Raw genomic sequence first — 144,179 nt, forward strand, 5'->3', positions numbered from 1 at the left:
GTCCACTCTGCTCTAGGTGGCTGTGACTCTCAAGGCTGTTAGACAGAGGTCTTTACCATCACCTGCTCCCTACATAGGAACAGGGAAAGAAATTTGATTCACATTGCATTTAAAGATGGCTAGGTACAGTTGTGTAGTGCATTTCTCCAGCCAAGTAAACCAAGTAATGTTTACAAAAATGTATATGCATGGGTAAAGTATACATGAAATGCATCTATTGGTGAAAATAACATACAAAATGCATTGTACTGGGGAAATTTACTTTGCAAAAATGTATATTAGACATGCAAAATGTTCACATACAAAAATGTGAACATGTGTATAATAGAACTTTGCACTACATTGCTGATGAATTTTCATGAGGACTAATTTTTTATTTTTTAATAAATTGCAAACTGATGTGGAAATGTGGAGAACTCAACTTATAACATTGGAAAAGGGAGGGACCAAAATGGACAGATTCCCCCATCTCTACCCCTGAGCCTTTGAATCTGAGAATCCAAGACTGGACCTGAGATCTTCGGTATGCAAAGCATTGGATCTACCACCGAGCCATGATATATCCTCATGGGGTTTTTAGTCAGTGGTTGCTGCATTTGAAGTGAGTTGTTCTCATGCATGCAAAAGTAGCCACTACCCTTTGGGCAAGCTGCAAAAGTCTTTCCTGCATAGCACATGGTGGTCTGGGAGTTCATCGCATGTTAGCTGCCATATGGATTCTACCGTGCTATGCCTAGTCTCATTGCAAAACTGAGGTTTAAAGTGGGGGTGATGAGGAAAGCAGCCAATTAAATTCCTTGAGGAATCCCCAGGGAGAACCACTGATATTTACTAGTACATACAGCTCCCATATTTTGCCTCTGAGAAAGAATACAAACTCACCCATTACCCTCTCTCCCCTCCCCAGTTCATCTTCCTTTCTCTGCTCCAGCATTTTTGCATGTTTCTACTAATGAGCGATGCTCTGGCTTTCGTTTGCTCAGAAAGCTGGCATTTCCAACCAAGGGCAAGCTCAGCACTGTAAGGAAGCCAGATTTGGGATGAGCAAATTATGTGCCTGCGGGGACATTGCTCCTTTCCATACTTACACCTTCTTTTTTAAGGTTCCAGGGGGAGTTTTTGCAGGCTGCATCTGGGGAATGCAAACTTTGCTGTTAACACGCAGCCTTAATTCCCACATTTGGCAGGGTGGGACTACCGAATGATTTACTGCCACCCTGGTTAAATTATTTGTTTTCTGTCTTCAAGGTATCGAGGAGTGATACATTCAGAGGCAGCTTGGCTGCTTGCATAAGCTTATGACAGCAATTCATTATTCTTACTACGTACACCATTAGACTGAGTTATCATACCATGTTGGTTTCAGTCAGCTCCCTCACAATATTTCAGATGGATGACATTGCCGTGTTCATTTGCCCATTCATTATTTCGCCTTTTTCTCTCTGTTACGGAAGCAGAGTAGTGGGGAGCACACTTTGCATTAATCTCTGTTAACTGGACTGAGGCCATGATAACGCAATGTGACAACTGAGTCCTGTTCCCCAAAAGGAAACTGGAAAAGGAAAAGGTTATTAGCTTCAGACCTTCTTTCACCAGCTAGAGGGGAAACTGCCTTCCGGCTCATAAATACTAGATTTGTGTGGTGGAGGGAAAGATAGGAAATCGACTCTCTGGCTGTGGCCTGGATTGAAGCATGAATTGTTGAGCCCCTGGAGAGTATTGGCCAAAGGTCAATACCAAATGAAAGAATTTGATAAATTGTTGCCAGCTTTCCACTTTCTGACAGATCAAGAGTAGCATAGAAAAGCCTATTCGTGTTCCTTGATTTATGAGCATACCTCTCTCCTTCATCCTTTCAGCCACACCACTGAAAAACAAGTTTATTGAAAGACTTGGTCCCATTCATATTTATATGCTTTCCTTATTTCCATTGAGCTATGCAGAGGGAGCGGTGAGATTTTCAGCTGAAAAGCAGAGAGGCACTCGAAGGTGGAGCAAATAAAGCCTTTTTAAGATTGCAAATGACTGTTCACAATTTGAACTCTCTGGCACATGTTGGGTTTCTTATTAGGCATTGTCATCCTGATTCACCTTGTCTCACTTGCCTCAAGCAAACTGAGACACAAAGCACCTTGTGCAGATAGCAACTGGTGATAAAGTATTGCCTAGGAATCTCCTGTATATTTTTATTTAATCCCTTCATCCAGTTTGTTTTGCCATTCAGCTCATTAAATCCCAGTAGGAGTTTATCGCAGGCAGGGGGGGGTACCCTCTTTTGGCCCACAGTCTGTGTTCATTGTTGGCCAACCTTCCAAGACCATATGCTAGCAGATAACATGCCCAAAGTTAAAATGGGCATCATCAAACTTGGCATGGTCACCCCATACCCACCTCTCTCATTTTCACATACACACAAATGGGCAGACATGCTCGTGTACAGGGGCAGACGTGTGCAATTGTACACAAGCAGACATATCCTCTGGCCAACCCAGCCCTGTAATGGGAGGGAAATTGCTGCTTCTGCTCTACAGAGACCAATCTCTGACAATCAGAGAACAATCTCCAAAGAACAGAGAATTGCCATGCCAATCTGCTACTGTATTGCTAACATCTTCTAATTTCTTCCATTTTACCTCTTGCTCTGAAGAGTCCAAAAGGTCTCTGTATGTTTCCCAATGTTGGTCCATATTCAATCTTTTCAAAGAAATTGCTTCTGTGGGTGAGAGCCATCAAAAGGTGTTTTCCTTTCAAGCAGGTTTTTGTATTTCTCCCAAAGTCTATATAAATTATTTCTAACTACATGGTTCAAAAAAGAGCTCCTCTATATTTTGGCCTTAGCGCAACCTGCAGCCCAATGCACGAGGTGCTCCCAGACTGCTTTGGGGGAATCCCTGAGTGTCTAAAGTGATATTGTAGTCCTTAATTCTATGGTGTGACTGTGGCTTGCTTGAATCAGGCCTGAGAGTCCCTCAAGAGGATTTATTTGTTAATCAATAAGTTTAAAAATGGGAGGGGGGGTGTCACACCTATTTGAACATCAGTTGATCCAGATGTGGTCATTTTTAACATAGTTTGATGAATAGTTCAAGTTCCCTTCATGCCTTAGAAGGCAGAGTCAGGATCATCATGCAGGCAGAAGTTTGTCTGCCTGGATTTGTCCTCTCTTTGACCAACTTCCAAATGCATAAAAATTTCACAACAGCTTTGGAAATGCTGTTCCTCCGCTAGGCTCTTCCCCTTCCCCTCCCCCTTACTCTCACTGCATATGCTCTGCATCAGTGTTTGCCAGAAATGAATCACTGGCAAAGGAACAGCAATGCCCAGGGAACCTCTCTTCCTGCAGCTGCATTGGTTTGTATGCTGTGCCAGCTACAGAGAGTCTGCAGTCCAGCCTCACCGCTGAAATTCTCAGGGAAGGTCAAGACATAAAACGTTAAAGAAACAAGCTATATGCAGGGGTAGCTGGGCTTTGCCACAACTGCTTGTCATCTCTCCCTCTCCCTCTCTCTCATTCAGAAGTGCAAGCAGCCTGCACAATGCATTTTTATTTGGGGCTTCCAAACACCTTAAGCAAATTAAAAAGTGACTAAAGCTACACAATGGCCAACTGTGGCTGCTGCTCCCAAGCCACTGAAACGGAAGCGTTTGCAGTTTACCTAGTGCAAGGCCGTTGGTTTTATTAAACTGACCCGATTTATTAAAATCGGATTAACGGCCTGATCCTTTTGTCCAGCTCTCCATTTCCAGAGCACGCAGGCAGGATGGGGCTTAAGCACCTGTGTTGTTTTTACCTTGCCAGCATTACACCATAAGAGTCACTGTGATGCCATAGCTGGAGCAGAGCTATGCAATACTGCCGCTGCTTCTCCTTCCATGTCTCTGCTGTGTTATCAAAGGCATCATTTAGGGGGAAGGAAAGCTGGCGAAGGCCCTTTCAGAGGAGGCCCTGCTCAATCATCTCTGCAAGAGTGGCTGTGTTAGGACAGAGAGGAATATGCTGCTCAGTGAAATCTTCTTTTGCCTAAGCTTCCTTAGTTTTAAGATTCAGGTAGGTAGCCGTGTTGGTCTGACGCAGTTGAAATAAAAGCTTATACCCAGAACAAACTTAGTTGGTCTCTAAGGTGCTATTGGACAATTTTTTAATTTTTTTACGGCATTAGTTTTAAGAAATACTGTAGTGTAAAGCCTCGCCAATTTAAGCAGTCTTCAGGGGGCTTTAATTCCAGAATATTTGGAATCAAGTCCAAAAGTTGACTTCCAGCCCCACCCTTTGCATCACTATTGTTTTCCTATCATTCCTTTTGTGGGGGTGGAGGGCTGCGCCCAGCAACCCCTGAGAAGGGCAATTGCTAGAATGGTACCCATTCTCAGAGCCTCCCATTTGCGATTTGTTGGAGGGGAGGTTACATGATGTTGCATCAAAGCAAGAGCTACCCCACCCATACTTTCCAGTTCATTTCCCCATCTTTCCTCACTGTAAAAAGTTCAATCGTTTTGGGAACTAGATTTGTTGTGAAAGACCTCCAAATCAACTGAGGATGTGATCAAATATCACCCAAATATGACAACGCTCTGGAAGTGCCCTGAAAGGAGAAAAACTACAGTAGGGATTTTATTTTATTTCATTTAGTTTTTAATCACTTTCAGCCACCATCTGCATTTCCTGAAACCTTTACCGTACTTATAATCTTGCTTGGGGAGTCATAAAATGAGAAAGGCCCATAAACCAAGCCTCAGTTGGAAAAGAAAGCAACAAAGTGTATGTGTAAGCAACAAAGCTGACTGTAAAAGAAAACTCATCACCTGGATGGGAAAGGTTGATTTTTATTTACTGCAATAACTCACATGCAATTGTGTGGCTTCTCCTTCCTCTTTCCTCATATGTAACGGCCAATATGAATTAAAGACTTCTGTGTGGTTGCCTGATATTTTAAATTTTTAAAGTGAAATTTTAAAAGGCTTATGTGAAATTAGCAGCAAAGCATTTTTCATGAATTTTGAATGTGTGTGTGTGTGTGTGTGTGAGAGAGAGAGAGAGAGAGCACTCTTGTCTGTCCAACCTTTTTTGTTTGTGCTCAGAGCTCAGATCTAGTTCTGTTAGGAAATAACCAAGAGTAGGAAAACGTTTCCAAGCATTTACATGCAAACAAGCTCACCAAGCTACCTGTACAGTTTGCTTCAGAATTATCCTAAGCAGAATTGGCGCAGCTGGTGGCTGCTGAGACGAAGCAAAGATTTGTGTGTGTTCCCTCCCCCTGCCTTTTCTTTCTTGATGAATGCATTCATTTCCTGTACTTATCCTTCGCAAGCCAGAAAGTGTAAAAACCTTTTTTCTGCTTTCAGTTTCTATTTCTTTTATTTATGGCTGAAGCTGCACGCTATACGTTAGGACACGTAAATGCTGGTTGAAAAAAAAAAAACCACTGAAAGTCCTGTAGAGGTAAATAAAACAACTAAGCTTGTTCAGTTAAAGGGTTTTTAGTCCATTAACTTCTGATTAATTGCTTGTAACTGATTAATTCTCTTAACTGAATAAAATAAATAGCACTGCCTCAGCACAGATGGAAATTTCCCTTGACCGAATGATGCAAACAAACAATGTTTGAAAGGGGGGGAAACTTAAATGTGTGCCTAAACAGGGCTGCCTATAAGATTTTCTGAGTCTTTTACCTTGTTATCGATTGGTTCTGAGGTTTTGCTTGCACAGCAGAACTTCCCCTTCCTCTCCGCTTCCCCATACAGCCTAAAAATCCGCTCCAGAGTGTTTATCAATGCTGTGGAGCAGATTGATTGACTGTGTGCAGCTATGCCATGGGTCCTGAGGAGATGTCATGGAGGGGCTGGCCAGACCAGGACAAGGGGCGGAAGGATTTGCCCATGGATGATCTCAGGGAAGAGCCTAGCAAGCTGGGACTGGACACAGCAGGTCCTAGGATCCTGAGGAGTCACCCTGGCAGGAGGATCCTCGCCTCCCTTTACACCAGGGGTCAGCAAACTTTTTCAGCAGAGGGCCGGTCTACTGTCCCTCAGACCTTGTGGGGGGCCGGACTATATTTGGGGTGGGGGGATGATGCAAGAGCACCACGAGCCCCGGTGGCTGCTTACCTGAGTCTTGCGAGCAGCAGGGGCTGGCGGCGGGACGATGAGTGGCGTGTGAAAGGGCTCTGGAGAGGGGCTGCTTAAAATGGCGGCCGCTCGAGCGCTGCTGCTGCTGCTGGCACCAACAAAGCCCAGCCCCCTTCCTCCTCTAGGCAGGGCAGGGAGAAGCCAGGAGGGAGGGAGGAGGCATCACCAGCACCGCCACCGTGTGAGGGAGAGGGAGGGATCACTGCTGGCGATCTATGTGGTGATTCCTGGACTGTCCGCGGGCCGGATCCAGAAGGCAATTGGGCCTAATCCAGCCTGCAGACCTTAGTTTGCCTACCCATGCTTTACACCGTTCCACTTCCTCCTCAGCCACCCTAGTCCACAGTATCTGCTTCACACCAGCTTCTGGGCCAAATGCACCTCTTGAATCGGCTCTCCCTCCAGAGCCAGCAGAACTCATCCCCAACTTAGCCTCTGAAGAGGAGGCGACCACTCAGTTTGTTCCAGAGGTGTTCCTAATGCCTCCTCCATCCCCCAGGTCACAGAGATGCCAGCACAGGTGCAAACGGTCAGGTCAAGTTCAGCCATCTTAGCAAACAGCCCTAAGTTGTGTTTGCCCCAGCTCCTTATAATGGGATTGCAGGGGGCCTGCTGTTGTTGGATCAACAGCTTGACCTACTTAGACATGCAAGGCACCTGCTGTGCATTGTCACCAGAGCCATAACTAGGTGATCTTGTGCCCCTGGCAGAACCGTTCAGATTGTGCCCCCTAGGCAAGGACAAATTAGCTCTTATTTATAGACATATTTATGGGCATATTTTTCACCGATTCTGCAGGGGGGGGTCTCGCCTGCACCCCTGGTGGGGGCCATCCTCACCATCCCCTAGCTACAGTCCTGATTGCCACTCTTGCCTGCTTTATAACTTTGTAGCACTCTGAGAAATAAAGAGCATATATGAATGATCTGAGTCTGAGTCTTTCATCCAATGAGAGCTGGAGTGGGAAGATGAAAGTTCCTTTGCCCAAGCAGAACGCTTGCACTAGCAGAGCAGCAACTTCGGATATGACCCAGGGCAGATCTGCACGCATGGTTTTTAATGTTAAGGAAGCGTTAAGGAATGCCTATGTTTAGGTCTTGCTGTTGTGAAATAATAATAGTTGCTGTTGGCCTTAATCTTCCCCTTCCCAATTTTTACCAGGAACTCTATGGACCTTATATTTTATCCAGTACTCTGGTGGAATAAAACTCAGACAGAAGCTGTATAGGAGTCTGTACACCTTTGTGGTTCCTTGTCTGAATCAAGTATACCTGAAGGAGCGTCTCCACCCCCATTGTTCTGCCCAAACACTGAGGGCCTGCTGGTGGTTCCCTCACTGTGAGAAGTGAAGTTACAGGGAACCAGGCAGAAGGCCTTCTGGTGGTGGTGGCTGCCCTGAAATAAACAACTATCTGACTTTTAGAAGACGTCTGAAGGCAACCCTGTTTAGGGAAGTTTTTAATGACTAATGTTTTAATGTATTTTTAATATTTTGTTGGAAGTTGCCCAGAGCGACTGGGGAAACCCAGCCAGGTGGGCAGGGTATAAATAATAAATTATGATGATGATGATGATGATGATGATGATGATGATGATGTTCTGCTTGCTGTTTTTTGTTTTTGCTGTTTTATAGCCATAAAACCTTTTCACAACAAGAGATCTGTTTCCAATTCATTTTATGGTCTGCACATTTGAAATGTGCAGGGAATGAATTAATTACAACTCAGGCCCACAGAAATGAATGCCCTACGGGCATGTTTCATGTCACCCTGAAGAATATACAGTTAAGATAAAAAACAATTGTCCAAAGTGAAGAACGCAGGCAGGTACATACATGGGAAAGGAACTGAAGGAGGTTGCCATGGAATCATGCTACACTATGAATCACACTTTGGCCCAGAGTTTTGCAAACATGTAGCAGGCTTCTTTATGGACATGAAGTGTGCTTGAGGAGGAATAGCTGAGGGAACTATAGAACAAACTGAAGAAAGGGAGGGGAAAGATACAAATAAAATTATTAGGCAAGCCACTGGGGCCTTCAAGTATCAGACATCTTAACTATAACCCTATGTAATACAAATAGAAAACTACCTTTAGGAGATTTTTTTTTTTTTTTTTTAGGGGTAATCATTCTGTCTAGCAAAAAATGTTCACAGATAAGATTTTAATTTCCTTTCAAATCCTCCTTCCAATATATTCTGCTATAAGCCCTGGTAATTGTCCATGGTAAATTGCTGATCCTATTTTGGCCCGGGGGGGTGACTTCCCAATCGTTCTGTGTTGTGGGTAATATTAGCAGGTGGGTTTAGTGCTTCACACAATCCTGTATCCTAATAAAGCAGCATTCCCAGTTTTCCAAAGGATTCAGCTTAGGTTCAAGTGAATGTGAATAAAATCCCCTACAGATCTTCCCCGCTCAACACAGGAACTTGGGGCTAGCACACATGGGGTTGCATGTACCCGTTTGTAAACATCAGGTGAGCAACTGAATATTGCTGTCTAACAATGCTTAGGGTAAGAAGAGGGGATGCTCAAGCAGTGATTTTGAAGTATAATAGAATGTCCCTATTTTCATCTGAGAAATGTTGAAGGGTATGATATATCACTTACACAACTTTGCCATAGGATGTATGAACCTTTTCATTATATATTTGGAAAAGGAAATACTTCTAAATAGTTCTAATCCTGAGAGAGGGGTGGAAATAGGTGTGTGTCTGCACATAAGGTGTAATCAAAAGATCTGCTTAGTTCATTCTTTTAAAGCTGACTTGCAAATTTTTAAAAAAATTGATATAGTAGAGGAATAACCTGGTATGTGAATCTGGAATACTATAATTCCACCATGTTAATTTAAAACAATATGGAACTCAGAAGAGCGTTAAGCATATTATAGCATTGCTTACGACCATGACCAAGTTCTGTTTCATCCAAACTCATGTGGCTTTTGCTGCAATAATTTGCTTAGTAGACCATTCACACTTTTATATGCTGGAAATAGGAAAGCTGAATGAGAGCTGCTGTGTTACTATTACTTATTGATTTATACCCCACCATGCTCCCAGGACTGGGGCTCAGAAAATTAAAACAGCATGGATAAAATACAGATAGCTAAAAGCATATAAAAGATAATGGTTAAAAAGTAATTAAACTATAATGGATTTAAGACATAAAAATGAATCTGTTAAAATGCAGATAGTAAAAACAGCACAATTGTAGGAAACAAAATTTCCTACAAACCTCCGTATAATTTTTCCTTGTTCTCTTCTCTGAGTGTACTGAATGTACAGCGGTACCTCGGATTAAGTACTTAATTCATTCCGGAGGTCCGTTCTTAACCTGAAACTGTTCTTAACCTGAAGCACCACTTTAGCTAATGGGGCCTCCTGCTGCTGCCACGCCGCCAGAGCACGATTTCTGTTCTCATCCTGAAACACAGTTCTTAACCTGAAGCACTATTTCTGGGTTAGCGGAGTCTGTAACCTGAAGCGTATGTAACCTGAGGTACCACTGTAATAGGTAACTTCACCATTAGTTATTTTACTTTTTACTTATAATGGATGAGATCACACATGGTGTTAACACAAGAAGTTTGAGAGCTGCTGTTGTTCCACAATCAGTAGCACACAAGCATAATTGTTAACCGAGTATAATTATAGCAGTTGTGCTAGGAGTTTCACAATAGATTTGTAAGCAGAAGGAACCCGCTGGGTTTGGTTGTTGATCCACACTAAGAATGACACTCTCATGAGAAGAGAAGACTCCCTGGAAAAGACCCTGATGTTGGGGAAGATGGAGGGCACAAGGAGAAGGGGACGACAGAGGATGAGATGGTTGGACAGTGTTCTCGAAGCTACCAGCATGAGTTTGCCCAAACTGCGGGAGGAGTGCCTGGCGTGCTCTGGTCCATGAGGTCACAAACAGTAGGACACGACTAAACAGCAACAAGAATAAATATGACACTATTCCAACACTATTGGAATGGCAATTGCGCAAGTGGGATGCTGCAACTAGATAGCACTCAATATATTTTAAATAACTGAATTATAAATAAACATCACATCATAAATATTACTGGTTCTACAGTAATATATATATATATATATACACACACAAAATAAATCTGAGCTTTTATGCATCTATAAGTTTTGTCAGCCTATTTCCCTCCCCCACTTCATTGCTTTAATATTTGTTTTTGTGCTGAGTCAAGAAATTATTTTGTCTCTCATTCCTTTTCTAGAATCCTATGTATTTTAATGGAGCCCATGGAGTTCACAGACGCACGCAAAAAATAACTCAAAAGGAATGTGAAAGGAGATGTCTCTTGCTCTTGCCCAGTTTAGAAATGATGTTCGGAGGACAACATTAATGATGCCCTACTGGTTTCCTGCAGTAGTGGTGTGCATGAGGAAGAAAATCTGTGTCTGTGCTCGTTTTAACAGACAGTGGTCTCACTGTGACTAACAGATTTTATTATGCACACAAGTGTCTCTAGCAGTGCAGCTTCTGATTCTTCTTCCCCCTTATTACACATCATCAAGAGAATGGTACTATTGACACATCCAGTTTCTTTTGGCATATTAGTATTAAAAAGCTACATTAGCCAACAGTGAACAGAGATGGAATCCAATGGGGATGTTTGAACAATTGTTATTGGCTTCCAAAGCAGAGGTCCAAGATAAAAAGGGAAAGTTGGAATGGTTCTTCTATGGAGAGAGAAAATAAATACTGCACGGAGTTTCAAGCACCTCTTGTCTCAGATCTGCTTTAGAACATTAGTATCATTTGGAACATTATGAAGTTATATAAGGAAGGTGGTCTCCAAAAAATATATACAGTGGTACCTCGGGTTACATACACTTCAGGTTACATACGCTTCAGGTTACAGACTCTGCTAACCCAGAAATAGTGCTTCAGGTTAAGAACTTTGCTTCAGGATGAGAACAGAAATCATGCTCCGGTGGCGTGGCGGCAGCAGGAGGCCCCATTAGCTAAAGTGGTACCTCAGGTTAAGAACAGTTTCAGGTTAAGAACGGACCTCCGGAACGAATTAAGTACTTAACCCAAGGTACCACTGTATCTATATAGCCTTTTGGACCACCAAAGAATCCAAATACGTATAGAAAAAATAGCAATTGGAGGAGATCAGAAAGGTGCAGCAGAAATAGCTGAAGGCCAACATTCAACCTGGAGATTTTAACCTTTTCCTTCCCACCACCATTGTGAATGTCCCAGCTACCCCTAACAAAGACTCCTTAGCCTAACATAAACCAATACAGTTTAGGCTGAAGGGTATAAGAGCTTATGTACCCTCTTAAAAATTATACGTAGTGTCATTCCTCATCTTCATGATGGCCAATAAAACACATTCCTCACAGTTAGGCATCATGAAATCTGTCCCCAGCTTTCTTCTACTGGTCTTTTGCGCCTCTCCCAATGGGAGCATTTCTCAAAACTACATGCTAACATTTGCAGTGTTTATGCAATGGGGTGAATCCTAAACACTTTTATTTGGAAATATAGCCCATGGGACTTGGCTATATCTTTTATTCTTTAGGATCTCAGCATTAATGTTTTCAAATGTGCCTCACTTTCATTTCTTTTTTAAAGGCACATTCTGCATTATGAAAAACACCTTTTTCTTTTTCCTGTTTCATAGAGCAGGCAATGATGGTGGTACAAATCTGAAAGGGCAATCTTACACATGTTTAGGGAAGTTTTTAATGTTTAAAGTTTTATTCTGTTTTTAGTGTTCTGTTGGCTGAAGGAAACCCAGCCAGATGGGCGGGGTATAAATAATAAAATTATTATTATTATTATTATTATTATTATTATTACCTGTTCAGAAGTAAAACTCATCGAGTTGAGAGGGGCTTACTCCCAGGAAAGTGGGTACAGGGTTGTAATATAAGCCACAAAAATGTTATTATTCAAGAACCCGCAATGGAAAAGAAAATAGAGAAACGTGTTTGTGAAGAAGACCAAACTGCTTCTTTGTGTTACTTCTTACATCAGAAGAGCCCTGCCAGATCAGAACAATGGCCCATCGAGTCCTTCATCCTGTTCTGCCAGTAGTCAACCTGATGTCTATGGGAAGCCCACAAGCAGGACGTGAGCACAACCGTACTCTTGCCACTTGGGGTTTCAGCACTAGCCCATGGTGGAATGAATCACCTTTCCTTGTTTAACCTCCCAGTGAGTCACCATCACTGCTCTCTTCAACAGCTGTTTTGAAGCCTACACAGCTGCAATCTCTTCCTGCCATGAAAGATAATCAAAAACATATGGCTAATATAAGGGGCAGAACTGGGTTAAAGAGTTACACAGCAGGAAGCTCTTCCAAAGGATCCTTGATAACACAGATAAACATGGCATGCCTATATAACTATTTTTCACTTTCCTCTGCCTTCCTACTATGGACCATGAAAATTATAACAGCACAAGTCTCCTTTTGAACTAGGAGATATTCCTTGCTCCCTTTAAACATACTGCAGAATAGCTTTAAGGGTGCAGTTTCACAAAAGGAAAGGAGGCTTTAGCAACCAGGGCATTCATTTTTGCCCAGCTAAGCCTGGGCTTGTTAAAAGTAAACTAAGGCAGCTGCTAACATTGACTTTTGGGATGTGTTTTATGACCGTAAACAATCTTAATCCAGTAGGATCAGAAAGAAAATCCTTCAATAATATGCATCCTGTGTCAGGGCTAGTTTTGTCATGCTCTATTTTTAGAAAGTCATATCAAACCATCAATATAGGCCTCGTCAATTTCAGTTCTGTTAAAAGTTCTCAGAAGCAATTTCATTATATGTGGCATCCAAGGTGCTAGGATTTGAGCATGTGACTGAGGAGGGAGATGAGATCCCATTGCCCATCACTGTGAAGTTCTATCCCCTCCTGAATTTTCAAGGCATAAAGCAAGATCCAATTGAACATGAGCAGGCATTCACTCGTGCAATGGGACTTCACCCACCTGTCATCCTCCCATCCCTAGAACACCATGACAGTGCTTCTTACTTCAGAGTAAGATTAATAAATTGTAGTTTGTAAAGGGCTTGTCAAGAGCCATTACTGGCCATGGATAATCAACAGCATTTTATCTTACTAGTATAATTTTTTAATTTTCTCATTCATTCCAATAGGTGTAGAATTGGAAAGCTGTAGGAGTAAATGCACCCACCATTTACAAAATTAAGGGGGGAGAGTCCCTGAAATGTCACATGGAAATTCATACCTCATCATGGTTAAGGGCTACCTGGGACATGGGATTGTTGTTGCTTTCCTCAGTGTTGTCAGAGTGAATTTGACCCCCATCTGTTGATGGAGGGTTAGGCCTGACTTATGTAGACCCAGGCACATCCTAAAGTGTTGTTTGTGTGTGTGTGTGTGTGTGTGTGTGTGTGTGATGAATGGGGAAGAGGAAGAGGATCCCAGTGAGGGATATAGCCACGACTGGAACCTACCTGGGCAAGCCAGTGATGGAAAAGGAGATGTTCAGGTTGCAGAAAGTACACAGAGGATGGTGAGAGGATGGGGGTCAGTCTGCAAGGACCAGAAGAGCATCATCAGAGCCAGAGAGGCACCCGTCTCCATGAACAAGGCAGGTTCTGAAGCACAGGGAGCAGCAGGAGATACGCTCTGGGAGGCTGAGGCAGGCCAGGGAAGATTCTGGAGCAGATCATTAAGCAAACAGTCTGTGAGCACCTAGAAAGGAATGCTGTGATCACCAATAGTCAGCATGGATTTCTGAAAAATAAGTCATGTCAGACTAACCTGATCTCGTTTTTTGACAGAATTACAAGCCTGGCAGATGAAGGGAACGCAGTGGATGTAGCCTACCTTGATTTCAGCAAGGCATTTGACAAGGTGCCCCATGATATTCTTGTAAAGAAGCTGGTAAAATGCGGTCTTGACTATGCTACCACTCAGTGGATTTGTAACTGGCTGACTGACCGAACCCAAAGGGTGCTCATCAATGGTTCCTCTTCATCCTGGAGAAGAGTGACTAGTGGGGTGCCACAGGGTTCTGTCTTGGGCCCGGTCTTATTCAACATCTTTATCAATGACTTGAATGATGGACTCAAGGGCATCCTGATCAAATTTGCAGATGACACCAAACTGGGAGGGGTGGCTAACACCCCAGAGGACAGGATCACACTTCAAAACGACCTTGACAGATTAGAGAACTGGGCCAAAACAAACAAGATGAATTTTAACAGGGAGAAATGTAAAGTATTGCACTTGGGCAAAAAAAATGAGAGGCACAAATACAAGATGGGTGACACCTGGCTTGAGAGCAGTACATGTGAAAAGGATCTAGGAGTCTTGGTTGACCACAAACTTGACATGAGCCAACAGTGTGACGCGGCAGCTAAAAAAGCCAATGCAATTCTGGGCTGCATCAATAGGAGTATAGCATCTAGATCAAGGGAAGTAATAGTGCCACTGTATTCTGCTCTGGTCAGACCTCACCTGGAGTACTGTGTCCAGTTCTGGGCACCACAGTTCAAGAAGGACATTGACAAACTGGAACGTGTCCAGAGGAGGGCAACCAAAATGGTCAAAGGCCTGGAAACGATGCCTTATGAGGAACGGCTAAGGGAGCTGGGCATGTTTAGCCTGGAGAAGAGGAGGTTAAGGGATGATATGATAGCCATGTTCAAATATATAAAAGGATGTCACATAGAGGAGGGAGAAAGGTTGTTTTCTGCTGCTCCAGAGAAGTGGACACGGAGCAATGGATCCAAACTACAAGAAAGAAGATTCCACCTAAACATTAGGAAGAACTTCCTGACAGTAAGAGCTGTTCGACAGTGGAATTTGCTGCCAAGGAGTGTGGTGGAGTCTCCTTCTTTGGAGGTCTTTAAGCAGAGGCTTGACAACCATATGTCAGGAGTGCTCTGATGGTGTTTCCTGCTTGGCAGGGGGTTGGACTCGATGGCCCTTGTGGTCTCTTCCAACTCTATGATTCTATGATTCTAGGCCAGGACACACAGCCCAGCTCACCAGCTGGCCAGGTGGAGCTCTTGGCTCAGGGAAGAGGTGTATTATTCCTCAGCTGGATTTGGCTCAGGGCAGGTGAGGGTTACGTGCCTCACCAAGCCCAGGTACTACAATCAAGACTCAAGAGAAAAAAGGGGAGAACCATGGGGCTGTCTGCTCAACTGAAGAAGAAGAAGAAGAGTTTGGATTTGATATCCCGCCTTTCACTCCCTTTAAGGAGTCTCAAAGCGGCTAACATTCTCCTTTCCCTTCCTCCCCCACAACAAACACTCTGTGAGGTGAGAGGGGCTGAGAGACTTCAAAGAAGTGTGACTGGCCCAAAGTCACCCAGCAGCTGCATGTGGAGGAGCGGAGACACGAACCCGGTTCCCCAGATTAAGAGACTACCGCTCTTAACCACTACACCACACTGGCTCAAGTTAATGGACCTTGACTTGGATTTTCCAGGACCTTTACAGGACTGTGCTTTGGGTTCACCTCTGGACTGTGTTTCCTGGCTGGTGGACTTTGAACTTGGCTTACATGGATTGACCCCACACAGTGTTTCCTGTTTGTTGAACTTTGGACTTGACATACTGTATGGGACTTGCCGCTAGGTAGGCTGGAGGTTCAGGACAATGTGTATTAAATGAGAAGGGTGTTCTGTGCTCCAAATGTTATTCTATAGAATAATATTTATTTATAATTAAATTCCCTTCATATTACAGAATCATTTCAATTGAAATAGACTTGGAACGCACAGAAGGGTGTTGTTGAATGTTCTAGGGAAATAGCGGAATGTTTTCACCCAATATTTACAGACTGACTCATTCATTGATTCTAAAAAAAGATGCCGTTCAGTGGTTCGGTGCATAAAAATCCATGCCCTTTGAAGGGGAAGGTTGAAACCATTGCAAAAATAAATCACTATATGAAAAACAAATTACAAGCAAAGCTGGAATGAAAAACATTAATTTTACTGTGATGTAACCCTCATGTTACTGTAGCAAAGTATCTGGCACTGTTCTTTTTTTAAATAGAGTCATAAATTTAATCATGGAATGTGATGTGGGAAAAATAAGCTCTTTTTTTAGAATAGAAGAATATTAGTAGCTTTAGGAAGCTACTACCATAATGATGGACGTTTTATTTATCACAGAATATATAGAGTGTTCTACATTTAAGAATACTTCAGCAATGTACAGAAATAAAACATAATACAGGTCATAAAACAATATTAAAATATTGAAGGCAACAGAAATTAGAAACAACAAACAATGATCACAATCCTCATGTTTGAAGAGTTCACCTGTAATGACACCTCTAAGTTCTGGTACTGATTTTGGGGTGGCAAGTCTTCACTGACTGATTCATAATAGAACTTGGTTTTGGATAGGAAAAGCTCAGCTTTTGGTTTCATTCAGAGCAACTTTGTTATCAGAAATCCTAATACAGAATTGAAGAGTGACACAGTCTTGCAAGATTTATTGCCATCCCAAAAATGTATGTGTGCCATACCCATTGTCACTAAGGAGCTGTCTGCAGTGCTGAACTAGGCTGGAGGCAAACTATTCCAGTTTACATTTCACTGGATACCACAGTGAAACTTACATCAAATCAGGAGTAGAGCTAACATTGTTGAAAAATGAAGTACAGGAATTAGGAGTTCCTGTTTCTGAAACATGATTGTAAATGTGGAATAAAATTGTTCCAACTAAAACACAACCTGTCCACAAGTTTTTTGCAGGAGAATCCACGGTCCGCAGCATGCCTTAGATCTGTAGATCTTATCTAGAATATATTTTAACATTTCTGGGAAGTGACTATGTTGGGAGAGCTAGCTATGTGCTGGGTGCCTTATTTAACTAAGTGTAATGAATTTTGGGAGTCAGTCAACATTCAAAAATTATGCTCAAATCTAATTGGGTTTGCTCTCCCATTTACTAATTCATTTAGTATATAGAGCATACCTTGTCAGTGGGAAATTGATTGGATAGGTTGCATCCTTAATTTAATTTAATGTTTCTTATACTCTGGGGTATTCAGCGATGTTCCTGTGAATATGTAATTTCCTTAAGCACTAGCAAGCCAACCTCATTCATAGCTACCTGATCTAAAAAGCAGATAACTATGAAAAAAACAGGATTTCTGATAAAACTATATACACAAGAACAATTTATGTACACTATGTTGATTTTAATGCTAACAGAATTTCTGTGCAAGGAAGAATATGGCTGATTTTGCCATTTCTTTGTCTCTCACACATACAAAAGCATGATATGTGAATCACAAGGGATGAAGTCTGTTCTGCATACCATGGATGCTGTATTATTTGTTAAATCTGTATACCATCCTTCATCCATAGATCTCAGGGCAGTTCACAAACCTAAAAATACAAAATAAAAATACAAAATAAAGAAAAGAACAAAAAGAACCTGTGCACAAACCAATAACTCCCCCCCCCCATTTGTCCCCTTCTCACAAACGCATTGAAAAGGGGTATAAGCCAAAGGCCTGGTTGAAGAGGAATGTTTTCACCTGCCACCTAAAAGTGTCTAATGAAGGCATCAGTCTTTTTACTGAAATGTATTCCAAAGCCAAGGCACATATGTTATAATAAGGGTGTATAAACAAAAGCACAGATTATTCCATCAGCAATTCTTTTGCTACGGCAAATTTATAACCTAGATACTTCTAGAATAGCCTTATACAATATAAGGGCAAAAGGCTCAAAGAATTTCAAAGAACCATTATATATGTCTTGCATCTTTGTGAGAACATCTAAGCCTCTGCCTAAACTAATCGAAAGAGAGAGGGCAAGGAGATTGCAGGGCAGTCTTGTAGTCCAGTATCAGGACTATTCAATGAATTTTTTAATTGGAGGAGTTCCAACACCTATTTTTGGGTGTTGGCTTTGACCAAAAGACATGTAAACAAAGGTTGGTGTGCTCCTAGACTCTGTTTCAGGTGACTTTGGAATCTAAGTAGTCCTATAACAGGACTGCATAACAAGTTCTTGGACAAAGAAACATCTGTGGTCCTCTGAAGGAGAATATCTGCGGAGGGTGCTCAGTTGCAAGGCTGTCTAGTTGAAAATGCCAGAATTCTTTTCTACCAATTCAGTCTTCCTCAGGTTTCATCATCCAGTGGCAGATTTATGAGCTTCTCAAATCAATCACAAGTTTTCACTGTGAGAACAAGTACACCCATGGTCTGGAAAGCAAGTGGCTTTCTATACTTTCCAGATTGTGCAATAAGGATTGAGGAGGCAGCTGAGAGATGGAGGTAAAGAGAGACCTATGCTGGATTCTATGAGGTGCACAGAGGGGAAAGAGATATTAGTAATCAGTGTTTTGGTAAAAATAAGATGAGCAGCAATGATTCTTCAACATCAGCTTCGTTGGACTGGTCATGTTGTGTGGATGCCTGATTATTGTCTTCCAAATACTACTCTATTCTGAACTTAAAAATGGACAGCATAATGCTGGTGGTCAACAAAAGAGGTTTAAAGACTCTTTCAAGGCAAATCTAAAAAAATGTAGTATAAACACCAACAACTGGGAAGCACTGGCCTGCAAGCGCTCCAATTGGAGAACAACCATTGCCAAAGTCATGGATTTTGAAGACACTCAAACTCAGGACGAAAGGAAGAAACATGCTAAGAGGAAGGTAGGTTTGGCAAACCCTCACCATGATCAACTCCTGCCTGGAAACCTATGTCCCCACTGTGGAAGGACGTGTGGATTCAGAATTGCCCTCCACAGTCACTTAGGACTCACTGTTAAAACCGTGTTCATGGAAGACAATCTTACTCGGCTTCGAGTGATCACCAAAGAAGAAGAAACTACTACTACTAGAGAAATGAAAGAAATTGAAGAATTAACCCCTCTCCACTTTGTTGGATGTAACTCTTTGTGGGACTCTGCACAAGCTTAAGGCTTAAGGCTTTGCTCTCTTCTCTCCCCAAATGGTTGACCAATATGGTGTACACAAGGAAGGCATGTAAAGCCCTGGGAATTATGCCAAACTTTACAAGTAGCTCTCCTGAACTTCAGAAAAGATAAAATAAAATCACACAGTTTTTCTTTCAGGAGAGTAAAAAAGAGTCGAGAAAGCTGATATAAGATACAAGATACTTCCTGCTTTGGACTGGTCAATAAATCTTAAAGGGGACATACAAGAATCTAGGAATACAAGTCCTTCAATAAATTTGGCCGTAGAATTGGCCTTGGCAGAAGACATAAACAAGACTAATTTGAGAAATAAATTGGGGCAAACCGGCGAGCTTATACAGAGGCAGTCTTTTGACCTAAGTAAAAGCCCACCCAGACAACAAGCCATTTCTAAATGCACACAAACAGGAGAGAGAGAGACACTCAACTCCAGGATCAGCTTCATATGGTTTGCTCTGAATTAACCCTCATCAGTAACCCTTTCTTACAGTAAGCAATGGGGTGCTTACAACATTAGTGGGAAATTTTACAATTCAGGAGCGAGCGTTAGAGTCAAAAGATGTTGAAAAGTACTCATATCTTGATCAACGTGCCATGGGTGCCAGCACAAAATGGCTGCAACAGGCAGCAAAAAAAGGAGAGGTGACTGTACTCCATACAAGTGAATAGCCACACAAAAAGCACAGGTTGAAATGGTGGTATATAAAAGAGGCCTGTAAACTAGGAAATGGGAAAAAGGGAGGATAGGCCGAAGAAAAGAGAAAGAGAAGGGATACAGAAAGAGAAGAAAAAAAGCAGTTTTGAAGCGAAAAGGAAAAAAGGAGAAGGTTTAATAGAGGAGGATTAGAGAAAAAATGCCCATTATTGGGCACAGAGATTAAAGGAGTTACCAAAACGGATTACAAAGAAAATACGGAATTAAAATGGCAACAAAAGAGACTTTTCTGTGGCTAATATGCTGGTGCAGCCACCTCAGGTTGGTAAATATAAAACAGTAAATATAACAATTGCCCTCCTGGCAATTTAAGGTATAAATCTCTAAAGAAAGCTTCTTGTATTATACATCTTTCTTTACTGGTTTACAATTTAAGTGGTTATGCATTATTCACCAACGGGCAGAGTATTATTCACTGCACCACTGATGATAATACAGTGATGACAAAGAGGAACACAGTGAGATGAAAAAATGAATCTGTGGGGATCTCTGCCATTAATATGCCATGGAGCAGTGTGTTTTAAAGAAAACAGTGAGCAACTCCAAAGCCTTACAGGTTATACAAACGTAGGGGCTGTAACTTGAACTTAAAATGAATTGTTGGATAATTTGCCTGGCATTTGATGAATTCAGAATTAGCTGGAAGATTGCCACCTAGCGGATTATGTGCTGAGTTTAAATTTATATTTCTTCACAGGAGGGTTAGGTGGCAGAGGGGGGAGAGAAAATATGTGTGGAGGCAAGGGAAAATGCAACTTTAAATTTAAAAATAGAACATTTTAATGCAATAAAAATTAAAATGTAAATGTAGAAATTCCACTTGCAAGACACTAATTTATTTAAGATACAAACCCAGCAGGAGGTGCTTTTGCCATAGTTCAGCTATTTAACTTAAAATGCTCTTGGTCAGCATTCCTCTTCCTAATTATACAGGTTGTTTGTTCTTAACTTAGGCTACAATCCTAAACACTAGTGAGTCAAAATGCACCGGACTGCAGTGTTAAGAAATTGTTAGGGGGAGAGAGAACAGTTATTTGAAATGCTGTGTCATGGCCAAGACTTGATTTGTTTATGATATGGTGGAACACACTCAAGCAGTAGGCTGATGAACAATTGCCAGTGTCAGCTATACCAGCTGCTGTGGCTGCAGATGCCAAACAAAGAATTAATGGCTCAAGTAACCGTGGGAAGTCTAAACAACTTTCCCTCTTGGTACCTGAAAGACTAACAGTGTGGTGTGATATTTCCTGTATGCCAAGTTTGAAAAAATTGCCTTTCCCTTCACAAGACACGCATTTACTCATTTTGATCATGTCATGGAATAATATTTATCAGTGCCAAAAATTGACACCAAATACATCTAGCAATATTAGCAAAACCAGAGACTTCAGAAATGCTCTCTGCATCCTTCCAATCCTATGGGGAAATGGTTTTTACTTTCAAACTGCTAGGTTACAGCTGCTTCAATTTATCACATGGTTCATTCTTGCAAAGTTGTAAGTGAAACAATAGCTTTGAAACTTTGGAAGCAACGGTTTCACTTGCAATATGAGGAGGTTTTCTTCAATGGCATTTCAGAGCGGAAATCTGAAACACTGAAGTGGCTTCATCTCTAGCGCTGTGTATTAATATTCCTGCAAACATAAAATCTTTGGAGAACGGTGGACAATATCCAATGTTAGTCATATTCAGAGAACCATTGAAATCAATGGACAAGTCCATTCATTCCCACAGATCTAAATCAACAGTATGATTTAACTGGATCTCATCCAGTATATTTCGTTATGTAGGTTACATGCCACACCCATTCAAGATCCAAAAGTGAGAAGAAAGAACACAGTTCTCCCTGGGTCTGGAAGAAAAGGCATGCTAATGCCCTGTTATCGTTTGTGAAACAACTTTTAAGATTTACTGGTGAAAAGGCCTGATTCTTCTGCATAATTTGAAGCTGCACATGTTCACAGACCAACAAGTACAGTAGTTGCAGATGGTGTATCTCAGTTCTATGTAAGATTCAAAGCAGATACCAGGCATAAGCTGGAAGTATATGGGACTGCAGTGTCAACTTTTACAATGTGTATTCAATATTCTGATTTACAAGCAAACACATGCACACTTAAAATGAACATTTTTTTAGCTTTGGGGATCCTAACCAATATGCTGTCAGTACTATGAAGCTATTTTGTCTCTGGTTTGGAAGTGAAATTAAAGTTAAATTCAAAGACACTAGCTTATTTTGCATTACCATTTTATGATATTCAAAGTTATTTACATCTCCTAGCAGTGGCAGTGAAAAGAAGCCTTTTTAATTCCCCATTATGACTATAATTACTGACAATTATATAAAGTCAAAATAAAACCTTCAGCTATTGAATTCTAGCAAGTGCGCAATGAGTTTGAAAAGAACAAAAAACCGCTGCAGTTTGCAAACTAAAGGCGGTATTTACAAGATTAGAATATAGTTAAATGTACAATTTAACAAGGTGCTAAAATGGAAAGGTTGCAGATCACTCCGTGGTTAGAGGATATTGAACAGCAGCACCTTGGGGGAATTTTTGAACTTCTGTATGTATACTGGGCACGCTTCTTTTGTTTACCTATGATCCAAATTCACAGCCGGGCTCTGACGTTTGAAAAAACTAATAAAAGCGTATCGCATTATTTTAAGAGCATTGAAAGTCCCTCCACATTGCTCCATCACTTCCCTGGCGCCCCTAGAAGGCTTTACTTCAGTCATTAATTAAAAAACAAACCAACCCTACAAGTCTCCTCCAACATAATGCTCAAGGCGGTAAAGGAATTAAATGCTTTGAGGCTGAGCCTTTTCAATTTCCTAATCCTGGGTACTGCCCTCTTTTAACAACACTTGGGCTGTTCCGTCCCGCTTGATCTCTGCTAGCGCTATCATTCCCCGCCTTCTAACTTGCCCGTGCCCCCCCCCCCAGCATAAGGGCTCCTCCGCTGCAAACTTCTTCCCTTCACATTCAGTAATATAAGCGGTGCCTAATTACAGCCCTATGGCACAGCGCAGGAAAGGCAGCCTTGCTGGCAGGCAGGTTCCGCCCGCTCTACCCTCTTCCTTGCACTCGCTCCTATTTAAGCTTCTGGCCCTGTCAGCTCCACCACCAGCCCACAGGGGAAGACTACGGCCAGTACCATTTACAAAACATTTGAGGGGGGGGGCGGTTGGCGGCGAGAGGAGCCGGAGCTGCCACGCTTCTATTCCCCCCCCCCGCTCGGTGCCGGGCACTATCGGTGGGCGTGGCCTAGCCTCGAGGTTTCTGGGCGGCGCTCCAACGCCAAGCTTCTCCCCCCCCCACCGGCTCGCGGTGGGAGTGGTAGTGCCCACCCCTCCGGAGCGGAAGTGCCTGACGGAGCGGAGTTGGCGGGTCGGCTTTGCCTCGCGCGCTGCTCGAGTGCTGCTGCTGCCACCGCGGTAACCGCCGCCTCAGCCCCTTGTGTGAGGGGAAAGTTGGGGTGGGGTGGGGTGGGGGGTCTTCCCGGCGGCTTCTCGGATGCGGCGGAAGCAGAAGCGGCTGCTGCAGGCGGTGGGGCTGGCGCTGGCCGCCCTTGTCTTCCTTCCCAACGTGGGGCTTTGGTCGCTTTACCGGGAGCGGCAGCTGGATGGCGGCGGCGGCGATGGCAGAGAAGCGGCAGGCGGCGGAGGCGCGGGGGGAGCCCGCGGGGCGGCGGCAGCTGGGGCGGTACCGGCGGCAGCGGCGGCAGCAGCCCGAGGAGAAGCGCAGGTGAGAAGCGGAGGGAGCCGCATATTTTTCTCCTCCCTCTCTCTCTGTCTCTTCGCCTCACGTCTGGGGTCTTGTGGGGAAGAGCGGTTGCTACTTCGGATGTAGCCGGGAGACGAGGATCCTCCTGAGGGGACGACTCGGACTATTATTTTTTTTATTAAAAAAAAAATCTGCCTTTCATCCTCATTTCTATAGTCAGTGGTGACGGAAGAGGAAGCGGCCGCTCTCTATGGGGTGAAGGGCCTCTGCATTGCCTATACGTTTACATTATATATGTGTGTATATATGTCTATACACATATGTACTGTATGTGTATGTGTACACACACACACAGAGGGAAAGGATAGCTGAGCCGCATAGAGGTTTCTCTTACACACACACTCACACAGACACACACACGTCCAGTGTGTATATGTGTATACACACACACACACAGAGGGAAAGGATGGCTGAGCTACACAGATGTTTCTCTCTCTTTCTCTCTCTCTCTCTCTCTCACACATCCAGGGCATTGACCCATTAGTATGAAGGGGTGACAGGGCGGGGGGGGGGGGCAGAGGAAGGAAGCCACACTTCCTTTCAGGCCAAGAGGTGGCTGAGGATAAAGCAGCTGTCTGGTGTGGGGTGGAGGGAGGCTTTGTGACCCCCATGCTCTGTTGCTTTTGGCAGGCTCCGCTCCTCGGCCATTACCCTCCTCTCCTGGGCTAATACCCTTTGCAAGACTTGTAAGTCATAGTTGGCTTACCTGATCTTGCCTGTTCTACTAATAAGTGAACCGCGTGGAGGTGGAGAAAGTAAGGCAGAGTTTTCCTCCTCCTTTCTTTCTTTTTGGAGGGGAATAGGCAGTTCCCGTTTTGAACCAGACTGAATCATAGGTTGATTTTGCAAGTGCTCACACAGAAGAGCTGTAGATTACCAGGTGGTTGTTCTTTTTTTAAGAAAAAAAACCTGATTGAGCATCTTTTGTATTAAGAGTTTCTGGGTTTCCCTTTTAAATTAACATGCTGGCATTATTCTTGTTTTGGCACCCTGTCATTAAGGAGCAAAATAAGGTGAAGAGCATGAGCTGTCACTAGTAAACTAATCTTCTTTGTTATAAGGCTCTCATTGTTTAGGTCACCTCAGAGTTAAGGGTGTAAGGTTGCAATCCTGTGCATATCTAATGGGAGCAGCAGTTTCGTCATGCTGGTAGAAGTGGATTCTTATGGCAGAGTAAATCTGTTACTGCTGCAAGACTACTTGTTGTTTTAACTTGAGAATTCATTAACGTATGTGTTTTAGTTTTGAGTAAGCACACACAACTCATTGAGGTGATCAGTTTTATATTTTATCTGTAGTCTTATAGAGAAAGTGTCTCAGTCAGCTACTTAAGGTAATGTTCTTTTCATTTATCTAAATATATATACATTTAGTTCTGTATTGTACAGCTATGGTAACTTTATTTCTTTAGTGTTAATGAAAAAGGCTTCATTCAAGACAAAATGCTGTGACACACAAATGTGCAGTGTCTCCCAAAATAATGAACATAAATTCTTAGCAACGTGTACAATGAGTTTTGAAAGTTCCTGCTGGTATGTCAGTTATAAACTTGTTCTGTCTTCACTTGAATGCCCTAAACATGAATCCCTTCTGTTGCCATTTCATGGACTTTTGTTTGTTCTTCTATTTTCACACTTTATTGCCCTCACTGCTATTCAGATTTCAAGAAAAAATAATATTCTTAGGGGTGCCTAATTAGGCATTATATATAAATTATGTGCACAGACCTAGTCCACGGCCCTAACAACCTTTTTTGGCACACACTAGGAAAGGGGAGAGTGTCTGAGATGGGAAAATATTATCAGAGAAATTTGTTATGTTTGCGTTTGACAGAGGGAACAGACCAATCTTTAACAAGTGTTTAAACACAGTTGTGAGAAAAGAACCAGGTAGGCCTTGGAGAGAAGAGTCATGGGCAGGGTGCATTCAGGATATATTATTGGGTTTATGGAAGAAGGGAAATGTACCAGAGATGCAGGCAGAGAAGTGGAAAGTTATCTTCTTCTCAATTATGTTGATCCTCATTTCAAATCTCTCGGCTGCTATACCATAGGCTGGGATTGGGGGAAGAGGTGTGTGCTTTGATGAAGTGTTGCCTCTCCTGTGCTTGCCGTTGGGAACAGTGGCTACCTCCTCTCTGGAGGCCATGAGGAGGAGTTAGCTTTTGCTTCTATGTTAGATTATAACATGTCATAACATTTGAACCTAGATGAAATGCAGTATTCTTAACTATCATCAGTGAGGGTGGGGAGAGGAAACCAGCTTCCAGCAATGGTTTATGTAGCTGGCTTTTCACTTACCATAGGAAAGATTAACCACAGTTTAGTGCTGGGATGTAACACTAAATTGTGGTTGATCTAAAATGGAAAGAGACATGCCAGATATTGTCTTTGCAGCTGTGCTGGAGTCAGTATGTGAGCCAGGGGGTTGCTACAGCTTGTCCGTGTAATGAATGAATGAATGCCTTCAATGTATTGGTTTAATTTAAATTGTAGGGAGATTAGTGCTGTGAGAAATCAGTGGCTTTGCAGATGCCATTTAACATGGTTCATAATTACCTGTAAAACTTTTAAAATAATTAATATTGGTTTCTGGTCCTTATGCCAAATTTACTGTACCTATCATAGCTCTTTCACTCAGCAGTGGAGTGGAAACCAATAATGGTAGAACTGCAAGTATTTGTTTACCAAAAAGACTACAACATTTAGTGGCTCTCTGTTGCAGCATTAGTTTATTACAAAATGATCACACAAAGCTGAGTACAGTTGGATCATAAAGCTTATAATTAATAATGTATTTTCATCTTTCTCCTCATTAGGAAAACATTTGTTAGATTACTCCTGCAAAGCTGTGATTAATTTTCTAAGCCTCCTCTTAGTCTGTTAGTTAGCATGTCATTAAAAAAAAATCTAGCCCTACAATTACAAAAAATATAGATTTGCAGTTCACTGTAATACAAGACTCTATGAACTGCGCAGTGCATGGGAATATTAGTACCACTGTCATCATAACACCTGGTGATGGAGGATGAAAGCTGCGTTCTCAGTAACATCCACAAGCACGTTTTTGCATTTTAGTTTTCTGGATGTGTTAACACCTCTCAGAGGACTGTCTGTTGTAAAGTCAAGCAGTATCCTCTTGTTTGTATATTTGGCAAGCATGCAAAAGAAGTCATCTGCCATGCAGTCATCTTATCCTCAGTCTTAAGACTGTACTGTGGGCATGGAGGGCAAATTATTCAAGTATTGTAACAGTACCAACCAGTGTGTCATGTGCTGGCTATGTTTGCATCTTGAATGATATATTGTAGTCCATATCACAAACTCTTGATAATACTGTAGTCACCAGAACATCTGGTGAGGAAAGGGAGCCTGTTGTGTGATATTGAGTAAAAAGTGCTAAGTCTGGAACTAAATCGGTACCCTAGAAGCAAATGTCTCCCCACCCCCACTATGTTCAAACACAGCACAATTATTCGAGATTCCCGCGTTGCAGGGGGTTGGACGTGATGACCCATGAGGGTTCCTTCTGATTCTGTGAACCAGAAAATGCTTATTCCAATAAGGAGGGAGAAAGGTTGTTTTCTGCTGCTCCAGAGAAGCGGACACGGAGCAATGGATCCAAACTACAAGAAAGAAGATTCCACCTAAACATTAGGAAGAACTTCCTGACAGTAAGAGCTGTTCGACAGTGGAATTTGCTGCCAAGGAGTGTGGTGGAGTCTCCTTCTTTGGAGGTCTTTAAGCAGAGGCTTGACAACCATATGTCAGGAGTGCTCTGATGGTGTTTCCTGCTTGGCAGGGGGTTGGACTCGATGGCCCTTGTGGTCTCTTCCAACTCTATGATTCTATGATTCTATAATTAAACTTCCTCATTTTGTAACTACATTTCTAAACAAAATTCTAACTAGTTTCTGTACTACATTTGAGGGTAAAATCCTAGGCCTTTGCTCATGCTTTCAGATCGCCTACTCAGACTTAAGTGACAGAACTTTCCAGAGTTTTTTGTTTTTTGTAATCTGTGTTTTCTGTAAGGTGGAAAGTATATTTTTCTTTCTTTTTTTTAAGACATGCCTTGCTTTTTACAATATCTGAGTCTCAAGGCATCTTTCAAAAAGTAAAAGCATACAAAATACAAAATTTAAAACATGAATTAAAACATCAGAGAATAAAACAGAACAGGATTCATGATGCAAAGACTTACTGAAAGAAATCATTTTAAACTGATGATATGATCATTCCCAATGTCAGCACTATATCAAAGTATGGCCCATTCCCCACAAGTTTTAACAGAGTTCTGTATCCCCTGGCTCCCTCAACATACGCAAAGGCAGAACAACAGGGCAGTGCAAGGAAGGGGAATCTGTTCCACAGTTATTTATTTAAAGTAATTTGTTAGTTGCCATTCAAAATACATTATTTTCCCATGACAGCTTACATCATTTAAAACAATTTAAAACTTCTATCCCAGGAGAGGAAGTGCTATAGCTGTGGGGCCACTTCTATATGCCAAACTGACCTCTGTTTATGGCTTCCATAAGCAAGATTTTCCTATAGCTGATCTACATTTCTGGAAGGTTCACATATTTCCATCTACCTTGCTGCTCAGACAAGTTAACATACATATTCTGCAAAACCTGTTGAATGGCATGTGGCTATGTCAGAGGGGAAAATCAGTTGTAGGAGTGTTGAGCCTTATAGGAAGAGTGTCATATCTCAATAGGAATGTTATTGCACAGAACAAGGGCAGTCACATTGAAAACCCTGCTTTGAGTTACTGCAAAATGAGCTTCTGAAATCTTTGGAACTTGAAGAAGAAATTATCTTGCAGACCACAGTGATCTACTGGGTATATAAGGGATAAGACAGGCTTTCAAGTAAACTGGTCCTGATCTCCTTGAACTTGGCCTAGTAGCAGATTGGCAACCAGTGAAAATCCCACAAGCAAAGTGTTGTACGCTGGCGGCGGTTTCACCGACAAACGACCATTCTGCACCAGTTTCAGCCTCCACCTCCATACCAAGAATAGCCTCACATATAGCACATTGCAGTAATTCAGCCGCATGGTTACCAATGCACAGACAACTGTGGACAAGCTACCCTGATCCAAGAATGGCTATAGCTGTGTTAACAACCAAAGTTGGTGAAATGCACTCCCAGCCACGTAAGGCACATGTGTGTCTAGTGGCAGAGCACTAGCTCCTTCAGAGAGAGTGTGACCTCACCCAGGACACGCAAATTAATGATTTCCCAGATTGGGGACACTCACCTACAAAGCTTTGCTAGGATTCAGACTAATTTTAACAGGATTCAGGCTCACTGTGAGAACAGGATGCTGGACTACATGGGGCATTTGCCTGATTCAGCAGGCTCTTCTTATGTTCTTATCTATTGAGCATTCATCCTGATTTGTATTCAGGGAAATTAGATGGTGTTGGCTATTTAATGAGCATTCATTGTCATTTGCTGGAAGGTTAGATGATGTTGCATTTAAGCAAGTATTGTCCCACACTTTCCAGGGCATTTTCCCCCTCACTTGCTGCAAAATGTGTAACCTTTTTGGAAACTAAAACATGGTGGTTGAACTGCTGATCAGGACTAAGCAGTGGTAATACATTTCACCAGTATTAACAAGCTCCATTGGATTCCTGTCCGTTTCCAGAATTACAGTTTTCTGTCTTCAGGTAGGTAGCTGTGTTGGTCTGACGCAGTCAAAATAAAAATAATAATAAATAATAAATTGTCCAGTAGCACCTTATACACCAACTAAGTTTGTTCTGGTATACGCTTTCGTGTGCATGCACGAAGACCAAACTTAGTTGGTCTATAAGGTGCTACTGAAAAAATTATTTTATTTTAGTTTAGTTTTTAGTTTTCTGTCTGTTTTGATTCCCACATGAACTTGGCTACCATTTAAGGTCAAAGGATGCCCTTTTCTCTGTGTTGTGCCATAACACAAGAAGCAGGAAATGGCATTTTATGTGGAATGCTTTTCTTAGGGCTTTTCACCTGGCAAACATCCTGGTGAGTTTTGTGTACCAGGCGAAAAACTTTGTTATATGTTTCATCTTTTTGTTGCTGCTAATTGCGGTTTTAGCTTTGTTTCAAACCACAGCTTGGTTTTACTTTGTAGGGAGTGTATTTTAGTTGTAGCTGTTTTATTGTCCTGGATAAGATTAATGTTTATGATATGATATGTCTTTAAAACAAATTTTGGTCTACAGTGTAAAAGACACTACATTTCAATCAATATATCTGCAGGGAACAATTGATGGTAGTATATTACACATGTTGCTACAAAGCCAAAAAGAGATTGACCACAAAGACAAAATAAGAATTAAGAAGTATTGCATTTCAAACAGTAGACAACAAGATGCTTCTGGAATATGACAAACAAGGCATAAGGTTATGTTAACATCCGAAATACAGAAATGTAGTATTTTGTATATGGATGCTCAGTGAGTAATAGCCCTTTAGCATCTTCTCAACATCTTGCAGTAGTGAATTTCATAAGTTAATGATTAATTGTTGTTAGCAATACTTTATTTTTGCTGTTTCAAACATGCTGCACATAAACTTAAGTGGTCAATCCTTAATAGAGGGATTAAAAAGTTTTATTCACCTTTTGCTACATTATTCATATCTATCTGTCTATATGAACTACCAGCTAGGGTGACTATAACCATATAATCAATATCTCTTCCACGCAGCACACTTCATACACATCCTCCCATCAATTGCCTGTGATTAGCGCAATACAATAATCTAAAGCTTCCCGCTGAATTTACATTTATCATTTTGCAATCAGCAGTTACTATCCAATAGAAAATCCTGATTTATTTCTATTACCACTATGTGTATATTCATTTTGCAAAGTAACCTTTCCAAACTTCTCCCTCAATTCATAAAAGTAGAGGCTGTATTTCCCGTCTGCTCTTGTGAAGTAGCAATATATGGTTGGTATGGGATCCTTTAGCTCATCCTAGAAAAAGTCTGAGGTGCAATTAATTAAATCCACATCTTCATATTGACATACATAAAATATGGATAATTTCAGAATAAGCCCAGATCAAAACACATGATTTTGATTTTCCTTTTCAAGAACTGGTACAAAAGACAGTTCTATTTTCCTGTTGTATTATAACCATCTACAGATGTTTTAGACATCATTTCTTAATGGGCTTTGACAGTGCCTTCTAAAAGCCAGCTGTTTGGCAAATTTTGAATGGGCTATAAATATATCGTGAATGTGAGATAGAAATAAGTCCCTGCGAATCAGGTTTCATGGAGTCTAAACTCTTGAGAGTTAAGCATTCAATACTCTCTTTTCTTGTAAAATAGGTGATGGAAAATATTTATATATTATCCAGAAAAGTCATATTAATTATTTAGGACTTGATGCTGTCCTACTTTTTTGACAGGGAAGATAAACTGCTGCACTTCCTTATACAGTTTAAAGATGTGCTCATAATATGTGTGGAGTCCATGACATTTCACAGCCTAAGTTATGCTATATAGATACAGTGGTACCTCTGGTTACGTACTTAATTCATTCCAGAGGTCCGTTCTTAACCTGAAACTTTTCTTAACCTGAAGCACCACTTTAGCTAATGGGGCCTCCCGCTGCTGCCACGCCACCAGAGCACAATTTCTGTTCTTACCCTGAAGCAAAGTTCTTAACCCGAGGTAATACTTCTGGGTTAGCGGAGTCTGTAACCTGAAGCATATGTAACCTGAAGCGTATGTAACCCAAGGTACCACTGTACTTATAGCTATCTAAAAGGTTAGAGATTCTTAAGTCTTTGCTTCTCAGGCAATATTGTACTCAGCCGTAAATACACCTGTCTTACATGAAAGGAAGTCCAATTGTTGCATCACTACCACATGATCAGACATATTTTGTTTGATTCCATTATTTGCTGTTTGAAGAAAAACATATTCTCTTAAGGTGTGGTTTTTGGCTCTTGTGGAGGTTAACCGGATCATTTCCAGGCCTTCTCCTGCATTCAGTCAACTGCTATCACTGTTGGTGAATGTTCAATGTTTATCAAAATGCTAAAACTGGGGGGGGGGGGGGGACAAGATGTAAACAAACAGTAATCACTGTTTGCATACAAATTACTTCATCAAAATAGTTCTGCACTAATTTATTCAGTGACATGTGAGAGTTCTGTTTTCATGAGTCAAAAAAGAGCCATCCATGTGTATTCATATTTTGAGTCCTCAAAAGCTATCCCCACACAGAATTCCCAGACCTTTAAACCTTTGAGTTTAAAAAGTGGGTTGGGCAAACATGGCACAAGAATGATTTAAAAGAGAAAATTATACTGTGCATGCATAGACACCTTTCCTCATTTTTCCCTATTAAAAATTCTTCCTGCTAAATTGTGCTCTCTTTTTTTGTAAATGTGGAGCTTGCAGAGCACTTTGAAGGGACATGTTTGTTCCTCTGGATCAGAGTCAACAGCACTGAGACACATGGTGTACCAAAGAGTGCTTTGCTATGATCTATCACCAATATGTTTAATCATTATCTCCAAAATGTTGATATAAAGGAGCTTTATATCATGATATTTTTACTTCATTAAAGATGGCTGTTTCAAACAATATCTCCAAAAAGGACTGCATTTTTCCTTGAAGTAATAATATTTGGAGTTTATATAGCACATTTAGAACATTCTAAGAACTTCACATACATGATTTTATTGCAATTGCCACAACCACCCATTAAAGTAGGTCAGCATTGCTTTCCCTTTATTGCCGATGAGGCAACTGAGACTGATAGAGTTTGCCTAAAGCCGTCTAACAAGATAATAGCTGTAGTGAGCTTTGAAGTAGAAATTTCTAGGTTCACAACTTATCCACTGTGCTACACTAGTTCAGTGTGCTGATGGATTCATAATAATAATCTTACTAATAATCAGCCTTCTGAATTCCTCTTTCTCCATTTGAAAAAAAGGGGGTTGTGTTAGAATTAAAAGAAAGTTTACGCACATGTGAGTAAAAACAGTGCCAGCAGCCACAGCTTTGCTTTTTTGTCCTTGTTATGGCAGTTAGAGGCAAGCTACTGCTTTGTCTAAAAAGGAGCTTGGCACCATAACTGGTTCTCTCCCACAAATACATGCATGCTCCTTGAGCCTTAACATTTGGGTTGCTAATTTACCTTCTGGCTGCTGCATACCTCTATTCTGTGCATTTGTATTATGCTGTTTTTAATACATAATTTCTGATTCAGAATACAACAGTATTCCAAGAAGGAAATAGCACCAGAGCAAATAGTTTTACCAGTAGGAAATAGAATGGAGCAATCTCTCAGGATGGTCTTGCCACAGACAAATGTTTGTTCTTAAAAGGAAAATGAGTTTTCATTCCATACCCATGATGGATCAGATTTTGGATTAAACTTGTAGCCCCTTGCAAATGTCAGTCCAGCCAAAGGATATGGTTTTTGAAGGGTGTCTTTGTGGTGTTTTGTATTTTTTTAAAAAAGAAATAAAGTGTGTGTGTGTGTGTGTGTGTGTGTTTTAATTGTCAAAAGGAGATTGACACCTACTTTAAGGTAAGGTTACCAGATGTCCCCGTTTCCCAGGGACTGTCCCCGGATTTACAAATCAGTCCCCTCACAAAATCCTATCATTCTTACTGAAGTTGGAAAGTGTCCCTGGATTTTTGTGCAATATCTGACGCAGGAGGAACTGTACCCACAAATGCAGGCCCATCTTAAACAATGATTTTTCTTAAGGCTGCATGCTAGGCTCTGTTTAAGTTTATGATCTTTGATTTTTGTGCAAGGTGTAAAGTTGTAATCTTGAGAAGTTCCAGATTACCACCCCCCACCCAAAATATCAAACAAACAACACCTTGACACAAAGGCATTTCATCTTGTACTGTATTGGGCATAATTCTAGCAATCCAATTATATGAGATATGCCACAAAATGTATAAGAAAAAATGCTAAGAATCATTCTATATATTTTTTTATTTTAAAGTTTTATTATATTTCTGTATTTTTATGTATGTCATTTGTTCCATCACATTGGTGCACTTTGCAAAAAAGCTTATAAATACTTTAATTTAAGAGCGAGTTGATTTCTTTTAACTAATGAGAATTTTTTAACAAAAGGTCTAAACCTGAATCTGTTGTTTTGTTCACCACTTTATATATTATAAAAAAAGTTTTGTTATTGGATCTGACTAGAAATAACATTATATAATGCTGCCACTTAATTGGTGATTTTATTATATTTTTATATAGCATTTACATGGCTTAAATAACCATTCATAGCTGGGACCAGGCACACCAAATAGCAACTAAACAAAAGATTAAAATTATGTTTTTTTGTATGTTTAGCTATTGAACGTTACTAGATTTCTTTGGTAATTTTTCAGCTTGGTAGGCAACATAAAGGGCTGTTTACAACTATTAATCTAAATCCATTTTTAGAGTATTATTTAATATTTCTTTCTACTCTGACCTCACTTTCATTAAAGCAAGGGATGAAAACAATGAAGGAAAGATTAGCTTCAAGTCTATAATTCTTCATTTTAGTGGGAAATGTACCTCACTCAGATGCATTGACTTGGTACAGAAAACAGCTAAGTAAAGCCCTATGCAATGGATTGTTAAGCAGAAAGCAAATCCAAAACATGACAAACCAAATATCACTGTCAAAGGTATTGATGCAATACTCCTTTGACCTTTCTTAAAATGCCACATAAGTTAAACCCCACAGTTTTGAAATGTTCTTTGATGACGCACCAGGGCAGGGTCATCCTGTAGGTCAACATTCACCATTCTGGTGGACTCCTCTTCCCTGGAGGTTTTTAAGCAGAGGTTGGATGGCCATCTGTCTTGTATGATCTAGTTGTGAGTCGTGCATTGAAGGGGGTTGGATAGATGACCGTTGGGGTCCCATCCAACTCTACAGTTCTATGAGTCTATGTTTTGAAAATATGGTTTGTCAGTAATTCAGTTTAGCCTTGAATGCTTTCCCAAACTTATATATAATGTTTATTTAAAAGGGTTTCCATACAAGGCAGAAGAAAGAAGCTTATCTTGAAAACAGACAAAGAAAAAAGGACTGGCATGACAGGGATGCTATAAAGAAAGACTTGCAACGTACAGGTGTGTATGATAACTCATTCAGCCTTAAGGCATGTAATATTGAATTACATATTCAGTAACCTATAAGTAAAATGGAACTGAGCACAGAGTACTGGGGGAGGGTATATGTAACGCAGTATCGATTACTGTTAGCAGAGTTTACAAGAAAGTCAGCAGGCCTTTGCTAGCAAGTGTCTGGAACGTGCTTCGGGCAGTGGTTGAGCAAAGAAGTCTACTACTTCTGTTTTTCTTTTCAGTTCTGATAATTTGCTATATTATCATATGGGTGTTCGTTTGTTCCAAGGGAAGAAACTGAAAAATGCAACAGGACCTCAGACTTCAAACTAGAAAGGAACAGCAGCTATGTTTGTATGCTGCTTGCTCCCAACCATTCTACAAGCATGATATCTTTCAAGGTCTTTCAAGCTAGCCATTTGAGAGTGCAATTTGATGTATCACAAAGGGCAGGACAAGAAGGAAAGAAGGAAGAACTGCGTGTGGCACACCACCCCATTTCAATCTTCACTGGAAGGCTTAAATGCCCAAGTTTCCATTGCAAGGCCTTAAAAGCATCAGTGGGACATAAATGGAAGGGAGAAAAATGATGACTGATGTTAAGCAAACCAGAGACTGCCGTAACTTGCTATTTTGAAGCAGAATGATGTAAATTGGTATGTGAGTGTGGAGGCCATGCAAAATCTCCCTTTTCCAGTTGAAGTGGCAAAAAATGTAAGCCTGAAACTGGTGAAGATTTGTCATACCAGCCCTAGAACGGAGTTAGGGTTTTTGGGGGCTTTCATCCCTGATTTTGGCAGCCTTCTGTGTGGTACAGTAGTACCAGTTGGTGGAGAGAGGGAAGGTTGTGCTGACAACAGCATCCTGCTAGACTTTATGCAATGGGAGGGAATAATAAGAGTTAATCAAATTGATCTAGATAGAAATTGAGCATTTGCCAGACTTGGTTTGTGTCTCCAAAACCAAATAGTGGGGCCAACAGAGAACAAGGGCAGGAAAGTTCCCCACATATTTTTAAGAAACTGATTGGCCTTCCTAGGTTGTGTATATTTTGCATCCTATAAATTGAGATAAATCTAATTAGTCCCAAATCTGACCTTTTTTTCAAAATGACAGTTAACAAGGTATCTGTTATAAACACCGTTTAGTGTTCCTATAGTTCTTTCAGTTTTATCATCCACTTCTCAGCTGCTCGATAGTTTTAACAGATGTAAAGTGTGGTGTTTGGACATCATACTGTGTCCTTGATAGAATGTGGCATAATGAGTATTGCCTAGCCAGCCGTGCTAGCTGAGACTAGTGGGAGTTGTAGTCCATAATATCTAGAGGGACCAGATTGACAGAATTCAGAATTCAGCTTTCAGCCACTGGAATTTTATAAGTATTAATGGCTCCACTTCTTTTGCTATAGGAAATGGAGAACAGGGAAAACCGTATCCTATGACAGATGCCGAGCAAGTGGACCAGGCATACAGAGAAAATGGCTTTAATATTTTTGTGAGTGACAAAGTTTCTCTCAATCGATCCCTACCAGATATACGACACCCAAAGTAAGTACAAACTTTTCTTGTTACTGAAAGTATGAAGGTTTCTATTTCTAAAATTGGCTTTTCTGTATCCTAACTTGAGTGTCATTCCAATTTGTATTGCCCTTGCTTGTTACATACGTCTGCAGTATCTTGATAGGTTGAATTATCTAATGTATTAAACAAGAAACCTGATAGTTCAGCAACTCTTAACTCTGTCATCAGAGCCAAGAAATAAAGCATAAATATTTATGTACAGAGATTCCAACAGTTGCAAATAAACTCTCCTCTGTATTTTATGTTATTGGTGATTTATTTTAATAGGTTTGCTATAGAGTGGATATGTTTTATTGTCAGTGTTGTTGCTGTTGTTATTTTCTTGCCCATCCTTCACCAGAAGATCCCATGGCAGGTTACACCATATAAACACACAATTAAAACATTGAAACTATCTGAATAAATGAGGAATAGAAAAGAACCCTGTGGGTCACGGAACATCTGTTTACTTTGGATGTATCCTCACTTTGAGATTTGGACGTACCCAGGGCTATGAAATGCCCTTAAAATTCTCTTCAGCAATCACTCACAGCTTGTATGATACGTATTTTGTAAACAAATTACATTCAGAAAGTGCTGCCTGACAGTCATCCTTCTTTTGGTGTTTGATATGATCTCTCATCTCTTTGACATTCCATCCAAAAAGTTTTTCAGATATCTCCTCCATCCCACTAAGAGGTATCATTGTTTAAGTCTTCGATCTTCTATAGCACCAATGGGGAACCTCTGGCCTATGGACCCAGTTAGAATCTTGTTCTTCCTGAATCTGTCCTAATACAGGCTATTTTTCAACTGTATGTTTAATATTTAGCTACAATAAGCGAAAAAACTCAAATAATAGTAGTAACCATTCTTTGTATTCTGGTCAAGCTAGTTACTGTGTTCATCTGTCTTGTAGCTGCAATAGCAAGCTATACCTGGAAAACCTCCCCAACACCAGTGTAATAATCCCATTCCACAACGAAGGGTGGTCATCACTTCTCAGAACAGTGCACAGTGTTCTCAATCGCTCTCCTCCTGAACTCATAGCTGAAATTGTACTGGTGGATGATTTCAGTGACAGAGGTACTTTCATTATAATATTTATTTATGCAGACATATGACTGAACAAAAAAAAAGGTATATAGCAGATTACTTGTGCAGATATTCTGCTGACAAAATTCATTAAGTGAACCCTGCCCAGTATTCCAAATGTTGTTGCATATAATGGGATATATTCATACACAAAATGCTCCTCTCCAAGGTGTGGAAGATTGTTTGCAATTCTGTATTCAGCTTATGGTGGATAACCAATGTTTGGGTACACAAAGAACTGCCATTCTGGAAATATCCATAGCTAACTAAAACATACACAAAGGTTGTCAGAACAGGAACTGCCATCAAAATTCCTTTATTGCAAACTGACTCCAGAATCTCTTACGTTAAGTCATAGGAGCTTTTTGTGGATTTGTGTTTTAATTTCAACCACTATTCCTTTATCTTATTTAAATTAAATTATTTCATATACTGACTTTCAGAATGCTAATTATATTCTTGTGTTCAGAGTGGCTCAAATAGCTAATGCTTTATCAAGCATGGAAATCATTTATAGTTGTTGAAATGGAGAACATGTGTTTGTATTATCATTAGATTTTTAGAAATATTTAATAGAGAGTGAGTTTTTATATTAAATAGTGAGTGAGTTTTTCAGGTCCTATTCTTGGCTTTTGGCTAAGATAATGCATTTCTAATGATGTGATATTATGCAAAGCTGTCCCACAGTGGTTCATTACTACTCCTGATAGCTATTTTCGCCAGTTTAAAAAAGAGCTATGTGACAGTTAAATGAACATTTATTCAGTTTTGAAGTAGCTTGCAAATATATTCTCACATCATATAGCTCACACATATTGCAATTTTTAATAGAGTTTTGGTTTTGAGAGAGAGAGAGCTTGTATCTTCTATTCCATTTGTATACTTCCCTTCTTCCAAAGATCCCAGGGTGGTTATCTGGATTTGGCAAAGTGGTATGGGCTCCTACAACTGTAGACTTAAGCCACACTGTAGTTAGCGATGTAAACCCACCCCCCCCCCAAGAAAACCCCAACCCCTTCACATGATATCCCATACTTGAAATTTATATCTGCCCATGTTGGTAATATACATTCTTACTCTAGTGTCAAGCAAATTATTTGATTAAGTTAAGAAAATTGTTTGTATTATTATAGTATGCGTATGGATTAGCTACTTGCCTGTTGTATGCCTATCAAAATTAAACCATTACTGTCCACGTATTTGTGTTTTATTGGCCTGATGTATGTTATTGAATTATATGTAATACTTTAATTGCCTGGTGAAGGTTCTGTGCAGCTACCAATACCTTATTATCTTAAAGTTTGTAGCTAGAATAAAGCAATGGCAGTGATCTCTTATGAAACTTTGCTTTTCTCAAGGTACCTAACCTGACCAACATGAAAGGTCTAAAATGGGATTGTATTTTTAATGGTTCAAGCTGTGCTGTTTGATCACGTCTTCCTTTCAAAGCTTGCAAAGTGATTTTTTTTAAAAAGTTTTTTTCTAATTTCTGGTGTTTTTCTTATTTCAGTTTTCTAGCTGCTTCATTTACAGCTGTTTCACATTTAGATATGTTTCATGTCTAATAGTCTAGATATAAGATGTATATAAGATGTGTGTGTGTGTGTGTGTGTGTGTATATATGATAGTATATAAAAATGATAAAATAGCAAAATTATAAAAACACAAAACTATTAAACCTTAAAGGTGTTCCAGATTCTGGAAATTGGGTTTTAAAGTTGGGGAGAAATAAAGAGTAAAGGACTGGATGAGAAATCATTTAATTTTCCATGCAGAACACTTAAAAAAGCGCTTGGAGGACTATATGGCCCAGTTTCCCAAAGTGAGGATTCTCCGAACTAAGAAGAGAGAAGGGTTGATAAGAACTCGTATGCTGGGAGCTTCTGTTGCTATAGGAGATGTTATTACTTTTTTGGACTCTCACTGTGAGGCCAATGTGAACTGGTTGCCACCCCTTTTAGGTAAGCAGACTATCTCATTCATTGTTTATTTATATGATTTTTATCCTACCTTTCTAATGCATTTACATCACTCAAGCCAGTGCATAACAAGTAACACTATAATTTTGCAATAAATTCTCAATATCAACATGTATTTCAGTCTGATAATCACATGTCCTGATATGGCATTTCTAGCTATACTTTCTAGCTATATGAAATACAGAGGCTTACAATCTGACTTAAAACTAAAATTTCATCCATAATTTAATTTTATTGTTCTGGGACTTCTCAGAACTTTTTTCTACAAAAAGTCAGTATCTGGCTTATATAAAGACTGCTGACATCAGTTACTCAAATAATGCCTCAGTGTGATTCTCTTTGAGAAAGGGTGAGAAGGTACTTGGATAAAATGAAGGTTCAAAATAGGATTGTCTTTTTAATGGTTCTGGCTGTGTTGCTTGATCATGTCTTCCTTTCAACGCTTGCAAAGTGATCTTTAAAAAGTGTTTCTAATTTCAGACGTTTTTCTGATTTCAGTTATTTAACTGCAGTTGGTTCACATTTAGTAATAATAATAATAATTTATTATTTGTACCCCGCCCATCTGGCTGGGTTTCCCCAGCCACTCTGGGCGGCTTCCAACAAAGATGAAAAATACACTAAAATGTCACATATTAAAAACTTTCCTGAACAGGGCTGCCTTCAGATGTCTTCTGAATGTCAGGTAGTTGTTTATCGCTTTGACTATGTTTCATGTCTAATAGTCTAGGCAAAGATATATAAAACACGCATTTTACCATATACTTGGATGATGGTCCTGTTGTGACTCACCATGGATCAGGCTGCAACCACTGAAGCCCAGTGAAATATATAATCCAGCTGTGTTCGTAAATTCAAGTTAAAAAGTAGTTTTATTTGTTTTGTGAAGATGTTTTGCCTGAATTATTTCCTGCCTGATTCTAACACAGAACTTAAACACATTATGGCTGACTGGCATATTGGCTTGTGGAAATAGTTTTGAACTTATAGAAAAAATAGGCCATTAACAGACCATTGTTTAAAACAAGGCTTGGCTGGTAATTGTTTGCTTGCTCCACGCAGAGTAGTCTCTCATTTTGAATTATTATTTTTGCTTTGTTTTGTTTTGGTTGACAGATAAACAGAAAAGAATATAACATTTGGATGACAAAATAGTGAGGCATTTGGATATCTGTTAATTTTTGTCTAATACCAAGGTAAACAGGCTTTTCAGATGTGTGTGTATAGACATTCAACATTAGAATCCTGCAACTGGCCTGTTTAGTTCACATATAATATGTGGAAAATGGCCTTCTCTTGCTGCTTGGCCTTAATTGTCTTCTTAAGGCTGCACAGTCACAGTGCTGCAGCCCTAGTAAGTGCATTCCCTATCTATGTAGCTGTTAAAATACAGTTACCCAGCCAATGCTTCAGATCATTAAGAACCATCACAAACTTTTTGGGCCTTCCCTGGTTGTTACTTCCCTTATGCCAATAAAGTGCAGCCAATGCTACTCGCAGGACTGCATGAGGTTTTGCTCTAAACTTCTTTTTCCCTTCTTTCCTCAGTGTCACCACAGCTCCACAATTTTTAGACAACTTCCCCCATTGTCCCATTTTACTAAGCTTCTGTTGCACTTTCTTCATTCACCCATAGTGTTTCATAACCTTAGCACTGAAATTTCTTCAGAGACTCCTCTTTGATTAGCCTACTGCCTCTGTTCACTGTCCTTTGTCTGTCTCTCAGTTCCTATCCTTCAGTCGCCTTGCTTCTGCACCATAGTTTCCTGGTTTCATGGCACCTCTTCCCAGCAGTCTGCCTGTCCCACACAGCTACTGCTGTCATTAGGACCTGGATAGTGCCAAACCGATGGACTTCCCTCTTGGAAGGTGATCTCACAGACATTGAGAGCTCTGATCCTCAAGCAGTTGCAGTGCTCAATGAACATCACCAGTTCTGCCAACTGGCACTGGAGACTTCAGCTTCACAAGCATTGTGTAGTATAGATAGCACTGAACTGACTTATCAGCCATTCCCCTACCTCAACTTGTTAATAGGTGTAAATCTGAATAGGTAGACTAAATTCAACTCCAAGTGTATATGTGCTCCCAAATGTTACCTTTCCAACACTATTATTTTATGTAGTCTTTGGGAGAGCATGAAAAATCACCAATGAATGTGAAACTCCTGTACTCAGCAAGACAACTCTATAATTTTTTTCTGATTGGTAGGTAGTTCACATCTGAATTAGATTACCCATGTGTGTTTCGTGGAAAGATGAGAAAAATCAAAAAGTCGTGTAGCTGTACTTCTGAATATATTCTTTATGGAGTATTGTAGAAACAATTGTGTTTGCAACTCCTTTCATCTGTAGCAAAATAATGTTACATGTTTCTATCTATACCCCAGACCGCATTGCTCGAAATCGCAAAACTATTGTTTGTCCAATGATTGATGTAATTGACCATGACCACTTTGGCTATGAAACACAAGCTGGAGATGCAATGCGAGGTGCATTTGACTGGGAGATGTATTACAAGCGGATACCCATTCCTCCTGAATTACAGAAACCTGACCCGAGTGACCCTTTTGAGTAAGTTCATGAAACAAAGTGTGAATAGGTGTTTAACCAGCTAGGCTCTTGACACTGGTGCTTTCAAACGGATAGAAACTATCCTTGGCCATCACAAGTAATGTTTCATTTCAAAAGATAAAATTCTTTTGTGTTATCTCTGTCTACTACAACTTTTTGAAAAGACATAATAAGGTCCATTTCAGATGTATAAAAATAATTTCAATTGCATTCTTGAAATAAATCAGAATGTTGGATATTTAATAGAACATATCGCATGCTGGTACAAATTAAATCAAAATGTAAACTTTATTTTCTTAATAATTATGAATTCAGTTAATATAGTGGTAGAATAGCCTGACCAGGTTGGTCCATGCTTTGGTAACCTCAACACACTTTATTTTATCTTAACCGTTGTTGCTATGTGTGGGTAAAAATGCAGCATTGTTAAATTAAATATTTGATTCAGAGTAATTATTATTATTATTATTATTATTATTAATACCCCGCCCATCTGGCTGAGTTTCCCCAGCCACTCTGGGCGACTCCCAATCTAGTGTTAAAAAAATACAGCATTAAATATTAAAAACTTCCCTAAACAGGGCTGCCTTCTGGCGTCTTTTAAAAATAGGATAGCTGCTTATTTCCTTGACATCTGATGGGAGGGTGTTCCACAGGGCGGGCGCTACTACCGAGAAGGCCCTCTGTCTGGTTCCCTGTAACCTCACTTCTCGCAGCGAGGAAACCACCAGAAGGCCCTCGAAGCTGGATCTCAGTGTCCGGGCTGAACGATAGGGGTGGAGACGCTCCTTCAGGTATACAGGACCGAGGCCATTTTGCTGCCTAGACCAATTAAGGAGAGGAAGAATGTTAAAAGGTACAACATTGGGCCTTTGTTAGATAATGTGGGCTGTATTCCCACACAGATTGACACCTTCCACTATTGGAGGTCTCGTTAATTCATTCTGAAGGAAACTGCCAAGTTCTCCTGGGTTCATAGTTTAAAGATATACTGTGCAACAACATCACATAGATTAAAAATATTAAGGTGGAGCAGTAGAAAAAATACTAAAGTATGAAATGTGATTTCAGGAATGTTATTTATTGATATATGGATGTAATGGTGGCATAACTATAATGATAGGTTTTGTAATGTGAAGGATTTCCCCCCTTAAGATCTCCTGTAATGGCTGGAGGACTGTTTGCAGTCGACAGAAAGTGGTTCTGGGAGCTGGGAGGATATGATGCAGGCCTGGAAATATGGGGTGGAGAACAGTATGAAATATCATTTAAGGTGAGTTATGTTCCATGAAAACTTTTATTTGAAAAAATGCTGAATAATGAAGTAGTTTATAGACGTGAAGCACCAGTTTGCAGGCTTTGTTTTTCTGTGTGTTTATAAAATAAAACTGTTGAAAGGATTTCTGCAACATTTCTTGAAAAGAACATTTTACTTTAATAAACCAAAAATATGGCTAAGAATCGAAAGCCTCTGTGAGGTTACATGCCAACTGCTAAATGATACCTGATCTGTAATATGAGAAGTGAATATTTGAGTGATTGATAGACAAACTGAAAGGCAATCAGTTTCTGCTAAGCTGGTTACGTAGCCAATAGTAAGCCAAGGAAGCAGGAGCATAATGAATGAATAGAATATTATTTTTGTAAGTGTCATGAATCAAAATGGCTTGCTACTATAGTCTTCTGTACGTAGAACACTCTATTGTCATAAGCTGGAACAAATGAATAAATTCATGTGGGCACCTCATCAAATTAAGAAGCTAGCTACTCATGGATCAGCTTGTTCATTGACCTGTGTGAGCTATGAGTTTACTTACTAGAATTTGTTAAGTAGAATAAATACAACTGAGGTCTTCAGCAGTACTTCTGGTGATTAAAAGGCAAACATTAGATTAATAAACAACTTGGTTACTGTAGTTAGCAAATATTTTAATGTCTTTATTCTACAATGCTTTTGTGTTTTAGCTTTAGTTTTGCCTTGTGTTTGCAATTATTTCTGATTTTTTAAAAAATACATAGCCATTCTAGTAGGTCCTGCATCCAAGTAAATAAGCCCCACTGCCTCAACATGAATCCAACCAACTTGCAAAGATCACAGGGGATAATTTTGCCTTGCCAACAGCCCTTCCCTGATTATTATAATTACTTTTTTTTCTGCTCACCCCAAGTAGTTTTTCAAATCTGAACTGTGATGCAAAAAGCCATCAAACTACATTAATTTGACAATTAACATGCAGCAAACAACATTTTCATCTCATTGTTTAAGTACAAAAAGCTAAGTGATAAAGACATATTGAAGGTTTCTTATTTCCTCTGTGAGATTTCTTTACAGTTGGTTCCATTTATCCCTTTTACTAGTGTGGGTAAAGAAATAGTGTAATAATGTAATTCTCTGCAGGAGATGGTAGAAGCAGCATTCATCTCTTCCAATTCGGACATTTTCAAAAACAGTAGTTTCCAAGAGTGATGACAGTGACTCTGCAAGCTCTTTGTCTTTGAAATGCTGGAGCAGACACTATTTGATCTGCAGGAAATAAGAATACTTCATTCATCTGCCTACTTGCACACTGTATTGCAGAGTTTTATTTCAGGCCAAGGATGATAATTTATGGTGGGTTAAATTCACTCTAATTAAATCCCAGCAGAAGTCCTCCTTTCTTTGTATTGTTCAACAGAAAAAGATGTTTCACTGAAATGGTGTGTTTTCAGGAGTTATGATAGATTGATGCTTTCATCTGTGGCTGATAGAAATTCTGATAAAGTAATAAGAATAAAAGATTTGTTCATTAGCAACAAGAACACAGGGTTTTTGAGGCCTAACAGCTATGAAACTTCATATTCAGTTTCAAAACTGCATCTGTTTAAACATAAAAAGATGCTGAGATCCTGCCTCCGAAGGAGCACAAAGAATCCACCTAGCACTTCTTCCAAGTAAAATAAATGGGAAATGTTATGTTTCAAAGACCAAATTTTCAACCCATTTTTAACCAACTTTCCCCCCTCCCTTCATTAATCTATTCCAGATTATTGCTAGGGAATTATTACTTGGGGAACTGTGTAAGAAAAGGGAAATTATCAGTTCCCAGCAATTCTAGGAGATAACAAAGGATAGTGTTAATTACTGCACTTATCATTTCATTTCTTTTAATGTAGGGAAATTCCTTTATATACTCACTGGAGCATGTTTGCGTGACATTAGGGAACCTAATTGTCTCTTGTCTTATGTAGCTTATAGGAAGGACCTGCTTCTCCAAAAAGATTCCTGTATCTTGAAAGTTTTTTGATAGCCTGCTCTGGATGAGGATGAAGTAGTCCTATGCAGTCAGCGGTTAAGGAGCTTTTACCTTGTGCTGGTTGCAAGTGAGGCCAGTTTTCTTCAGGTAGATTTTAGAAATGTACAATTTGTATTGCTTTTGATGGGAAGTGAATTAGTTGAATTACTATAAAAATGTTTCCAAGTGTTTAATTTTCACCCAAAAGAAATTTCTCTTTGCAAGATTATTTTTAAGGACTATTAGGTAGTGTAAATATAGCCTGTCCTCTAGAGCAAATGTTTACATTGAATAAAATAGGCATTTAAGTATAGAAAGACTCATAGTTCAATGAGGATACCCATCAAGCTTTGAATGACAGCTATATTTTGAGATTTGATGCAGTACCTCTGATTCTCTGCTTATTCTTGATCAGATTGCTGGTTGTAACATAATGACATGGAATCTCTATCCAACTTCTCTGATGGTTTCCCTATTTTGGCTTTGGATGTGAAGTCTTAGGGGATTCTCCAGCAGTCCTGCTTCCTTCTTAGCTATTCACTGTCTTCAAGGGACAAACTAGACATGACATGGTTTTAAACTATGGAAAGGAAGAATATAAATAAAATTATGATGATGCTGATTAAAATGCATGTATACATGTAACTTCTTTACATGTTTATGCTCTCTGGAAGACTTAGAAACAGAAGAGCCTTGCTTTTCAGATTTCTCTCTTGCTGCTTATAATATGTTTGCACTGGATTACATTTTTAGTGCTGCGTTTTCTACAGAGTTATTGTATAGCACTGATTAATGCTAGTTATTACTTCTCATGATATTTTATTTCTCCCCTGTCAGAGCTGTTCCTTGTGATTTTTATATAAAGCTAGCTTTTTTGTGCTTTGTACTATGAACAGTGTTGAATAGATTTTGTTTATATAGGCCTCTGCTTGGGATCAGTAGCTACACAGATAGGAATTTAGGTAGCTTTTAACTAGTTTGGGAGGGTGGAAGTTTAAGAAGCATGTAATCTATGGCACAATAATATATATGCTTTGGTTTATAATTTTTTATTATACCCTACACCCTAACCACTAGACAACATTGACTTTCCTCATAATAGCAGATAGTCTTGGTATGGCCAGTCTGATCTCCTTTCTTGTAAAATAAGACAAGCGACAGGGTGATTGCAAGGCATAAACAGTGCAATCCTGTTATTGAATGCAGATGGACAAATATTGGCATTGTTTAAGAGGCAACAATGAGCTGTGTGCTGCCTAACATACATAAAATCAGGAGTATCTTATCTGTGCTAGTAGCTACTGTTTTCTAGCAAGAACAGCTGCTTGATAGACACTTGCTATTTTTAATTTCAGTGCTACCTTTTTAATTCTTACCTTCTTTTTCCTTCTAGTGTATAAGGCTCTCTTTCTACCAATCTCTCTTTTTACAGATTAGAATGATAGTTTTCTTTATGCAGGTTGTAATGAATTCTGTCATCACACAAAGGGATTGCTAATAAAATGAATCAAAGCAGCAATGAAAATGAATAGGATGGCTGCTTTTGAAATTAGATTTGTGTTCGAGTAGCACATTATCAGTTGAAAACATGAGTGTTTTTAAAAGCAGTTGAGCTGGGTAAGTGTGAGGAAAGGATATCTGCAGCACATTGACAGGAACTCATAAGCCAGTGGACAAGCAGATTGTGTAATCAGAAGTTGTAATTTTTAATATTAATGGAATGTGTTAATCCATAATGAAGATAGTTTTCTGAAATGCTATGTAAGTCAGACAACACTGGTTCCGTCTTCTTAGATGTTTTGGGCTTTTACATATTGGGTGCTATCCAGTGTTAGTCAGGATCAGAATAAGCCCATTTAAAGTTACTGTCTATTGATTTCAGTGTGCCTATTCTGAGTATAACTTAGATGTATATCACCTGTTGTATTTTAATTTTAGCCTGTCCGCTGTTGATCTAATTTCTTTGTTTGGAAGTGTTCTTGTAGCTGTGAGACAATTATGGCCACACTGTGAAGTTCATGGGGGAAATGCTTTCCCTCAGTTGCTTTTGAAGATCCTTTGCCATCCAATCATTTCTTCCGAGAAGGAGGCTTAGGCCCAGATGAAAAGCATCAATCTCTCTGGCTGATTATGTTCTCAGCTAACATAGCTAAACACACTCCTACCCTGGGTGGAGCTAGTATATTCACGTTGCCCTCAGCTACCCAAAATCATGCCCCTAAACATTGTTGTAACTGTTGCAATCCCCGCTGGAACCTTAGGTGAAAGGGTGGGAATAAATTAAAATAATAATATTCAACTAATTTTTACTCTGAGTAGACCGATTTAAATTAATAGAGCAACTTATTCATGTTCATTATTTTCAGTAGATTTATGCTGAGTAAAATTTAATTGATTACCACCCAGTGTATCCATTAAGAATGGACTAATTAGTCGGTTTCAGTTCCTCTCAGTTCTTCTATATTTCCTATCTTAAATCTTCTTTTGTCCCATTTTCACATTATTTCATAAACATTTTGGAAAATCCTACATGGAAATAGGCAAGCATTTTCACTTGCATTTCTCCTAATATAAACATTTTAATACAATTTTGTCTAACATAAGTAATTGTCTAATATAATGCATTTTAAACTTTATTTCCATTAATGTGTACACCTCCCCCTAATACATATATTTTTATACATATCTTTAAGTTTGGGAACTGCATCCTAAAATTCAAAAAATTTGAAGGATAGCTGCATTTCAATCTGCACATTTGCTCAGTAAATGTGAATGAGGTAGGTTCACATTACAATGCTAACAATACCAATTTCTTCCCCATTCCTTGTATCCATTAATGAAACTGCCCATCTGGAAACTGCTCTTTTTGAATTCAAGAATTGATTCAGGGTTGTCACTTATCAAAACCAGTGGTGAGCAGTACATTCTCACCACTGTTGAATTCATATTTGACAGGCAAGTCAAAGACTGCTTAATGTTTAGTTTCCTCTACAGAATAAAAGCTGGAAAATGTTTTAATGAAACCTTTGTTGGATCATTAAAATGTTTACCTTAGCAAACCTAGCCAGACAATCCTTTTTAAGACATTTCAGAGCCAGTCTGTTAATAAATGGGCATGGTACTTTAATACAGATTATGTACATTATTAGTCAAAGAACTTAAATTCATTAAGCCTACTGGAATGCATGCACTCAACACTACATCTGTTTCAATTACCTAGACTGGCAAAACTTATATCCATATTTAATCTAGGTATCAAGGAAAGTTCCTAGAGAATGTTGGCACAGATTCAATGCTTCTTGAAGAGAAAATAATTTTGTTGACCCTTGTTGTTGTTTAGTCGATTAGTCGCGTCTGACTCTTCGTGACCTTACTTGGACATAAATAGAGCCATAATTCTGCAAGTAGCATTTAGTTAATTGATGCTCCATTTTTAAAAAATAGTTATGCACGTTTGCTTATTTCAGGAATACATCAGCATATGTATTTCTGCGAAAGCAGCAGTGGAAGGGCATGTTGGCACTGTAGTAGAGTTACAAAATAGCAAGTAAGGTGTTGATGTGTGACCTAAAATCTTTAACTTTCTCCAGATAACTCTGAGATTGTATGTAATAACACTACATAAGAATCTACAAAAGTATTCAACTTTAGTAGTCATGTGTTTACATGTGCATTGACTTTCCGAATTCTTTGAACTACCTAAGCTACACACTGCTTTTGATTCATGCTAGGTTCATTTCTTGGTGTTGGATCTGGTGGTATTTTTATGTCACAGTGGTGACATAGTTTCAAATATGCACAACTTTAAAAGCTTGAATAACATGACGTCTGAATGCATTTATGATGTTTTAAAAATAGTTTACTAAGGTAACAAACTTACTACTTGATATGACTTTGAAAAAGCTTTTATTTCCATCATATTCAGAAAATTCTGATCTGTGCTTACTCTCTCTGGCATCTGACAGGTATGGATGTGTGGGGGTCGTATGGAAGATATTCCTTGTTCCCGTGTTGGTCATATCTACAGAAAATATGTTCCTTACAAGGTTCCTTCAGGAGTCAGCTTGGCAAGAGTAAGAGCCTGTCTTGCTAAATTTCCTTTGTTCCTTGTATTCAGTCAAGATGCAATCTTCTAAAAAGATAGTGGGTGAGATGCATTTTTTAACATTAGTGCAAGAAGTTTGGGAGTTGACATTGTTTTGCAAGCAAATGATAGCACACAAGCTGAACTCTCACAAACCATAAAAATAGTTGCTCTAAGGGTTGCGCTACATCTTTAACAAGTGGTTTCTGTAGTGTAGAGGTTGTCTCATTTGCCTAATACACTGAAGGTCCCCATTTCAAAACCAGACAGAAAAAGGTAAATATTCTGGGGGAAGGGCCACAGCTCACTGGTAGAGCATCTGCTTGAAGGTCCCTGGCACCTCCAGCTAGAGCTGGGAAAAACTCCCTGTCTGAAACCCTAGTAACCAGTTGCCAGTCATTGTAGACAATACTGAGCTAGATAGATCAGTACTTTGAGTCAGTATAAGGTAGTTTCCTTTGTTCCTGTTGTGAGATACTCATTGGATTAGGTTGCTGCACTAGATTAAGAACTGAACAAGGCTATGTATAACAATGGCTGTTGGTTGAGCTGGCTTGCACATTTTGATATCCTTTATCTTTAGCTTTCTTTATATTAAAAACCCATTAGAATGACAAACATCATCCCCCCAGTGAAGGGCAAATGTGTCAATAGTAGGATGATTCCTTTAAACTGGCAGGACGTCTGAAATCAGATTGATTCACATTAATATATTCTTCAGGATAATTCAAAATATGTACACATGAGGATCCTCAGTGTTACTACCCAGACATTAAAAGTTTGTCCTCTCACATGAGTGAATTTGTCTTCTCACGTTAGTGAATTTTCATATGCAAAGATGAGTGCTTTTATTTGGTATTCAGAGGTGTGTAGTTTAAAGAAGGGTAGATACTCCCTCTGGTGGGAAAAGACAGTAACAGAAGAAGAAGAAACATGACTGAAAAGACTTCTCTCTCCCTCAGTCACAATTAACTACCTAAAGAACACAATTACTTTTAAAGTTCTTTTTGATGAAATACAGTAGATGCTCAGGGCCCAGTTTAATTCAACCTTTATAGAATGTTCTGGTTGTCTGACTCCTTGGAAGAGCAGTCATCTTACTGTACCATCTGATTGGGTTTGGACTTATTAATTTTGAACTTATTAATTTTGGACTTATTAATTTTTAACTAATTTTAATTAATTAACTAATTTTAATTAATTATTAACTTATTAATTTTGGACTTATTAATTTGGACTTATTTATTTGGACTTATTTATTTTGAAGTCCATAAAGTCCTTTATGCGTGCCTCCATGTAAGGCAGCTAATTAATCTCTCATATGTGCATCCTGTATAATTCAAATTTATGGATATGCTTATTTTCAATTCTTCATTTCAAATATATTGTCACCTATGTAGAACCTGAAGCGTGTTGCTGAGGTGTGGATGGATGAATATGCAGAGTACATTTACCAGAGGAGACCTGAATATCGGCATCTGTCTGCAGGAGACGTGACTGCTCAGAAAGAACTTCGCAGTAATCTCAACTGCAAAAGTTTCAAGTGGTTCATGAATGAAGTTGCTTGGGACTTGCAAAAGTTCTATCCACCAGTGGAGCCTCCAGCAGCTGCCTGGGGAGAGGTTGGTTTATTCAAGAAATTCAGCTGTATCAAGAAGTCCCAGCCATGCTATGGTGTATGGTTGCAGATCAAACCACAGGATTTCCACTACCCGCTGAGTCCATCTTTAAGTGAAATGGTTGTGCATGTTTACTTCTGTACATACTTGATGGTGCAGAACTTTTCAGAAGGGATGGGAAACCTGAGGCCTTCCCAAAGTTGCTGGACTTCCAACTCCCATAAGTGGCAGCCAACAGAGCCAATGGTCATGTATGATGGGAGGGGTGATCTAACAACACCAGTTTCCATATCCCTGTCATGCAGGAATTTAGTGAATGTATATGAATATGGCTAGAAAAGGTTGTTTTCAATACACTTCAGAATCCATTAGCAGAAAGCCTAACTTTACTAAAACTATTGAAAACAGTACACACTGAACTTCTGAGGTATGTTTGCTCCTTAAGATTTACATACTATGACAGCCCATTATCAGGTTTAACCCTGACCTAAGAATGGGTAGTAAATCCAAGGCTTTGATCATTTCTTTTTTAATATCACTGCCTTCACAATTCTCCACTGAAGCCACTTGTTAAATGGCTCTCAAGCTCAGATGTGTATTCAACATGCTGCTTCTTTTCCTTTGAGACACAGAGCAGATTGTTCTAGATCCCTTTTCTTGGCTTCTCAGTTCTTGAGAATTCTTGTCACATCCACACACATACATATATAGAAATCATATTGTCTTGTGTCTTTGCATTTATGCCAGTGTTTGTTATGGGATAGCATAGGGACTGCCTGTATTTCAGCCCCGTTTACACACATTTAATACGTGTGTGACAATGTATATGCACATCGCACCAAACCCAGAAGTGACCTGGAAACATCATAAAGACATCACTGAAATGTCACTAAAAGGGCAGAATGGGGTGTTTGCAGGCTTTTTCAGTGCATTTCTATTATACGCAATTTCAATGACATGCGCAGTGCCTCAGAATGTAGCCCCTGTGTAAGCAGGGGACCAACCCAGCAGTTCAAAAGCACACCAGTGCAAGTAGATAAATAGGTACCGTTGCAGCGGGAAGGTAAACGGCGTTTCTGTGCGCTCTGGCTTCCATTACGGTGTTCCGTTGCACCAGAAGCGGTTTAGTCATGCTGACCACGACTTGAAAAGCTGTCTGTGGACAAACATCGGCTCATTCAGCCTGAAGCAAGATGAGTGACACATCCCATAGTTGCCTTTGACTGGACTTAACCGTCCAGGGGTCCTTTACCTTTACCTTTTACCTGTACTTCAGTTTCCTTGACTGCCTCTATGTCAAGAAGTTAGATGCAAAGCTAATCAGCAACTTAATCTTTCAGGTCCGTAATGTAGGAACCGGCCTCTGTGCAGATACCAAACATGGAGCCCTTGGTTCCCCACTACGGGTTGAAGCCTGTGTGAAAGGCAGAGGAGAAGCTGCCTGGAACAGTGTGCAGGTATTTGCATTCTTTTTTATAATTATCTCATTCTTATTGTTTCCGCAGGCAGTTTTAGAAAGAACTATTTTATGCAAAGTTTGTATTACTGAAATACCACAATATCTTCACTAATGTAAGACTAAGTGGGGGTTTGCTAGGGGAGTAGAATGTAATCTGCTGGTCTAGATATTACACAGATGCTAATTATCAAGCTGAAGGCCTTGGTATGTAAACACACCTGGGGTGCAGGAGATGAGTACTTTAAATTATGTGCATGAGTGCTGTGGCAGAAAACCATTATTATCTGGAGCCAAATCCAGGTGACTAGAGAGGAGGCAGACAGGAAAAGGTTAATAAGACACTAGTCATGCAACTGTACTATGCACTGACATCATTTCTATGTATCTTCTGAAAAACCATATTAATGAATCTGCTACTATATCCAGTGACCACTTAGTGTCACAGGAGGTATAATTAACACTCCAGTGGATGCTAATGAGAGATTAAACTGGATAGGGAATATTTTCACCGAATATTTTCATTTCTTAATGTATAAGATGCTAGAAGTGACAGCTTTATTCTAACATAATATGTAAAATGATAAGTTGCTGACTACCATTTCAGTTGCCTGGAAATGGAAAATTAAACCAACTGACTTTGAAACTTACCATATTTTTCCGTGTATATGACTATATTTCCCCCCTATTTTTTCAAGTTTAAAATTGGGGGGGTCATCTGATAGTGCATATGGGGGATTTCTTTATTTGGAGTCCCAAAAAATAGGAGTTGTGTTATACACAGGGGCGTGTTATACACAGAAAAATATGGTAAATCCAAAAGGCCTGCATGAGTTTTATATGCAATTTATGTTGAGTTGTAAAAATTAATGTGGATGTTGAAATATATTTTTGGTCTAATTCTTCCATAAAGAGATTTCCTTTGTTTTTTTATTAGTACTAACAGTAGCAGCATGAAGCAGTTGCTTCCATGTCTTCTCATTACTGAATTGGTGTGGTGCTACTTCAACTCCAGAGATATTCCTGCTGTCCTCCAAAAGAATACAAGCCTATAGAGCTCCAGTAACCACACATTTTGTAGAACTGTTCTTGCTGTAGTGAATCTTGTTGTCTCTTGTTTTTCTTCCTGTTGTTAAATCTTTCAGTGCTAGTCAGTTTCAACTAAGGGAAATTACTGCGACAGATTGTTGGTTATGGTCAGCTAGGTTTTGCTCCAGAGTAGACTCATTGAAATTAATAAGCTTGATTAAGTTAGGTTCATTTTATTCACTTGGTCTGAATAAAATTTAAAAAGCACCCTATATTAGTTCCATTTCTTTTCTTCCCATTTATTTATTTATTTATTTATTTAGCAGATTTATATCCTGTTTTTTAACTACAGTCTTCAAAGTGGCTCACAATATTTATAAACATACAATAGATACTTCAAGAGCCACTCACTTAAAACAAACCAAAATCAATCTGCTCCGTTTGAGCAACTGATGTTCTTTTCCACAGGGCAACTGGTATTAAATGGCCCGTGGGGGGGGGGGTGTCATTTGCAGGCTTCCAGTTCAAACACAACTGCCATTGTAGAGCTCCTTTTCAGTGTTTGCGTTTCTTAACAATGCCACAATTCTATTTCTGTATTTCTTGCCCTGTCCAAAGGAGAGGGTAGTTCTTCACATTGAGTAGTACTGAAGGGCAATGATGCATAAAACAAAGAAGTCTGGATTTTTGTCCTCATCGTTTGTTCTGAGGGTTTGATGTTTGTCCTAGCAGGTGTTCACATTTAGCTGGCGAGAGGACATCCGTCCAGGAGACCCTCAGCACACAAAGAAATTCTGTTTTGATGCTGTTTCCCACAACAGCCCAGTGACTCTCTATGACTGTCATGGAATGAAGGGGAATCAGCTATGGAAATACAGGAAAGTGAGTGTGTTATTACTCAGAATGTGGAAACCATTACTTCTGCATTATGGTTACCTGTAATATCTTGAAAAATATTCATATTGTAATATTTTGTCCCTATGTTTGGGACAACATGTTATGTGGAATCCCCTTTTTATTAAAAGAACAATAGGGCATAGTAACATCTCTTCCAGAGATAGCAAATAAACCTGCTTGTTGTAAGTGTACCATATAAAGTGGTATTCAATTGCTCCATGATAGGAACTTTTCGTATCATGCCACTCGTATACTGCTCTTCTACTTGGGAACGGGGGGCTTCAGATATTGGACTTAAACTCCCCTCACCAAACTCCCCTTAGCTAAACTAGCTGGGGCTGATGGGAATTGGAGTCCAGCAACAACAACTGATGGGCCATAGGCTTTGAAAAGTTTATCCTTTTTTAAAAAAGGAACAAAGACCTGGGATTATATTCATGGATGGCAGAAATACTCAAAAGCAATGATAATTGCAGTATCTATAAAGTACAAATTTCCACAATACAAAACAAGGAATCATAAGGCAGGCTTGGGTAAACTGTTGTCATGAGGGCAAGACATCTTCCCAAGGAATCTCAGGGTTCAGATCTCATCATTGACCCCTGCTTCATAATATCAGTGAACCCAATTCTAGAATTCTTAAGCCACATGAAGAAGTGTTGACGTTCAGGGAGGTGTAGCCCAGACATTCCAGTGCCTACTTCAGAAAGATTTGGATACAAGTAAGAGTTGAAGACAAGGACAATAAGTTAACAATATGCTTGCGCGAAACACTATTCCAAGTGAGGTCTAGTGGATAACCTGTTGGATTTGAATAAGGGAAGAGTGATTTTCTTCAGTACTCATTTTTTATTTCAGTTGTGAAGATTTATTTATTTATTTAGTTTGAAATTGCTTAGCTAAAGCAATGTACAGTACAATAAATGTGGAGAAATGCTACTTCTAAAGAAGAGCTGCTGTTAGATGATAAGTAATAAAATGACAGATACATATTTTTTTAAGCTGCTTTCTGAAGTCTGTGGCATATATTCAAGTCCAGCAAACTGATTTCTAATTTTCATCCTTAGGACAAGACTCTTTACCACCCAGTAAGTGGCAGCTGCATGGACTGTAGTGAGAGTGACCGAAAAATCTTCATGAGCACATGCAATCCTTCCTCTCCGACACAGCAGTGGATATTTGAACACACAAATTCAACAGTCTTGGAAAACTTTAACAAGAATCTTGATCTTTAAAGACTATCTATATGTATATATTACAGCTATAATTTTTACAGGGGAGATGACAAATTTTTTAAAAGAATAATTTTTTAAAAACAATAAAAGGGAAAATCTCAGGAGAGGGTGTGACTATCAGGCCAGTCTTTACTTTGATGATGCTGCATCCCATTAACAAGATGTCTAGAAATCTATATTGCTATAATTACACCACAGATTGAAACCTAGTTCTCTAATGCAGGACCGTATCCTTTCATAATCTTCTAGTTTTTCAGCTATTAAGGTCACATCTAAGCCCGCGTATTTTTCATAAGGGTAATGTGCAACTGTCATGAATTCTGCACCACATTGTCTCAAAGCCAAACCCATAGATCCATACAGCAGCCAAGGATTAGTGCTATGATAATGCATATCTCCAGTCCAGATGGTTTAAGAGCAGTGTTGGCACTGGCTTTTTACACTGACCCTTAGTTTGGTGGCATGAAGTTGTTCATTGCACTGGAGCTCTTGAATAGAGCCCGTTCCCTACCAAGAGAGAGATTTGCAGTTGTTGGACTACAAACCCCATGGGGATTAGCTGCATGAGGAGCTGCAGCCAATCCTTGTCAAAAGTTGAATGCAAACCCCTTTCAACAGGCATCTTCCTTTGCAGCCCAGCTTGAGTTCAAACATAGGAAGAAAAGAGTCAGAAAGGCTCTTGGAGTACACTCCCAATTCTTTCATTTGAAGCTGGGCTGCCTGACATGGCGATGTCAGCTTATTGGCAGGTGGGTGGCCCTACCCACCTGTCAAAGTAGTCTACCTGGGAGGGGAGGGGAACTCAGGATCCCACCCACCAGACAGATCCTCTGCCAGACCCCTGAGTTAGGCAAATCAGCTGAGTCATGGATAATATACCTGTTCACGGACATACGACTTGAACTCAAAAGACCCAGTTATACAGACAGAACTAGGGCTAAAATTCTAAGATTGCTGCATGAAATTTAATTCCCCAGTAACATGGGTGAGACCGACTTCCAAATAAGTATGTTTTAAGATTGCAGTGAAATTCTTAGTGACGTACCTGTTAAACCAACTTATAGCATCCAGCCACACCTGGGGCTGCATGCACAACAATATCCTACAAAAAAATGACAACTGCAGTGCTCTACAAAAGTAAAGGATACATACAGTGCAGCATCTTTCACAGCTTAGGCCTCCCTGCATCTCATTCCAAATGACTTAAATGATCATCTTTAAAATCTTCATTGAAAATAACTGGAGTGTGATTCCTGTCAGTTTTTCATATTCACGAATTTGAATTTACAAACTCCCCAGTTCTGTGTTAGCTGCAGTTTTACTCAGCATTCCCCATTGTCCAATATTTTTAGGTTAGTGAATTGGGCAAAATATTTTACAGCACAATTCTCTTGGCTTCAGTTAGACCTTGATATCATTAGTTTTTCTTGACGTAGTTAAACCTGCATTTTTGTTCAACTCAGGCTGAGATCTGTTTTAAAATATCACTAGTGATAGATGATTTCCTGTGGGGATTTTTAGAGGATTGTTTTTAATGCCTTCCCGTGTGTTAACAGGTGCTAATTTGCCTCTTCCAGTTCTACCTCACTAGTCTGTCACTGGTTATCAAAACAATGTCTCATGGTACACTCAGAAGATCAATTCATACTTAGGTTTATTTATTTTGTTCAGTTAAGGGAAATAATCTACATGCAGGGATTTCCTGTTAAGGACACCAATATGAAAGGAAAGAGCTGTTCTGGGTGTGAAGGCTTCCTTGTGCATATATAGACTGCTGGTCATGACCTCTTTCCTTTATTTCTTCCAACGCTAATTTCTTTCACCTCAATTCTGATCCCATGCTAGCTGAATTTTCTGCTCCTAGTTTGTTCCAGTCATCCTTATGTTTTTCCATCAAAAGTAATATGTGTCTAATTTAGCAAGCTAGTACACCTTCAGTTAATGATACATCTAAGAACTAGTGCTGTTTGCAGTGGGCTACTAACCAGATGGCAAAGTAACAGGAATTTAAAAATTAAAAAGGCCATTAATTCATATTTCATATTCCCCGTTTAGCTGCAGAATCACATACCCTTCTACTTACTTCCCATCATCTTTTTGTTCCCTGTAATGTTTTCTCTGCAATAAAACTGAAGGCCATTGTCTAGGCAGGGTGAAAACATAATTATGCTGAATAGTCAATACATAGGTTGAGTTGAAGTACTGTAATGTTTTAGTGTTCATGCAGTAGTAATCTTTACAACAGTCCTGCAAAGTAGACCAGTATTAGTGCAAGGCTGTCTAACAAGTTCATGACTGAGGTGAGACTTTAATTTAGGGAGTTTTTATCTTGCAATCTCAGACACTTTACTATGTTGCTCTAGGAAAGTTTCTGTGATTGTTACTAACCTGCTGAAACCAAACACCAAAAGCCAGATGTTAAAATATTCTTAAGAGCTTCCTCTCTGCAGCAATATAAATACTTGTCAAGTTACAAAATATCTTAAACATATTTAACTCTGGCTGAGTGGCGATCTCTGCACATAAGTAATGCATTCAATCCTGGAAACCCCAGGCAATGGTTTGAAAGCATTGTTAGCAGGCCACCTGTTGGTTGAGAAAAGAAAATGCATTTTACTACTTTTATCTGTAATTAATCTTCTGCTTTATTTATATTCATAATAACTAAAGCATGAGTCTATAAAACCGTATTTGCATGCATGATAAGGGTGTCAGATAACAAAACTGAAAATACTTTGCTCTTGAATATTTTAGGATGTGTAGCTAAGATTCCTGGTCACACTTCAGTTACTTGACCTCAACTTCCTTGTGCTAAGCAAAAAAACTGTTCAGTTGTGCTGACACTGAGGCTTTTGGAGGAAAGCAGTGTGCACAGTATTAACATGCACATTGGGTGTCCGTGTTTTGTTCCAGTCAGGCCTGATTTATACTTTTGATTTCAGCATAATTGCTGCTTGAGAAGCACCTCCACAGGATGGATCAAAGAGAGTGTAGTGGGGGGGACGGTGGGTAGGTTGAGCAAGCAGTTTGTGTGAAATGGCTCCCTACGTGGTTATAGTGATTTCAGTATGGCATCTCAATTCAAAAATCTAAAAGTTTTCAATGGTTTGGTTGAAATGTGTGGACTGAAATGTGTCTGTTGCTAGCAGTGATATTATCTGAATCCTTCAAAGCCATCTGAAGATCTTGGCTGCAGGAAATAACCCCATCTGGTTTAGAAAATTCTTGCATTCAAACATACACCTTTTGTGGTCTTAAGTAATGTTATCAAAATCAAATTTAACAGCATCATTAAAATAAAGAAGTGCCTTTTTAAATGCAAATGTTCAGCAAGTACCTAAACTTGAACAATTTCCTAGTGCCTTGGACTGGAGTGGGATGTTGGATGTACAAGAGTACAGTACAATGTGCAATTAGTGATGTTTTAGGAAGATTTTTGTGTTTAAATATCCAATTTCAAGTTCATATTGTAGAATGGAAAGTTTATGGTCTTGGTTTAGAAAACCAGTTGCTAAGTTTCATTACTCAAAACAAAAATGGTGTAAAGGACATAAATGAGCATCCCTATATACCCCTGATGGCTGATTCTGACAGTTTCGTAAGTGGCTCCTGATCCCAAATGTTGGCATACAAACATACAAGGTTCACCATGCAGTGTCTTCCACCAATAGTCTATGACACATATCAAAATAAATCAACAGGGTAGCTTCCATAAAATGTATGGGTCATTCATTAGAAATATTTGTCAATATCTAGTCCAGGCTTCCTCAACCTCGGTCCTACAGATGTTTTGAGACTATAATTCCCATCATTCCTGACCACTGGTCTTGCTAGCTAGGGATCATGGGAGTTGTAGGCCAAAAACATCTGGAGGGCCGAAATTGAGGAAGCCTGATCTAGTCAGCATCATAACAGAGAAGCAGTAAAGCAACTTGTTTCCACCCTCATACATGCTTGAATACCTTTTTCAAAATGGTATCTGTTTCACTCAACGGAGCAAACACCTGTAGAGTTTGACCCAAAAGCCTCTATACAGCATATCCCAAGCAGTTGAAAGGTTAGCTATCAGGACAATGTGTGAGTACTGTGTTCCTGTAGGCCATAGTGGTGTGACACAAATGGCTTTATTATTACAAGGATTTGTGGGCTATATAAAAAGACATATTTTCACCGTCAAACGGCCTCAGTACTGTATACCTGAAGAAGCATCTCCACCCCATTGTCCAGCCCGGACACAGATCCAGCGCCGAGGGCCTGCTGGTGGTTTCCTCGCTGCGAGAAGTGAGGTTACAGGGAACCAGACAGAGGGCCTTCTCGGTAGTGGAGCCTGCCCCGTGGAATGCCCTCCCAGCAGATGTCAAGGCAATAAGCAACTATTTTACTTTTAAGAGACAACTGAAAGCAGCCCTGTTTAGGGAAGTTTTTAGTGTTTGATGCTGTATTGTTTTTAATATTCAGTTGGAAGCCGCCCAGAGTGGCTGGGGAAACCATAATAATAATAATAATAATAATAATAATATCATCAAAACAATACCGCAATTTGATTAGATTTTTGCTATGAAGCTGTGATGTAAAAAACAACAACAACCACATCTGAAAAGAGCCGAAGACTTACAGTAGTTTGCTTTATGTTTCATAGAACCACTCACAGTACTAACATGGATATAACCACCCCTGGTTTAAGACAGTCTAAACTAGTGTAAGCAGTCTGATTAGCTTCTTAATATACTGTAATATCTAAACTAGCTGAATTCCTACTAATTTCAACAGGACTTGCTGCTTAGCATGTACAGAAATGCTCAAAGGCTTTGCTGCAGAGTCCTTCTGGGCACCCTATCAAATATGAAGAAGAGTTCTAGAAGGTTCCTTAACTTGTGGTAAACATTGAGGCATTTTCCACCAATTTTATTTGATTGGAAAGTGCTTGGAAGATACTAACAGCATAGAGGTGTCTTCTCAACTTTGTGATTTTGCTTCTGTTTTGTGGGTAACCATGTCCAAAATTAGATGTGATGGCAGCAAAAAAATGGGGAAGGGAGTCTTAAGAACAAAAAGAGTGTACCTGTGAGAGCCTGTGGAAAGAGTTTGTGTGCAGAGAGAAAGAGAAAGTGCTGAACCTTCTCCACACCTGCCACTCACCTTCCTGTGGCCCCTTCCTCACCAGTTCTTTGTTTCCCAGCCTGCCTTATTTCCTATATTAGAGCCTAGATGAGCGAAAATTGACATGGGGGGACAACCCACAAGGAGATGCTCTGAAGACAGGGTGAGTGGTTAGGGTTTAGCACATCTTCCCAAATAAACCTTTTAAATTATATCTGATACAAATTGCTTTATTTGTGATGGGAGGTAGAGAAGTGTAGCTGCAAATGCTCACATGTAGTTTGGCTTTAGATTTTTCTAGGGTCTCAGTGTTATAAACTCTATATGATTTCTAAGATGTCACATGTAATCATATATGGAACAAGATGACAATTTAGATAAAAATTCATTACCCATTAATAAAAGGCTTTTTGACCTGCATTCTGTTCAGGACCATCCTAATGCTTCTGTAGTCACCCAGAGATTTCCAGTTTCAATTTGATTAGGCTAGAACCATGCAAGCACATTCCATTGTTGCAAATAGGTAGGAGCTTTTTATCCTAAATAAAATTATATTAACTAAATTAATGACATTGCATTGTATAATCAAGCTAACTGGCTAAGGTTGCAATTGTAACACCACTTACCTGGGAGTAAGCCCATTGACTTCAGTAAGCCTTACTTCTGAGAATAAATGGTAAGGATTATGTTGGAAAACACCATCTCTCTTCCAACAATAGTATCAAGGGGCCAACTATGTTTTGAGATGATGTTATACAGGGACTCTTTGTTTCGACATTGTAATGCATGCTTAACAGATTGTTTGAAATTGGATGTTGCAGCATAAACCAGTGTATTTATTTTGTGCATCTCAGGACACTGTCCTATTGTGTTGGGGGGAGGTAAAGAATGTCTAGCACTTTAATTTAGAATCTTTGATAAATTGGAAATCATTTGGGTGTAAGGTATAGTGTTTCTAAGAGATGAATGGACTTTCTTTTATAATATATTTAAAATAAATTTGTATTGTGTCTTTTTCTGAACATCTTTGGAAGTGTTCTGTTTTGCATTAACCAAAGCATTTTATGTGGATATCTTCTGGATTGAATAGTGTCCTGAGATCATATTGCCTTCCAAAATGCACTCTCCAGTAGCTTCAAATCCCAGACTACAGACATTGACCTCTTGGTTTTTATCACTTTTTTAAAAACATCAAGTATTTTTTCTGAAATTTGTTATACTAAAACATGAGACTTAGAGAGTTGGGGTGTAGTGAGTTGCAAGAAACTGCCTCTCCCCACATGAACCATCTGAGACTTCGTGGTCTTCAACAAAGGCCTTCTCTAAGGGAAGTGTGGAAGGGTGACTACATAAGAACAAGCTGTTTCAATAGTGGCTCCCCATCTGTGGAATGTTCTCCCCAGCGAAACATGTCTGGTGCCATCATTGTTGGTTTTTAGGCTCCAGGCCAAGACATTTTTATGTATCCAGGCTTTGATTGTTAAATTAGCTTTTATTCTGGTACTCACTTTTTAGTGGGGCAGGACTTTTACCTTCTTGTCTTGTTGGATGGGCATTTTACGAATGTTGTATGTCATTTAAAATTTGGCTTTTAATTGATTTTATCTGTGTTTTAAGTTGCTTTGAGACTGCTCTTGTTTTGTATCTAGCAACTAACAAATGCAATACATTATTTTTTATTCCACTTATATTCTGCTTAAAACCAGTGTCTAACATTAAACAATGAAGTTAGAGATACAATGGATAAAATCATTTAAATTCACCATAAAATCAGAAAGGCTTGTTTTAAAAACCCCTACTCCAAAAAAAGAACAAATTCACCAGGTACCTGAAGTTCAGTAGCGGAGGGCCTGTCTGAACTCAAGCGGAAGAGGGGTCCACAGCATTGGCTCCACAATACTGAATGTGCAGCTCTGATAGATGAGAGCCCTGCATCTGAACCATGGTGGTCCGCTGACAGCAACTCTCCTTGACCTCAGTGATCAGGCAAGGATATAATGCATTGCGATCAAAGTATCCTGGGCCCAAGATATTAGGAGCCTTATGAAGTTTCCAGCCCCTCGTGTGCATAGACATTTGGTTCATGCTACATGTGTGAGGGGGGTTTGACTGAAAAGAGCTGGCTACTTTGGTCTAGGGTGAGAGAAAGGTATCTCTGCTCCCCCTTGGATCCTGGGAAAGTCCTCCTGTCTGGGATTAGAGGTAACCTAAGGAAGAGTGGTGGAGCTGCTAAGAACCTCTGGCATGTCTGGTCTACCCAGACTAGCAGTTGGGGAAGGGAGTGAAAGCTCTTCTTGCCCCACCAACTTACAGTGGTACCTCTGGTTACATACTTAATTCGTTCCGAAGTTCCGTTCTTAACCTGAAACTGTTCTTAACCTGAAGCACCACTTTAGCTAATGGGGTCTCCTGCGGCCGCTGTGCCACCGGAGCACGATTTCTGTTCTCATCCTGAAGCAAAGTTAGCGGAGTCTGTAACCTGAAGCATATGTAACCCCAGGTACCAATGTATAGCCAAAACTCAAGTTTTTTGGCCCTCATTCAGTCCACCAGTCACCCATACAATGGTCCAGATCATGCGAGACTCCTGACTCAGATGTTATAAATAGAACTGTGTTTCACTGGTGTACTAATGACATTTTGCCCCCAAACCCCTAATGACAGATCCCAGTGGATTCATACAGAAGCTGAACATCATTGGCGACAAGATAGAACACCATAGTACAAAGATCATAGGGCTGAAAACACACATTTTTCTTACCTGTTGATTTCTGTTTAATAATAATAATACTAGATTATATTCCTTCTATATGGAATGATGACTCCCTCTGCTGGATTATGCAGGATAAATGCAGTCCATGGAGAATGCTGAGCAAATAAAAAAAATTCCCCTTCGAAATCTCAAAGCCCACACACTTGTTCTGGTCCCATACATACCCATTATATACTTCTATTTAAACTCAGAGGAGCTCTGCAAACATTTGTATCAGTATCCTGTTATGTGGCCAATCCGCTCTCTGTATCATTTAGCCAATCCTAATCTAAGAATAAAGCCATTCTTGGAGAACTACCAACTCTTAATTAAGACTTTTCGGGCGGATTTGTCTCGTTTGCCTGTTCCTGATTCCAGCTCCAAGCGTGCCTCCGACCTCGGGCTCCCTGCTTTCCCGGACCCTAACCTGCTTCTTCCTGTCCTGGGGTCCCCATGGGGCTCGGAGTTTTGTCTCCTCCAAATTCTCCAGAATCTTTGCCCCCGCCAGTTCTTTTAACACCCTCGCCATGGACGTAGCCAGGATTTATTGGGGGGAGCAGAACCGAGTTATCTGCGACGCAACTGGTCAGTTACGGTTAGCTAAGTATTTTTATTTATTTAACTTGATTTAGGAGGGCAGCTGCCACCACCCTGGCTACGCCCATGACCTTCCCCTTTTCCCAGTTTCGCCCTTTCCACCCACCCACATACCCTAGTCGTCTTCCTTTCCTTACCAGGGTCTCTCGGATCCACCCCACTCGCGCCGCCGCAACTCCGTTCCTTTTCCTACATGCCTTTCTCGCCAGCTGCGGCAGATCCGAGCATCCAGAAGAGGGGATAGGACTAGCCCGTAGCTTTTTTTTAGTATTGACAAAGATTGCTGTGGTGCCTGTGAAAGACAGAGACAGGTTTAACGCAGACTCCTGCGCTGCCCAGGGTTGGACTAGATTAAGCATAGGCAAACTCCGGCCCTCCAGATGTTTAGGACTACAATTCCCATCATCCCTAGCTAACAGGGCCAGTGGTCAGGGATGATGGGAATTGTAGTCCGAAACATCTGGAGGGCCAGAGTTTGCCTATGCCTGGACTACATGACTCTCAGGGTCCCATTCAACCAAGTGTATTTATGTACAATATTAAATCCACCCAATGCAGTCCACCCGCTTTTTAAATTGTTACAAGGCGCTCCTTTTTCGGGTTAGGTCTTAAGCAGCGCAACCTTAAGCGTGTTTACTCTGATGTCAGTTGTTGTTTTTTCCCTCGCTCTGCATGTAAAACAGGCTTCGGAGCTGCATCCGAAACTTCCTCCCTCCGCCCTGCCAGCCTCCCTCCCTCCCCTCCCCTCCGCTTTCATTCTATGTGCGGACTTCAAACACTCTCCTAGCAACCGCCCCCATCGCAGGAAACAGCCTATCGCCGCAGACGGACAGCCGCTCCGCCGAATAGGCCGTGCGTGCGGCGGCACAGTTCCCGGCCTTCCGCACTCGAGCAACCAATGGCTGCTCGGAGACGGGACTTCCGGCAAAGGTGGAGGAGGCGGAGCGGGCAGGTTTTTGTGTGTGTGTGAGAGAGAGAGAGTAAAGAGAAGGCGAAGAGAGCAGAGAGCAGACAGTCGCTGGCTCCCTCGGGAAGGCGGGGGAGGTCCGGCTCTCCCTGCTCGGGCGGCGGAGGGCAGGCAGCAACGGCCACCTCCACCTCACGAGGCTGCCGACAGCGGGGGGGGGGGGTCTCCGAGTGAAGGGAGCTTGAGCGGCGCCCGCTTCTGTTGTTGCCAAGGGAGGGAGGGGGTCGCCTGTCAGGAGTTGCTCTCTGAGAGGCCGGTGGAGGGGGGGCGGCAGGGCGGAGGCGAGTGTCCCCCTCGGGGGCGGCGGGGCAGAGTCCCGGGGAGGACGAAGGGGGTTGGGGAGGTTGCGGTGTGGTCGGAAAGGGCGTTTGTGGTCCGAGGATGGAAAGAGAGTGGGTTTTGTAAAAGAGCGGGGAGAGGGGCGGCTGCCCCACAGACGGTTTCTGTGGGTCCCTCGCGGTGTGACACACTCGACGGGTGGGGGGAGGAAGAGGTGGAGGTTTCCTTGGGGGGAGCTGGGAAAGGCTATAAAAGGGGCGCGGGGAGGAAGTGTCCTGCTGACAGTCTGCTTTGCAATGTCCCTTTAAGGCAGGTGGATAAGCCCAGGGTCGGATAGGCCGGGGGGGGGGGAGGGCTTCGCAAAACCCGGGCGAAGTAGCCCAGAGGCGGGGAGGGTCGCTGCCCGCCTGCCTTCGCTTTCTCTCCGCGGGGCTGGGGGGAGGCTGCGATGAATGGTTTCAGCACTGAGGAAGACAGTCGGGATGGGCCTCCCACCACCCCTTTCTACGGACAGAGTTGCTGCCTTATCGACGACGGGGACCGCTGCGTCCGCCCGGCTGGCAATGCCTCCTTCAGCAAGAGGATCCAGAAGAGCATCTCCCAAAAAAAGCTGAAGCTGGATACTGACAAAAGCGTGAGTTGTGCTGGGGTGAGGGGTGGGATTGCCTCGATGTGCTGCATTTCTCTGTGTTTGCCCTTTCCTGAGAATAATCTCAGATGTTGTTGGTGTTGATCTAATAGCTAGCTGCTGCAGCAAAAGCTTCGAAAGGTTTGTGGAGGCTTTTGGTTGCAGTTTTCAGGCCACCCATCGTTGGAAATGAGCAGTGCTTTAGCAGTACACAAACTGCATTCACTGTAACTTACAATAACTATAACTGGTTTTTTAAAAATAGTTGAAATGAGAGCATGTTGCCTCTACAGTACTTATGTCTTATGTTTCTAGCGTGGAAACCCACGTAGATAGAGATTTTGCTTCTTTTTTGTTATAGGAAGAGAGTCTAGAACATCTTATGTGGTCTCTAACTACATACTATATTTTTGTCCAGTCTAGCTTTATAAAGTTATGCTGAGTAAAAGAGAGAGAGAGAGAGAGAGAGAGAGAGAGAGATCATGCATACAAATATAATAATAGAAATGGGAACAACAATTAACCAACTTAATTCAGAGTGGAAATACACTTTAATCTCATGATAGAGTGATATTAATTGCACAAAGTTCACAACACATTGCAGATTAGAGAAGACAGCATCATGTCTGGTCGAGGTAAGAAGCTATAACCAGTTCTGAGCTTTTAAGAGCAAGGGTGGAGGTGTCTATAATGCTATGTAAATATATAGCACTGGTATATAGAGGGCATTTATCAGTGGCAGTTTGAGGAACCAATAAAACATCCACTTCTTTGTCAAAGGCTATACAGTATTACTGTTGGTTATTGACACTGTGTGGCATTACTGCTGGGAGCTGTTGTATGTACAGTATTTATAATTGACTGGTGTGCCTCTGCAGATTTCAGGCTGTGCTGTTGCCTTGAAAGGGCTGGTTTTAAAAACCTGCTAAATCTCCAACCCTGAAGTAACAAAAAACTTTAATATGGTACAGCAAATGCACAAGAGTCCTGTGGAACTGTAGTGTAAGCTTTCATGGATGTTATCAGATGCCTACTCACTAGAATGATAACTGCAATGCTCTGGAGACAATGAAATAGTCCTCAAGTCTCAAACTGTGGTTAATGAAATTTACTGCCTCTTTGTCCCTGCTCTGTACATGCATGGAGCAGCTATAGGCCAAATAGGTAACTGATGTGCTGTCAGACTAAAAAATAAGTAAGTTATACAGAAGTAAGTCTGGTATAAATTTACCTTTATATTTCAAATCATAATAAACCCTCACTATACTGGGTGCCCTGTTATGTAACTTACCAACTTCCAACACACTTGGATCTTTTTCTTTTGCAAGCTGATTTGTAGACAATTATTCAGTGTCCCAAGCTTGGAACTAATGCTCAATAAATACTTTCAAATAATTTCTCAGTTCATATTTTGGGGTTCTGGAATGCCAAGTCCCATTCTGAAACTATAGAAGGGAGAAATTTCTATTGGAGGAATAAATTCATCTGCTCCATGTACAGCTCCACGTTCTAAGCCACAACTTCAGTTTCCCAGACTTCAGCTTATTTACCTCTGCAAGTCCTTATTGGAGGAACTGCTTCCCTTTCTGGCAATAGGAAGGCATGTGGGTGGGAATGAGTGGAGAACTGTTTCCTTGGTGTGGACTGCTGTTAGCACTACTGCAGCAGCCTGCCATAAACCACAAATACTTATTTTTAAATGAACTACCTTTGCCCCTCAATATATCAGGGACGGAGAAAGGGTGGAGTAGGCCCCATGATATTTAAGTGGGTTGCTGGTATTCTGCCTCTCAGCAGCCTGCAGGTTAATAGAGAAACAAAGCCCCCCTCCCAAAAAAAGTCCAAGTCAGTGCTAGTGATATTTTGCAGCTTAATTAAATGTAATTGCATCACTGTAATCTTCCACTCTGCTATATTGTGACCACTGTACTATTTCACTGCATGTTTTTTTTTAAATTTTAATTGTTAGGTAGGACATCTGTATATATGTGATTTCCACAAGAACTTCATTCAGAGTGTTCGAAACAAAAGAAAGAGGAAGACCAGTGATGATGGGGGAGACTCTCCAGAGCATGAGATTGATGTCCCAGAGGTACGTAGCATAATTAAATTGGAGATTGTTGCAATTTCTGTTTGACCCTGATTGAATTTTCATTCATCTTGGTCAACCTCGTGGGGGACCGTTTTCAGCCTGAGGGTTGCAGTTTCTCATGAACAACCTTCTGCGGGCCACATACCAGTGGTGGGTGGGGCCAAGGCAGTAGTGGATGGTGCAACAAGTGTAATCCAATGTTTCTGCAGCCGCACCCCACACCCCTCTATCTTCCATTCAGGCAAGCAAAAGGCACACTTCAAGAACACATTCCAGTCAGTTAAAAGCATTTGATGAGGGGGCAGAGCCACAATGTAGAATAGAGTATGAAGGGTTGTGGTCTGGAAATAATCCCAAAAGACATGAAGGGCCGCATTTGACCACCAGATGTGAGGGTCCTCACTCCTGATCTATAGCCTGAAGGTTACATAGTAAATAAGTAAGGTTATAATGCCTGTGCCTTCACACAACTAATCTGCTTTCCTGCAAAATTTAGTGTACTTTTGTACTACTCTATAAAGAAACTGTCCATCACGTTTTAGTATCATATCCCCTACTGTGGTGATTCTAACTCATCTGATCAGCTATCTCAGGAAAGACCTGTGTGTCAGGAGTTGTTCTGGCCCGGATACTGTCACCAGGTCTGCTCCTAGAATGGAACTGAGGGGTAGGGCAAGACAGCCAGAACTGACATGGGTCAAATGGGGCTACTCTTTTAGACAGTGCTAACCAGCATAGACAGAACAGCAACTGCATTACAGTGGTACCTCTGGTTACGTACTTGATTCGTTCCGGAGGTCCGTTCTTAACCTGAAACTGTTCTTAACCTGAAGCACCACTTTAGCTAATGGAGCCTGCCGCCACGCCACCACCGCCCAATTTCTGTTCTCATCCTGAAGCAAAGTTCTTAACCCGAGATACTATTTCTGGGTTAGTGGAGTCTGTAACTTGAAGCGTATGTAACCTGAGGTACCACTGTATATGGACTGTAACATGTGCTTGAGCTTGCTTTTCCCTTTCCCTTGTGTGTCATGCATTTTCAGACTATGAGCCTAAGGGTAAGGACCATCTTGGTCCTGATGTTTTTAGGTCACTCTTAGAGCCTTTTGGGCAGGATATAAGGTAGGGTATAAAAAGCTTAAATAAATAATAAATAAGCAAGTGACAAACTTGTTTACAGAAGAGAAAGCTCTGGATAAGAGATATGCTTTCTGATTCTTACTTAGTACTTGAAAAGCCTGCTCTTTGTGACAAAGACTTTCATAAGTTATGATGCTTTTTGTACTTCTCAAATTATGATTGAAACACAAGTAATTAAAAATGCAACTTCTTCAATGGGCTATATTTTATTTAGTTAGTTAGTTATAAAAACATTTCTATACTGTATCAAAAAAAAACACCACAGTGTTTTACAGCAATATAAAAAACATAAAACAGACAATAAATAATAAAAAGTTAAAAGCAAAAGGAATTTTAAAAAATCAGTGGCCCATCTTGGGGGGTGCACTCTTAATTGCCTACATAAACCTGATGGAATAGAAAAGTTTCCAACAGGCATTTAAAAGTTGGCACAAAAGGCATTCACATGTACATAGCAGCATATCAATAAAAGAAGTGCTAGGGATTGTTTGAACATCACATTGTATTAACTTTGAATGAAAGTTAAATAAGGATATAGGGTTGCATCCAGAGTTCCCCTCAGTGAGTTGAAGGGCTTCTTCCATTTGCAGAATAGACTATTGTGGAATAGCGGTTCCTGCAGGAGGAGGAGATTTTCACCAGTTTTACACTACCACCACCCACATTTATCTGAACGGTCCCCCAACACTCTGGAGCATGGGACCTGCAGGTGAGAAGGGTAACTGGTGAAAATTTATCTCCCTCCCTCCAGCAGCCTATGAGCAAGTTAGAAACCAAGGCAGCTGCCTTACGCTGAGTCAGACTATTGGTCCACCTAACTTAGCATTGTCCATGCTGACTTACAGTGGTTCTCCAGGGTTTCAGACAGAAATCGCTCCCAGAACAATCTGGTTATACTGGAGATGAAATGCATGATTGTCTGTGTGCAAAGCATGTGCTCTACCACTGACCTCTGGCTTGCCCTCTCACAGGAACTCTGGATCCAAGCCTTAATCTTTTAAGAGGGCAAATAAGAATAGTCTAATGTGACCCTGCTGTATCACCAAAGAAATTACTGGGATAGTGTATTCTCATCACTTCACCAGTATGGTGGCTACAATCCAGAGAGCGCATACAAAATGGAGAGACCATTCTGTTGAAAGTACAGGGAAGTAAGGTGCTTGCAGAGCTGTTGGTGTCCCACTATTTATATCCTAGTTACCTGTTTTGTGTATCTTGAACAGGAATTCCTTGTCTTAAAACAGGTGATGTTTCTTACTGATTTCTTCTTAGAGTAGATGCATATTTTTAAAAAGACTATGCCTTTTAACTGTCAGTCATGCCATCTTTTTTGCAGGTCGACTTGTTTCAACTTCAGGTAAACACACTGCGTCGTTATAAAAGGCATTACAAGTTGCAAACCAGACCTGGCCTGAATAAAGCTCAGCTGGCAGAAGTAAGTTGGCTAGCAAGCTTCTGTGCTTTCATTATATGAACTGTGCTTACCCGCCACAACCAAACCTATTTATTTTTATTATAGTAATGCTGACTTGTAATTGTAGCTACTTATTGTAGCTACACATTGTCAGTATGACACCACTGCCTTCAACTGTATACTTAACACTTCTCAAAGGGTAAAATGTGAAAGGACCTGGAATGCTCCAGCTAATAAAGTAAGCTGATTTTCTTCTCTTAATTGTTCAAGTTTTTTGAGGGGGGGAAACCACCACCAAATAACATTCTTTTGTTTACATATGTTGCATCAGTCACATGTCATATTAATCCATAGTTTAAATTAAACTATGGTTTAATATGAAAGAGTAGCATGTCTGTGCACATCACATTCCTCAAGTCCCTGTGATGCTCCCCCACTGCTCCTTGCTTTCCTGAACAAAGGAAACAGTCTAGAGGCTGGTCTGCCATTACATATGAACCAGTGTTTATGGTTTGTTTTACTAACAAAATATGATGGTAAGTTGAGGTTTGTTCTTAATTTACTTTTGCCTGTGTCTGTGTCTTTTGCCTGGCACAGGAGCACTGACAGTTAACAAATTGAGGATTTGATTCAGTTCTTGAAAGTGTTGGCCAGTACCTAAATTACAGGTCCATTAAAAAGAAACTTGAGGGAACTGTTGGCAAAAGCACATGTTCGTTTAAGGAAATTGTGCTTTTCTTCCAGTCCATGCTTTTTTACCAACACCAAACATTATTATCATTATCATTATTAATAAAATTGTACACCGCCCTTCATCTGAAGATCACAGGGCAGTTCACAACATCAAAATACAAAATGAGAACCCAAAATACAAAGTACAAACCAATACCCTCTTTTCACAAACACCAGGCTATCAACCAGGCTTGAAGTTTTGTATGATTTATCAACTGACATCTATAATTGTTCAAGTGGGCAATCTCTGTTTTATACTGTAGGTCATTTTGTTTCTCAGGGGCTTCTGCAAGGTGTTGTTATGTGTGCTATAGGTTCATTTTCTGCTTTGCATGTCATAGGAAATATCAACTGTCGTTTCTCCTTAGCGTTCCATGAAATATTGAGATGAAAAGAAATTTCAAGCACATTCAACATGCAATAGACCTTGGAGAGCCAGCTGTGACTAAACCACAGCCAAGGGATAGGGAGCCTGTGGTCCAGATGAAGTCCAGATGTTGGACTATAACCCCATGATCCCTGACTATTGTCCTGGCTTATGGGAGTTGGGAGTTGAATAACTTCTGGATGACTGCATGTTCTCCATCCCTGCTACAGACCATGTGCTAGCTCTATATTACAAAACTTTCTAATTTTCTTGTCCTTTCAGACTGTCAGCCGTCACTTCAGGAACATCCCAGTGAATGAGAAAGAGACACTTGCATACTTCATATACATGGTAAAGAGTAACAAGAGTAGGTTGGATCAGAAGTCAGAAAGTAGCAAACTTGAATGAAGATCAGGCAGGTTTTGGACACAATTGTATGTGAATTTGAAGAAGCATTGGGTGCATTATGAATACAAAAGAGTTAACATTTTTGTAAATTTAAGTGCAAACTAGAAATTATACAGAAAACTTTTGGTCCAGAATATTAGAATACATGAATATATGTGATGATTCCAGAATTTTCAAAGCCTAATACTTGACTGAAGGGATGGAGATCACAGGAAAAATCAAGAAGTCAAATATAATGCCTGTCCACAGGATTAAAATTAATCTCTTGATTATAAGTCACATGTGATAAGAGTTCATCATTCTTTCACTGGATCATACCATATCCATATAGGGCTCTAGGACTTACTTGGTCCAGGTCAGGCATGACACTAGAATTTTGATTCAAAATCTTGGTCTGGGGTTCCTCTTTTTAAGTGTGGTCACCACTTGTATTTAATACAGGATTACTTGCTTTGAGACTAAATATGTATGGGTGCTAGAAGTTTTTAAACCTTGCCTTTTTGTATGTATATGGTCTTGATAGAATACTAAAACTGTCCAACTCTGCTTATTTGCTACTAGAACTTCTATTTTGTGAATTCACAAAAGTTAAAATGTTAAATGTTCAGGTGTTCTTGTTTTTTTAAAAAGCATCATTAATTGAGAGCTATTAGAATTTAGACATGCTATCCAATGCTTTTGCAAAGTTCAGTGCACAAATTTAATTCTGTTTTTTCACCATACTAAAAATGACTTTATTTAAGTTACTGTGGGCCATTGATCAATATTTAAAGCACCAGATTAACAGCACAATTTTATATATATCTACTCAGAAGTAAGCCTCATTGAGTTCCACTGGTCTACTTCCAGAAAAATGAGTGTAGCAGTGCAGCCCAGGTCTGTAACCAAATATTCAGTTATATACCTAATCTGATCTTGGTTAGGCAGATATCCATTAGCCTATCTGATGCTTTGACATTTGAATGCACACAATGCAAAACATCAGTTATTATGTCAGCAGTTATGATGTCTGCTCACTCTAATTTTTGAAAATGAGAATTAGTGCCAATCCTCTTCTCTCTCCTACATGCAGCCACCGGAAATGTGCAGTGACAAAGTTACCATTGTTTAAATTTCATGTTGCTCTTCACCTTTTATCCAATCCAGAATCCCTTATACACTGCACATGTGTACAGCTTCCTCATTTTCTTCAGTGGAGGAGGCAACACTATGGTCTAAAATAAGTCAACAACTTGTGGCCTTCTAGCTTTGGCTTGCAGGTACCTAACGTCTTATGTCCTGGCCAACAACATATACAGATTATTGACCTCTTGATGGACTGCTTAACATGAATGGTGAACTGTATTTTGCTTAGTAAGTTACATGTTACTCTTGCCTGGTCTAAAGTAAGTTTTCGCATTTTTTCCCACATTCAACTTGGAGACTATGAGCATCATATCAGCCCTGTGCTGCTCTAGTCCTTGACTTTGTTTTATAAAAGCACAGATTTAAGCACCTCTGAAATCCATCAGTCTTGTATCCAAGTAAGATGTGAGTGTATGGTGCAAGTTGCTTGCCGAAAATCTATTCCAAAGATAATTTCTCAGATGATAAGGTGATAGGCAAGCATTCAAGAGTATTTTGGCATCCTAATAGTAGATCTCTCCCCTACCCCAAACTCATGTTATGCTATGGAGATAACTGTGTGGAAAGATACTGCTTAATTCAGCCTTACATTTATTTGTTGTGCAGTGCAGCCTTATCTTTTTAAATACTTTTCAGTCTGACAAAGCGCATGAAAAAACTAAAATTGGTCTCAAAGATGCAACACTCATTTGCAATGGTTTGTTTGTTTCTATTGCAAATAGATGCTCAAGAAACAATGGATATGCGTCATGAATACATATTCTCTCAATTAATTGGATACCACCATTAAATGTGGTTATTTTCAGGCAGCTTCAGCAAAGGGTATGTCAATTTACCATGTACTTCCAACAGATACACAAAGTGCTACTTCTCTTTTCACTGGGAAAAGTGAATTGAACTGACCACCAGAACACAATTAATCTTTATAAGCAGAAGCTTGAGGACATAGTTTTTGATTTATCTTCAGAATATTCATGTTTGCAGTTAGAGGAATTTTGCCATGGTCATCAAAGAGACACACACTGTATGCCTCACTTCTAGACCAAAAATGTACATTTTTTAGTGTTAGGTCTCATTTTTTGTAAATAAATAACTGCAGGGTTTCAGCAGCCAGCTTCAAAATGACTATGGAAAAATGCAGGTGCTACCCCTTTAGGCATGGCTTTGGAAATCAAATCAAGGAAATCATTTCCCCAAATAAATTAATTGATGTAAAATGTAATTGTTATTCATTATACAAGCAGATCAGCAATTGCTGATATAATTGTTGAGTCCTGTTCTAGTTTAGAGACATCTCTATATGCCTTATTTTCAGCTAGACCAACAAGGGTTGAACAAATGTCATGGCAGACAAAATAAGCCATTTTCATGGCTTGTCATGCTAGAAAGGAATCCAGCTCACAGCAATATCTATATTCAGGGAGAAGCCTGTGATTCTTGAACATCTAGTGTAGAATCACCAAAACCGCCATAATGCAGTTGTTTAATGTAATGGCAGATTATGCTGCGTGCCATTTAAGGAAATTATCCAATTCCTTGTGGTTTTAATAAAACCTTCATCAGCATTTTTGAGCTTCAAAGGATGTGAAGGATATTCTAAAATTAATAGAATATGTGAGAACTTAGTCACATTGACATGTTCGTTCATACAAACTGGTGGGTTGCATTTTATCTTGATTCTTGTCAACTATATAGTTTACATGGGGTTTAAGCTAGTCAGCTACGAACTGTGGCTTGGGTGTGACAGTTCACACGTTTAAGATTAGGTGTGGGAGATTATATTGCTGACCACAGCTATACTGAATGAAACTTAACTCCAAGCAAGAAGATCTGTTTGAAACCTTCAAACTCATTCAAGAACCCACTTAAAGCTAGCAGAAGGGCCATCTTTGTTTTAATGGGCTTTGCATCAGAGCCAAAGAACTTAATGTGGCACATCTTCTATAATGAAGTTAACCATCAAATATGGTGGTCCTCGGTGCATTAGTTGTTGTTATTGTAGTAGTGCAAGGATTTTTGTTCATCCCTTGAATTGAATGAAGGAAAGAGCAAAGTGATGGGGAATGTGCAATGACAATTATAGCACTGGAATGACACTTTTATGAATACATTGTGCAGGAATACATTGTGCAGTTGATTAAATAGTCAGAAACTAAATCAAGCAAGTCCAAGTGTGTTTCTGCAATATAAATGTTGCATATCAAACTCCTGCACTAAATTTCAGATTTTGTCTTGCAAGGCATATCATGAAATATGATTCAAAAGTTAAGTCCTGCAGTTGTTCTTGCAGAACTCCTAAGTCTTAGATTCATAGACTAATTCAATCAAACCCTTTTTTCCCCTGCCACCTGAAATATTTTATCAGTAAACGTATCTGTGTAAACGTCAGCAAAGCCAAAGTAGCTCATGGCAAGGATATTTTTTCAGATTTTCGAAAGCAGACTTGAAAAGCCATGAGCAAGATATATCCCAGAAATGCAGCAATTGGTGACTTGTCTTGAGAGAGAACTTACTAAAACAGTATTTTAAATTTTGTGATAACTATATATTAGCCAAATGCAATTTTTGTGGGGGGTGGGTGGGTTTGGGAGCCTTGCACTTTACCTCATGTTGATAAATTCTAATGTAAATAAGATGGAACCCCTTGTCATATTAGAAAAAAGCATTTTGATAAAGTTGCTAAGACTTAAAAGGCGGACTGTTGTATTCAGTGCACTAGTGTCACTTCGCCCTGTGTGTTGAGATGAGGGACTGATGAATCTTTAGGACAGCTATCCTAAAAGAAGTATCTCAGTACTGGAACAATTGATTAAAGGGCCCTGCTATAATGAAGCAGAACATCAGTGTTCCCTCACTTGTAATATCCCACATGCTCAGTTGTGAATCTAAGGGTGTGCTTGGATTTGTTTGTTTCTTAAAAGTGTGATAGTGGTACAGGATAATTCTTGCTCTTCTGTAGAATTTACCTATTCTCATTTATTAATACCTTAGATGTTGAATTTCAAATGTTTCTGGAGGGGAAGGGGCTCATGCCTTAAACTCAGAATTTCAATGAAATGCTTAGCAATAGTTTTTTCCTGCTGGTTGTTTTTGAGGTGTAGTTTTGGGGTTTTTTACAATTTTCAAACATGAGCTTATGGAGTTTGCCTTTTATTACGTTGCCTTCATCCCTCCTTTCTTGTCCTGATACACACTAGAAAAACGTGACAACTTACCTGCTTATCTGTGTTTTACACCCCTTTGACATATAACAGGCTTACTGGAGGAAAACAACATCCCTTCCCCTTCATTCATTCTGGTGGGCCTTCAATGTCTTGTTCTGATCTTTATGCCAAATGTTTTAGGCAAGCTTTCATTGTGAAATAATAACTGTGTACTCTTAAAGCAACCTTGTGACTTACAGTGAAATTGTAGAGTTCTTTTCTCTAAGATGTATAGTGTATCCTTCCTTCCACTGTAAGTTAAAACTCTGTGCTGTTGGACAAAGATGTCAATGCCTGAGGTGCATTTTTAATAAATGATCAGTTTTGCTGGTTGCAGTTTTCATTGTAAATGTACTCATTTATAGGTGTTAATACTATGTTTGCTGAAATCCTCAAATGGTGGGCATAGGAAGACACTTGCATCACCCATGCGGGAAGAAAAAGCAAAAAACATTTTCTCAACTTCAGACATTTTGTACTTGACCTGGTCATACCCAGTTGCTTACCAGTATTCCATATTTTGAAAACTGAAAGCTTGGAAGCAAAGCATAATATGTACCTCATGATGTCTGCCAACTGACTTACAATTTCAAGTGCAAGCAAATACCATGGACAGGCTGAAGAGCAGTTGTCTGGTGGTGCAAAGGAAAAAAGGTGGCTTCCCTCAATGACAAATAGCAAATGGTGTAGTGGATAGAGTGTTGTGACTAAGACTGAGGAGATCAGTGTTGAAGGCCCAGCCAGCCAAGAAGCTCACTTTGTGAATATGGATAAGTCGCTATATGGTTCAGCCTATATGGTTCTATGGGTAAAGATATGGCGTAGAACAAGAGCTGCCCATTTGTGCTGCCCTGAGCAGCTTTTAGGGAGTGCAGGATACATGCAAACATAAATTAAATAGCATAATTGTGTTTGTGCATAGACTACTAATATATTCCATCATCTGAAATCTATGTTGAAATTTGAGTTTAGTCTTATGAAAGGCAAAATAGCAATTTCTTATGTTGACCAGTTTGAACAGGAAGCACTGCTTGAAAATCTGGTCACAACTATATAGTCAGAATAGGTCACATTTCACTTGCAGGAATTCACTGAACATTATAGAGAACACAGAACTCTGTTTTTAAAATAAATACATAAATAAAGTATAGTGAAATGCCTGTCCTTGTAAACTTGTCACATTTTTAAATTTATACTCAGTGTTCCAAACCATTCTCTTTGGGCTATTGCTGTTGTTATGTTAGTAATCAGCCATTTTAACTACCCTTTGAGAAATTGTTACCAAGAAGAGCCTTCAAGAATCCACTTAAAGCTGGCAGAAGGGGCGCCAAGGAAAAAGCACACCAAGGATAGTTCAAGTGTGTGCTTCCACTATATAAATGGATTGTTTTCTGAGAGCTTTACATTATAATGCTCATAGCTTGGTTCTTGGGAATCTTGGGGCAAAGGCATGTAGCTTTCAAGCCACCAATCTCTGAACTGAGTGACTTCTGCATCAGTGTTCTAGACTAGCGCATTATAATCTGAGTACTGGACTGTGATCATTCTGTGTACTTCCCTCCTGTATCCTTTTTCACCATATGAGGGCAGTATCATCTAAGCAAGCACAGCTGGTTTCGCAGTCTTATAACCTTGGCAGTGTTTGTGCCCCTCCCCTTCCCTCTCAGCCGCAGGTCTGTGTTTTGCTGATTGGGTAAGGAACATTTTCCACAGCTGTTAACAGGGACTGCAGCCATTTTCCTGTCACAAACAGGACTCTTTCCATAGAAGTGCTTGTCAGATACCGGAAGTAGGATTATGCAGTATTAAGGGATATGAATATCATAAAAAATCTGGCTTTTTAAAAATGGCCTGGTTGAGAATGAAATGCACTATGCACATTGGATTGGATCCCTGAAGGAGTTGTTTCTCCACCCTTTCCATAACGTTTGATAAAAGCCAGGCTTTGATTTTTCTCAGCATCCCTGTTATAAAGGGCAGATTGGAGGATAGTGGAGAACATGAATGGAGATTTAATGGTTGAGGGTTTATTTTATAGGCAATCTGTTATCAAACAGGGTTGAGTCTATAGTAATAGCTGAGGCTTATATTTTATATTTACCCAGTGTACATAAGAAGGGATGACTAATTAGTTTTTCTAAGGCTACTAATTCAAGAGCTGGAGTTGAGTTTACATCTCCATTGCTTTTGGAGACAGGTTTAGATCTTCCCAGGCTTTTAGAAAATCTTCCACCACCCTGCCCCCTCCCAGCTTTTCTTAAACTTGTTTTTAAAGCTGCTTTCTATCATGTATTTTAATTATGTTCCTACAGCTTCGGTTTCTATAGCAGCACAAATGAGGGTGCACTAAAAGGAACAGGAGGAATGAACATAGAAAATGGATTAAACTTTGAGAAATATTATCACCCGTATAGGTGCACCCCAGAGAAGAGGCACATGCCATTGTTTCTCAATACAGATGTCCCCAGCTAGGCTTTCCTATAAGCACAGGAAGATAGGAAGGCTGTCTACCCTACTCCCAACAGCTGTTTATTAGTTGATTTTTTTAAAAAGTGAGGTTAGTGCAGAAAAGGGTCTGTGTGTGATTTCTCTAAGGTTAAGTTTCCATTAACAAGAAAATCAGCAAGGCATCAATCTCAGGAGCTGTGTATTCAGCATCCCCAGTTGCCTGCAGCTTAGTCAAAAACCAGGGAAACAGCACGGATGGCCACAGAGCACTGCAGACATCTTTTTAATGGAAAAAGAAACACATCCTACTGCAAGGATATGGTGATCTCAACCATGTACTCACTAAATGGATAAAGAAATTATAAAATGCCTTGCAAATGAGGCAGAAAGACAGAAGCTTATTTCAAAGGACAAAATAGTTTTTAACCTTAATCTTTCAAAAATCATAGAGCCATAGATTTGAGCTGGATGCCTCCTATATATTGTACAGAAGCAGCACTGTTTAAACCCAAACTATTCCTTCTGCTACTGTTTGAATGATAACATTAAATGATTTCCATCATTTCTGATATATCTGCTTTGTCAAATACTGATTACTTTGTGAAGAATAACCAGGTTCCACAGTGATGACACCTTTTGAATGGACCACTTGTGATATGGCTTTCTGTGCTCCTTGTTGCCATTTATGAGATCAGCCAAGCTCAATGTCAATTTGCTGTGGTTACAGTATTGTGGGACATGTTTGTGTTAGCATTAAGCAGAGTTAGATGGACCTTAGTGAAACTAAAAATGTATTGGTGCACTGGTCAGCATGGGCTCAATCGGGATCACTTGACTTGCATGAAGAGCCTTAGGAGTGTGCATAGGAAATCCATCAATTAACTCCTTCCATCAGTAGCATCAAAACCCAACAAACAGCACTGGTAGACCCTAAACCACTTTCTAAAACGTTTGCAATCAACCAATCTATGCTGCCTTGGAAAGTACTTTGGTTTGACTTAATAAAGCCTTTATAAAGAACAATGTGGTGTCTCACTTGTGTTTTATCTAGGAAGGATTTGCCCTACTGGGTGTTCTCCCATCAGTTCATCAATTCACAGCATTTTTGGCTGCCGAGAGAGGAGTTACAAGACTCTCTAGCACAGAAGACTCGATCTGAATGGGCTGTCTAGGTTGGAGATTCCAGTAGACCCATATGTGGGAAAGGCTAGGGGCAGGCAATGCAAAGAAGACATTTCAGTTATTTTATTTGAAAGCTGGCCAAGGTCCTGAGAGACTGGAAGGATGGGTGAGGATCAAAGGCCTCGCTGGCTGTAAATCTTTCACCTGCAACTGTTACTTACTGGGGCTTTTGGCCATTATTTCGAGGTCGGGCCCAGGTCAGGATTTCTCCTGTCTCTTTAGTCCCCAAACTCTGAAACATCCACCTTATCTTTGACGCCATCTTGACATAAAAAACAAATTATGGCCCAATTACCCTCCCTGAAGGAGCCATCGAAAGGGCTGGGGGGGGGACCTTAAATGACAATAACTGTCAGGCGCTTCCTTAAGAAAATGTAAGCAAAGTTACAGGGAGGAAAATATGCCACAGCTTCAAACCACCTTGGCACACAATTGCCCATCTACATGTACATAATCTCCCTTTTGGCAAGCTGTCTGCCTCACAGGCTTAATGTCTCTAATCCAGAAGGCCAGTCCCTTCATTCCACTGATCTTCATAGAAGTTCAAGCATGATGGTTGGTTGAAACCTTTCCCTTTCTTGATAGAGAAACCCATTGTCCACCAATCCCCTGTGGGCTAAAGAAAATGAGCCTGGGGACCCTTCCTAAAGTGGTCACCCTAAAGGCTGCTTTCCCCTTGCATGCACTTCATTGGTTTCAGTGAGGGTTTGTACAGGACCTTGGTGACAGAGCACATGCCTTGCATGCAAAAATTCCTGATCCCTGGCATTTTAATTTAAAAGGCTCAGGTAGCAGGTGATGTAAAAGGCTTCCGACCCAGACCAAGGAGAGCTGCCTTTTGTTGTTGGGAGGAGAAGTTGACAATGCTGAGCTATAGTTGAGCTCAGTGTAAGCTTCCTATGTGTGAAAGAACATCACTTAAAAAAAAATGCTGTGTGAGCAAAAAATTCTCTTCTGTGATGATAAACACGTGGCTAATTTCTCTTGATGCTATAGTAAGCAAGTGATAAACACATGTATAAACCAGCTCAAAGCCTTATTCCCATGTCACGATACTGAACATGAAGTCCCTTAGTCTCTGGGAATATGTTCATAGAGACTTTGGGAGTAATTACTACTGTGTCCTCCTGTCTTATTTTCCATCTCCTGTAGCAGAGGAATAAAGGAGGATTTTGTTACTCTGAAGTATTCTTCCTATCATTAAGTATCAGTGCTAGCAGGTTATGTGCTAGCAGTTACAAAGACTGTAGTATGTCGTAAGCAAAGACTTATCCAGGGGAGCATGACTGGTTCGATCACACCAGGCACAGAACTTCTTAAGAACCACAGCAGGCATTGCAACTCTGACATCTAACAGAAGGTGAGAGGCAGGGGACTGTGATGGGTTTTGGCATGGCACAGGGGGGCGCCACTGAAATCTGAGATGCCAAGGTCTGCCACTGGTTGTAATCCACACATTTCTGAGTTTTATATATATATACAGAAATGAATGTGCAAATAAATATCTATAGGCCGGAATGTCATTGTGAAGGGGAGGGGAAAGATTATTGGGAGGCATATTTCTAACAAAAGGTCAAAAGCCTATTCTTGGATATATAAACATTAAAGTGAGCAGTGCAGTGTGTGTGTGTCCTGAAAACAGCATTCTGAAAGGTTGCTTTATGGTTAAGTCATAGTAGTGATGCTTCATGTTAAACTTTCTTTTGTATCTGATGAAAGAAAAGTGTGTATTAGGCATGTGGAATGCAGCCCACAGATGGCCAGCTTCCAAATATTCCTGGACCATCCTATTTGACCAGGGCTAATGGGAGTTTGAGTCCAACAGCTGGAGGATCGCAGGTTCACAGCCACCAACGGCAGTGACAAAGAAACACAAGAATTTAAAAGAGAGACTAAAAAAGGGCAAATAACAATGTGTGTGAATGAATGAATGTGAATGGAACAAATAAACAAAGCAAATGCATTATTTTACAAGTTGATAGCAAAATCAATTAAGGTTTCAATAAGCAGTGGAGTAGTGACTTAATTTAATCTGGTACTGGCACACACACACCCTTTAAAAAAAACAAAAAAAAACTACCAGGATAATTTATTGTATATGTGTTGCTGTTTTGCCTCAAATGTGTGCTTATGTACAAATCTGAGTGTTTAACAGTAAACACACATATCCACAGCTGCTCCATTTCAGGAAGTATACACAAAGCTACACAAAGGGGGACATGGGCAGATTCTAATGCACGTGATACTGCAGTGTGCACAAGGTTAGCAAGACATCAGTAGTGTCTTGGCAGGGTGTGTGTGAGAGAGGGGACAGTGAGATTGCAGTTGAGAAAGTGATGTGTGGACAACACCACATAAATGGAGGCACAGTCAGATTCTAATCCACACTAAACGATGATGTGGAGAAGTCCTGTGATGTTGACACCAGTCAATCTTCTGCATAGGGAGAATGTTCCAAAGTCAAGATGTGCCACCTCAGAAAAGGCCCTCAGCTTTGTGTGAGCATAACATACGGTGCTTCAGGATCTGGTGATACTAGGGAAAGGGCCTCAACTCAAGGTCTTGAGCCTATGTCTAATGAATGATAGTACTCCAGCTGGAATGTTACTGGAGAATGGATCAATGTTGCTAAGCTATCCTTAGCCAGATGATGGATGAGCCTAAAACTGGCAAAAGGTATTCCATGCCACTGAGGCCACTTCAGCCTCCTAAAGAACATAAGAAGCAGCTGCTGGATCAGGCCAATGGCCCATCTAGTCCAGCATCCTGTTCCCACAGTAGCCAACCAGGTGCCTGTGGGAAGCCTGCGAATTGAACGTAGGCGCAACAGCAATCATTGGTATTCAGAGGCATGATGCCTCTGGCTACAGAGGTAGAACATAGCAATTGTTGGCTATGGCTATAGCTCCAGTGACAGAGCTGGATCAAGGAGTATCCTCAGAATGGGCACCTGCTCTTTGAAGAACGGAAAGGTCAGTTTCCTAGACCTGAGAATCAGCACTACCATCTTGTTATATACACTGTTTCTCTGATCTAAAGATCTCCATCCAAGCTGTTATTACCTGTATGTTGTGCTCATGGAGCTAAGAGAATAACATGTGTTTTTAAAAAATATTTTTTTTGGGGGGGGGGGGTTAAAAAAATGTATACATGTTCCTAGAGCCTGACTTCTTAGCATTTGCCATCCCTGAGATTCTAATTTTGTTTCTGACGGTTGGAAGTCATGCACCAATAAAGCTGAACCTTACATAAAAGCTTTTCTTGAGGGGGACAGTTGCTGTTGTTAGTATCATCTATTCCCCACTTCCTTCCATAGGAGTCCAGGGCAGCAATCCTTCAACATTTTTAGTTACCAAAGATAAAATCTTACGTTACGTTTCCTGTGTATCCTTCTCCCAGTTAAAATGAGTAACTTTCATTTTCAGGATCAAGGAATACAGTGGTACCTTGGGTTACATACCCTTCAGGTTACATACACTTCAGGTTACAGACTCTGCTAACCCAGAAATAGTGCTTCAGGTTAAGAACTTTGCTACAAGATGAGAAGAGAAATCGTGCTCCGGCAGCACAGCGGCAGAAGGAGGCCCCATTAGCTAAAGTGGTGCTTCAGGTTAGGAACAGTTTCAGGTTAAGAACGGACCTCCGGAACAAATTAAGTACTTAACCCGAGGTACCACTGTATTGTTTACTGATCACAACTTTCAGATTCATGCTAGAGATTGGATGTGCAATTCTCCAGGCCAGGGCAAGGGGGTCCTTTGGCTCTCCAGATTTTCCTGGACTCCAACTGCCATCACTCATGTCCATTTGCCATGTTGGCTGGGACTGATGGAAACTGGGAGTCCGACATCTGAAAAGCCTCAGGTTCCCCACCACCTGCTCAGGTTCTCCTGTATTTTTTTAACAAGGCCAATAGATCTCTTTATTTGGTGAACAGGGTGGTTTTCTGATAATTTCCCTCTCTTTTACTATCTCCTTGGGGTCTTTTTTAAAGAGTATTTTTCATTTTAAAAAAAATATATGCAGGGTGTTTTTCCATTTCATATCTGTACCGCTTCATATTTTAAAGAAAAAAAATCACAAGGCATCCGACATTAAAGCATCAAATAAAACAATTCAGACTAAGCCATTACAGAAGCAAGTCAAATATTAAGTATATATTCAAAGGAGCATAATTAACCAGAAACTAAAATATTACCTTAAAAGATTTAAAAATAAAACATTACAAAGAAGGTCAACTACAGAATGCACATTTAATGCAGCAAAATTAACAAAAAAGTGTCTTAAACATTTCAAAAGAAAACATTAATAATGGAAGTCAAATATAAAATGCACATTTAAAAGAGCGCAAGTAGTAAGAAAAGAAAATATAAGCATAGAACGTATCTGTTGCTGCCAATGGTTGTTCATGGTGGGTGGTGGTTGTGGAAGCTCAGGCTCCATGACCTGAGTCTGCATTAAGAGACAGTCAAGATGGTCTCTGGCCACCTCAACAGCCTTTTGTAGCTGGAGTCAGTCCTGCCCTCCCAGGCCAGGTGGAAAAGGCCTGCAAGGCAGGGAGCAGGTCTTCCAGGACTCACATCCCAGATGGTCTCCTCACAGTTCCACACACTTTCCACCTTTCACAGGAGACCCACCTGTCAGCCTTTGGTTCTGATCTGTAGATTCCCATGAGGCAGCTGAATACTGACATCCAGTCAACGCCCAAAAGCTTCATGCAAGAGATAGGTAGCTGCAACTTTTTCCCCGTGGCACTGCAGTGGACATGACCTTGCTACCCGCTTTCTGGCCATATAGCTAAGTTAGGCACAGTAGCAGCTATAACTTTTCTTCTCCTGCCTCTTCTCCCCCCCCCCCTCCAATTTTTGTACAGCTATGCATACAAACTTACCCAGGGGGGAAATGAAGCAATAATACTTTGCTGCCTTTGAAGCACTTCCCCTGGACTTTCACCGAACTCCCGCTTCTCGGCTTGTGGAAATGTTTGTAGGTACCTCTCATTAACTTTAACGGGGCCTGCGATCCGCATGATGCAAGTGAGGGGTCTCAGTGTTAATGGTGCCCTCACACGTCTCCTGAAGGCCTCTTGTGTTGTGGACTGCTCTGTGCGGAAAGCCCTTGGACAAGGCTAGGCGGCACTGAATCTCCCAGCGCCGTGTTTAATTTTTCTTCCTCTGGCCTGGGTGTAACAATGGCCGCTCTATCCTTCCAAACCAAGCCAGGGAAGAAAAAGCAGCAAGAAGCAAAGGCTGCCTCTCTGTGTAGAGTTGACCATCTTCAGTCAAGGCCTGGCCACCCAACAGAGGGGCATGCGCTTTCTCAGGCACCCAAAAAGCCATTCCCCGTTCCATTTCAGTTTTGCTTCCATGTGCCTTTCCCACTCCTGTTTTCCTTTCTAGTTTCCCAGCCCGACCGACCCCCCTTTTGTCAGATTGGTATTTTATTTGGCTCCATGCTGTCTACGGGGCTGTCCCGTTTAACCCCTTCCTTGCCGCTTCCGAGATAAGAATTGGCTCCTTTGAAATCAGATAAACAGTCTCATAAATACCAAGAAAGAAACAACACTGCAGCTTTCTGAAGGAAACTGTGTGTGCTTGGGATGGGGGGGGCCGGGGGGAGAGACGAGATAATTTGCCAAAAGGCCGAACACATAAGTGCGGAGATGAGTCATTGAGTGGGCGATTCCCTGCAGGGCTAGCTGCTTACCTTGTCACAGTACATACTGTCAGTATGGCACCCGTGAGTGATTAGCCGTGCTTTGGACACACTAGATGGGAGATTCCCAGCTTCTGCTCAAAAATAATGATGAAGTTTCTAGCCTTCAGGGTTGGAAAGAAAAGCTTGACAATAGGCGACTGTAGTGGTAAAAAAAGGTAAAGGACCCCTGGACAGTTAAGTCCAGTCAAAGGTGACTATGGGGTGCTGCACTCATCTCGCTTCAGACTGAGAAGCCGGCGTTTTTCCACAGACAGCTTCCTGGGTCATGTGGCTAGCATGACTAAACCACTTCTAGTGCAATGAAACACCATGACTGAAGCCAGAGCACACGAAAACACCATTTACCTTCCTGCCACAGTGGTACCTATTTATCTACTTGCACTGTCATGCTTTCAAACTGCTAGGTTGGCAGGAGCTGGGACAAAACAATGGGAGCTCACCCCGTCACGGGGATTCGAACCGCCGACCTTCTGATCGGCAAGCCCAAGAGGCTCAGTGGTTTAGACCACAAAGCCACCTGCGTGGGTGTAGTGCACCATCTTAGGGAATAAGATGATGTTCCTTCATCACAGGGTCGATGCACTGGAAGTTCCTAAGTCAAATTTTGGTTCAGCCGCCTGGTCTTAAGGAAGATGTTGCGGTTCAGCTCACCCATCTATAATAGGAGGGTAATTGTCCTGGCCTACCTTGCAAGGTGGTCAGAACTGCTGGCAATGTATGTTTAGTATTTCAGGGATTATGGGCAAAACTATACAGTGGTACCTCGGGTTAAGTACTTAATTCGTTCTGGAGGTCCGTACTTAACCTGAAACTGTTCTTAACCTGAAGCACCACTTTAGCTAATGGGGCCTCCTGCTGCTGCCGCACCGCCAGAGCACGATTTCTGTTCTCATCTTGAAGCAAAGTTCTTAACCTGAAGCACTATTTCTGGGTTAGTGGAGTCTGTAACCTGAAGCGTATGTAACCTGAAGCGTATGTAACCCAAGGTACTACTGTATGCACAAGGTAGCAACACTGGATGTTCTGAAACCTTAAAAATCAGAAGGCATGTGAAAAAGAATCAATGAGCACAAAGCTATTGGTCCTACATGTGGTCAAGCCATGGGGTGCTTTTCTTGGGACACTTGCCTGGCACCCACATTGCTGCATTTTTGGCATCAGGTCAAGACCTTTTTGTTCTCCTTTTAACATTTTTATTTTTAAGTTGCTGGTGTGTGGTTTTAGTGTATAAATTTGATGGCTGTTCTGGTTTTGTGCTGTGTATGGTATTTTGTTGTGCTGCTTTGGTTTTTATGACGCTTTGTCTCTTAAACGTATTGTGGGATGGAGAGAGAGAGCTTTTTTCTTTAAAAATGGGTACTCTCATTTTGACTCAAGAAAATACCATTTTATTGTTCAAATTGGGAAAAATAAATACAGTAAATGGACAAAAGTACGAAGATTCACAAAATGTTAGGGGTACGCATACCCCTGTGTCCCCCCAGAAAAAAGGGGTGGGGTGTAATGTTTTATTCTTGTGCTTTTATTTATTTTTATTTTGCTACTGCCACCTAGACAATTTATTTTATGGGGAATCTTATAAATATAAATAATATTTATCACAGGAGACCAGCAACACTCACATTGTGGATAAATGTTTCCACCAAGACACTGTTGCTAGGTCAGGAATGTGTTGTAGAATAATAAAACGCTGCATGCATGAGCATGTGCATCAATGCCCTCTATCCAAGGGGAAGATTTCTGGCCAGCAGGTTTCCCTTAGTGATCACACTATTCAAGCTCTCTTTGTGCCTCTGTGCATGCAGAGCGAAAGGGGAGGATATGGCATGCGGTCCAGGGAGATACAAAAATCTAGAATACGGTGTAGTGTGACAATGTTTTTCGTTGCTTTTGTTTACTCATTCGTTTTGCCCTTCTGCCATCTTTGAATTGGCAAGGAATACCTAAACCAAGAAACGGGGGTGGGGGGTGGGGAGAGCCAAGTCCGCAGAGAGAGGAGATTGGGTGGGTAGAGGAGGGAAGGGGAGCCCTCTCAGATTTCTCAACGGATAATTAAGCAACAAGGGGGTGGGGAGGGTAGCTAAGATTTTGAAAAATGCCTTGACAAGAGCTAATGCTGTACAGGGATAAGTGTAGACATGATATAAGGCAAGGGTTAGCCTCTAGGATCAAAGAGGCACACCTAATACTCCTATGCCCCTTTCCTGGCTTGCGTAATAGAGACAGGGAGGTCATTTTTCTTTCCTGTCCAGGAAAAACTTTAACTGGGACTTTAAACAGTGCATCTGAAACCTCCAATGCAACATTCACCGTTGTATTCAATTAAAGCAGAAAGCTCAGGGGTGTTCCCAATCCAGCAGTGGTTCTGGGTTACCATTTATATTCTATCCGATCACACAGTGCTTATGCTTTCTATTCAGGCCCATTTTGAATGACAAATAGCAAAGGAACAGAAATCATTCACAAGAATTCGGCTTATAGGATGCATCTGTAGCTTATGCCGCTTATGTACGTTTACCATGTTTGGAAAGAAGCACTGGCTCCTCTTTGGATACTTTTTGCCACCATGACTGGAGAGAGATTTGCCAACAATGCATTCTCATCATCATCCGTAACGTTTGCAGAGTGCTTTCTAGCGTTCAAAGCACTTCAAATCTGTTATTATCTTTTGGGGATCTTTACAACCGTCCCCTGCCCCAGAATGTCGGTATTATTTTTCCCTGTATTACAGAGTGGGGACTGGGGCTAACTAAGGACACGGGGGTCTTTTTTGTTTTATAACTCAGTCACTAACGCCACACCAGCTCTTGCCACCACAGAGAAAAAACAGCTGGGAAATGTCAGGAAATAGCACCTCTTCCTAGCCATAGGGTGGGGGGTGGGCTTCTGGCACAGCACAGTATTTTGTACAGTACCAGAAAGCAGCCCAAGGTGTCTTCCCCAGTGTAAATAAACTGAGTGTAATGTTTGTGCAAACTGTGCAACTTTTTCTTTCTTTCTTCTTCTCTGGTTCAGTTGTGACTATTCATTATTTATATGCACATAGATCCATAAAGGTGTGGTCTAGGAGTGCCATCCACACTGGGGGAAATTCCAGTGGAATGCTGGCATACACCCAGCAACTGGGTTTAGAGTACAGAACTAACACACACACACACGCACACAAACACACATTTCTCCTTTCAAGTATTTTCCATGATTATTTCCCTACCCGTTTCTCTCTTCTTAGGTTGATACCTTAATTCCTAAGTCTAGAAATGTTTTGATTCCATCAGCCCCAGCCGCCATGCCCTGTGATAGGGATTGTGGGAATTGTAGTCTGAGAGCACCTGGAGGACCGCAGGTTCCCCATCCCTAATGTAAATTGTGTACTGATATAGAGAGCCCTAATGTAGTTGTGGACACTACACTAGGTGGTTTAAAAGAGGAGGAGAGGGATTCAGGAATGATAAGGCTATCTGTGGCTACTAGGCATGATGGCTATATTCTACCTCCACTGTTGGAGATAGTATCTCTCTGAATACCACCTGCTAAGAATCACATGTGGGGAGAGCACTGTTGCACTCAGACCTTGCTTGTGGGCTTCCCATAGGCATCTGGTTCGCCACTGTGAAAACAGGATGCTGGACTAGAGAAGCCATTGGACTGGTCCAAGTGGGCTGCTCTTATGTTCTTAAATGATTCCTAGATACTTGGGATAGTTTGCAGTTTCCACCTGATGTCTAATGGGATACTTAAGGCCCTGTTCAGGTAGCGTGTAGATGACCTTCAAGCAGCATACAGAATGGTTATATGTCAGTTGTGGCAGAATCTCCATGGGATTGTCACCAGGTTTCTTGACTGCATCGATTTATGCTACCTTCTCAATCTCCTGGGCTCACACCTCAGCTAGGCCCCTCTTTACGTTGGAGGTTTTTCCTTCCCTGCTGTTGCTGTCATGAAATTAAAGCCTCAGTAATCCGTGTTATAGGAATGAAGCCAGCAAGTGTGGGAAAGAATGGGGGTCATTTTCATGAATCCTATTACCAGAAGTATTTCCACCAATAGAGCCAATATGTTAACAGCATCCTCTGTCAACTACGTGATCAACACAGCAAGAGAAAGCAGTTTGGGTTGCATTCCATTATGATTAACATGGTATGTTATGAATATGTGGCTTATTTGTAGCTTGCAAATCCCCTTTCCTCTAAGCAAGGCCTCTATTGGTTTTACTGGTAATCCTGCCTGGATAAAGGAACCTAGGTGGTTGAAATAAACATCCCATACTCAAAGGAGCACCCCCAAGGCCTAAAGCTGAAAGAATTCAACACTTGGAGAGGGAATCATCTAATCACTTAAGGACCTTGATACTCTGGGCACTTATCAGTCCATTGCTGGGTGCCTCTAGTCTCTCTCCTTGTATTGATAGAGAATTCGCTTGATTTGATCATCATCAGAGGCCCTTCTGTCTGTGCCCTCCAGGAGCAGCCCAGAGGGTGACAACAGGAGGACAGGCCTTTTGGCTGGCCGCTGCCCATTCAAGGAATGCTCTTCTCAGTGAAGCTCACCTGGAACCAATAGTGATGCATTTTCAGCTCCATTCATTTGTGTGCTAATTTTTCTTTGACGCTAGGGGCTAATGATTGTCATTTACAGTGGTATCTCAGGTTAAGAACTTAATTCGTTCCGGAGGTCCGTTCTTAACCTGAAACTGTTCTTAACCTGAAGCACCACTTTAGCTAATGGGGCCTCCCACTGCCGCACGATATCTGTTCTCATCCTGAAGCAAAGTTCTTAACCCGAGGTACTATTTCTGGGTTAGCGGAGTCTGTAACCTGAAGCGTATGTAACCTGAAGCGTCTGTAACCCGAGGGACCACTGTATAATGATTGCCATTTGTTTCCACACCTGGGCTTTAATGAAAATTTTAGTTCCCTCCCTCTTTTGTTTTGCCTTCCATTCTCCGGAAATGTCCATGTGTGAGAGACTCTATAATAAGAGACAGAAAGTCAAGAGCAGTTTGACCTTTTCCATCTCTCTTTCTCAAAGTGCAATGCAAACCTCTCCGGGTCTACCTAGAATTAAGTCCTATTAAATTCAATCATGGTGCTTACAAAATGGACACAAGTAGGACTGAGGCCTCCGTGACACAGAATCCTCTTCTTGGGAGAATACTTAATGAAGAATGCTGTGTTAGTTGTGCAAATCAAGAAACATATTTTTGACAGAATTATGTATGTATATTTGTGAGTGTGCGTGTGCATGCACATGTGTACAGAGAGGGGGAGAGAGAGAGAAATAAAGGAGAGGTGCAGCTCTGCTGATTTTTGCCCCTATGGCAAAATCTGTAGACCCTGCACTGGGCAATATGTAATAGTACAGTGACTTTGAAATGTGGTGTGACAGCTCTGCTTTCCTTGCTCAATCTGCTAAGTGGGGGTTTTGGACATCTTCCCCAAAGGCTTACTTTAATGGCAGCACTTGGCAGAAAAAGAGTAGCACACTCAGTCTCATATACGGGTCAAGATTCTGTTCCCAAGTTTGTATTGGGTTTAGTTATTGCAACATTTGCCTCTCCCCATAAGATCAGCTTCCTAGCTTACCAGAAAAGTCAAGGCAGTGCATGTGACTTGGTATGAGGAGAAAAGGGGAGGAGCGTCTCTCTAAGTATCAAGGTTTATGCCCACCAATTTGCAGTCCAAGGAGTACAATGGATGCGTCCAGCATCCTACACTGTGTGCTCTAACATGTTTATCACTATCAAAGCTTTCCCAGGAGGTCTAGTAGGAATGGCATAGCACTGGAGATCTTGCTGAAACGTGGATGCTTGTGTGTGGAGGGGTTAAAACTATAGCCCCCAGGCTCTTTTTATTTTTTTAAGCAAGTGTCCAGCCCTTGTAGAATCAGAAAGAAGAGGCTAAATCTGCATGAGCTCTTGGGCCAGTGTGTTTTTGAGACTGCCTGTTTCTATCTTTCAGTGCAAATGAGGGACATTTGGGAAAGCAGGGCTAGGCAATTAGTCAAAGGCATTCCCAAGTGACACACCCAATGAATGAACTTCCTGATTCATACTGAAGCTTCCTTCCTTGGTGGAGAAGTGATTGCCACCCCATGAAAAACTACTCAGAAATCCAGGCTTTTAGAATAGCAGCAGCAGCAGCACACATGGTAGAATGGAGCTCCCCTTTTGACGCCACTGTTTCTGCTGTTTACCTCGATGGGGCTGCCTGGGTGGAGGCACCTGGAACCACCAAAAGAGTCTATCTGGTCTCTCAAAGCCCCAACCTCATCCCCACCCAGCCTCATCCCTGCCCCAGCTAGGTAAGCAGCAGCAACACTGGTGTCCTGAGTGTGGATCTGCCCCACTGCAGGTGTTGGGTCCACCTAAAAACAAAAAGGCAGCCGCAAAGACCATTATCTAATTCAGATCTAATTTCATACCCTTTCCCACATGTTCTTTTCTTCCCCTGAGTTTGTAAACATTGTTTTTACAATGTTTACATTTAAACAACATTGGTTTTCAATGTCCTGCCTGTACCAATGCAGATAAAGACCATCATTAGCTTATCCCTGTTGGACAGGGCTAGAGGTTATGCTAGCCCTGCAAAATAGCAAAGTTTAATACCCTTTCCTCTGAGGAAAGGGGGGCAATAACCGCAGTGTAATCAAGTGCTGTTGTCCAGTTTTGTCGTGCTTTTGTTTTTTAATTAAGGGAAATGTGAAGTAACTGAGCAATTAATTGGAGGGGGGGTGGGAGTGAGAATTGAAAGGTTTCAACTACAGGGAGAAGAAATCACCAGGACAGCAGGTCTACCCACTGAGAAACAACAGTAAAGTAGACCTGTTAGAAAAGTTTCTCAGACCAAGTCTACCCAATCTGGTAGACTTGGGCTCTAAAATGGTACACCTGTTCTCTGGTGCTAGTTCTGAATGTTTGTCAAAATCTGTGCGTACACAATAGTCCTGATGCAACAGTTCTTGAGGCAGGGGGTGGAATTCTCTTTCATTAGGATCTGTCGTCTTTTTGCTCTTTCTCCTAAGTCTAAGCCTTGAAGAGCGGGGGAGAAGAGACAAGCAACTATGCTGTGTTGTCCTTTCTTTTGAAATTCACAATGAATATTTCCTTTTGATTTGCCACATTAGCACTAATGGAGTCCTCACCAAGAAGAGGGGGATGTGTAGAATGAAGTGGGACAGATTAACTCTTTGGGCCCTTCTTCCCCATAACAGCTGTGCCTCTGCATCCATACTAGGCATCTGCATTTCAGTTAAAACACAAACACTGTTAAATAATGTGTACACTCCACAAATGCTATGGAGAAACATATTAAAGTGCCCATAATGTGCATGCTGCTCATGTATACCAAGTCAGCACACTGAGGTATCTCAATGTGTATACTAAACACACTATACATCTAAGAGGGGGCAACTTTTAAATCCCATTTATTTCAATGGCAGATACATGCTTTAAACTCTTCCTCTTTTTTATTTTTTAAAGATTACTTAAACTTGGTATCAGCAACGATTTTCAATAAACTAACTTTCATCATTTCTGACACTGTAGGGGAGTGACAGCTGAGAATAGGGGGAGGACGACATAAATGTTGGTATCCCGTTACTTGTAAAACTGAAAAGCTTATAAACATTTTTAACAGCAATTAATTCCACCAGGAATGTGAAGCACACACTTAAATCTCCAACTAAACTCTCTTCCGACATCCCATTGATTTCAGTTGGAAACATTCAAATCCGTGCTTAACTCTCCTACTGAATTTGGTAAGGGGCCAAAACCTTCTCACTTTGGTTGAATCATGTCCCATGTTTACTTGAATGCAAGTTCTGGTGATTTCAGATAAATTCTTCCAAATCAAGGTGCTTAGCATCAAGGCACAACTGTCTAGAATCCATGTACTAACATTTAATGGGGCTGTGAATCATGGTCTGTGTCTGTCTGCCTAGTGCTAAGACTTTTATTTATTTATTTTTAAAATCTCTGTTGGGTCTGCAAGCTCTCAAGCAACTACCACAACTATAAACATTTTTTCTCTGTAGCATTAAATCATATATGTTTATGACACAGCACCAGCAACTAGCAATATCAATAAATATAGAGCTTTCTCAAAATATGATGTATATTTAAAATAATTTCATGTTATTTCTGTTCACGTATAAATATGATTGACACCCTATTTATTTGAACGCCCGCCCTGTGCTATATCTCTCCTAGGCACAGGGTGGTTGACAGTAGTCAGTTACCTAGGGAATCCATGGATGCAAACAAGATTCTAGACAGAAATTTTCAGTCTTTATAAAAAATATAAATATAAACCAGTAGGGCTTAACGCTGGATCATATCCCCACTATTTATTTCCCTGTTGCTAATCAAGTTCTGTTCTTGCAAATTTCATACTTCCTCCCTCACTGCTGTTTTCCCATTAGCACAAACAGGAAAATAAGTTTCCAAACTCAAGCAGAGAGGATTTTGCACTCTGTTTCAGCTTGATTAGACAAGGAATCCATCTGACTTTAGGGAGTGATGGCCTTAAGGAAAGCAAAATCTTCATAAAGCTTTTCTTTATTATTAATATTATTATTATTATTCTTTAAATCCGCATAAATATTTGGCAAGGCAAACCTGTTCTCTTCGCAAGTGGTCATACAGATTTGAGGTAGAAAACCCGGTACAGGAAATGTATAAAATGCATCCATTTAGGTAGTTTAAATACATCCAAACAAAAATATGAAATGGAATCAACGATGTTGGGAGAGGAGAGACATGGTCGGAGGGGGAGACCTTGTGTTTATTTACATCGAAACAAATAGCGACACTAGGCACAACACGCAAGCCTGCCACAGAGAAGCATCCTCACGAATCACTGGTTTCAACGCGGGGGGTCACCATGTGCTGAACTTTCTCCAGCGAAACCAGGCGACCTCTTAAATGGTGCTTAATTGTAGCTGGATCATGCCCAGTATTCCCCTCCCCCACAAGTGCAGGAGGAACCAATCCCCCAAACTTGGGGGGTGCAGGGAATGAGTGAAGTGGTGGTGGGAGGAAGGTATGGAAAGCTCATGCACGTCTGTAGGGGAGAGTGTCTCTAGAGTGCATGGCCAATTCCCCCATACACCACGGGCAATATTGGGACCCAGGCCAGGCAGGCGACAGTGCATTTACAACAGGAGGAGCCGATTGGGGGTCTCCTTCTTTCACTTTGCATCTTTCTTTCTGAACTGGATTCTCTTTTAACTGGGGAGAAGAGGGGATGAAAGCAGAGGAAATGTAAACCTAGGGCACAGAGACAGAAGAAAGCAGCCGGGTTACAGCCAAAGCGAGCCTCCTTCCATTTCTGCAACCTGGACCTGAAAGTTTTGGCTCTGCTTAGAATTGCAGGCTGTGATCTTTAATGTCGTTTATTGACTCAGGTGGTTTCATGGGCATAGCAAGGATTGGGGGGGGCAGGCCTTTTGTATTTTTATTGATTTTTATTGATAGAGGGGCAGCTACCCCTCCCCGCAACACCCACAGGTGGTTTATTGAAGGAGCTTCATGGACTCCGATGGGGAGGGCGGGTGGCGGTTTTGGAACAAGCCCCTTGAGGACCGCATAGCTGGCCTCACTGAAATCCGAGGGATGGGTCCAGCCCAAGCCAAGAGTTTGGAAATCCAATTTGGCGGGGTCTTAAGGTGGGCTGGATCGTGTCCAAAGGTGGGATTCAACTCCTCCAGCTCTTATCTGCATCCTTCCATCCTTGTCAGGAAGTAATCCCATTCCTAGCTGTGGGATTTACTCCCGAGCAAATCCGTTTATGTGCTCAGGTTTCCGGCTACAGCCCTGCTAGGGCGCTAGGGTGGGGGATCCTATAGATTTTGAAAAGGAAGCAAAGGCTCCGATCCGCACGCTGGCATGCAGAAAGAAAGTTGTTGCCTCAGGAGTGGCCTGGCGTTAATAGAGTGGTGTACTTCGAAGCAGCTCTCCTCCTGTTCGATGGGATCCTCACGAAGAACAGGATGTTTCGGCTGCAGCCTAAATTGTGATGAAATCGGATTATCAACCTCTCTTCTCCTCCTCCCCCCTCCCCCCCCCTTCAGCAATGGCTTGACAGCAAATGGAAATCACTCTCAAGTCAGGATCGGCTGGCGGGCCTTCCACCTTCTTTTGTGCAACACAGATCCCTTTCAGGTCCGCACACAATCCCGCGTGATATAGCTATATATATATATACATCTACATCTGTGGCACCCTGGTTCCATGAGACATTCAAAAGCGACATTAGACGACGCGATATCCCGCGCGGGTTTCCGGCAAGGCTTCTTCCTGCCTGACTTCCGACGGCGCAGACGGTCCATCGTTTGACGTCCAGGTCCTCGCCGGGCTTTCAAGCCAGCGAGTTACTGGCTTCAGGGAAGGGGGAGTTTTCCGTTCTCAGGCGTTTCGGGGGCCCCTCTCTGCAGCCTCCACATTGCACATGATCCTCGTCCTCACTGAGGCGGCCGCCGGCTCCCCGCTCCAAGGCTGCGAAGGGGAGGGCGGATCAGCAGACGGAAACAAGCAAAAAAGCGGGTCGCGGACGATTTCTCTCTCTCTCTCTCTCTCCTTCTGAGTGTTGGGGGTTTGGGGTGCGCGAGGGATGGGGCAGAGACCAACCAGGGAGAACAGGGTCCCCCATCCTGGGCGCGCGCGCAGTCCTCCTCCCAGCCACCTCGGTGGAGCCGGTTCTCTGGAAACGGTTCCTGGTTTCATTCATTGATTCAGTTCCAGCGCCCAGACCTGCTGAGGCCAGCCAGTCCTGCCCTTAAGCCGTTTTTCTCCGTGGCCTAAAGCGTGAGAATAGCCCTCGGTCTGCTGCAAGGGGGAGAGGGGAGGGGAGGAAAGAGGAAAAAACAAAAACCAGGAGGGAATGAATCTCCATTACGCATTAATCATCATCATCACCAGAAGAAAAGAAAGCAGGGAAATGTAGAGGGGAGCCATCCTAAGCGTGTTACTCTTGAGAAAGTACGCTTTAGGAGGGCGCCAGGACTGCCTTCCCTAGGTCCTCGTGTGCTCAAGGGCGGCTCTGTCACTAATAAGTGGATCCTACCACTAATCCTATCGATTGTCCTAAAAGGCCCAACGCAGCCCCTGCGAAGCGCGCTTAACAGTCCTCGCAGGCGATGCAAGCGGCGCCAGCTCCTGCCTTTGCAACGAAAATCGACGGAGGGGCTTGCAAAGCGCTTGGTCTTGGTGGGATCGTGCCTAAGGCAGAGAAGAGAGCCAGGCAAGGAAAGGCAGGAAGGCAGGAAGGCAGGAAGGCAGGCAGGCAGGCAGGCAGGCAGGCAGGAAGGAAGGAAGGAAGGAAGGAAGGAAGGAAGGAAGGCGTTTGCATGGCGAGCCCTTCTGCCGTCCACGAGGCCACTGTTTGTAAATTTCGCCCGGAAGGCTGTAAAGAAGACCCCGGAGTTGTTCATCTGTTTATGAGTATTAGATAATCAGGCGGAAGGCCATAAATTTCAGTCTCTATTTGCAGCCCTTTTATAAATATAGGAGGCTACGTTTTGGTAAATACGTCGGAGCCCTCTACTAAATTACGCCGGTTATGAGTCTTTTAATTGCCGAGGCCGCTCCGCGAAAAAAACTCCGGGCAACGGGACCGAATAAATAAATCGCGGGGTTTATACAGCCTCTTGAATAGTATAAACTTTGCAGATGCTAATTTATTTACCCTTGCAACTCGGTCATTTAGTTATTATTTATTTTCAAATCCGGCTCCTCCTCTATCTCCCCTCAACGAGAGTGAACGCAAAGGAATAAAGATGGATGAATGAATTCCTTTTTCCTTTTCCTTTTTTTTTTTTAATTCACTGATTAAGCGCCTTCTTTTAACTGTGGAGAGGGGAATCGACACCGGGAGGAAATTGAGATTGAGAATTATATTGCAATACAAATTTTGAATAATGATGATTATGATGATGATAATGGCAGCTGTTATCGAATTCGATTAATGTTTCTATGGCCTGATACTTTTCTGTATTGAAACAGTATCGAAAACTGATCGGCCAAACGCCTTCATTGAGAGAGGGAGAAGAAGCGCAGAGCCTCTTTAAAAGCAGGAGCAGTACGTCTCACGGTCAATTTCCCCCCTCCTCCATTTTTACACTTCCAGAAAAGGGTGGGTTGAAATGGCCTGAATGTATTTATATTGAAGAGCAAGAGAGAAATCTATTAGCATTCAAAATAAATAAATGGAAGCCTCAGGACAGCCGAACCAGCTTCGCTCCAGTTCAGTTTCAGAGGGTTTCTTTTTTGGAGGGGGTGTCGAGATTTGGGTGGATTGTATTCTGCTGGCAGCAGGAACGTGTGGTCTGCCGAACAGCCCCACTCCCCAGCCCTTACTGGTCTATTTTATTGGGGAGAAGCTTCCATTAAAAGAAATGGGGGGGGGGGGGGGAGACCACTACAGTACTGTTGAGGAAACTCTTCCAGGGCGTATTTTGGAGCGGTCCCAATTCACCTCGTGTGCATATTTATTCCTTGTGCCTTGGTTTTCCGCGGAGAAGTTTTTTTGTTTTTTTGTTTTTTTTGCGGGAAGCAACTGCAGCCAAAAGCGGCGAAGATACGGGATTATTATTCCCCCCCGCCGCCTTCCTTCCAGATTGTGTACAATTCTCTCTGCTCGCCCTACCCCACCCCAAAACCCACATCCAAATGACCTTAACAGTTCTAAACAGTTCTGGCAATTCGATGGCGCATTTTTAAATCCCGCCAGAAAGGGGAACAGGAGATGAGGAAATGAAGTCGAGAGTTGCCACGGCGCTTTTCATCGCTCCTAGAGGATTTTGAAACAATCTCTTGCGTTATGCCGCCTTCTTGAGCCCCAGAACAAAAAACCTATGCAAACTAGCGAAAGAGGCGCCAAGAAAAGGACCGGTATCAACGGAAATTCCCTAGAGAGGACTGGGCCAAGAGAGCTACATGCCATTTTAAAAGGGATGTGGGGTGTTTAAGTAGCGGCGCAATATTTGACAGGCTTCCCTGCATCTTCCCTATCTTTCCAGGGGTGTGGGAAATATTCCCCCACCAGGTTTTTTAAAAAACTATTTGTTACAGTCCGATCTTCCAAAAAGGATGCGGTTCCTGGCCTGGGAGAATAAAAAGAAAAGTTGGCCATTTCATTTCGGCCGCCCTTTCCAAAAGTATTGGGACTGTTCTACCGCCAGATCCTACGCGTGTCTACTCAGAAGCAAGCGCCGCTGAGTTCAATTGGACTTCCATTGAAGCTTGCATAGAATTTGCAGCTGTCTTCGATGGCCAAATTGCGGAGTGAAGAGAAGGCGCTTTGAGCCGCTGACTACTGAACGCACTTTTACTCAGAGTACACCCATTGAAACTAATTGGCTTCAGTTAGTTATGACCATCAATTTCAGTGAGTCTGCTCTGAGTAAACGTTAGTCGCCGGCAACCCTGGGTAACGTCTTAGGAGGAGAGCGCCGCTTTTGCAATCAGGAAGAAGCTCCTGCGACCCCACAACCAGCCCGCAAATAACGTTGGGTTGCCTCGATGTCTTTACGCAGTTGCTTAACACTAGGGCAGCGAATAGAAATCAAAAGGATAACTTGTGGATCAAAACAAGCGGGGCCTGTTGCACCTCCTGTCCAAGATGCCTGCCTGCCTGCCTGCCTGCCAGCCAGCCATGCCATGCCCGTTCATAGGGCATGCCATTTCCCTCCCGCTTCTGCCTCAACAGTCTGCTGAGGACTTTCCCTCCCTATTTGCCCCTTGAAAATGCTACTACTTCTGAAAACCTTCCTATGGTGTAATGCTGCCAGCGCAGAAAGCAGACTGCTAGCAGAAGCCTTGTGTTGAATCTTGCAGAAAATCCAGTTCAAATGAGTAATTTGCACTTGCAGGATACACATTGTGCAACCACTGTCACCATTATTATACTCTTGTGAGAGGCAACACTAGTGTGTCAGTGCTTGTCTGCTGTTGCTTGCGCAACAATGTAACTCTTTTGTGCGCGGATGGCGTTGTTTCAGATGCGTTCACGCCGGAAGAACAAAATTGATATTCTAGAAGAACATTCCTCGGACAGCACAATAGACGAGTCACTTCTAACTTTCCAGAAAACGCAGTTCCAAACACTTTTCTCGCAGCGAGGCATGTTTATAAACAAACCTGGACCCGGGGTTCATCTGACCTAAAAGAAGGAAGATGGCTGCGGGCGATCTCACCGCTTTAACTCGCGGTCAGAACCTTCGCCATTCTTTTCCTTCTAGGTCTGCTTCCTTTAACCATAGTAATTAATATATATTATTTCGGGGTGTAAAGAAAGGCGGCGCAACACGACATTTGGATGGCTCGTTCATCCAAGGTCGGATTCCGATTCTCCCTCCGGCAAAGAACGTTCCGTGCAAGGGAGTAGTTCTCGTCAAGGAAGGGCACGTCTTGCAGAATGCAGAACTGGCGACAACACTTGCAAGAAATGACCGCCCTCCCTCAGCTCAGCCTGGCTCTGTCCTCCACCGTCTCACATCCACGCTAAAGGGAAATCAAACGAAGAGAACGAATGACTGCCGTGCAGCGCCAGCCCACGCTTGTCTACTCAGAAGTATGTACAAGTGCACGCTTCCAAAGACGCGTGAAGGATGGATGGAGGCCTAAGGCTGCCATCCTAAATCACGCGATGTCGGGGATTGCGCGACAGGGGCCGAGGGCAGATCGTTAGCAAAGCCGAAAGGCTTGGCCTAGGCCAGAGTCAAGTTTAAAAAGGGCGCTTGGAGGGCGGACGCAGGGAACATTTGTTACGGACGGTTACTTATTAGACATGACCATAGCTCAGGGATCCCTAGGAGCAATTCCCCCGTGGTCTTGAAACAGGGGAGCGAGCGATTCCCCTTCCCCTGCCTAGAGTGCTGATCTGTTAACGGATGAAGATCGGAAGGCATGCAATGCAGTGAAATAATCGACCTTCTTTCCCCGAGAGATTGAGATCTCCACGGCAGTTGGCACACTAGGAAGCGGGTCGGAGAGAGGCTCCATAGTCCCACATTACTTCTCCTGAAATATTGCCTGCCGCAATGTCCCATTCCGCTTTCATTCCTTACTAAAACGTCATGCAATGCATTCCATGCAACAGAGTTCGCGCGCAAAGCATCAGTTGGGGGGGGGCGCAAATCCACCGACCCAGGTCTCCAACTTGGACTGCCGAACGCTTTTGCCCACACAGTCTTTATGGCCCTGATTCAGACACGACCAGCAGGATGAGTCCACCAAGGGATGCGGTGGGTATGGGAAGCTTTGTTTTGTGGGACAAAAGGCTTCAGATTGAGTGGGTATCAAACCCGCAGCCCTCCTTTGAAGGCTGGTTGCTTAGTCTAGAAGAAACCCCCACCCCACACACCAGTGCAGAAGGGCTCGCTTAGATCCAAAGGCCAGAGGCCTAGGCTTTCCTTGGCACGCCTCTAGATCCCAGTCGCTGGGGAGCCAGAGCAAGAATGAGCTGTTTTGCTCTCCTGCTCGGCTTGAGGAAGCTTTCCAGGGGCATCTGGTGAGAAACAGGGATGCTGGACAAGAGAGGCCTTGGGTCTGATCCGGCAGGGCTCTTCTTGCGTTCTTCTGATTTAATAATTGAGGTTTAAGTACCCAGGCCACCAAATCTCATCTCTAATCTTTACATCTCCCAAACCCACCGCACAGCAAATGCAGCTTTTCCCAGCTTGCCACCCTAATATCCACTCCACTCTACTTAAAGGAGGACCCTTTCCCTCCTTACCCTAGTCACTTGGACTTCCGCAGACGTCAGTGGGCTTGATATCCAACAAAATACTGGACCATCTTTAAAACACACATAGAAAAAGCAAGCTCATTTCACTCTTGCGCCAGGCGGGAATCATTTTTAAAAACCAAGCAGAGATTTGCCAATGATTCCGAGGGGCTCTATAGCCTGCCAGCCTAATTCTACCCACAGGAGAGGTGGGGCTCCTTCCATACCCCTCTGCTATGTTGCTATGTCCAGGCCTTTGCTCTAGGTACCCCCACCGAGGAAATCAGCCTCAGAGAAAAACAGATGCTTGTTTGGGATAGCTATTCTTTAAGTGGAGCACCATTACCTCACATGAGCCTCTTACCTGAAGTTTAATGTGGGACAGGCCCGGAGACGAAGACCTGGAATTGGGGAAGGGGCGCGTGTTCTGGGGCAGAGAGGTCCACTCTCCGGAAGCGGAAGCCCATGGGAGCGGGATCAGGCTCGCTCAGGTGGTCAGACCTGGCCGAGAAGACAATCTCCAATGTGCTTTTTCCTCCCCTCCGCTATGGGACGGCTGAGCTCCAGGGTGAAGGGGCAGGGGTTGCAATTCCCTGGAACTGAGCAGAGTCTCTTCCCCACCGCTAGCCCCCGCGCCTCTAAGTTTCGGCCACGGCTACGCTCCGTGCAGCTGCCCTAAAGCCTGTGCAGAAACAAAGGTATTGTTTCCACCCCTTATATAGGGAGCCGCCACTCATCCCGCTAAGTCTGGAACCAGGAGACTCACTTTTCTGCCCCGCTCCTCCCGTTCGAGGGGAGGGCGCCTCTGAGCGCGCGCAGAGCGCCTTCGCGCGGGCCCTTACCGGCTGCTCGCGCTTCCTCTTGGCGTCGCCGCGGGGCTCGGCCTTCTTGAGCTCGGCCTTGAAGCCCTCGGCGGCCGGCCCGTCCTTGGCCAGCACCTCCATGAGGTAGGCGATGTAGCTGGTGGCCAGGCGCAGCGTCTTGATCTTGGAGAGCTTGGTGTCGGCCGGCACGTTGGGGATGCACTCGCGCAGCTCGGCGAAGGCGCTGTTCAGGCTCTCGGTGCGGCGGCGCTCCTTGCGAGGCGCTCCGGGCGCCGACGACGAAGACGCACCCCGACGGCGCGCCGCGCTCAGCCGCCCGCCCAGCTCCGACGGGCTGCCGCCGTACGACGAGGCGGGCGAAGCCGACGAGCCCAGCCCGGCGGCCGCTGCAGCCGCTGCCGCAGCTGCCGCGCACACCAACTCGGGAGGAGGCGGAGGCGGCGGGGAGAGGTCGGAGGCTGCGCTGAGCAACCAGCCCTGCGCGAAGGGCCGCTCGGCCGGCGGGAAACATCGGCCGGGGGCCGGCGGAGGCGGCGGCGCGGGCGGCCCGAAGAGGAACGGCTCGTGGTGCGGGTGGTGGGGGTGGAGCAGCGCGCCGTGGTGCGGGTGGTGGTGGGGATGGGGGTGGCCCTGGTAGCCCCCCACCACGTTCATGGCGGCGGCGGCGCCCCCGAGTCTCCGGCGCTACGAAGAAGCCATGGGAGGCTCGGCCCCGAGGGGCGCCCACGCTGCGGGCGCGCCGTCCAAGTTGCGTGGTCCAGCGGCGCGCTCCCTCTCTGCCGCGCTCGCCTCAGCCCTCCTGCTCTGCAGCCAGCAACTCGGCCGGCCTTTATGCAGCGGTGGGCTCTTTGATGTCACGCTGCGGTGAAGGGGAGGAGAGAGAGAGACGCACGCACAAGCACACAAGCAAGGAGGGAAGCGAACCCGGGACGGAGTGGTTTTGCCCCTGAGCAAGGAGGCTGGCTCAGTCAGTCCTCCCCCCCCCCCCGCCCAAGACCCAAGAGGCGTCGACCTCGACCACATTCGTGGTGCATAGAAACAGTATTGTAGTTTGGGGTTATTTATGGCATTCCCAGCCCACTTTTTCCTCCAAGGAGCTTACTAGCTGGTCTGCGTGGTTCTCCCCGCTCCCACAAACACCGTGTCCCCAAGGTCACCCGGTGAGCTTCATGGCCCAGTGGGCATTTGAACCCTGGCCTCCCAGGCCCTATGGTCTGCCCACTTCAGTTCAGTGGCACACCTAAGAAGAGACTTGCTGGATCCAGTCCAGCTTTCTCAGTGGTCAACCTACCACAGCGATCTTCTCACCCAAACGGCTGTTGTTATTTCTTCCGAGAGCCACCATCAAGCACACGGAGCCAGGGTTTGTGAGCACAACCACATTCGCCCTCCCAGCCCTCGCGTATTTACTTGGAAGGAAATCCCGCGGAAGTTATTCTGAAAGCGCGCCTGAGGTTGCGCACTTATCTACCGCGGAAGGTAGCGCGACTTCCTTCTGAGAAAACAGGCATGGGATCGGGGCTGGCAACAGGCCCCGGTTCTAAGGCAGGTTCCTGCTCTCTGAAGCTCTATTTACTGTTGGAGGAGCTTGGGAAAGAAAACTTTCCGCTCCTTATAAACCCTGCAAGAGTTTCCTTGGAAGTGCAGTCCCGGCTGGTTTCCCTGGATATTGCTTCCGAGGAACTGCATTCAAGATCGCTTTGATCCGGATCGGCTGAGAACGACGACAAGATATAGCCAGAACCAGGGTGCTCTAGGACCACCCTCGGAGTCGGAGCCCTGGCAGACCAGCGGCACCCACCACCAAGCACTTTGCTTTGGGAAAAAAAGACTAGATTTTGAGGACCGATGAATGAATAAGGATCCCTGAGTGCCTGTCTTTGACATGTGGTCCGATCCAAAGCGTATCTGGAGTGCAGCCCTAGTCTATCCAGAAGCTACTCCAAGTGGTTGTGGCCTTGCAGGAGGCCCCACAGAGCTCAGTGGGTCTCGTCTCCTTCTAAGGAGGCTTCCTAAAATGTCGGCGTTAAGGCTGTGCCAAGGTCACACGCGCCCCTGAAAAATAGTCCATTATATCATTGGTATGTTGTGTTGCTGTAAGCCACCTCCAGTGTCCACGAATGTATGCGTGTACTAAGTGTATAGGCAGAATTCCATCACTTCCTACCAGCAGCGATGCGCTTGGTAGAAGCCCGCAGATCTTCGTGTTTTGCAAGCACCTTAGTTGGGAATCCGCAGTCCCCATTGACTTTTGTCGCCCGAAGTTCAAGCGCTTGCTCTGATATTTACTGGCCAAGCAATTTAGGTCAGGATCTGGCAGAAAGCTCTCTTCCAACAGCTTCCGTGGTTACGTTTGGAGCTTGCGCAGGAGAACATCCTCCCTGGATAATTCGAAAATATAGACAACCGGGTCCTCTGTAAGGTTCCTCGAGTAAAACCCGCAGAGTTCCAGGAGTGCCAACGTGGCCCCGCGACCGTAGGTGCCAGATTGCCATGCAGCGTGCATGGCCCTGGCACCGAAATTTGTAGGTATCCAGGTCCCTTCATGGGGAATTTTATGGGTACTCGGGCGCCCAGGAAATTGGCACTTGTGCAGGGTTCAATGGAGTTTGCTTACACAGGTGTCGGATTACAGCCAGCAGTGGAATGAATGGGAGTAAAAACCACGTTTAGGATGGGGGTAAAGGTGAGAGTGGGAGATCTCTGGACCATCTGGATCACAGTCTTCTTTGTGGTTAATATTATATGAGCGATCCGTTTCCCCACTAGGGAGTATGAAATTTTGTGTACATATATACACGCATCTATATGAGTTTGGGAACTATGTGCGCATTTCATGTTTTTCTATGTAAGTAACCCACAGGGCTCCATGCTTTTTCTTGGGGGCAACCTCGGCCCTCCTGTGATCCGGAGGTAGGGAGGACAGCGAAGACAGCTTCGGCCTGGTCTTCACCTGACTTGCCGGCGCCACCCGAAAGGCTCGGAAGGAGCCCAGATGGGGCGTTGGCACACTCCAGCCTAAGTAATTCCAACGGGACTGAGTCAAACCTGCTTACACTTGAGTCGACCTATATAATGTAAGGCTGCGATCTTAAACCTCGTGAACATACTGCATTGCTTAGGACTGCTTTGCGTGATATACCGCTTCTGTTAACATACCCATAGCCGCTAAGTAAGAATGACATTGAAAGCTCAGTGTGGTTTGAGGAAGAAGCAAATAACATCATTTTAGGTTTGCGGGCGGGCAGCTGTGAGGAGCGGGCCTGGGGCGGTCAGGGCGCTTCCCTTCGTTTTTATTTTATTTTCATTCTGAGTAGTCTGGAGCGGAAGAAATAAATGGATAACTTGTCTGAATTTCTCTTGTGTGTAAGCTAAATTCCGTGCGTATGGGTGGGTGTGCCCCTTCTCTGCGTTTTTAATTCTTTTCTCTCCATATTCGAGAGAATGAAGTCACAGGGATGACTGGAGGAAACCACAAAATGGGACCTTATCAGTTCAACCACGGAGACCGAAAACTTTTGCACGTGCTGTTTTATTTCTTCCCCTTGTCTCCCGTGTTTTTAAAAAGGGAATACCAAAGAAACTGGGGATCTTTGTCTGGTTCAGCACTAAAGGCGCTTCAGAGGAACCTTCTGAACTTTGCCTTCTGAGGTAATATGATGAGAAGCCTTTTTAATAATATCACAGTAAGGTGTCTGGGAGGTTGTTGCTGCCGTGACTTCCCATTAAATCCATTGTTTCTAGATGACGAAGACACTGAAGAACTGAGGAATTGCCTTTAGGGACCAGAACAGGTCATTCTGTCTCCAACAGGGGTCAGTCAGACAATTCTAGGTCAGGAGTGTTGTTGGACACAGCGACTGGCAGTGCTGGCTGAGGCTCACAAAAGTAGCTTGAAAGCCTTATCCTGTCACTTGTCTCCAGAAGCATAGGATTTTCCACATATAACCTGCTTCTATACAATATGGTCCATCACTCAACCACCATCCGTTGTGTGATCCAAGGATGGCTAAACTGTGGCCCACTCAATGTTTTTTGTTTTAATTAAAGTTTTTCTTGAGTTACAAAAGCACATCCATCATCTCTATTTTCAGATCCTAAACTCCTTTCTACCGATCAGTTATATTTGATGTGAGACGTTGATGTTGTTGGCCCTCTCAATGTTGTTGGAGTCCAACTCTCCTCAGCACCAGTCAGCATGGCCAAAGGAGGGAGTGGGCATGGTGAGGAGTGGGCAGCACGATGAGCCATGTGGCTCCTGAGGTGACCGCATCTGTGATGACACAGATCCACCCTCCCTCTCCCACCCTCAAGAGATTCTGGGCACCTTCTGCTGGAATTTGGGGGTGCGGGTGGCGACAGGGGAGATCCAATAAGAAGTGTATGTGCTGGTTTATATGGGTGAACCCTCCTTGTTCCCTATCAGCCTGGTCCCTTTTAGCCAGACACATGCCTCTGTGAAGCCCACAGTCCTCCCCTGTGGCCCAATACAGCATCTGGAATGAGTCAAAGCACACTCTTCTTGTGCCAAATAATCCTTGATAGGCCTAACCTTTTAAAGTCATCTAACTGCAGTCCTAGTGGGTTAAACCACAGAGCCTAGGACTTGCCGATCAGAAGGTCGGCGGTTTGAATCCCCGCGACGGGGTGAGCTCCCATTGCTCGGTCCCTGCTCCTGCCAACCTAGCAGTTCGAAAGCATGTCAAAGTGCAAGTAGATAAATAGGTACCGCTCCGGCGGGAAGGTAAACAGCGTTTCCGTGTGCTGCTCTGGTTCGCCAGAAACGGCTTAGTCATGCTGGCCACATGACCCGGAAGCTGTATGCCGGCTCCCTCGGCCAATAAAGCAAGACAAGCGCCACAACCCCAGAGTCGGCCACGACTGGACCTAATGGTCAGGGGTCCCCTTACCTTTACCTTTTAACTGCAGTCCTGTGTCTGTCTAGGCAAGCCCCATTGAGTTTAATTAAACCTACCTCTCATTAAGTGTGCATAGGATTGCATCCTAAACCAATGGCCATGCCCAATGGCTTTTAGTGCTGTTGGCTCTACTACCTCCAGTATTAAAGGAAGGAGGCCTCTGAATACCAGCTGCCGGGCATCCCAAGAGGGAGTGTGCTGGGGGTGCTCATCTCCTGTTCCTAGTCTTCCCAGAGGCATCTGGTGGGAAGGACTCTTTTTATGTCCTTATCACATCTTGCGGCAGTGAATAGTGAATTTCACAAGTTGGATGATAGCAACATTAACGGCAATGAAGAATAAAATATTCTTCACCACACACACGGGATCAGGCCTCAGAACCTGTTTGCAACTTCGTTTGGCGTGATAACGAGGAAAGGTAAGAGTGCCTTTGAACATGGGCAGTATGCTGAGAAGCCAGCCAATGGTCCTCAGATGGTCCGGATCGGAGCATATTTGAGAAGGAAGGTTTTCCCCATGAAGACAGTCCAGTATTTCAGGAGCTCTCTCTAGAAGCCGCCATTCCCTCCACACTTTCAGAGCGCTATGGGCTTCGCCAGCTCTTTTTCTACACGAAAGCCCTGAAGCCCGGTCGAGGCCAAAGAACTGCCTTGAGTCCCTCCAGCCCCTCTATCAGTCGAGCCAGAAAGTACAAAAGCAGCAGCATTTGCTACTGGACGGAGAGGGGATTTGGAGGACCTGCAGCTAAAGAGAAAGGAGCTGCGAGAGACTGGGACCAAGGTCCTTCAGGGAAAGCTCTGGGTGCTGCAGATTCGCACAGAAGTCAGTGGAAGTGTACGCACGGAAGTGGTGCCACAAGAGCAGAACTTGGGCGCAAATGCCCTGGCCCAGTTTAGCTGAATGAGCAGGAAGACAGCAGCCGGGCTGGTTTATGGCCTTTGCAGTAAGAATGACGGTAAAAACATTTCCTCTCTGAAGAGCCCCCTCCCACAAGACCACGAGAAGCAAGCAAAGTAATAGGCGCACATTGTGATTTAAAGAGGGGCCCGCTCTCTTTAGCCCTGTATCTAAAATTAATTAATACAGCCGCTGGGTAGCTGGAAACAGAAGACCCATCCTGGAGCAGAAGATCTCCCGTATCAGCGCACCCAGCCGTGATTATATCAGTTTCCATCAGAAAGGCTGTAGCCCTGCGCACATTGATTTGGGAAATAAGTCTTATTTAATTGGGGGTCGCGGGGGGCCTTACTTTGGAGTAGACACGCCTAGGATCTGCTGCAAGTGTTTAGACACACTGAGCTATGAGCCAGGTGACTCTCACCTCAGTAGCCATAGCCTGATCACACCAGGCTTCTGATCTTCCTGACGGCATGGCTTTTAAAGACAATCCGGACAGTGAATAAGAAGCGCTTTGAGCACTTTGCGTCCCCAAGTAAAATGCAAAGTATTGTCGCTCTTACCGGTTCTGCGAAACCAAGCGCTGTGTCTGGCTTAGAACAAGCCTTCAAGCGTTAATAACACCAACATTTAAACATTGTGACATCCCCAATGTTAATGATGTTTACTCGGAAGTGTGTCCTGTAAACTGAACGGAGTTCATTTCCTCCCAGTTACGGGCCTGCTCCAGAACGCAGCTGGACACCTCGATCCTGAAGCGCCTTCGCTGGGATCTACATCCTAATAAAAATCTTGGACTAATTTCAAAATGGGTGGTCCTTCATACAATGACTTGTAGATCATCTTGATCTTTTGGGAAAGCGTCTAGACAAAGTAGGCTGCCATCCAATGCCTTAGCTACTTGGAAGTTGAGTCCTATGGTACCCCCTAGAATCTACAGCAAAGTCAATGCTCTTAGGATCGCGCTGCTCTTTGATTAGTTCAGGATTGCAGCGTGACCATGTTTGCCCACAAAGAGGGGACTTTAGGTGTGGCGGGCGTAGGTCTATGACAAACACCCTTCCCCAGTATAATAGTATCCCAGCATATTTATTTAACTGGTATGGTTAAATTACCCATTAATGCATTTCCGATTTCAAATGTACAATTGAACGGGATCCGTCTCCCGCGACGAGACGTATTTAGGATGGACTTGCTGGAAGTGTTTATGTATCTAAACGGTATCCAACCAAAGTTAAGGAGACTGATTTCAGTAAAAAAAAGATTTGGGTTTCAACTCTCCCACTTAAATTAGTGAGATTTAAACGCGTTCAACTTCAGCAGGATAGGGTTCATTCTTTACTGACCCATTTCAGCTGAAAAATGAACAGGCTTTGAACGTAGAAACACAGCAATTTTTTTAATGTAGAAAGACACACTGCACCTGTCGTTTTCCTCGCCAGTTTCACCTGAATTAAGACACAAGTTGTTATTACTACGTGAGTAAGAAACTAAGAAAAGCGCTACAGGGATGGGTCAGACCAAAAGACCAATCTAAGCCTCTGATCCCGTTCTGGCTTTGGCCAAACAGATAGCTCTGGGAAGCCTCGAGCACTGTGGCAACGACCCTCTCCCCACGCGTGTCCGTGAGCGACTGGCATTGTTCTGCTTTCGAGAATGGAGTGACTATCTCGCCATCGTGGCCAGCACATTCACTTTCATGACGGGATGGCTCCATTGAATGATGAACTATCTGGGACCTTCCTCGAAGGCGGCTCAGAAACGAATCTCTGGATCCAGAACCAGGTGAAGTTGGCAAGTTGTCTTGCTCTAAGGTTACACTCCTCTGCGCCCAAGTAAGTTCATTGAACACAGCGGGACTTAACTCTTGAGCGCGCGTCGGATTGACCTGTACAATTAGGGACTGGTGGGAAGTTAGTCCCACTAGAATAATATCCACCAGGGGCGGGGGTAGCCGGACTCTCAAACACCTTTCAACTGCGGGCATTCCTCGTGCATTATTATAATATATAACCCAAAGAATAAGTGTTCCTGTTTACCTCCCACCTCGCAAAAAGCACAGTACCGTCGCCTCTCCATCCAGGAGCTTCCGCGCCTACTTGGTGGGCACGCCGGCTTAGATGGGATCCGGATCGGAATTCTCGCCTTGCAAGGTTGCCTTCCTCCTACCGTCCCCACTGAAATCGGCCGGTGGTTTCAATCTCTCCGGTTGTCCCGAGGAGCTTCGGAGGACGGAGACTGAATGTCGCTTCAGAGTGACTTCTGCAAAAATTGACGCAGCGCGTTAGAAGAATTGGGTAGCAAGCGAAGGCTGCGATCTGGAGGACGCTTACCCGGGAGTAAACCTCACTGAGTACAGCGGGACTTGCTTCTGAGTAAAATAATGACGACGACGATGATAAAAATAATGCACCTGATTGCTTTGTAAATTACATTTCTGGAATAGATGCGGCGAAGCGCTCCGGGACTACAGAGATCTCCCTTAGACCGGCAAAGCATTCCCGTTTAGTATTCAGAAGGGAATTCTGGTTCGCAGGAATTGCAAAGAGATATTGAATAAATTCCTCGTTTCCTGCCAGGATGTCTTTGGTTCCCCAAACTCCTGTGGAATTTGCAGGAGGCAAAGCAGCCTGCGTTGAGTGCCGTTTAATTTTATAGCAATTATGTTTGCTCTAGGCGCAGATTGCCCGTCATTTGTTTCCTTCATGTAAAATCGAATAAACGAGCAGACTGACCGCCTACTTTTGTGTCTTTAAAAATTAGGCATGTCTAACTCGATCAGCCCGATCCACAGCCCAGATAAATCGAAATGATCGAATCGCAGCACTCGGATTCGAAATACAGACCTCACCGACACACAGCTGAATTTATTTCCACGTTAAGCGTGCTGATAAAAGCAACCTAAATACGTTACGTTGAAATAAATGTCAGTAAAATGAATGGAATCTGCTTCCGTGATTCTATGTAGCTCTGTATATGTTTAGTAATTAGACGTGTGCATAGCCCTTAGTTGGGTTGAACTTGGCCGGTATCGTTTGTAGTTTGTACCACTGCATTAGCTGCCTACTGTGGCTAATTTGCCTGGTTGTAAATCCTATTCCGAGCAATGGGACTTACTTCTGGGTCCAGGACTGGGGTACTAGCTCCTCGTAAGCGTTTGCATTAAAAAATAACTTTGCAAATAATGGACGGTGTACTGGAAAACAATATAAATTGTATTGTTTTGTATATGTTTTTTATGACGGGTAAACATTGCACACCGCTCTAGTGTGCATGTCCGCCCTATAGCTGCTGGGATTTAAAAAACAAACTCGTATTAAAACAAATCAGAATCTCAAAGAATGCGGAGGAAAAACGGCGTTTTAGAATAATCTATTTCCAGAACTCTGTGTGTGAGAGAGAAAGAGATTGAGAGAGTATGAGGAGAGACAGATAGGTTTATTTTTAATATGTCAATTTTAAAATGTACTTTCATTTATTAAATATATTGCTCTTATGAACATTCACGACTGTTTTTATTATGTAGAATTACATGCCAGCTGTCCCATTTCTGAAGAGACCTTTACACCGAAAAAGGGCGAAGCGCCACTCATTGCGGAGGACAGACAATTGTGAACCCAGGAGACAATGGCTGCGGGTGTCGTGTCTACATTTCTGGCAAGAAGAGTTGTGCTGGTTGCTAAAGGGTGTGGGCGTTGCAGAACCAACGCGACCCGTGCCAAAAAGTGCGGTTCTCTCTCCAAAGTGTTGCACACTGGTTTTTTGAAAAGTGCTTTGAGTTTCTTTCTTTCTTTTCAACTTTTGAATCAGAAATAGCCCCCAAAGGGGAGGGGGGACCCCGCGAGGTTGCCTGCAACACGCACCCACCCCGCCCTTATTAAGTCGCTGGAGCAGCGAGGTATGTTAACGATTAAATCGTTTTCAAAGGCTTAATCTTGCCGTTTAGGGTGGAAATGTTTCAAGGTTGTTTCTCAGGCGCCTTATATTAATCATCCAACCTAACAGTCCATTAATGTCCATTTACATTTTGGAGATGACAAATTTTATGTGACTTATTTCAATCACAGCTCCGCCAGAAGTCTCCAGCGGATTCGGTAGCCACTTAGAGGTCGGGAGAGCTGCCTCCTTATTTGTTACCAAAGGCGTTTAAAAGCCACTAAGACTCGGCTCTAAACCTCCCTCTACAGCTGATCGGGAACAATCGGATTTTCCCTGTCGCAAAGGCCATTAAGCTGCGGAAAGAACAGCGTGCGACGCTACGGCTTGCCATCTCTCTCGCTCTCTCTCTCTCTGCTGCTAGCCTTTGACTAAAGAAAAGAGGCGCAAGAATCAGGTTTGTATTATAGGACTTTCCTCCCCGCCCCTCTAGCGCACTCCCTTTGCCTTTGTTCTCTCGCCGTGCTAAACCCTCCCCACCCCACCGTACCCCATTACGACCCCCTTAAACCAACGAGGTGGAAACATTTGTTATTCATTACTTGCCCATTTCCATTTGGTAACTGGGGAGGGGGGAGGAATTAAACCGAGGAAGGGTGAATATTCCGCTTTCTTCTGCATTAAATAATATAAATAAATTTGCTGTTATCATCCGGTCAGTTTTAAGCCCCATTGATTTCATCTGGTGAAAGGGAACCCAAGGCTTAACTCTTCTCACCGAAACCAGCGGGACGTGAACGCGCTTCCCTTTGACTGGATCCTGGCGTCAGGATCGTCCTGCGTGATTATTAATATCTGATGGGTCTCCAGGACGCGCCGGGCATCGATCCGACGGGGCGGACCGGGGAGATAAATTTCTAGCCTGCTCTCGACGTTGGGCGCCGCCCCGCCGCTTTGGATATGTCGAGAGGTCCTCCGAAAGTTTTCCTAGTCAGGGTGGCATATGCTCTTTATTAAGGTCTGCATTTAAGGATTGTCACGGTTAACCTGCCGCCATCCGAAGGAGGCTTTTTCTTTTCCAAGGGGGAGGCACGTTTCTCATTAGCGTTTCCCAGGGGAGCGAGAGAGACCCACGTCTGGCGATCAGGGCTCTCCCTCCTCCTCGCCAGGCTGCTGCTCCCCTCCTCGAGACGAGGACGAGGACTTCCATCAAAGAATGCTTAGGGAAGAGGCCGAGCGCCCGGGCAAAGCTCTGCAGTGCGCGCTGCCACCAAGCGGGCTGCTTCCTCATCTGGCAGTCAGGTAGGGAGGAAAGGCAGCTGGTTCCCCCCGCCGCCTTTTCCATTCACAGAGAAAGGAGCGAAAGCGAGCGAGCCTTGCGCGAGAGCGTTTGCAGAGCGCCAGTTAACACGGGTCACACACACACACACACACACACACACACACACACACACACACACACACACACACTGCATCCAGAGGTTCTTAAGCAGAGGTTGGATGGCCACCTGTCATGGATGCTTTAGCTGAGAGTTCTGCATTGCAGGAGGTTGGACTAGATGACCCGTGGGTTCCCTTCCAGCTCTACGATTCTACGATTATTATTATTATTTCTCAATGTATTCAGTTTAGGAACACAGGAAGTGGCTTTAGGAAGAGCCACCAGACCATAGCTCGGGATGGTCTACACTGTCTCCAAGATTTCAGCCTGGATACAGGAGTGAGTTACTGCTCGCCCCCCCCCCCGGAAAGGATGCCGATCCTACGAGAAAAGTTGCCTGCCGTGGCTCACAGTGTTTACTCGGAAGCAAGTTCCGCAGATGTCTCCGGGTCTTCCTTCCGAGTCAACGCGCTTCGCTTTGCCGCTCTGCATCCGGATTCCATTCCCTAGCAGGCATTCCCTCTTAAAACAGGGAAGAAAAAGCCCTTTTGAAATCTCTGGGATTTCTGACTTCCAAGTAAGGCTTCAGCACCCCACCGCCACCCCTGTAGTCGCTTTTCCCGTCCCTACGAACTCAGTAGGGTTACTTTCGAGGAGGCGCGTCTAGTATTGCACTGTAGAGGTGTGCTGTCGGGTCCATGTGTACGAAAGGCCCCTTTCTCCTCCCTCTCCTTCTTGGGGGGCGAGTCCCCCACCGCGATGCCACCCTCCTGGTGCCACCCCTGCAAACCGACCGGGAGTTTTCCGCATCGCTCCGTTTGTTTCCCCCCAAATGGTCAGCCGCTGACTCTGGAGGGAACGAATCAGGTCCAGTTATCTAATCGTAATCGTTGGCCCCAGACCAAGAAAGCTACAGTGAGTCTGTGCCTAAGGAATCTCATTGATAAGGAAACCACAGCGTGTTGCCGGGAAGGGGGAGGCCCGATGGGGGGAGCATTTTTTTGAGCTGGGGGAAGGTTATATAATACGTCATCGCTTTAATCTCCAAACTGAGCCACCACAGCTCTTGAGTCAGAGAGAAGATACTCTTCAAAGGGTCTGGGGTGTCCCACATTTCTTTCCAGGTGGTTCATATTCCCCCCCCCCCTTTCAAAACAGTTACTCTTACCGTTTAACTTATGAGGATGATTGCTGCTAACTTTTCCTGCTGTTTTCCAGTCCTGCTTTACTGATGTTGTACAGTATTCTTGTTTTTGTTTTTTTAAATGTTCTGATTGTCCTAAATATATTTCTCATAGATTTGGAAGGCACCTTAGAGGTCAATTATACCGTGCTTTTTAAAAAAAATAATTAATTTTTTATTGATTTTAATATCACAAGTCAACAGTATAACAAAACAGATAACATACATAAAAGAAAACATTTCTCTACATAAGAAATTCCTTCCACCTATTATGACTTCCAATCTCCCCATCATAGGTTCCAAGTTTTCTTTATCAACTGCATATTATTTATTATCTAACTTAAGTTTATGTGAAATATCTATAATTTAGATAACTTTGCAGGAGTCATTCAAAGCATGCCAAAGATTTCATATGATTACAATGTTCTTTTAAATATAATCTTTATTTATCCCATCCTCCGTTGAACCTCTGATCAGATTGATTCCTAATTCTCCCTGTCATTTTTGCCAGTTCTACATAATCCAATAATTTTGCCTGCCATTCCGTTTGGTATATTCTCTCCCTTCCAACCTTTGGCTATTAGTGTTCTTGTAGCAGTGGTTGCATACATGTATGCATTTATATACTATGCTCAAAGCAGGATGCAACTACAGCATTCCTGACCAATGGATGCCCAGCCCTTGTTCCCTCCAATGAAGCAGCCTTTTTATTGAACAGCAGCATTCATTTGTTTATTTAACAACATTTATATGTTACTCCCCTCACCTAAAGTTTTCTGGGTGCCTTACAATAAAAAATAGTATAATGATGATTTATGTACAAAAGAAGACATAAAGTCATCAACTATAAGTGAGATATAAAGTACATAAATTGATTAAACAAAGTAATAAAGTTATAACAGGGTTGAAAATACCATAATAAAGGTGGAAAGGCCTGTAGCAAGACAGGAAGATGCCTTATTCTGAGCCAGACCTTTGTTCCATCAAGCTCAGTATTGTCTACACAGACTGGCAGTGACTCTCCAGAATTTCAGACAGAAGTCTTCCCTGCAGAGGCCATGGCTAGAACCTGGGATCTTATGTAGATGTCTGTCACTGGGCAGAGATTTAGGGGCTCACAGTGAAAATTCTGGTGCTTATTTTCTAAGAGTTGCTCAGCATCAAACCTTTCTGTCCGTCACAATGTCTAATGTGAAAGCTTAATGCCACATACAAAGGTGCTGACTATGTTTACTTGGTGACGGAGGCATACCTAGGATCCCTTGTGCCCTTGGCAAGGAGCCCCCTCCCCAAAATCACTTTACCATAATAGCCACATTAGAAATTACTAGGGATCCAAGTACTCAAAGTGCTGTCCAGAATGAGGACGAGTCAAGGAGGAAGGACAAAAAAATCATGTGGTGCGAGAAAGACGACAAGCTTCTCCTGCATTCAATCTTGCTGTGCTGGTGACATCGCATTGCCACACACAAATGTGTCACACACTCCATGGTTTCATAGGTGACTTTTGTGCCTTCTCCCTGGGCTTTCACCCTTGGCGAGGGCCAGTTTCACCAATCCCTAGGTATGCCTCTGCTTGGTGGTGCGGGAAAGCTGCTCTGCACATGGTCAGAAACACATTCTTTGTATTACTTGCCATGTTCCAGGCAGCAGTGAGCCCTACACTGAATACAAGCTGAGAAGAGACTTCTGAAGAGTGCTGTACTTGGAATGAGTCTCACAGAGTTCATTGTTGCTTACTACTTTGTACGTGTGCAGAAATTTGATGCCCTGGAGTTCTCTGGAGTCTATTTCCAAACTTAGCACGTAGGAGGAAGTGCAATTATCCACATGCCTGCAACAGATAAAGGCTAACACTGGGATCATTTGCACAAACTGCACATACATATTCAAAATATATAATATACAAATGCACATATCTGGAAATGTTAATCTGTATATGTTTTATTTACTTTTTCTAGTTCATATAGATAAAAGGAACATCACCAGCTCAAGCATCACCACTGCAAACATTTTGTCAAAGTGTTGTTTTGTGCATGAATCAGTCATAGCAGATTCATTCTTAGGTTAGTTTGGTTTCACATCTGTTCTGGGACAACTGATGGAAAGCATTATTAAAGATAAAATTAACATATATTCTATATTCAAATAATGTATATTAATATTGATGGTATATCAGAGAAAAACAAGTCTTGCTAAAGAGGAATCAGCATGGCTTCTCCAAAGGTAAGTCCTGCCTCAACAGTCTTTCAGACTTCTGTGAGAGTGTTCAGAAGCATGCGGACAGAGGTGACACTGTACAGTTCCCAGCAATTGTAACATGCTCATTGGGTAAGGAATAAAGTAGACATGCAAATCTGCCTCTTTAGAAAGGTGAGAGGTGGTGGAAGGACTTGATTCTGTAACATCTGGTATTGCGAGCACTCAGAGGCAGTGGAGACTGGTCCCTATGGGGATTGGTGGGGTGAAAGGTAGGGAGACCAATAGGAGGTAGAGTCAGAGTCAATGGCTGGTGGAGCCACAGGCAATGACAGGCAGAGGCAACTAATTCTGGTTTGGTCCCCATCACAGCACGGGCTGAGAAGGAGGAGGAGGAGGATGACAAGTAGTACTATCTTCTGGACTGGTTGTAAGTAAGAGGCAAGTAGGGGGCCGGCAAAGAGGAGACCGTGCCCCATTCATACTAATGGATCAGCCTCCACTGATCAGAGGAGTGAATTCTCCTGCTCCCACCACAGCAGAGCCATGTTGGCTACCAGAGACAAGGCTCTATGCTGCTTCCTAGGATCAGAGGCAACATGTCACTGAAGACTAATTGCTGGGAAGCAACAGCAGAGGAAGGCCATTGTGCTGATGTCCTGCTCGTCGGCTTCCCAAAGGCATGTGGTTGCCCACAGGAGGCTAGATTAGTTAGGCTTTTGGTCTGATCCAGCAAAGGCTCTTCTTCCGTTCTTTAGTTGAACACACTGGCAATAGCTGGGGATACCCACATTCTTATATTGTCATTGCTACTAATAAAAGTCCTCATTCATTTTACTAATTTATAAAATTGCATATATCTTTATATCTTATGGTCTCAGCCAGCAAGAGAATTCCAAGCTGTTATGACTTAACCATGGCCCCATTCGGTGACCTTGGAGGCTATCACCTGAATAAATACAGAGGGAAAGCCATGTTTCCCAACTTTCACTTAGCAACAAAGACAGACTTTTTTTTTGGTTCAACACCTTCTAAATTCAGCCAGCAGGCTTGCTTTTCTTAGCACCTTTCAAGCTCCTTTGGAAAAGTCTATCCTAGCAAATTTATGGGGTAGAGAACTCTTAGGAGGGCTCTCTCTTCAGACACCTGCTTTCTGTCCAACTCCTTCTAAGGAGAGTTCCATGTGTCTTCTCAGTACAACATTGGCCTGGGTCAATCATGCATAGACATCGTTTGATTTCTTTGCACTTGAGGACTGTACACATGGTGACTGGGAGCTGACTTTGTGCACTGCCTCCACTGTAAACATGGCATTTCAGTGTTATGCAGCAAATATCCAAATTCTTTCTGTGACACAGAATTGCGCTGGCTCATTTGTACTTGCACATTACTACCGTACTTGATCCTTGTGGAATAGACCAGCAGCATTAATTTACACAGAGTCTGCTTTATATGTGGCTTTTTGTACAGTAATTATACTCCCATGTATGGAGTTCACCTGCAGTTTCATACTTTAGCCTACCTGATTCCTAGGAAAACCACAATTCTGAATACAATCCATATCTAGGGAGCTGTAGGAGGCTTAAAGCGAGGAACCAACGTGCCCATGCCATTACCAGGCATAGCAGTCAACTCCTAGGGGCAGTGGGAACTTTGGCCCCACAAGTAAAATATTTTAGGGGTCAAGGCCCTCTCAAAGTTAATGGACACTGCCACTGGAATGGTGTGCGTGCACTGCGTGATCGCTTATGTGGGGGCGAGGCTTACCTTTCTCCCCCCCCCCCATATTTTATTCAAGTTGGCACCCTTGATGGATATGGTAAAGATTGCTCCCAGCAGTGAAGTGGGGGTTTAATTGTTGATTAAGTTGCACGGTCGTACACCTAGTAGAAGCCTTCACTTTTGTTCAAGACCCTCAGGCAGACACTAAAAATATAAATATTTTTTTGCTCCAACACCCCAACCCATATCCCGTTTCTGCCTCTTCATTTCCCATTCATATTCAAAAGAAAGCCACTCCGTCACACAAAGGAATGCAGAGCCAGGGGTGACCCTTAAGCGGCTAGAGAGTTTGGTTCTGGGTGAAGCAAGACCTAAATCTCACGCCCAACAGGAAAACTCGAAGAGCCCCTGGGCAGATTGCGCCATCGACCGCCCAAAGCGAGGAAAAAGCGCAGGAGCCCATAGACATCCTCGAACCTTGTCGAGGTCGCTTTTGATTGGCCTTGGGGGGAGAAACTCCATTCCCGCCTTGACCAATCGCCGGCTCCAGCGCCGAGACCGGGCTTTCCCCTCCCTTCATCGCCTTCTCCTTTTCCTTCTCAGCAGCGCCTCTCGTGGCCGGTAGCGGCGGGACACTGTTGGCTGCCTCTGCCGAGAGCCGTAAGCGGAGTGTCCCGAAGGAAGGGCTGGTTGGTGCTTTTGCGCCGGAGGCGGCATTCTTGGGCGCCGTTTACGGCGTCTCCGTAGCTGCTGCTGCTGCTGCTGTCCGGCGGAACGTCCGCCCTGGCACGCCCTGCGACCTTGACGCCACCGCCAATCCCTTCTCCGGACACCGTTATCTAAATAGGGCCGTAAATCAGGCACTTGTCTGATCGCGCGCCATTGCAGGGGCTCCGTAAAAAAAAGCGGGCTGTGCGGCGGCGATGTTTACATTGCAGCCCTGTAAACTATTCCCCCTGTCTTTTGTATTAGCGTCTCACTGCAACATCCCGTAAATCACGGGCCTTCAGCGTGAGGAATGGCTTAAAGGTCTTACATATTTTTGGAGGCATAAATAATGTCAAATTGGTTTCCATTATGCTGCGAGCTCGGGGAGGAGGAGGCCCTGACTTACGGGAAGATTGCACCTAGCACTTCGCATGAAAAGACACATGGTCATAGAACTGTAGAGTAGGATGGGGGACCATGAAGGGCATCCAGTCCAACCCTTGCAATGCAATGATCTTTTTGTCCAGTGTGGGATTCGAACCCTCGACCACGTGGTTAAGCGTCTCATGCTCTACCCTCTGAGTACAATGCTAGCCATGGGCACCCTTAACCTATAGGGTTTCAGGCATGGTTGGTAGAATGCCAAGGCTCTTGGAAATTTCAGCTTCTGAAGTTACTTATGAAGCTCAACCCTGCAATCCCGATGAAAGGCTTTTATAAAAGTCACTCAGGTGCTAGACTCTAGAACTGGTATAGGTGCCTTTTAGTACTGTAATTTGTGGCCTAAAATGGGCTATGGAGAGTGTCTGCTCCCCACCCCTGTAGATGGCCTCACTGCTTGAATGCCAAACTGGTATTTGTGCAAGAAAATAAGAGCAACTTTGGTTAACTTAGAGGTAGGTGAATAAACCGCATCCTGTTCTGTTTTGACGGCTTTGAAAGAGACAAGGTGGGGCTGAGGATGTGTGGACTTTGTTACAGGATGATCAAGTGGGAAGATCCAGAGTTGGCTCTTCTGCTGCTGGATCTGTCTAGATCTTGGATTGGCATAAAAGGTTTCTGTTCAAAAGCCATTCGAGCTGAAGAACCCTGGTGTGTATGTTAGTGCATGACTGTGTGTGTGTTTGTGTAGAATACACTTGCATATGTACACACAAACACACACACAAATGCACACAAACTATAGATCTGAATCAGAGTGGACAGTCAGATTTCAATAGTGGCATAATAGTAGGTGTACTTGTGTTGTTTCTTAAAAGCCTGATAAGTTCCTAGCTTGAAGAGTCTTCTGTAACACTACCTCTGGTTCCGCGCCCCCCCCCCATTTGTTTTAAAGTGAAATTAAAAAGATATGCATCGAGAATGGCTGGTGGTCTGAAGGAGTTCATCCAGTCACTCAGAAATAAAGTTTGCCTTTGCCAGTTACCACTACAAATCCGGCATCTTGGACATTAGTCTGGAATGTGTCTCTGAAAAACATGATCTGAAACACATTACAGTCATGACAGTACAGTACAAATAGACATCACAATAAGGCAGTTAACACGACACTGTTATCTGTCACTGTCCCCTGTTTCTTTTTGTCTGTCAAACTCTAGCAGCACAAGTGTCCCAAACCTAGTTGCTTTGGTAAAAGAAAAGCCAATAAGGTCATCTTGATTAAATATCAAAAGCCAGGGTGTTCCTTCCCCCTGCCCCCAGATATCTGAAAAGAAAATGGAATATATGTTAGTGGGTGGACAGCTCAGAGTTTTAAACGGAGAAGGCAGACTCAGCTCCACTGCTGAGGGCCTTCAGGAGTTTTGATCTAGTAGGGCTCCGTAGCAGTCATGAGATGGAGGACCAAGATTTGGTTGATGAGAGGTGTGCAAACTAACCAAATGCACCAGAGCACCAAGCACCACCACAGGCACTCTCATATTTCACACAAGGCTTAGCATGGTTGGGGACAAAACATCACCTCTCCATGGCTAGAACAAAGATCACAGCTCAGAGACCCCTTCACTTTTACAAGAGACTTCTGGACCCTGTTCTCACCACTGGGAGTTTCCCTTGAGACGTACGTAACAGCTCCAGAGAGGTTTTTTTTCCTGGGGTGGGGATGTCTGGATTGTGCCTGGGGGAGAAAGAATTGAATTCCACTGATTAGGGATGTCCAGATGCAATTTCACATACATATATATGTATACATGTATGTAAATTGTTTTAATGCACTTAACACCAGGCCTAGTTTGGCACTGGCCAGGTCAGAGATAATGTGAGTGGACTCCAGTTTGGCTGGATGCCATGAGGAGGGGCTACTTTCATGGTATTGACTCTTGGTGGCAAGGTCCCTTAACAGTTCAGGGTCCTGACCATAGCTTAGCCCCGCTGACCTCTGGCTGGGGCAGGAGGACTTCACACAACTGAAGGGAGGGAGGCAAATCTTTTCCCTATTTCCCATGTGGGATAAATAGAATCTCTTAAGCAGTTTACAAAAAAATAAAATTAACTTTAAGACAGAGTTTAAAACATTTTTTTTAAAGATGCAAAGAATGTACTGTATAAGAATATATAAAAAGCTTTTTAAAAGATTAAAACACAGTGGTGTCTACATGTCTGAATAGGCTTGCCTGAACAGAAGTGTTCCTACCCACCCGGCCAGTGCTGAAGAGTGCAGTGCTTCTGAGTAGACCTGGTTAGGATTGCAGCTTATGTTCGGTGCATTAATTTTAATAGGTCTGCTCTGAGTAAAACTTAATTGACTAGCATCCATGGACTTTTAAAAGCATAAGAGGTGATAAAGGTCTTCATGAGGCATAAAAAAATAACCCACTCCTGTCATGGGCATCAAGTGAGCATCTTTAAGGAGAGCTTTTTTTTAAAAAAAAATGATATTTATTGAAAATTTTTTAAAATTACAGAAAAAAACACAGCAGAAAAAGAAAAAAGAGAAAACAAAGAGAAAACAAACCACATCAAACAATGCAGATTCAAAAAACAAAAATACACCACAAACAAATAAAAACAAATCCATCATTCTCAAATCCTCAACTTTCATTACCTTCTTTCTTTGACCTCCTCCTCCTCCCTTTTTTTGTATCCTAGTTATTAATTATCGCAGCAAATCCTTTCCATATTTCATAATATTCTGTCATTACATTACCTTAATCTATTTTCATCTTATCTTATAGAAAACCTTAAAACTTAAAACTTAAATCTTATTTTTACCAACTTCTCATAACCATAATATTCTTACCTAATTCTTTAAACATTTTTGCTAGAGCCAAGTAATTTCGTTCCAACATTTTTCTAACATTCATCAATTTTATAAAACGATCCTAATAGAAAAGAAATAAAAACAATCCAATCTTCATCCAGCGTCCTTTCCTCCTGGTCCCGGGTTTTGTCAGTCCTTTTTATCCCATTGATCTAGCGCATTAACCTGGTAACCTTATATCCGAGGCCCTTAAGTCTCTTCCATGTCCCTTCCGCGGCTCTTCTTCATATTCTCCTTTCACTCGTGGGAACTCCAGCTTGGTAATGTTTTTGACCCTTTTCAACAAATCAGCCCCTTTTCCAAAGACCAGACTAAACTCCATGTGGTATTTGAAAACATGTTTCAGAATCCCTCCAAAATTAAGAGCCCCCACAGCCCCAAACATCTCACGGCCCATTGCCAGACTTGGAAAGTCCAAACATCCCTGCATAGGGGGGTCTATCCAACCCCCCATTTCCAAACCAGTCCAAACTTTATCTTTCCAAATCTGGCTTTTTCCAAGTTCATTTGTCAAGTCCAAAAGCTCATGTTCCTGCAGGGCCACAGCTCCCTCCATCTCTGGCGCCCAAAATTCAGCAACATCCTCTTCTCTCATCTGTTCTGTCAGGGCACACTCCTGATTTGATTCCTGGGTGGGCTCCATATAGTTTCCCACTGCCTGTTCAAAAATTCTGACCGCTTTAGTCATCAAATCTTCTCATTTAACTGTTCCAGTAGGGCATTTGTTTTACAGAGAGCACACCACAGAGCTTCTGAATACATTGTCCTACAAGGTCACAGGTCTATTCCCACGATTGTAATCTGTAACAGCTGCAAGCTCCCTGGAATTAGTTACAGTTTTACAGTCTCCCTCTGGGGGGAAAACTTCTATTTGTTCTTTCTTTTAAGTACAAATCTAGCAACAAAGTTTCCTTTTTGAGATATTTTGTCAATATTTGTTCCTTTAAAATGCGAAAGGGAACAGTGGAATCACTATGTTTCTCTTCTTTAAGTTGTCTGTCAAAAACGTTTGTCTCTGGTCAATGAGCTTCAAACGTCAGTCCTGACACCCCGCTCCAGGATCAGGACGGTGTAAAGTTACTTTACTTTAAACTCACTTCTGCAGGTTTAAACAGTCCGAAAAAAATCCCCCTTCTTCTCCTGCTTCCGAAGGGGGGTTCAACAATTTTAAAATGATGAAAGTTAATCTTTTAAAAGCTATTTTCTGAGCTCTAGTTTACGTTGTCTTTGCTTTATTCTGTCTACAAAGAAACGGAAGGCTGACTTCCTGTTTAGACCTTCCCGTTTCAGTGCCAAATTGAAGTAAATTTTTAAGTCCAATTCCTTTCTGCTCGCAAGTCCTTATTTAAAGTCCAATTGTCCGAAATTTAAGTACTCACGGATGACTATTTTAGAAGCCAAATTGTCCCAGGAAAAAGGCAGTGCTCTCCGGCAACAGCTATGCGGCTTCGCTCCACGGAAATAGCAGTTGACTCTCAGCACCGCGCCACTTCCCCCTCTTCGCTCCGGAGCCCGTTAGTGGGTTCCTTTGCGGGTTGGGGGGGCGCTAAGGGTGCCCGGCGAGTCCCATGGTCACAGGCTTCATCCGCCTGTGATTTTCCAAAGGGTCCCCGCTTCGCCGTAGCGGAAAAGACCCGTTTCACGCGGAGCTAGTCCCTCCAGATCAGAGGGAGTCCGCCATTGCCGATGGCGCCACCCCGGAAGTCGCTAAGGAGAGCATTTCTGAGACACCACCACTGAGAAGGCTATGTATGTATGGGTTTTAGTACTTAAAGCCAATTAACATATAACCATTTTGTACTGTCTGTTGTTAGATGTTTGCATTTAACTGCCTGGATTACACTGAGCAGTAGCACATATCAAGTACAGTGGCACCTTGGTTTACAACCATAATCCATTCCGGAGGCCTGTTTGTAAACCAAAACAGGTTGTAACCCAAGGCGAGCTTTCTCCAATGGGGCCTCCAAAAAAATTTGTTCGTAATCCCCAAAAATTGGTTGTAATAATAAAAAAAAGGGACACGCACTTCCGGGTTTGACGTGTTTGTAATCCAAAACGTATGCAAACCAAGACGTATGCAAACCAAGGTACCACTGTATATCATCTGAATCATTCATCACAAACCTTTCCCTTTTTTTTTTGCACTTTGCTACTGATTGCAAGAAAAAAATAAATGTGGAAATAAGAAAAGAAAAGAAATCTATGCATAGTAAGTTTGAGGACGTGGAAAGATGAAAATCTAAAATTGGTACCACTAGTTGTTTGCTCATGAAACCCTGACTGTTGTGAGGCAAGAAACAGAATTATTTTTTAAAAATTAAAATAAAAGTGGGTCCATTGTTAAGACTGGAGTTAAAGGTGGATCCCAGATCCAGAAAGTTTAATGACCACTGATTCATATGAGCTCTTCATCAAATGCAAGATTCAATCCAGTTTTTGCAAGTGGAGAGGAACAGCGAGCCAGGAAATGATTTCCCCAGGAAGTGGAGAAAGTATAATAATTTAGGGTGACAGATCAACATTTTAAAATAACATGCTATGAAAGAATGGGTAGTGGTCTTTAATGGAACTACCTAAATCATAGAAGCATAGAATTGTAGAGTTGGAAGGGGCCATGAGAGTCATGTAGTCCCTCTACAATGAAGGAATCTTTTACCCAACTTGGGGCTCAAACCCATGACTGTGAGATTAAGAGTCTCATGCTCTACCAGCTGTGCTTGGAAATAAGCATTTGGTCTGAAAAAAAGTACATTCCTGTGAAATAAGGATTGCTTAGAATGTGCAGACTGATTCACTGTGTGCTTCCATGTGGCAATCTTTGCAGACTCTGTGCTCCCTGGGCGTGTAAGTTTTTTTGCAGCATCCACGTGTTTTAATCAAAATGCCATCCCATATCCCGACCACCACCATTTAATCTGAATGTATAGTTTATGTTGGATTTTCTGTAGAAACAGTAAATTTGGATTAAATAGGAAAATAATATGGGATGGCGTTTGGATGAACATGACATTATATGGGTACTATACAAATGATCAGCATAGTCCACAGTAAAATGCCATGTGGAACTACCCATTAATCCTGTATGGAAAATCCTGGTTGAAATATAAATTGCTAGGGATTGCCTCTCTCAATTCAGGATGGATCTGTTGCCCTTAGAACAATTCTGAAGAGAAGTCATTGCCAGAAGCCCATCTTGTCTTCCACTGACTTCATGCACAGTTGAGGAGTGGTATTTGTACTGCAGTTCTATTATTATTATTATTATTATTATTATTATTATTATTATTATTATTTCCAGCTGTTAAAGTCATGTAATGAAAATGGTAAAACCTGTCCTGTTCCTAATGGTTCGAGCCCAGTCACAATGTCTCTCTCCTTATATTGAAAAGAGCTGAGAGGTGGGGAAGAAGTTTGGTTCCTGTGGAATCTCATGTTGGGAAGGTGATGGTGGTTGTTTTCTTAAGCCTACGCTGAAAGAAAAATCATTTGAAAAGATGACAGGCTTGATTTACAGTGTCATTAACCAGAACTGAAACCCTACACAGACGGCGTCTCCTGTGTAAACCGCATTCCCCTCACGCTTTCCAGCTGACGTTTCTCTGATTATGGCAGATAAAGGCCACTGTGGATCTGTTTCTATATCACTAGGCCTTCATTTTCTTCATGTGGATAGTACAATTATTGCCTTACATGTTCCCCAATCTCTAGATAAAATGGGAGTTAATAATCTGCCCAAACTGCAAACATGTGAGAGATTTCTACATTACAGCAAAATAAATGTCAAGGCTTTGTTTTGTTTTTTAAAGTCACATTTAGAATCCCAGCCCCCATCCTGTTTTAAGAAATTGATTTTTCTTGACTGGTCAAGCTTTGCAACATTTTAAAAAAGTACCAAAAACCCTAATTTATCTAACTGGATCAATGATGCAATTACATATAAAGAAATTGTAAATAATGGTCATTGCAGAACAATGGTTGGGATAACAATAAGAAGAAATATAACCAAAAATAATATGGTGAGAATACTGTCAAGTTGTGAGAAAATAATTTATAAGAAGGAAAATCTGAAGGGGGCTATTTCTAAAATATATGTTTTTTTTCTGAATACTTTTAAAGCACATTTGGGTAGAAACCTTAAGGGAAAATGTGGGTTGACCAATTTTTGAACAAGAACTGGATTTTGTTTTGTTTTTACTCAGGAAACAGCACACTCTCTTTCTGCTAACATGAGAGAAAATCATTACAAATTGCTATTTCAGTGGTATATGACCCCAGACAGAATTAGCAAAATTTATACTATCTGTGGTGGAAAGTGTTGGAGATGTGGACATCTGAGGGCAGATATGGAACATATTTGGTGGACTTGTCCAATAATTTAAAACTTTTGGGGGAGGATAGTAAATATAATAACATTAACTACAACTTTCACTTTGCCACTGGGGTTAATATGGAATATAATTGTAGCTGCTTGCATGCTTGTTGCACCAAAAAGGGAAAACAGGTCACCACCAAAATTAAAGGAATGGTTAAAATAAAATTTGCATGGCAGCAATGGTGCATAAGCTTACTCAACTGATTACAGTGAGAGAAAGCAGACAAGAAAGAGAAAAATGTAAAAATAAATGGAAACTGTTTTCTAAATTTATGAAGAATAAATATAACATAAATATGGATGAATATGATAGTTTTCCTATGTAGTAATATGTTAATTATAATTATAATTATAATGCATTTATTGCATGCCTCTATTTTGCTGTTATGTATAGATGTGTGTATGATTTAATGATGTCATTTTTTTAAATAAAAAAGTACCAGAACCCCTTAAAAAGTACCAAAAAAACCCTTCTCTAGGACTATCCACTTTAGTACAGCCCAGGTTTTATTGCTCTTCTATATGAAGTCAGAAATGAAACTAAAACAGTGATTCCACAGGATACTTCAACCCCTATGAAAATCCTACAGTGTCTGTCCCCATTGGCAATATCCTAAGCATGTTTATACAAAAGGGGGCTGCAGACCAAACCCCATTTGTGCTGGGTAGGGAGAGGGGGAATGGATTAGGCAGAGATGTCCCTCCACCCAGCCCTGGCAGCCTCCACCCATTGAATCCCCACCCCTCTCTCTCTCTCTCTCTCTCTCTCACACACACACACACACACACACACACACACGTCTAACAAGGAGGAAGAGTATGCTTTGCAGGAGGAAGAGATCATGTCCTAAAACCATTTGCTAGTTAGGCTGAAAACTGAAATCAGACGAAAACAGTTCATCAGCCTGAATTTCACACTGGACAATAGCACCATACCTGTGGTAGTCGAGTCATGTGCTGAAAGGTTGTCATCTGTAGCCTGCAGAAACTATTGCTAAATCTTTTATAGATTTCAGCTTCCTGCAATAATCCATGACTTTTGGTGAGACATCACAACTGGTACATATATACACTAGCAAATCACCTAACATTATTTACAGCAATAAGCATTGTGAGTAACTGGGATCCATGTAAAGGAAAACTAGCAAGAGGCACTGGTGCAAATGGAATATTTTTTGTCCTGTTTAATGCATCAGCACAGTCTGGGAATCTCTCTTCATCTAGGGCAATCAAAAATAACCTCGCTTTTTTGTAACCAAGCAATACTTCCTGCAAGAGGAACCATCTTGGTGAGTCTGATTTTTTTACTGCTTCCTGATGAAAGTTATTAGGCCTGTCCTTTTGTATAATAAAAATGCACTGTTCTACAGTATGAAATTCATATTAGCTGTTCTGTTGTTGTTGGACTTGAGTGTTCAGCCAGTTTTTACATATGCTGGATTTTATTATCCTTTAAAACTGATGTTTGTTGCTCACTTCAAATTCTAGCCAAGGATAGTTTGGGAGAATCTGGCAAATTGCTTTGGCTAATAAACTAACTCACCATAGCAAACTGGTTAGCTGTGTCACAAAGAAGGATTTTGTGATAGAGGCACGGTTTCTGTTTCTCTCCAATGTAAACAAAGGCACCCTTGGGCTCCCCCCTCACATTCCTTATTTTGGAAAGATACTCTTACTTTGGAGTGTTGAATATGTTCTAATCTCCCATCTTTCTTTACCTTCACAAATTCTTCATTTGAACATCAGCTGACAGGGCAAATTTGTGAATACACCAGCACTTGGCTTGGATTCGTGGCTTATTGGAATTTTGCATCTTAAACACTTAATAAAAACATGAACAATAAGAAGCAGGAGGAAAAGACACTCTGCTATCATTGTCTATATGGTGGTAGTATTTACAAATCTAAATGGGACCCACATAAAACAGGCACAAGAAGATGAAATGACTTCCTTATCAATAGGGGGCACATACTTTCTAGTGAAGCTGCAACTCTTGATCCCTTTCCCAATTTTATGTTGTATGAACAAATGAACATAAGACTAATCTATGACATTGCCATGCCAGCTCCGCTTCCCCCTGCCCACTGAAGTTCCTAGATCTCCATGACCAGCTTGTGCACGTTGTCCTCTTGAACCATTTCGATGAGGTTGTGGGGAGGTAAAGTCTGAAACTTGAAGAAGAGTAGGTAGTAAGAAACTTTGTGGGAGCCTGCAAACCTCCACCTGGAAGAGAGCCCCAAATGATCCTTCCCCGCAAGAACACACTACCTTGTGACATCAGCAGGTTCCTCCACTTTCCACTTTCATATTTGCATGTCTAATAACCAGCACACCTCATTCTAAGGAGAGGGGGCAAATACTGCTGTACTCATAGCCCTAGTGCTGGAGGAGACTCTTGAGAGTCCCATGGACTGCAAGAAGATCAAACCTATCCATTCTTAAGGAAATCAGCCCTGAGTGCTCACTGGAAGGACAGATCCTGAAGCTGAGGCTCCAATACTTTGGCCACCTCATGAGAAAAGAAGTCTCCCTGGAAAAGACCCTGATGTTGGGAAAGATGGAGGGCACAAGCAGAAGGGGACGACAGAGGACGAGATGGCTGGACAGTGTTCTCGAAGCTACAAACATGAGTTTGACCAAACTGCGGGAGTCGGTGGAAGACAGGAGTGCCTGGTGTGCTCTGGTCCATGGGGTCATGAAGAATCGGACACGACTAAATGACTAAACAACAACAATAACCAGCACACCTCATTCTAAGGAGAGGGGGCAAAGACTGCTGTACTCATAGCCCTAGAAACTAAAGGTTAAGAATGAGGGTGGGTATATGGGTGTCAGCTGGGAAGATAAGCAAGTGGTTTAGGGGAAGCACTTTCTCTGAAGAGTGGATACTTCCAGTCGCGGAAAAAGATGCTTAGGACCAAAAGATGGGAAGGAGGGACCTTGCAGCAGAAAGAAGTGATGGCCCCAAGAAACTGGAGAGACAGGAAGCAGGGGACAGGGAAAGAAAGAAGAGGCAAAGTTAGCTGGCTGCAAGGGTCGAACTTACTTTTATGGCCATAGTTCCACCATTTGGTGGGCTTCTTCCTGAGGCCACTACATAAAACACCTCAAAACAAACTTTTTCATTTTCCCCCTGTGTCTTTGCTGCGTCCTTCAAGACTTGAGCATCAGGGTCATCACAAAGTTGTTTGGAGTCTTCATGGATTTGCCCCACACATGTTGTTTCCCATTAACAGGCATTCCAGATTTCAGTGGTATCTGCAAGCAGATAGGATCTGTCTCCTGTCTAGGCATGGTCTTCCTGCCCTCCAGCTAGTTAATGGAATGAAAGCAGTCCAAAGGTTTCCCATTTTAGAATGATTCAGAAATGGCTACTAAGGGCTTGGGGTTTTGTTTTGTTTTGTTTTGTTTTGTTTTGTTTTGTTTTGTTTTGTTTGCATAAGAATGGAGTAGTGATAAGAAAGAATGGAGAGAGAGGGGGGGGAGAAATGTAAGAGAGATGGAATAAATACATTCCACAACTATCTAGATACTTAGTTTGGAGACTTAGGTGAAGGACAATCTTACTATGGCTTTTAGCTTAAACTGAGCTCAAGCTATTCTTGTTTTTCCAGCTCATGCTCCCCCCCCCCCCCCAGTATACAATATCATTACCATGAGAAGACACTGTTCAAAACACTGCATAGAACTTGATGGTTACTGATCTAAGCAAATCACTAATGAATAACATCTGAAAACAGACAAGTGTTCAAGAGAATTTGAGAGGTGCTTCACTTCAAGTCAAAAACTTGAAGAAGAAACCTGTTTACCAGAAGCGACTTGAGTGTATGCACCAGAAGCACCTTCAACCCTCTTAAAAACTATAGCCTTTCACCAACAATAGACACAGGCTTCTAGCTGCACGTTCAGCACGACTCCAAAACAAGCTTGTCATACCATGGAGCAAAGGACCTCAATTATTACATTTTTATCCTGCCTGTTCTCCAAGGAGCTCAGAATGGCACACATAGTTCTTCCCCCACCCCCACCCCAAACCTTATCTTTCTAACTCTGTGTTGTAGATTAGGGCAAGACTGGCCCAAGGGCACCCAAGAAGCTTAATGGCCTAGTGAGATTTGATAACTTGGGTCTCCCTGGTCCTAGTGCAACACTTTAATTACTACACCACATTGGTTCTCAGTTATCGATGTGTACCATTTCCCCCTTTATGCTGCTCCTCAGAAAGGCAAAAAACTGAATGGGTCATGAAGGCAAAACCAGTCCAATGTGTGTGGACAAGGTTCCATAAGACATTGTGCCTCCCAAAAGAACTCCAGAAGGCAGCAGAACAGCACTCCCGCCTTGTGATGGAGACATCTCTTTATTTGCTAGCTCTTGACTGCATAGACACTATAACTTTATTTTATTTTTTTATAAGATATTTATTAAGATTTTCAAAATATTACAAAATAAAAATAGAAAAAAGAAAAATACAAAATAAAATTAGTTAAAAACAAGTCAATCTTTCAATTACTTCTTTTTCATTAGCTTGTTTCCCGGACCTCCTCACGCCTCCCTTTTTTGTATTCCAGTTCAGTTTGTTGGTTCAGCAAATCCTTCCCCTCTTTGTTTATCCTAATCTCTAATCTTAAAGTATTGTAACATTAAATTTTTACCTTTAGTAATCCATTTTTCATATTCCCTTATAATATTTCTGCTAAAAACCATTTAATTTCTATCCAACATCATTCTAACATTCATTAATTTTACAATATTTCTGTAAATAGTCTTTAAATTTCTTCCAATCTTCTTCCACCGACTCTTCTCCCTGGTCTCGGATTCTGCCAGTCATTTCCGCCAGTTCCATGTAGTCAATCACCTTCGTCTGCCATTCTTCCAGAGTGGGTAGATCTTGTGTCTTCCAATACTTTGCAATGAGTATTCTTGCTGCTGTTGTGGCATACATAAAAAAAGTTCTATCCTTCTTTGGCACCAATTGGCCGACTATGCCCAGGAGAAAGGCCTCTGGTTTCTTCAAGAAGGTATATTTAAATACTTTTTTCAATTCATTATAGATCATCTCCCAGAAAGCCTTAATCCTTGGGCACATCCACCAAAGGTGAAAGAATGTACCTTCAGTTTCTTTACATTTCCAACATTTATTATCGGGCAAATGATAGATTTTTGCAAGCTTGACTGGTGTCATGTACCACCTGTAAATCATTTTCATAATATTCTCTCTTAAGGCATTACATGCCGTAAACTTCATACCTGTGGTCCATAACTGTTCCCAGTCAGCCATCATTATGTTATGTCCAACATCTTGTGCCCATCATAGACACTATAACTTTAAAGCATGTTCAAAGCACGCTCCACTCTGTAGAGGCAGCATTAATAATAATAATAATAATAATAATAATAATAATATAACTCTGGGCGGCTCCCAATAGAATATTAAAAACACGATGAAACATCAAACACTAAAAACTTCCCTAAACAGGACTGCCTTCAGATGCCTTCTAAAAGTCAGGTAGTTGTTTATTTCCTTGACATCTGATGGGAGAGCGTTCTACAGGGTGGGAGCCACTACCGAGAAGGCCCTCTGCCTGGTTCTCTGTAGCTTTGCTTCTCGCAGTGAGGGAACCGCCAGAAGGCCCTCGGAGCTGGACCACAGTGTCTGGGCTGAACGATGGGGGTGGAGATGCTCCTTCAGTGTCTGGGCCTCAGTCGCTGGGATTCACAAATGGAGAGAATGTAGCTGCACTCAGGTTCAGCTCATGGGCTTCCCACAGGCATCCGGTTGGCCCCTGTGAGAACAGGATGCTGGACTAGATGAGTCTTTCGCCTGATCCAGCAGGGTTCTTCATATTATTTCCCTCAAAGAATTCTGGGCACTGTAGTTTACCCCTTGCAGAGTTACAATTCCCATCAACCTTTCGCAAACTACAGTGCCCAGAATTCTTTGAGGGGGGGAGAATGTGCTTTAAAGGTACAGTTGTGTACGCAGCCCTTATTCACAAGTGGCATTTTCCTATACTCAGGAGCAAGGAACAATTTACATAACGTCACCCACTGGTAAGTTATGTTAGGTTCCCCGAAGCAGGGAGTCTGAGCTGAGTACCTTGTCTCCTCTAGGCACAAATGTAATGGATTGTGTTAGTACATACAGTTTATTATAGTCCACAGTTGTAAGATGCCTTTCTGGTTACCAAAACAAAGGCAAATACCTTAAGGCATAATTGAGGCAACCAGGTAGTCTATTATTATTCTTATCAGAGCTGAGCCAAATAGTCCCTGGAGAGGTCGTCAAAGGAGTGCAAAGCTCTTTCTCAGGGTGAGCTTCACCTATGTTCGCATTGCTGCAATCCAGCATGCAGTTAGGCTGCCTGCATCATACTGACTTGAAGAGGATTTAAGCAGCATAACTATACAGTGGTACCTCGGGTTACAGACGCTTCAGTTTACAGACGCTTCAGGTTACAGACTCCGCTAACCCAGAAATAATACCTTGGGATAAGATCTTTGCTTCAGGATGAGAACAGAAATTGTGCAGTGGCAGCAGCAGGAGGCCCCATTAGCTAAAGTGGTACCTCAGGTTAAGAACAGTTTCAGGTTAAGAACAGACCTCCAGAACGAATTAAGTTCTTAACCCGAGGTACCACTGTATGCAGGATTGTGGCTGTGTTCCTATTGACCAAACAACATCCAGCACTTAGTGTCAATCTACAGATGTTGCAGATTTGTGGCAACATTTTTCCTGGGTTGTGCCATGATAGATTGCAGGTTTAAGTTAAATGCTTCTCCAACCAGAAAGAAACCCTGCACATAGAAAAATAGTACCTCAGGGAAAAGGTACAGTCCAGAAGATGTTGCATGTATAGTTGGCTGTCTGTAACAGCTGCAGTGACAAACACCACCAGAGTTGGCAGGTCTGGCCCAAGACATTTGACTTCCTCGGGCACCCCATCCCATCCCAGGTCAAAGGGCACAGTACCCAAGGCTGTCCATGTTATTCTGGCACCTGAGACAGAAAATCTCACAAGTGCTTCTCCTTAGGAGTAAAAATACAATAAAAATTAGTTAACTAGCTATTTGCTGCTTCTTCAGGACACTAAAAATCACTTGCCTAAGGCAGCTGCCTCACTCTGCCTAAGGATAGAGCCGGCCTCGGATTTGATGCCATGTCATATGCATGGCAGTGATTCAGTAGTTGTGCCTCATTTTAGGGACTTTGTGACTGGAGCCGTGACTTGTTAAAAAAGGTAATGGGGTTACCTGAAGTTTTCAAAGAAGCTGTTTTCTCTTCCTGCCAAACTGGCAGAGTCTCAAACCTCCATAATAAAATTCGAATATGAATATAAAAAAATCCTGCACTCAGCCCTAGTCAGTGCCACGTCCCCATTAAAACTTAATGTGTGATTATGTTGGCCAGTGTCATGAATCCAGGGCTGGAGAGTGTCACAGCGCTTGAAAGGAGTTATTTACTTATATGAGTCAGAGCGTTTCAGGACAACCTCCTGGGTTCAATCACATCAAACAATTTTTCTATAGTCTTGAAAGCTGATCCATCTATAGCAGCAAGGGATATCCTTCCCGAATGGAATTCCTTCCATTTAGCTTTTCCCAAGGAGAGGGGGAACATGTCGAATTTTGTTTTATTTATCCAAAGTCTTAAAGCAAGTGTTCTCAAAGTGTGAGGTGGAACTCTCCAGGGTGGTGTGGGCTGTTGTCAGGGGAGAGATCAGATGTTTCCTGACATCTCCCAGTGTATCTTTATGGAACCAAAAGTCTGTCTGAGACCTAGTTCAGACATTCAGACTTGTGGTTATGTCCTTTGCGGAGTAAGAGTTGGAGGCCAGACCTCAGCAGCACATCCATTCGTTCCTTTGACTTCATCAAAATAGATCCCAGAGCCGTTTAAGAAGCAGTAAATAAGCAAAACAGAATCCCATCAGAATGATATGTATCACAAAACATAGCATAAACATATATTAAGACATGGTTTTTACAAGGTCCAACTGTTCATCATAACAGTAACAGTACCCCTTAAAGAAAGTAATCAGTTTCTGCCTAAGGCCTGGGTGAATAGATATGACTTAACTAGGCATGGAAGCTGAGTATAGGGGCCAAATACGCCTTTCAAGGAGTGAAATTTCACACAGTGAACCAATATAGAGAAGGCCCCATCTTGTATCACCATCCAGTGAGTTACACTCACTGGCGGGACATGTGAATGATGTCTTGTGTCAATCAGGTGCAATCTTTGCATGGGGCGGGGGCAGCATTTCATTTCCCTATTCATTTCCATTTAAAAAGTTTCATTTGTTTTGTTTCCCATTAGTCTTAACTGATTTCATTTTTCATTTGCGTTTTTCATTCATTAACATTTTTTAGTTGATTTCAAAAGTTGCTCCTTGCATCTTTCCCCAACCATGGCATGAAATTCACGGGTGTTCTACTATCTCACTCCAAGACATCTGACCTGCCAATGTTTAGAGAGATTGGACAAAGGGTTCCCATTTTAGAGGATCACATGGTTCTTATTGTTTTAAATGGGAGACCTAGCCAGTCTTCTGTTGCCTGTAACATAGGCGTTTTTCATCCAAATGTAATGAAATGTGCAAGTGTTCTGTTGTCACCTGGGACATCAAATTTCACTGCAGGCACCATTCATCCAATCTGTGTGATCCTTCCCCTGGGAATGGATTGGAGGCAAATTGCATGCAGTTTTGTTCAAGCTAGCAAAACACATCATTTGCATGGTGCCAGGTGCAAGTACCCCTGAAGGCTAGCCTTAGTTCCCAGCATACGTACATGAGAACTGGGCCCGAGTTCAAAGCAACCCCATAATTTCCTATTTAATGCACTATAGGTGGACCGAGAACTCTTGAGAGTTCCATGGACTGCAAGAAAATCAAACCTATTCATTCTTAAGGAAATCAGCCCTGAGTGCTCACTGGAAGGACAGATCCTGAAGCTGAGACTCCAATACTTTGGCCACCTCATGAGAAGAGAAGACTTCCTGGAAAAGACCCTGATGCTGGGAAAGATGGAGGGCACAAGGAGAAGGGGATGAAAGAGGACGAGATGGTTGGATAGTGTTCTCGAAGCTACGAACATGAGTTTGACCAAACTGCGGGAGGCAGTGGAAGACAGGAGTGCCTGGCATGCTCTGGTCCATGGGGTCACAAAGAGTCGGACATGACTAAACAACAACAACAACAGGTGTCCCACCTTCCAATACATGGTGCACCTCAGTCTGTGAAGCAACTTTCATTTTTGTTTTGATGAAAGAATATTTCCAAGAAAACAATATTTCCAAGGGTACCAAATGCAAAACAAACAAACACCACCTTTCTAAGTTTGTAATTCTAAGACACAAACCTCAATTCTGGAAAGCCGGGCTGGAAAATATTTCTATTCCAGCCAGACATACACACAGCGGTCTTTTAAATTAGTTTGGACATAGTTGGAAGTCCTGAATCCAGCCATAGGCTGTACCTACACTTTTTGTTCCTGAGGCTCTGGTGTTTGGGACAAAGAAAGATTCACAGCATAGAATCATAGAATTGTAGAGTTGGAAGGGACCCCAAGGGTCATCTAGTCCAACCCCCTTCAATGCAGGACTCTCAACTAGATCGTGCATGGCAGATGGCCATCCAACCTCTGCTTAAAAACCTCCAAGGAAGGAGAGTCCACCAGAATGAAGAATGCTGACTTACAGGATGCCCCTGCTCTGGTGAGTCATCAAATAACATTTCAATGAAAACAAACTCAGCCTTGCCAAGACATTTTGCTTTCTTTTCGCTTCATCTGTCCTAAACTTGGGAAATGTTATTAAAACTGTTTGTAGGCTAAAGAAGTCATGACTGGTTCAAGACATTTTGGCACATGAGGCAAACCACAAAATGGTGCCCCCACCCCTGGCCAGGGAAAAAGGGGTGAGTGATGATCTACATCAGGAACAAGGGGGTGAGTGAAGTTTTACACTGGGAACAAGGTGGAGGAATCAAATCAACTTACCCGATGTTTGAAGTGGGAATCAAAGGCCATGGTGGGCGAATGGGGGGTTGAAAGGGGCCTGCTCTGAACCATGCTAGGCAGGAGCAGAGCCCTGGAGACCCCAGTGAGTAGCCCTGGCCATCTCTTCCCTAAGGATGGGACGATTGTCTCCTATTTTCTGAGAGGCTGCCATAGAAGCAGCATTGGGGGGCTGCCAAGGGAAGGACAGATCCTGCTTTCAAGGAGTGCACTGCAGTTGTAGCTGCTACTGCGGCAGCAACACCAGTGGGTTGCATTGTTTGAAGGACAGTTCTGCTGCCCCTGTGGCTCCTGCCACCCAAGGTGGTCGTCTTACCTTGCCTCGTGTGTGGGCCTGCCCTGAGAGGACCATTACCAGGTTATGATGGCTCAAATCCTCTGGTTGCCTATGGGAAATACCAAATTTGGCCCCACTCACTTACTAAAAAATATAACCATTTATAAAAGCAAGACTTTGCTGCCTTTTGGTGGTACCTTCAAGTCTGCCAGGTCACCTCAGCATGCCTAATGGTAGTGTTCTTCTGCAAATCAAACACAACTAACAAAACTTGCAGCTTGCTTCTTGCTATGTGATGCTGTTCAACAGAATGAGCTCACACGTTCAGCTGCAAAGATTATCAGGACCTAAGAGCCAAATTAGATGTGATGGGGTAGATCCATGAGAGGAACACACACATTTTCAAAGTTTGAAGCAGCTGTGGGCAGCTTGATTTGGATCAGACCCGCAGTGTTGGGGGAAGGGGAGTTTAACTCTCCTACCATGTCACATGTTCTTGATTTAAACTGTTCCACCTACCACTCTTTGGCCTGTGAGGAAAAGTATACAATGAACATACAGAAAAATCCTTTGTGTTTTCTCCTGTGCTACAACTTTGGAAGCATTTAAAGAGACCGGATTTATCAGACCCAAGGCCCATCTACACCAGCTTCCTGTCTCCAGCAGTGGACAGCCAATGGCTTGTGGAATCTCACAAATGGGGCATGAAGGGTTTTTGTTGTAGCATTCTCATCAGGAGAGTGGAGTCCCTAAGATGATTGGAGGGTGCCTTGTACGCCTCATTCTGGGAACTCCTGAAGCAAGGCTGGTGCCAAACATATTGCTCTGCTTTCCTTTGGACTACATCAGTGAGGCTGAGAGGTGGGGCTTGTCACCTGGGCAGCCCAGGACCTCCAGGCACACTCTCCAGGCTTGCACCTCAGGGAGGTAGCTTCGGTGCTTGACTTCACCCCGGAGGCGCACTCCATTGTCACTCGAGACAGACAGATGCCAACAACAACAATTCTCATCAACATTTTTTAATGAAGCCATGCATGAGAACTATACTTGTGGTGGGATTTAGGTAACTTCTCAAACGTGTGCAGCAAATGCTTCTCTGCTAAAAATAAAGTTTCAGAATGAAAGGCTACAGAGCGGCTGTTTTCAGACCCTACTCCTTTTTTGTTCGGCAGTATTTCTTTGTTTCTTTTAGGGCTTCATTCATATATAATTCCAGAAAGTTCCTTTTCTGGGGGTGCTACCCGGTGACCTGTGCATGGTATCATTGGAAGAGACAGCATGTATTACTTTGTTTATAAGAACATATTTCCGGTGATTGATGTTGGAGCTGCGGAAGTATGTTTGCAAGTGAGACTTTAAAACATGAATCAAACAATGTTTGGAATACGTATGCTTCTCTGTCAAACATTTCTCTTAGTCTGGAGTCGGCCGCTAGCCTGCTTCTCCAGAGGTATGAAGGCCTGCATGCTCCAGCAGAGTCTGGATCAAAAGCGATTCTTCTATTGGACGACCATCTGTCCTATATGACTATCTTCAGGGAAAGATGAGCTGGTGTGCACTGTGTAAATGTGTATATATATATATATGTACAGGATTTGCAAGACAGTTACTTCCTTAGACCCCGGTGTATACAAAGATGATACATCGCTCCAAGATGTTGCATCATATTTAAAAAGTTTGGGATCAATAGTAATACTCTATGTGACTTCAGCAAAAGAGGTGTTCATTTTTAACACTACTTTCTAATACTGTAACCCTATGTATACTTGGGAATAAACCCTGTTTAATCCAGTGAGGCTTTTTCCCCAAGCAACTGTGCATTGGATTGGGCTGTAAGCTACATGGAATGGAAAAGGTTCTAGTGTTAATTGATTTATAAAGCAAGAACTATAAAAAGGACTACTGGGTTTTCCCAGTAGTGATGTATGGAAGTGAGAGCTGGACCATAAAGAAGGCTGATCGCCGAAGAATTGATGCTTTTGAATTATGGTGCTGGAGGAGACTCTTGAGAGTCCCATGGACTGCAAGAAGATCAAACCTATCCATTCTGAAGAAAATCAGTCCTGAGTGCTCACTGGAAGGACAGATCGTGAAGCTGAGGCTCCAATACTTTGGCTACCTCATGAGAAGAGAAGACTCCCTGGAAAAGACCCTGATGTTGGGAAAGACTGAGGGCACAAGGAGAAGGGGACAACAGAGGACGAGATGGTTGGAAAGTGTTCTCGAAGCTAGCAGCATGAGTTTGACCAAACTGCGGGAGGCAGTGGAAGACAGGAGTGCCTGGCGTGCTCTGGTCCATGGGGTCACGAAGAGTCGGACACGACTAAACAACTAAACAACAACATAAAAAGAAAATCTGGATAAGAAGAACCAGGTCCAGATACCGGCTCAGCCATGATAGTTATTAGATGGTAAATTAGTTTTGCAAACTGTAGAAGACTAGAATTGTAAAGTGTGAGCTGACTCAGACGTTCCTGGTTCAAATGTCACATCGGTCATGAATATCTTTGAGCCTCTACCCCAAATCTGCATTATGGGGATGATGGTAACAATAACAGCCTGCTTTACACAGTCGTTGTAAGACAGGCATGGAAAACTTGTTTGTATGTCAAGTGTACACACCATACTTTTAAAGCACATGGATTGCCCCCCAAAATCCTTACCATTTACACCTCACAGAGCTACAATCCCCAGCACCATTAACAAACTACGGCTCCCAGGATTCTTTGGTAAAGTCATGTGCTTTAGCTTTAAATGTATGTTATGTATTCAGCATTCCTCCAGGAGATATGTCTCAGGGGCCACATTTTGGGAGTGGCCAAGGCTGATATAATGTATGTTGAGCTGAACATTGTATGAATGTTTCCTGCTGCTGTTGCTATGACCAGTCATCACCACTGCCATTCAGTTTTAAGTATTCTTTCCTTATCTATGATTTGGTTTCCTGTTGAAAAGAAAGGGGAAATATGGGATAACTATTTGCATTATGAAGGACATCCTTATAAAAATACATTGGGTGTGGCAGTGCACATACAACAGATTTTGAGATAAGGAGTTGCAGCGGTATTAAGGGCAATAGCTTGAGGGCCTGTCTTAGTATCTTTATATGCAGTGAGGGAGGGAAAAGAGCTGATTCCGTGCAATCCTGCAGTCTTAAATCAATGTGACAGAGCAAGCTGCCTTATAATAACTCAGTCTATTTATTCGTCTAACCCAGGGGTGGGAACTTCAGGCCCCTGGACCAAATATGGCTTTCCAGGCATCTTCATCTGGCCCTTGGCACTCTTCCACTGCCACACGTCATCATTTCCCCAGGCCACATGCGAACTGGTCCTGCTTTTCACTCCAAGTGTTTTTGCCTGGCTGGACTTTGCCCTTGAACTCTGATAATGCTTCTTCCTTGTCTGGAAGAAGGATAGAAAGAGGTGTGTCAATGTGTAGACATTAGCCTACCATATAAACATAACCTGTCACATTCATTGCGCCGCACACTTCTGCCTCTGGTCCCGCCCCTTCCCTGGCATGTGGCCCTTGGAAGGTTGCTCAGGAGAGAATGTGGCCCTCAGGCTGAATAAAAGTTCCTCACCCTTAATCTAATCCAATAATGTCTACTCTGGTGGAAAGCAGCTTTTCATGGTCTCAAGCAAAGACGTTTCACATCATCGATTAACTTGATGTTTTTAAAGGGAGGGGCCAGAAATGTCATCTTGGACTTCCTGTATATGCTGTACCCCTGAGCTGCAGTTCTTTCTGTAAAGCACTAGAATGTAAACCAGAGTTTAGCTGTTGGGGTGCATCAGTGAAGGAGAAAATAGAAGAAGTGAAATGCTCAACTCATAGAAAACAAATCAGAAACAAACCAACAGATAAATGCTTAGATAAAATACTGAGCTCATCATAAATAATAAATGGGTTAATCTAATAGCAGCACACACCCGGGGGGAAATTTGGTCAGGCCTTCTAGAATATATTTTAACTAGTTTTAGCATAATGGACAAGTTTTATGGATGTGATGGTTTTTTATTGTATGAAATGGTTTAATTTTTGCTGCTGCTGCTGCTGCTGCTGCTGCTGCTGCTGCTGTGGTTGTTGTTGTTGTTATCTAGTCTTGTTAGCTGCTGGTTACCCCAAGGTCTCCAGTTAACTTACAAGACATTTAGAACATAAATATAAATACATTATTCCACAGAAACAGAAGAAAACACCCATACACACCCATAACAGCCACGGGAAGCTATGGCAGAACACTAGCAACAAGACAACATCATTTTTGTCCATCAAAAATCTAGAGATTTTTTTTTTAATCTGACACTGAAAAGATGTCAATGAAGGCACCAAGTGCTGAGGAGACCACTCCAAAGACAGGGAGCCACAACTGAAAAGGCCCTCTCCCTTGTCACCATTGTTTTTATGTTTATGAAGCCAACCTGAGAGTTTTGAAACTCAAAGGAGTCTCATAAATATTTTAAAGAATTAAATGTAGAAAGACAAGGATTATGATTAGTAAAGCAAGCACACCCATTTGCTTATTATGACCACACTTGCAAAATTCAGTTTTGCTGTTGTAGGGTTTGCCAGTTTGCAATAAATTTGGGTTTCCTTGACCCAGAACTTTATAAATACCTGCAGCTGTTTTCCCCGTACACAACTCCCTGCTTTGAGCGTTGTCTGCCACTCCCGTAATAGTGGATCTGATCAAGTCTGATCTGATCTAGAATTGTTCCTAGGTTGCTTTGCTCCCTAAAATCTGGAGGAAAAAAACAAAACACCTATTCCAAACCAAGAAGCCTATTCTCAGTTAATGGCATGCTTAAAAACTAAGCCATCTGGGTTGCTTTAACTCTGCTCATTCAAGAATTTTGTTACACTGTGAGGTACAGACACATGCACACACACACTCTCTGTATCGATTTGGCAAAGTTATGTCCTTAACAGGTGACTTTTCATTACTTTTTAGCATGACCAAGATTTATTCACTTCACAGGTATTTAAAAAAGGCACTTGCCTTATAACCAGTCTTTCCCTACTTAGGAGAGATTAGGGGATCATATTTCATGGCCTCTCCTGGATCCCACTTCTAAAGCCCTAATGAACTATGGTTGAGTGAGCACAGTAATCCAGTATTTGCAGGAGCTTGTTAAAGTCACTGATTCCATTATAATAACCAGCTACATGTGATCAGATTACTTACTGAAATAACGGCTCAAGGTAAGATGTTAGGGCCTGAACTGGCTGTCACACCAGTGAATGGAAGCTTTCCTGTTTGCTTCAATGAGGTCCGCGCTCCCTTTAAAAACAGATGATATGATGAACAAGGACTACAACCCAAGCCAAGAAGCATTACGCTTTCCTTTCATTTGCTTTTCTTGGCTATGTTGCCAGGTGTTTGAACAACGGCATTGGAACAGGCATGGATTCTGGGCTAAGGTTAGCATTTCTATCCTACCCTGTCCCTGCTCCTCATTAGGGAATCATTCACAATCTGAACGTGAGTTCTGTGACTAGATTTACCGCTGGTTCTGTTGTTAATTTATAGGTTCCAGCCTACAAGGCAAAATGTTACATGCACATGGACTGATACTCTGTTTTACTGTATCGTTTAATCGTCTTTGTTGGTACTTGACTGCTTGGATGACAGCTTTGGGCTCTGTTGTTGGAGAAAAAGCAAAAAATCAAGCATTGGTAAATAACTAAACTGCCTTATTTGGATACATGTTTTACTGAATAGTTTAATGGTCTTTATTTGTATCTTTCTTTAAAAAACAAGAAAATCATGGATAGCTGCTTTGCGCTCTGTTGTTGGAGGAAAAGCATGGGTAAATAACTAAACTGTACTATTTAGATACTATACTGTAAAGCACGTAGCATGAAATAGCTGACAAATCCATCTCTAGCCTGGAAACATCAATTAAAGGAAGCCAGCAGCAGACAGATGTTCAAGGAAAAAGCATAGCAGCACAGAATGGAAATTTTATTCATTTATCCGATTCAGTTTAGTGGGGTGCGCAAATTGAGGTATCCTCTGTTTCAGCTCAAATTAACAATGGACTTGTTTGTTGATTATGTTAAATGCTGCTGCTACTATTACTGTTATTTCTACTACTACTACTACTACTACAACCAATAAGTGTAATTAATAAATGATAATTTGTTCTCAATACTTTATTTATTAGTTATACCCCATTTTCCCTTCAGTATGGAAAACAAAAACAGACATTTGTGTGTGTGAAATACAAAAACAAAATACACACAAAATCTATACTATAAAACCACCAATAGTCAGAATACTTTATGAAGCATTTCCAGTATATCGGAAGCTCAAAGGGAAGTTAATGAAGAAGAAGAAACATGTACAACTGTTATCTTCTCAATTCCCACACAGATAGGATCATATTTATTTATAGTACCCCATTCCATCTCATTTGGTATTGAGAAACAGCTGAAAGTAGTTTTCTTTCCTATGCTGCCTTCATCATCCCTGGACACAAACACAAAATAGTTATGGTGTCTAAGAAATCTTCAGAAAAAGACAGTCTCTTTGAGACGGAGAAATGTGTTTGTAAGATTTTGACTCTTCTGATCTGGACAATAACAGGCTCTGTTGAAGAGCTGTAGAATAATTCCCCAAAGGTACCACCCAAGACTGGAGTATTATACTTCAGTACTGTAATTAGGGATCTGCTACTGATAAGGCTGCTGACCTAAGCCACTTTCTGCTATGGCCAGACACACAGAAAAGGCCAGTGAACTGAATGTGCCTTACCTTCTGCTGCTAATAGGATCTCCCTGTTATACTGAAATGGAAAGAGACGTAAACAAATGAAAATGTGTCACTGTGATGGTTTCAGATCTTTAATCTATGGGAACTGGAGATGTTAGGGATGGCAGATTGTCCATATACTGATTTGGGATCGTTGTTGACATTTATGCAGACAAGATTGTAAAATGGCAACATTTGAAAAGGCAAAAGTCTTTAAAAATAGCTCGGAGCCAGAACAGGCATTGGGTGAATAGAGCGTTTGTCTTGGATGCTACTGATTGTGTGAAAGATGCCAGCAACCAGCCAGCCCACTCCTGCTGTAGGGTTTGTTTTCTTCTTACTGTATTATTCATCCCAATTCTTTACATATTTACTTGGAATTAAGTCCCACTGAATTCCATGGAACTCCCAAGAAAGTGTGCATGGGTGCAGCCT

The 144,179-nt window shown here is 42.3% G+C and overlaps 3 protein-coding genes and 1 long non-coding RNA gene across 6 annotated transcripts; 2 read left to right on the forward strand and 2 right to left on the reverse strand.

Moving 5' to 3' along the window:
* The first annotated feature begins 23,254 nt into the window (after nucleotides 1–23,254).
* GALNT10 (polypeptide N-acetylgalactosaminyltransferase 10) lies at nucleotides 23,255–61,595 on the forward strand. The gene is made up of 12 exons (XM_080988381.1): nucleotides 23,255–23,515; nucleotides 34,576–34,678; nucleotides 36,084–36,222; nucleotides 37,154–37,320; nucleotides 39,105–39,290; nucleotides 41,698–41,881; nucleotides 43,037–43,154; nucleotides 49,119–49,226; nucleotides 50,638–50,859; nucleotides 52,197–52,313; nucleotides 54,074–54,223; nucleotides 55,306–61,595. Exons 1-12 carry the CDS (start codon nucleotides 23,285–23,287, stop codon nucleotides 55,471–55,473), a joined length of 1,893 nt encoding a protein of 630 aa, XP_080844507.1. The 5' UTR covers nucleotides 23,255–23,284; the 3' UTR covers nucleotides 55,474–61,595.
* Nucleotides 61,596–65,616: 4,021 nt separating this feature from the next.
* Nucleotides 65,617–76,613, forward strand: SAP30L (SAP30 like; the record flags this gene model as incomplete). Of its 2 annotated transcripts, none has more annotated exons than XM_080989226.1 (4): nucleotides 65,617–65,802; nucleotides 67,766–67,888; nucleotides 70,365–70,463; nucleotides 71,824–76,613. In XM_080989226.1, 4 exons carry the CDS (start codon nucleotides 65,617–65,619, stop codon nucleotides 71,947–71,949), a joined length of 534 nt encoding a protein of 177 aa, XP_080845352.1. In that variant the 3' UTR covers nucleotides 71,950–76,613. The 2 variants fall into 2 exon arrangements, with proteins under 2 accessions (XP_080845352.1, XP_080845353.1); XM_080989227.1 differs by having other exon boundaries at nucleotides 70,365–70,385.
* Nucleotides 76,614–93,025: 16,412 nt separating this feature from the next.
* On the reverse strand, nucleotides 93,026–103,067 carry HAND1 (heart and neural crest derivatives expressed 1). Of its 2 annotated transcripts, none has more exons than XM_080996229.1 (2): nucleotides 102,190–103,067; nucleotides 93,026–96,444 (listed from the first exon to the last, which is right to left on the reverse strand). In XM_080996229.1, exons 1-2 carry the CDS (start codon nucleotides 102,823–102,825, stop codon nucleotides 96,346–96,348), a joined length of 735 nt encoding a protein of 244 aa, XP_080852355.1. In that variant the 5' UTR covers nucleotides 102,826–103,067; the 3' UTR covers nucleotides 93,026–96,345. The 2 variants fall into 2 exon arrangements, with proteins under 2 accessions (XP_080852355.1, XP_080852354.1); XM_080996228.1 differs by having other exon boundaries at nucleotides 93,026–96,447.
* Nucleotides 103,068–109,407: 6,340 nt separating this feature from the next.
* LOC308472446 lies at nucleotides 109,408–113,171 on the reverse strand. The gene is made up of 3 exons (XR_013983522.1): nucleotides 112,642–113,171; nucleotides 110,027–110,249; nucleotides 109,408–109,435 (listed from the first exon to the last, which is right to left on the reverse strand). It is a non-coding gene; the product is annotated as an uncharacterized lncRNA (long non-coding RNA).
* Between the last annotated feature and the right edge of the window lie 31,008 nt (nucleotides 113,172–144,179).

The sequence above is a fragment of the Podarcis pityusensis genome, assembly GCF_964106645.2.
Source record: "Podarcis pityusensis genome assembly, chromosome: 2".
Lineage (NCBI taxonomy): Eukaryota > Metazoa > Chordata > Lepidosauria > Squamata > Lacertidae > Podarcis > Podarcis pityusensis.

What these genes read in the sequence shown, in the direction of transcription:
- HAND1 (XM_080996228.1), bottom strand. Translation starts at nt 102,825, where the DNA reads ATGAACGTGGTGGGGGGCTACCAGGGCCACCCCCATCCCCACCACCAC. An exon ending in AGAGGAAGCGCGAGCAGCCG is followed by an intron (nt 96,448 to 102,189) that starts GTAAGGGCCCGC and finishes TCCCCCTTGCAG; the next exon opens with CAGACCGAGGGCTATTCTCA.
- GALNT10 (XM_080988381.1), top strand. Translation starts at nt 23,285, where the DNA reads ATGCGGCGGAAGCAGAAGCGGCTGCTGCAGGCGGTGGGGCTGGCGCTG. An exon ending in CAGCCCGAGGAGAAGCGCAG is followed by an intron (nt 23,516 to 34,575) that starts GTGAGAAGCGGA and finishes TTTATTTAAAAG; the next exon opens with GGTTTCCATACAAGGCAGAA. An exon ending in AGCTATGGAAATACAGGAAA is followed by an intron (nt 54,224 to 55,305) that starts GTGAGTGTGTTA and finishes TTTCATCCTTAG; the next exon opens with GACAAGACTCTTTACCACCC.